General features: G+C 42.0%; 10 protein-coding genes across 25 annotated transcripts; 5 read left to right on the plus strand and 5 right to left on the minus strand.

Annotated features, from left to right (window-relative positions):
* The first annotated feature begins 733 nt into the window (after positions 1-733).
* On the plus strand, positions 734-3,279 carry npm3 (nucleophosmin/nucleoplasmin, 3). Its single transcript, XM_040138626.1, has 5 exons — positions 734-934; positions 1,141-1,226; positions 1,444-1,563; positions 1,666-1,759; positions 2,590-3,279. Exons 1-5 carry the CDS (start codon positions 862-864, stop codon positions 2,700-2,702), a joined length of 486 nt encoding a protein of 161 aa, XP_039994560.1. The 5' UTR covers positions 734-861; the 3' UTR covers positions 2,703-3,279.
* Positions 3,280-13,687: 10,408 nt separating this feature from the next.
* On the minus strand, positions 13,688-24,003 carry LOC120796906 (E3 ubiquitin-protein ligase TRIM8-like). 2 transcript variants are annotated; one of them, XM_040140082.1, is made up of 7 exons: positions 23,804-24,003; positions 22,671-23,273; positions 17,129-17,224; positions 16,165-16,398; positions 15,794-15,825; positions 15,089-15,204; positions 13,688-14,973 (listed from the first exon to the last, which is right to left on the minus strand). In XM_040140082.1, the coding sequence occupies exons 2-7, from the start codon at positions 23,238-23,240 to the stop codon at positions 14,312-14,314; spliced, it is 1,710 nt and encodes a 569-aa protein (XP_039996016.1). In that variant the 5' UTR covers positions 23,241-23,273; positions 23,804-24,003; the 3' UTR covers positions 13,688-14,311. The 2 variants fall into 2 exon arrangements, with proteins under 2 accessions (XP_039996016.1, XP_039996014.1); XM_040140080.1 differs by having other exon boundaries at positions 23,800-24,003.
* Positions 24,004-24,258: 255 nt separating this feature from the next.
* sufu (suppressor of fused homolog (Drosophila)) lies at positions 24,259-38,803 on the minus strand. Of its 7 annotated transcripts, none has more exons than XR_005708367.1 (13): positions 34,379-38,472; positions 33,864-33,998; positions 33,373-33,509; positions 31,735-31,877; positions 30,903-30,988; positions 30,193-30,265; positions 29,765-29,921; positions 29,517-29,619; positions 28,942-29,076; positions 27,278-27,416; positions 27,115-27,183; positions 25,584-27,007; positions 24,259-24,383 (listed from the first exon to the last, which is right to left on the minus strand). XR_005708367.1 is itself a non-coding variant. In XM_040139065.1 (13 exons), exons 2-13 carry the CDS (start codon positions 34,525-34,527, stop codon positions 26,918-26,920), a joined length of 1,416 nt encoding a protein of 471 aa, XP_039994999.1. In that variant the 5' UTR covers positions 34,528-34,546; positions 38,481-38,803; the 3' UTR covers positions 25,458-26,917. The 7 variants fall into 7 exon arrangements, 6 of the variants coding, with proteins under 6 accessions (XP_039994999.1, XP_039994998.1, XP_039994997.1 ...); XM_040139065.1 differs by lacking the exon at positions 24,259-24,383 and adding an exon at positions 38,481-38,803 and having other exon boundaries at positions 25,458-27,007; positions 34,379-34,546; XM_040139064.1 differs by lacking the exon at positions 24,259-24,383 and adding an exon at positions 38,680-38,802 and having other exon boundaries at positions 25,458-27,007; positions 34,379-36,303.
* A 1,440-nt stretch (positions 38,804-40,243) lies between these two features.
* mettl18 (methyltransferase like 18) lies at positions 40,244-44,252 on the minus strand. Its single transcript, XM_040139498.1, has 2 exons — positions 44,006-44,252; positions 40,244-41,331 (listed from the first exon to the last, which is right to left on the minus strand). Exons 1-2 carry the CDS (start codon positions 44,108-44,110, stop codon positions 40,405-40,407), a joined length of 1,032 nt encoding a protein of 343 aa, XP_039995432.1. The 5' UTR covers positions 44,111-44,252; the 3' UTR covers positions 40,244-40,404.
* Positions 44,253-44,490: 238 nt separating this feature from the next.
* zdhhc16a (zinc finger DHHC-type palmitoyltransferase 16a) lies at positions 44,491-49,150 on the plus strand. 4 transcript variants are annotated; one of them, XM_040139495.1, is made up of 12 exons: positions 44,491-44,664; positions 44,963-45,019; positions 45,505-45,762; positions 45,877-46,071; positions 46,180-46,268; positions 46,750-46,778; positions 46,872-47,005; positions 47,216-47,299; positions 47,399-47,484; positions 47,986-48,109; positions 48,274-48,344; positions 48,460-49,150. In XM_040139495.1, the coding sequence occupies exons 3-12, from the start codon at positions 45,529-45,531 to the stop codon at positions 48,560-48,562; spliced, it is 1,149 nt and encodes a 382-aa protein (XP_039995429.1). In that variant the 5' UTR covers positions 44,491-44,664; positions 44,963-45,019; positions 45,505-45,528; the 3' UTR covers positions 48,563-49,150. The 4 variants fall into 4 exon arrangements, with proteins under 4 accessions (XP_039995429.1, XP_039995430.1, XP_039995428.1 ...); XM_040139496.1 differs by lacking the exon at positions 44,963-45,019 and having other exon boundaries at positions 47,225-47,299; XM_040139494.1 differs by lacking the exon at positions 44,963-45,019 and having other exon boundaries at positions 44,492-44,664.
* A 1,681-nt stretch (positions 49,151-50,831) lies between these two features.
* Positions 50,832-57,733, plus strand: ubtd1a (ubiquitin domain containing 1a). 3 transcript variants are annotated; one of them, XM_040138572.1, is made up of 6 exons: positions 50,833-50,947; positions 51,033-51,251; positions 51,732-51,818; positions 56,031-56,258; positions 56,753-56,938; positions 57,142-57,733. In XM_040138572.1, the coding sequence occupies exons 2-6, from the start codon at positions 51,200-51,202 to the stop codon at positions 57,354-57,356; spliced, it is 768 nt and encodes a 255-aa protein (XP_039994506.1). In that variant the 5' UTR covers positions 50,833-50,947; positions 51,033-51,199; the 3' UTR covers positions 57,357-57,733. The 3 variants fall into 3 exon arrangements, with proteins under 3 accessions (XP_039994505.1, XP_039994506.1, XP_039994507.1); XM_040138571.1 differs by having other exon boundaries at positions 50,832-51,251; XM_040138573.1 differs by lacking the exons at positions 50,833-50,947; positions 51,033-51,251 and adding an exon at positions 51,503-51,592.
* A 1,284-nt stretch (positions 57,734-59,017) lies between these two features.
* On the plus strand, positions 59,018-69,571 carry rrp12 (ribosomal RNA processing 12 homolog). Its single transcript, XM_040138813.1, has 34 exons — positions 59,018-59,274; positions 60,315-60,544; positions 60,804-60,887; positions 61,016-61,092; positions 61,203-61,308; positions 61,411-61,527; positions 61,638-61,776; positions 61,904-62,031; positions 62,122-62,220; positions 62,305-62,396; positions 62,510-62,621; positions 62,804-62,904; positions 63,007-63,121; positions 63,206-63,348; positions 63,450-63,571; positions 63,661-63,725; positions 63,842-64,004; positions 64,115-64,269; positions 64,469-64,536; positions 64,683-64,776; positions 64,868-65,026; positions 65,140-65,220; positions 65,307-65,412; positions 65,526-65,633; positions 65,725-65,882; positions 65,968-66,059; positions 67,055-67,210; positions 67,300-67,463; positions 67,601-67,711; positions 67,790-67,836; positions 67,965-68,043; positions 68,217-68,284; positions 68,379-68,461; positions 68,569-69,571. Exons 1-34 carry the CDS (start codon positions 59,136-59,138, stop codon positions 68,669-68,671), a joined length of 3,864 nt encoding a protein of 1,287 aa, XP_039994747.1. The 5' UTR covers positions 59,018-59,135; the 3' UTR covers positions 68,672-69,571.
* Positions 69,572-70,241: 670 nt separating this feature from the next.
* Positions 70,242-97,393, minus strand: antxr1d (ANTXR cell adhesion molecule 1d). 2 transcript variants are annotated; one of them, XM_040138814.1, is made up of 19 exons: positions 97,299-97,393; positions 92,467-92,822; positions 87,693-87,764; positions 87,534-87,605; positions 87,103-87,184; positions 86,411-86,441; positions 86,254-86,327; positions 85,570-85,638; positions 85,396-85,476; positions 85,212-85,272; positions 81,032-81,130; positions 80,566-80,635; positions 77,195-77,273; positions 76,827-76,922; positions 76,598-76,636; positions 76,286-76,384; positions 76,033-76,197; positions 75,844-75,924; positions 70,242-71,475 (listed from the first exon to the last, which is right to left on the minus strand). In XM_040138814.1, the coding sequence occupies exons 2-19, from the start codon at positions 92,619-92,621 to the stop codon at positions 71,182-71,184; spliced, it is 1,719 nt and encodes a 572-aa protein (XP_039994748.1). In that variant the 5' UTR covers positions 92,622-92,822; positions 97,299-97,393; the 3' UTR covers positions 70,242-71,181. The 2 variants fall into 2 exon arrangements, with proteins under 2 accessions (XP_039994748.1, XP_039994749.1); XM_040138815.1 differs by having other exon boundaries at positions 97,251-97,357.
* On the plus strand, positions 94,418-99,021 carry prdm8 (PR domain containing 8). Of its 3 annotated transcripts, none has more exons than XR_005708352.1 (5): positions 94,418-94,529; positions 95,332-95,551; positions 95,961-96,189; positions 96,501-98,393; positions 98,485-99,021. XR_005708352.1 is itself a non-coding variant. In XM_040138816.1 (4 exons), exons 1-4 carry the CDS (start codon positions 94,519-94,521, stop codon positions 97,592-97,594), a joined length of 1,554 nt encoding a protein of 517 aa, XP_039994750.1. In that variant the 5' UTR covers positions 94,418-94,518; the 3' UTR covers positions 97,595-99,021. The 3 variants fall into 3 exon arrangements, 1 of the variants encoding a protein (XP_039994750.1); XR_005708353.1 differs by having other exon boundaries at positions 96,501-97,760; positions 98,135-99,021; XM_040138816.1 differs by having other exon boundaries at positions 96,501-99,021.
* Positions 99,022-101,340: 2,319 nt separating this feature from the next.
* gdf10a (growth differentiation factor 10a) lies at positions 101,341-105,782 on the minus strand. The gene is made up of 3 exons (XM_040139487.1): positions 105,294-105,782; positions 102,528-103,684; positions 101,341-102,374 (listed from the first exon to the last, which is right to left on the minus strand). The coding sequence occupies exons 1-3, from the start codon at positions 105,553-105,555 to the stop codon at positions 102,183-102,185; spliced, it is 1,611 nt and encodes a 536-aa protein (XP_039995421.1). The 5' UTR covers positions 105,556-105,782; the 3' UTR covers positions 101,341-102,182.
* Positions 105,783-135,559: the final 29,777 nt, after the last annotated feature.

The following is a 135,559-nucleotide window of genomic DNA, read 5'->3' on the forward strand; positions in this document are numbered from 1 at the left end:
GTGATTGAGAGAGAGGGCTGCAATTGTACATCTTCATTATTTTTATTTTATTTTATTTTTTTGGGGGGGGGTTATAAAAGTGTCAGTTTACCATTGGAAAATTTGTATGTAAGATACTTAAGATTAAAAACTAATAAACCATAATAAGTTATGTTGTTGCTCTGTGTCTTTTGTGTCCTTTTACAGGTTGTTTTTAATCTTTCTGCTTGTCAGTTTCTGTTTGGACAAAGAAAAGGAAGGTTATTCCTACACATAGAAATATTAAACTGTCTCCTGCACTAAATACACTGGTCTAGGCCCTGCTAGCAAAAATAAAAGTGATTCTTGGTTTCATATCCCGGTCAGGGTTTTATACACACATTATTATTCCTAAAACAAGCCCTTGACTGATGGATTTATCATTCATGAATGGTGTGGAATAATCTATGTACACCTGCTTCTTGGAGAGAGCTTGTTTTTCTTGAATGAAAGCTTCTTGGGCAAAATTATAAATGCCGAGACGCGGTTGTTGAATTGAAACTCAATTTCAAACTTTTTTTGTGTGAAAATACGATACATTTTTTTTTGGTTCCCTTGGCAGCCACACATCATTAGAAAAACTGTTTAATATTTGTATCTTTAAGCAGATTGTTATAATCCTTGAGTACCATGTTTGTTTGTTTTTTAGTTTACTAATCAATGCATTAGTTCCTGTGTTTCAAAAAAAAAAAAAAAAAAAAACAGGACGGAGCCACAGGCGCACAGTGATGACGAGACAACATGCTCATACTTTGCGACGCGCTTGTTATTTTTCGTGGGGGAGATCATTTAGCTGCAACGTGTTAACAGCAAATCCAAAAACTTATTCCGCGCTTCGACGAAATGTCTTTCCACGACGACGAATCCGCGGATCTCGGGGTAGCTGGTCAATCAAAGTTGGAGAGCTTCCTGTTCAGTAAGAACAATTTCAGTCCGGTTTATCAGTGCGGCTCTGTCGGCGCACACGTGGGTTTCCTCTGTGAATCTGCCTCGATATTCCTTCAAAAACAAAACAAAACAAAAAAAAAAGAAAATCACCTCACCTTTTCTCAGCTATTAGTCAGTGCGTTAACGTACCTGAATGAAAATAATATTTAAACCTAGTTTTGGTGTTTCTTCCAGGCTGCGAGCTGTCCTCCAAAGTCCCTTTCTACACTTTCCAAGGAGATGAAGAGGAGGACCTGGAGCACTTTCTTGAACTCAGAACAGTATGTACAGCTGCAACGGTGATATGGTGTCATCACATTACCTGGGGTGCAAAAGTCTTTACTCCACCAGTTCAATGTGGCGTTCACAGTCCTGAAGTCTATATGTGTTATTAACTATCCACAAACTGCAGTTTGGTGTCCGTATCTGTGACGTGGCCGCAACGTAAACCCTCCGGTCAAACCGGCAGTCTGAGTGAATGTTGTCTGATTCCTGCAGGTTTGCCTGGGAGAAGGCGCCAAGGAGGAGAGCAACGTGGTGGAGGTAACAGCCATGAACCACCAAGGAAAGACTGTTTCAGTGCCCATCGCCAACCTTCACATCAGCTGTCTGCCCATGGTACCGTGCACTGTTGCGAATAAACTCTACAGATGGGCTGCTGTACCACACAGCAGGAGGCTGGAGTTTGATGTCTCTTTACTTTGACTCTTTTCTCCTCAGGTGAGTCTGGGAGAGTTTGAGCTGAAAGCCCCAGTGACCATCCGGCTCAAGGCGGGGTCGGGCCCAGTTACTGTCAGCGGACTACACCTTATTGGTAACACAAGCCTTTTTCTAATCCTCCCATTACTTTGGTAAACAGCTACTGGACTACTGAACTCACGTCATTCCTAAAAATGGAACAGTAATGTGGGTTCCCTGCTTTGGAGCTGAGCCACAGAAAAATTCATCAGCACCAATTTGAATAATTAATCATTTCAGTCATTCTTGAGCAAAAATACAGTTTCTCAAATGTAAAGATTTATTGGTTTACTTTGATTAGATGAATGCCTTAGTCAGCTTGGGCTTTGGGAATTTGTGAGGCGCATTATTCACATTTTTCTGACATTTTATAGACCAGTCAATCAATCGAGAAGATTGGCAGATTAATCGATGCCTTGCATGTGGAAAAATGAATGCAATTTATAAGCTGCTAATGTGATGTGTTTCTTGGATTCTAGAGGTTCTGAAATACTTTGTTCTCTTTATTCAGTTTCTCTTGAATTTGACCTGACAACATGAAAAGTTAAATGTGCCTTTGGGCAATGAAATGTCAAATTTCTCTCAAAATGAAATCCAAGACCTTTGACATGTTTGATATGTATGTCAATTCCAAGTTTTCAAAAGTAGACTGTAACTTACTTTCAAAACGCCGCGAAATATACATTTATCAGCACTGCAGGGAAAAGCTCCATGATCAGGATTAGCCCTCTTCTTTTGCCCTTACCGCTGCTTGTAATGAGTGAGTGCAGCCGCATTTTACTAGCTGTTCATGAGGTCGGTTGAGAGGGCAGATAAAATAGGGAACCTGTCTGGCCTCAAAATTACGTAGAATACCAGGATTCAAATTGAGAGAGCGATTTAACATTGTCTTCTGTTCTTGTGCAGCCTCACAGGTTGAAGACTCCGATCTGTCTGATGAGGATGACGAAGATGATGATGAGGAGGAGGAGGAAGAGATCACCCCCATTAAACCAGCAAAGAAGAAGCAGAAGCAGTAGGCGGAGAGGTCGCTGATGCTTCCTTTTGAATGGCCTCCCTTGCTCGCCGATACGTTTTGAGAAATGCAGCAGATTTTTGTACCAGACGGACACATTTTATAGAGTTACTACTTCTTCCACACAGCCACGTGAATGCTTAGTGTGGTGGCAGCTAAACATGCTGTGAGAGGAGGGAACATCGCGAGGGGTTCTAATGTTCTTGCCTCTCCTCTCGGTCTGAGCAGTGTATGTAACTGCGTTTAAGACATTCATTTAATAGAACTGTTTTTGCTATTAAATGCTACCCAGTGTTTTATACTGTATATGATACAGTCACCACTGCTGACATGGATTTATTGCACCAGTGGTGGAAAATTTGTCTTTTACCACCGTCGGATTCTGGTATTGTTTGAAGAGACTGTTCTTGTAAAAGTAAAAAATGTGTGTGTGTGTGTGTGTGTGTGTGTGTGTGTGTGTGTGTGTGTGTGTGTGTTTCAGACAGTAAAGAACGGTTTCCAGATCAATTGTGATTCCAGCTGAATGGTGCAGACGATTTACATACATACAGATTATTAAATGTTTAACAAGAGTATCTCCATTTCCAGTTGTTTGTACTTCCAAAATATTCTTTTTCTATGTGATGTCAGTCATAAATGTGAAGATTTTGTATTCGTAGTGAATGCATCAGTTTGTTTTCATTTTATCTCCCTTTTAAATTCCTATAATCAAAACTAATTTTACAGATACAATTTATGTATCTAAATGGTCACTTATGATAAGTGCCTTCTTTGGAACGCACAGAACCACACAAGGGGGTTGTAACTTAAACACTTGTAGCAGGAAGCCAGCATTGTGCTGAGGTCAATTTATTTAATCAATTTATGACCACGGCAGCGTCCTTAAAGCCCAAATTCAATTTTCAATTCCAAAGTGTTTCACTTCAACACGATTTAATAACCAAGATAACATTTCAGAAAACACATTTAGTTCAACATACACAGAAATCTGTAAAGTGAAATAACCAAAGCTGTTCTAAAAGGCAGGAAATGTGTTCTTGTAGAGCCCTGTCGCTCACAGTAAGCAGCTCATCGAAAAAGTAGGTTTTCGGGGCCTTTAAGGTTGTAATTGTGAATTCAGTGGGATGGGTCAACAGGGCTGGAAAAAAAGGAGCAAATGAGAATAATAAGCAATCGAAAAACATACAGATGCAGATATTTCCAGGCAAAGCACCAGTGCCTAACGTGAACAGTTGCCGTGTAAAGTTATTGAGCAAGCTGACAGTAAACCGCTGGAGTGGCTGAGGGGTGCCAGTAAACGTGATGTCAGTTCAGGCTTCGTGAGGCAGATGTGGTCGTATCGGGTGACACCTCGCATCATCTACGTACACATTACAGTCCCATCTGCACTGTACAAACATCAGCTGATCTTTTGCGAGGCAGCTGTGAAACAGCAGGTCACCGAAGTGGACCGTGTCACCGGTGTCTTCTGCAGGTCGTCAGAGCTCTGCCAGTCCGTCTCATTAGAGCCCCTGGAATAAATAAACCCCCCTCGATAACCTACTGAGGAAAAAACACATTATAATTCTCGCAGCCCTAATTCGTCGGCACGGCTGTGGCTCAGTGGGACGGAGCAAGGAGACGTCGAGAGGAGGGAGAATGCTAAACAAGCAGCGTCGCCGGGCACCACGTGGCCCCTAACCCCTCACCCCGACGCAACTTTTGCCCGAGCAACTTCGCCGTGCCCGACGCTGCCATGGCAACATGAGAAACGACCACCCGTGGGGTCGCCTTGATGGCAGCGCCCTGCTCACAAGGAGACGAGGAGGGCAGGGAGGCTTTCATCAGAGGAGGCTTAAATAAATCCTATTGCATTATCAGGGTGTTGTGCTCTCACCGGCGGGTTGCTGTTATTGTGCCAGCGGCGCTATCTCTCCCTCGCCCTCGGCGGGTGACGAGCAGGAGCTAGGGACCAGCAGGAGGCCACAGCCCGAGACGACATCGCAGTACCTGGACCCAGATTTTGACGGTGCTTTCGCGCATCGGGAGAGTACCTCGGCTCTTTTCGGGGCAGTGGGACAAAGAGCGATTGGGCTGCACGCCACCGGAGTCAGAAGACCCTCAAAGGGTCATGTGACAGGCAGCCAACGATCCCACAACTAGTTACTGTCACTGGGAGCAGGTGCTGTTGCTTCTTATTTTCTGACTCATAAAGTATATCCGACTGGTGTGTGCTGAGTGGGAGTCTGTGAACCTTTACACCAATTTTATTGGGTATAAGGGTTTTATGGTGCAACTGTGCGTGGCTCATTAAGTCCTCGCCTTCGTCGAGAGGTTACAGCTGTGTCCAAAGCAATGCCTGTGTCTTTAGCATGGGCAACAACACAGGGAAGCCTTTTAAAAGACATGCTACTGAAAACGAGGCATTGATCATTGCCAAATAAAATATTGTCATATAGGAAGAGTCCACACTACATTTAGATTTCTCTCTTCTGTGCCTTCATGTCAGACTCCACTGACATTTTGTGGGACAGTGGTAGCTTTCTTGTGGCTTTGCACATAGTTTTGAATCCTTTTCTGTATGTATGCACTTCAAAGAAATCAGCATTTTTAGGGTTATATAAATATAGAATTTCATTCTACAGTTAAACTCTGTCCATAAGACAGCCAGGGACGTGGCTGTCATATGGACAGCTCTCCATCAACACGACATTCTCAAAACAGCTTCTGAAGCATAATTCAAGTCTGCCTATCCACTACGTGATATGATTTTTACCTCATCATTTGTATATTTTCCTCACTGACAACACTCTGATTGTTTTTAATTTTTTTTGTCATGGCAGTTTTGGGTGCAGACGAATCTCAATTTCCTTTTTTAACCTGGAAAAAAGATGGACTCATTAATTTCAGTACATTACGAGAGGGTTTAGAACTGCTGATCTGTTGGAGCATTCAAGATGAGCAGGCAGTACATGGATGACTGATTTTTCATCATGGGCAGTTCTTCAATACCATTGACTGATTATTGGAAAGTACCACGCAGTACAGTGAGCATAATCAAGTAACTACAAAAAAAATCCAACTTCACCTTTGCCAGAATTTGGCTCCTCAATAAATACAGAAGATGCTGAGTCACTCATTTTTCCCTCATTAAATAACAGAAAAGCTGGTCTGTGACCTGGTCCTGGGTGGTATTACGCATTGTTTCAGTCAGCTTGTAAATGTACTCTGATCCCATCGGGGAGTGTCAGTGTCAAAGCAGCTTAGGTTCATTGTTAAGCCCACTGTAGGGAGTAGTAGTTAAAATAAAAATGGACAGATTTATGGCCTATCTCTAACTAATGTAGCATACTGTGGGCTTTCCTAGGAAAAACAATCAGCAGGAAAACATCGAAACTGTTCATGGTCTCACCACCATAACACATAAAATGCACGGGGTGAAGGCAACTTTTAAGATACCCTTTTAAAGCAATTACACAATAATGAGTATACTTATGTATATTGGGAAATATAAACTATATACCTCAAACATAGCACAAAAGTACAAAATGGGGTCAACAATCCAGTACTTTTAGTAACTACATTCTTGGCTGTCGAACCAAAACTAAATTTAAATAAAAATATCTATTTACCAACACATGCAACACGGCTATAAGAGAAGTAGTCTACATTTGACTACATTGACATTTGATACTTTTGGCATTTAGCATTTTTAACATACCTGCTGTCTATTTATCCACTTCATTTACAAGTGTTGGAATCTCTCCAGTCTGTACAAGTTGTCCCTTTAAGGAGGACGATTTTGGAAAGTACAGTTGTTTCGAACAGAAAGAGAAATATTATGTCACTGTATTGAACGCGAGAGAGGCAAAGCTGGGAATTTTCTGGTGCCTGGGCAATAACTGTAGAGAGACAGTTGACTGGAGATTTTTACTGCGTTTGTCTGTCTTTACTGCTCCCTCTGAGCACATTCAGACCGAGTGTTCAGTGTCTGTCAGTTTTATCTGCAAAAGCTGGTCAACAGAAGCAGAAGTAGCATAGCTAATCGTCACGCAGACATACATATGTATCTGCTCTACTTTTTAAAAGTTCCACTTTCTGCTAAAGCCTTCAGAGAAAGCCAGTGGAGTAAAAAGTAAATATTTTTCCCCTAAAACTTTGTGGCATGAAAGTATAAACCTGCAACTACATAAATAAATAAGAGAGAAGAAAATGGAAACAATAAAGGGAACAAACAAAAAACTCCAAACTATAGTTATAAGTAACTACAAATAACTTGAGTAAAGATACTTTATTAGTTTCCACTTCTGACACTGGCATGTGTTGCTCCAGTGTAGCCCAGAGTTACTATGGCAACAGCCACTTTGCGTTCTCACTCAAGAACTGATACAGCTGTTCTCCAGAGAGGACTCTGAAGTGCCCTTTAATTTTGATCTGAAACGCCTGCCGTGCTCCCATATAAAAGCACATTTCCACGGGGTGCAGCTCACCTGCACACACCCTTCCTGTCTTCTGCTAATTTCGGTTGCGTACAGTGTTTTAATGTTGCCCGTTTCCCTTCAGCTGAAACTCGACAGAGGACTGGTTAATGTTACAATGATTTCCACCAGCAAAAGTAGACGTGGAGATCAATAAACATTGGCCGTGGATCTTTGTCTTTGATGTTTGTGCACTTGTGTGTGTGTATGTGTTTTGTGTGTGCACACTGTTATCCTGGATTGGAGTTTTGGCACAGATTTCAAAGGCCTTATCAGATGAAGGTTAGCATTCTGCATGGTTGATGAATAGCCGCTCTGTATGCATTATGCTGCATATGTCCATGCTCCTGTCAGTGTTACTGGGGGGACTGTGTGTCTAGTGTGTGTGTGTGTGTGTGTGTGTGTGTGTGTGTGTGTGTGTGTGTGTGTGTATTCAGACAAATAACACTAATATCCACTCATTTACAGCACATACTATAACACTTGAGTGCTGCCATGTCGGCCACCTCTCACATGCACCACGAACTGATGGGACAGTTACACAAGCTGCAAGCTTTGTAAATGTACTCTGATCCCATCGGGGAGTGTCAGTGTCAAAGCAGCTTAGGTTCATTGTTAAGCCCACTGTAGGGAGTAGTAGTTAAAATAAAAATGGACAGATTTATGGCCTATCTCTAACTAATGTAGCATACTGTGGGCTTTCCTAGGAAAAACAATCAGCAGGAAAACATCTAAACTGTTCATGGTCTCACCACCATAACACATAAAATGCACGGGGTGAAGGCAACTTTTAAGATACCCTTTTAAAGCAATTACACAATAATGAGTATACTTATGTATATTGGGAAATATAAACTATATACCTCAAACATAGCACAAAAGTACAAAATGGGGTCAACAATCCAGTACTTTTAGTAACTACATTCTTGGCTGTCGAACCAAAACTAAATTTAAATAAAAATATCTATTTACCAACACATGCAACACGGCTATAAGAGAAGTAGTCTACATTTGACTACATTGACATTTGATACTTTTGGCATTTAGCATTTTTAACATACCTGCTGTCTATTTATCCACTTCATTTACAAGTGTTGGAATCTCTCCAGTCTGTACAAGTTGTCCCTTTAAGGAGGACTATTTTGGAAAGTACAGTTGTTTCGAACAGAAGAAATATTATGTCACTGTATTGAACGCGAGAGAGGCAAAGCTGGGAATTTTCTGGTGCCTGGGCAATAACTGTAGAGAGACAGTTGACTGGAGATTTTTACTGCGTTTGTCTGTCTTTACTGCTCCCTCTGAGCACATTCAGACCGAGTGTTCAGTGTCTGTCAGTTTTATCTGCAAAAGCTGGTCAACAGAAGCAGAAGTAGCATAGCTAATCGTCACGCAGACATACATATGTATCTGCTCTACTTTTTAAAAGTTCCACTTTCTGCTAAAGCCTTCAGAGAAAGCCAGTGGAGTAAAAAGTAAATATTTTTCCCCTAAAACTTTGTGGCATGAAAGTATAAACCTGCAACTACATAAATAAATAAGAGAGAAGAAAATGGAAACAATAAAGGGAACAAACAAAAAACTCCAAACTATAGTTATAAGTAACTACAAATAACTTGAGTAAAGATACTTTATTAGTTTCCACTTCTGACACTGGCATGTGTTGCTCCAGTGTAGCCCAGAGTTACTATGGCAACAGCCACTTTGCGTTCTCACTCAAGAACTGATACAGCTGTTCTCCAGAGAGGGACTCTGAAGTGCCCTTTAATTTTGATCTGAAACGCCTGCCGTGCTCCCATATAAAAGCACATTTCCACGGGGTGCAGCTCACCTGCACACACCCTTCCTGTCTTCTGCTAATTTCGGTTGCGTACAGTGTTTTAATGTTGCCCGTTTCCCTTCAGCTGAAACTCGACAGAGGACTGGTTAATGTTACAATGATTTCCACCAGCAAAAGTAGACGTGGAGATCAATAAACATTGGCCGTGGATCTTTGTCTTTGATGTTTGTGCACTTGTGTGTGTGTATGTGTTTTGTGTGTGCACACTGTTATCCTGGATTGGAGTTTTGGCACAGATTTCAAAGGCCTTATCAGATGAAGGTTAGCATTCTGCATGGTTGATGAATAGCCGCTCTGTATGCATTATGCTGCATATGTCCATGCTCCTGTCAGTGTTACTGGGGGGACTGTGTGTCTAGTGTGTGTGTGTGTGTGTGTGTGTGTGTGTGTGTGTGTGTGTGTATTCAGACAAATAACACTAATATCCACTCATTTACAGCACATACTATAACACTTGAGTGCTGCCATGTCGGCCACCTCTCACATGCACCATGAACTGATGGGACAGTTACACAAGCTGCAAGCTTTGTAAATGTACTCTGATCCCATCGGGGAGTGTCAGTGTCAAAGCAGCTTAGGTTCATTGTTAAGCCCACTGTAGGGAGTAGTAGTTAAAATAAAAATGGACAGATTTATGGCCTATCTCTAACTAATGTAGCATACTGTGGGCTTTCCTAGGAAAAACAATCAGCAGGAAAACATCGAAACTGTTCATGGTCTCACCACCATAACACATAAAATGCACGGGGTGAAGGCAACTTTTAAGATACCCTTTTAAAGCAATTACACAATAATGAGTATACTTATGTATATTGGGAAATATAAACTATATACCTCAAACATAGCACAAAAGTACAAAATGGGGTCAACAATCCAGTACTTTTAGTAACTACATTCTTGGCTGTCGAACCAAAACTAAATTTAAATAAAAATATCTATTTACCAACACATGCAACACGGCTATAAGAAAAGTAGTCTACATTTGACTACATTGACATTTGATACTTTTGGCATTTAGCATTTTTAACATACCTGCTGTCTATTTATCCACTTCATTTACAAGTGTTGGAATCTCTCCAGTCTGTACAAGTTGTCCCTTTAAGGAGGACTATTTTGGAAAGTACAGTTGTTTCGAACAGAAAGAGAAATATTATGTCACTGTATTGAACGCGAGAGAGGCAAAGCTGGGAATTTTCTGGTGCCTGGGCAATAACTGTAGAGAGACAGTTGACTGGAGATTTTTACTGCGTTTGTCTGTCTTTACTGCTCCCTCTGAGCACATTCAGACCGAGTGTTCAGTGTCTGTCAGTTTTATCTGCAAAAGCTGGTCAACAGAAGCAGAAGTAGCATAGCTAATCGTCACGCAGACATACATATGTATCTGCTCTACTTTTTAAAAGTTCCACTTTCTGCTAAAGCCTTCAGAGAAAGCCAGTGGAGTAAAAAGTAAATATTTTTCCCCTAAAACTTTGTGGCATGAAAGTATAAACCTGCAACTACATAAATAAATAAGAGAAGAAAATGGAAACAATAAAGGGAACAAACAAAAACTCCAAACTATAGTTATAAGTAACTACAAATAACTTGAGTAAAGATACTTTATTAGTTTCCACTTCTGACACTGGCATGTGTTGCTCCAGTGTAGCCCAGAGTTACTATGGCAACAGCCACTTTGCGTTCTCACTCAAGAACTGATACAGCTGTTCTCCAGAGAGGACTCTGAAGTGCCCTTTAATTTTGATCTGAAACGCCTGCCGTGCTCCCATATAAAAGCACATTTCCACGGGGTGCAGCTCACCTGCACACACCCTTCCTGTCTTCTGCTAATTTCGGTTGCGTACAGTGTTTTAATGTTGCCCGTTTCCCTTCAGCTGAAACTCGACAGAGGACTGGTTAATGTTACAATGATTTCCACCAGCAAAAGTAGACGTGGAGATCAATAAACATTGGCCGTGGATCTTTGTCTTTGATGTTTGTGCACTTGTGTGTGTGTATGTGTTTTGTGTGTGCACACTGTTATCCTGGATTGGAGTTTTGGCACAGATTTCAAAGGCCTTATCAGATGAAGGTTAGCATTCTGCATGGTTGATGAATAGCCGCTCTGTATGCATTATGCTGCATATGTCCATGCTCCTGTCAGTGTTACTGGGGGGACTGTGTGTCTAGTGTGTGTGTGTGTGTGTGTGTGTGTGTGTGTGTGTGTGTGTGTGTGTGTGTGTGTGTGTGTGTGTGTGTGTGTGTGTATTCAGACAAATAACACTAATATCCACTCATTTACAGCACATACTATAACACTTGAGTGCTGCCATGTCGGCCACCTCTCACATGCACCCGCCGAACTGATGGGACAGTTACACAAGCTGCAAGCTTTGTAAATGTACTGGGACTATCTCAATAATATTCATCAAAGGCCTGAGCTATAGAAGAAAACTCCACCCTCAAATACTCTTCAGCTGCTGTATATTACCAGTGTGGGTTGGAGACTATCTTTATTTCTAATTATTACTTTCGACCCCTAGTGTGGTTGTATTGACCCTGTTTGATTATTTAATCTCGGTGTACAATGGTAAATCTGCAAAGCCCCTTTCTTTAATTCAAAGGGACTGACAATAAAATCTGAGGTGTTTAAGGTGGACTTCTCCTTTGAGACAATATCATTTCCTGCAAAACTTCCTCTTTTCCATAAAACATCCTCTTTTGCCCCTTCATCTCAGGATGCGAGCATCTGTTACAGTATCATCGAATGTAAATATGCTCTCAGGAATATAATACAATAAATGCTGGGCATGAAACTGTGTGTGAAAGAAACAGAGAGAGACAGTGCCCACTGTAACTCCAATAGTACCTCTGGCCACTGGGTAAAGCACACAAACAACAGCTGCATAACAGCTGACAGTTCCCCATGCATTGAACACACACTCACACTCACATGAAAAAGGCTCACAATTTGCTGCAGGCAGGGGTGGGTTGTATTCATATATATATATACAGCTCCAACACACCTGCCACAACAGAGCACAGCTGTCAAGTGCATAACCCTTCACCCTATACGTAACCTCCATGAGCACACAGACACACACACACAAACACACACTGAGCCTCCTTCTGCACATATGAGGAAACACACACTAAATGGCTGACTGTGCGCAGACACCTGAGCACACATTCAGTTGCACAACAGGATTTGACCTCATCCAAGCCTGCACATGAGGCAGCACAAACCAAACACACAAAAAGCTACACACCCTTTGTCAAGCTTGGTATTTGTGCTAATGCTAAGTCTGTTAAATGACAATGCTAGACTTCGTAATGATCCACAGTGGGCATTCAAAATATTGCTTAAGAAGTCTTGGAGAAAGTACTGACTCCAAATACTTGTAATATTTTCAAAATAAAATACTGTAAGACACAATTCAGTCCTCTTTACCATTTACATGCATAATTTTTTACAGTTAAAATGGGAAAGCTGATATAAATATGCAGCTATAAATGAAATTATTTATATGGATTAAATTAATAGTATGGCCTCCTTCTGAATATCTGCTGTATGTTTTATTAATAACACACACACAGAAGGAACAGTGCACAAGGGGAATGCTAATAGGCTTACACACACACGCACACACACAATAAATGTCAAATTGATGCAACACTGTAACTAAACCTCAGCTCCCTCTACTCCTCTGCCTCATGTATTTGCTGCTAAAGGGTGCAGAGTTTCTTTGGAGAGGATATCAGAAATTTTAGTATTCAGACAAAAGAAAAACCAAACTGGACTAGAGAAGAGACAGAACGAAGCAGGAGGGCATAACGTTTTAGAACCCATAAATAAGTGATGTGCCTCACTTGCTCTGTACCCCCCCCCCCTAAACATTCTTCCTCCCTCTCAGCCCTCCACTCCGCCCCTCAGCTCGCTTCCTCTATCTCAGCGTCTCGCTGGGGGGGAGGGGAACGATGAAAGGCGTATGAGTGACAGATAAGTAGATGACTATACTGTCCCAGCCCTCATTAAAACTCTGCGCTTATATCATCCGCCGCTCTGACCCTCCTCCTCCTTCTCCTCTGCATCGAGCCCTGGCAAATGATACCCCGGGAGAGGAAGAGAGAGAGAGAGAGAGAGAGGAGAGAGGGGAGGGAGGTGCTGCTCATCAGTTATTCCCGCTCTCTGACCTAACTTGACAACAAGCTCCAATAATGAGACAAAGAGGGATGAGACAGGGACTTTGCCAGAGACCAGGATGTTGACAAGGAAGTGAACTGTCCTAAATTGGCAGATAATGGGCCTGCTGTTGCCCGGTCTTTAACAAATCATTGTCCAAACCTCTTCAACCATGTTCTGAGATTTCTCGGAATACAGTAGATCTCATCCAGTGTCTTTCTTTTCCACCTAAGAGTCTTGACCTATTTAATAGATTGTGGGTGAGTTGCAGGGTGGGATTTAAGGTCATGGCTTTTCTTCTCATTTTTTTTTTCTTTTTTCTTTTTTTTTAGCAGGAAGCTCTGATATTTCTACTGTAACCCAGTGATTCAAACTGTAAAACCTCTTAACCCCAAACAAATGACACAATGTGCTTCTCAGTACAAACAAACCTGAAACTATAATAAAAACATGTTTAAAATAATAAATGTGTCACCTGGTTTAAAGTATGGTTTAAAGCCCACAAGATTACATCAGAAATCTGTAAACCATTGCTTAAAATACAACACAATGTAATTTAATATGCTTGTTTATTCAATATTTTCCACTGGTTTTGGTTTATTCATAATCTTATATAAAAATTCATGAAAAACCTGACAAGCAGTTGTAGTCCAGTGTGTTTTTAAAGCCACGTGGACTTTGGAGTGCATGGAGAGGCTCCCTGCATGCTTTCAGCCACAAACAGGAAATAATCAAGAGCTAAGAACTTGGAAGTACATTAAGAGCGTGTTAACAGTCTTTTTAGGCACTGAAGTCTCTGGAATCCCACATCAGGACTTGTAATGAAGGATATGTCGTTTTTTAGTTCGCTGCTTGAATGGATTTAAGACTACATTAATCACATTAGCACTTCCAGTAGAATTAAAACAGAAAATAAATAAAAATACAAAATGTTTTCAGATTAGAGCATTACTGCTGCCACTGTGATTCAGAAAGTAAACAGGGCTACCAAAGTTAACAGGCCATGGTTTCCCAAAGGGTCAAGTAAATGTCAAAACAACATTATCATGAACACATGTTGGAGACACAAAGCTGACAACATATCGCTGAACCAAAATGGAAATTAACAGAGAGCGGAAAAGGAAATTCTGAATAAAAAGGAACAAACAGATTCTGGTTTATTACTTGGTCCCATAATGCTTGGTTGAAGACTGGCCATACAGCCCGTAGAAGTCAGGGTGCCTGGCTGTTTGTGAGGCTTCCATCAGTCCCCTGATGGGAAAATGCTGCAGCGGCTGGCTTGCAGGTAGCGGGGCATGTGGGGGAAACTCCTGAGAGGTCATGGAGGCGAAGGAGTCCGACGCTGGATACGGAGGCCGGGCACGAGCAGCGGGGGCCCGGGAGCAGCAGCAGTTATTCAGAGTGCACATCAGTACTTTCCTCCCTTCGTACATGGCTTGTTGCGAGGCACCTCCACTGGGGAAGTGGGAGGGGGGGAATATGGTCCTTGAGTGGTGGCTAGAGCTGGACCCTAGACCCACAATGTGGTGGGCTGAAGTGTCAAGGAGCCGACTGTGGCCGGGGCCAGCATGAGGATTCTGGGAGAGGCCTTCAGAGGAGTACATGGATGAAGCACGATGGCTCTGGTCAGGCAGGAAGGGTTTCTTGCTGCTGTAAAGCAATGGTGGAGGATCCTGGGAGGTGGAGGAGTTTTCTGTGTTACTGCCCAGGAAGGCCATGCTGTATTTCCTCTTCTGTAGACCTGAACTAGTCCCCATTTGGGAGCCAGCAGAGCTGCTGTGAGACTGAACAATCTCGAGAATGGGCGCCTCATTGAATGGTTCTGAGAATGGAAAGTAGTTGTAGGGCAGAAAGAGACATTAGTTAATCCTGACCACATCATATCTTACAATCCACATTCCCCTCATCTTTAGATACTCATCACATTTCTTTCTTACCTTCCAGCATTTTCCGCAGGTTCTTCTCTCTCGTTGAGAGCTCAGGAAGCAAATGATGAGAGTTGAGCTGGCCCACTCTGAGTGGAGGGATGGCACTGCTCAGGTGTGAGTTTGACCTGAAAAAAGACACACACATGTAACACCATGAAGACCAGATTCAGTGAGACATTTGCACCCGAGACGCATACTGCACCTTGAGACCTGGGTTTATTTTTCAAAGACTCGTCAACTGACGAGCGTACAACAGTGAAGTATACACGTCTCTATACATCTCCTTCATGCATATACACTGGTGAAGAATTGAATTGGTATGTGAAAAATACATTGTGGTTGGGAATAGAATATTTGATTAACTAATAAAATTTTAATCCCAGTGACAACAGAGTAAGGGTTAGTGCACCAAAAAGTGTGCATGAAAGCATCACTGATATACTTCAAAGAAATTAACAACCACTTAGAATGAAAAGAGCACAGGAATATTAAATGAACACAGTATCTAACTAATCAATAATACCAAGAAAACGCATTGCCAGTTACTGTTTTGTTGCTTTTGAGAATGAGTTGCCAATTATGCAGAGACTGCAGGCACGTGCAAGTTGTCCTGCATTTTCGGGGACCTTCTCACCCTGACTGTATAACATATGATAAATACTAAGTACAATCGTGTACTGTAAAGTGAAATAGAACAGAAATAGCAACGCTTACCTGTCTATTAGCAGCTGGTACGGTTTTGTATTCTGAAAAAGACAAGAAGACACAAAAGTCATTCAGACCCACCATCTGCCTTTTAACATGTCGCTAACAGGTACCATGAGGAGAACAGAAGAATACACAGACAATGGGTCTGCTGTTGTCTGTTCGCCTGTGCAGATTGTGGACATGCATCAGTGTTTGTTGCACATGACGTTTGTGTGTGACAATGCTTTTTGTGTTCTTCATAATGCAACATTTGATTCGGCGGATGCAAATGCTGTAAAACAATTTCTGTCGACATGTGTATTGCATGTGTTTGTGTGGCTTTGAAGGCACAAATGCACGTGGGGGAAATGGAAAGAGAAGTGCAGATTTTTTTTTACCTTCATGAAGTTAATGCTGTCTGCTCTTTGGAAGAATGTTTGTACCGAGCTCAGCAGTTTTTCCGCTTCCTGGCGCCTCTCGTTGAGCTGCAGAACCTGCTGGGAGTTTTTCCTCACATACATGGTGCAAGTGCTCTCCAGCATCTGCATGGTTTCAGCCTGGTTCGCCTCTAGCAGCGTATGCATCCTCTGATACTGGGCTCTCACACGCTCCTTCAGTTCAGACACTGCATCCTGTGGAGAGAGAACAGGTTGGAGACAATTTGATTTACAAGCACATGAGCACACACATTTACAGTTATAAAATGCATTCAAACACAAATTATACAGCAACACCTCTTTTACATGTCAAGATGGAATGTACTACTCAAGCTATGAAAGTAAATGTGTAATATCTCTGGTGGCTGAGAAATATTCCTCCAGGGTCATGACTTTTTTTTATTTCATCAAGTTTGACCATTCTTTCCTTACTCAGTCTCTTGTGAGTCCCCCGAAAGTGCAATATTAAAAACTTAACAATTTTTTTTGCAATTTCCTAGCATAAGCATCTGAACCACATAAATTAAAACACTATTCAACAAAAAAGAAGTAAAAACGTGTGATAAAGAGGGAATGATGCTTAAAAAGGCAGTAGTGGCTTGATTTGATCGGTTACTGTATATTGTATATAGTATATTTCTTTCTTACTTCATTTTTTGGAATCTACTTGTTCAGAACTAAAGTAGGACAGTCATTTGTAAGATGCATTTTCCGCTCTGGTGCACTAGCCGTTCAAAGCTAGAGATAAATTACAGTCTCTCTTCATTTTCCAACATTGAACAAAGGTACAGAGTGGTTTCATTACAGCACAGTGTAGACAAAATTAAAACACAAACTACAGGATGACAAAGAACCAAGGGGACTAGTACTGACAACATTCGGAACTGTGTCTCTGTAAGTATACACAATGCGTGTCGTGCTGTACCTTCATCAGTGTCTTGTCTGACTCCAGCTTGGTGAGCTGCTCATCGATGTTCTGAACACGACCCTCCAGTCTGTCTTGCTGCCTCATTAGCATGGCCTGTGGGGAGATAACATGCACGAGATGGATAAGACAGATGAACCCCGACAGGACACACTGAAAACAGAGAAACATATTTTCACACACTCAAAGTTTCTCAAAAACTCCGGCCTCTGCTGGGACCTCAGCAAACCGGGCAGCTATTCATGAGTCACCAAGACAACCTCCTCCACAATACTGATTAGACAGAGGAAACAACAGCTGCCAGCAACAACCACATGCATTTATCCATTAGGAGAGCACCAGCAAAGGCAAACACAGTTGGACAAATCCATCTGTGACTGCTTCTAAGTTTATCAGGGACCCTGCTACATCAATTTAAATCCATTGTTGGGACCAGCCGGCTTCCTCTGTGGGCTGGATCAGAGTGCAAAGAGAGCCAAAGGCCACTAAAAGAGCCGGTAAACATAATCCTTCTCCATTTACAGCCGGAGATGCAAATCAATCTACAGTCACAGGCTGACAGCAAACTAGGAGCAGGGGAGGGCAGGTACGTTTTTAATGAAGTGTTTCTGAATGGGAAAGGCGCCCTGCTGAAATAAGAGAAAACCTGCTGTCATGGCAACAAAGCCTTGTGTATGTATTCATATGTGAAAGCTAATGTGTATGCGAGGGACCAAAAAACAGGGGTAGTTTCACTACCCTGCTCTGACTTCTCTTTTTGCCACATGCAATGCCCCCATTGTTTGCGTTGGCCTCTCTGTCAGTGACAGATTGTCATGTCTGTGTGCACAGCGCCGGGGTCTGCTCTCTCCCTCCACATGAGCATGCATGGGAGAAAGGGAACGGGAGGAAAGGAAAAGTGCTTTGGGGCTCTGCTTGCACATGCCAAGACCGGACAGAAAGAGGGCGAGAAAGACATACAAAAAAAAAGAGTGAAACCCAAAGAGAGAAAGTTTGAAGCACGGAAGAGAGAGATGGGGAGAATGAGGACATTCCTGCGGTCTCTAGTGAGCGAGTTTCGAGGTATCTACATTGTGGTATCACGGCAACAGGCCTTCAGCTGCTTACAACACTCACAGAGTTTTGTGTACAACAACTGGCTGGCCACTGTGCTATACCACAGAGAGCACTTCCAACAGTCCATCTAGTTTCTAAAACAAAACAATAAAAAAAAAATACTCTAAATACTATACTAATATACAATACTACACAATTTTGCTTGTTTGCATATTCTTTAAAACTGTCCGTTTTAGTGAGGAAGACTGATGACAATTTTGTCACCTGGAAAACAACAGAAAAATTTCTGTTTCCTCCACTTCACCTGTTTCACAATTGAAGATCACTTGGATTATGACATGGACTTTGGACTTTGACATTAGATGAACTTAAAAGGGAAACAGCGCATAGTAAACAAAAGTAGTAGTAGCATGGAGCCACTTTAGGACAGCGGGAGAACCTTAAATCCCAACATAACCTTTTATCTCCAACCTTAAAACCCAACATTAACCTTTTATCTCCATATACGGTTGTTAATTAATGTGTTAGCAATAATTAGCCTAATTACACCGACCAACATTAGCATTTATTCGGAGTCCTGTTTCTGGCCATCTAACAAATCTAAGTCCAATATTCACTCTGCTTTTAGTTCTGTTTAGGTCTTCACCAACTCCTGTTTAGCTTCTTAGCAGCTAAATGCTACTCAGAGTTAGCTAGTCTCCAACTTTGTTCGTTAGCTAACTTTAATGTAAGGTAGTCGCTATCTTTGCCAGTCTACTATTTGGTGCTGGGCAGATAGCGTACGGTCGGTTTATCAATGCTTTTTGTCTGATACCAGCTGGCTGCTGCGGCTGGACATGTCACTGACGAGAGTGAGCCAAGTCAGTGAAGTCACTGTAAGGCCGTAAAACAAAAAACAATTAACTGAAAGATGCTGAAAAGCTCTATAGAACTGAGGGGAACTGCAGAGTAGGCTGATATTTCTCTTTGGGTTTCTTTCTACGAGCGACCCCTCTCGCATTAAACATAATCAAATGATCCATTGTTACTATAAAAATATTGATCAGTGCAGCTTAAGTGCTTAGAAGAAAACATCTCATTTCCATTAATTTAATTATGCCTTAATTGCTGCGTTGCCGTTGCAGTGTTGACTGTCATTGTTAAAAGGGATCCCACTAGAGAGATCAGAATGTATTCTTGCTTTATGGCTTGTGATAATAGGGTCTATACAGCGTGAGCACAAGAGATGGGGACTAACCTGAGCTGGTGAAGCAGGCCAAACATCATAAAATGATCAACAGGTACTGGTGTATAAACCTGCCTTTCGCTACCCTTAAGGTAACTGTACGCTGTCATCGTTTTACTTTGGAGACACGTAAGTGACAGATACACTTGCACGGCATTTGTTGTTATTTGAGGTCAGAAAACGAACTAAGAAAGTGCTGAGATACTTTCCCTGGAGCCTCAACAAGTCCAGCCCCACACACCTTGCAAACTATTCTCCCCAATTATTCATCTTTTTGGAGATTACAAGCTTGAGCTAAATTCATATACACAACTTCACAGTATATGTGAAAAAAAAAAAATCAGCATTTGTGTGTTGGTTGAAGACTCATCATAATTGTATAATCATTAAATTCCTTGTGCTGGTTTGTGTATTAAATGACCCTTCAGTCGTATTGGGGGATTCGAACATGTTGATGTTTCAACCTTTAAAAAGTGCGTAACGCTTGTGATTACATTTGGATAACTAGATCACTTTGACTTCAAAGGTACCCTGTGGCGTTTCTGACAACCGATGGCACTCTAAAGCCACGTCATAATGTGCGGTCCCTTGTTTTGTTTGTATCACATGTACTACCACCATGCACATGATGATTATGGATGTACCAATGACAGAGAAGGAGAACAAGACTGCAAATATATGTATGTAAATAACTTGGGCCATAATTTGTGTACACAAGGAGGTGGTGCCCCGTTCTGGAGACATGCACATGATGGAAATTTGTCACATTTTCACATCTTCTCAGACTAGCAGCACTCTTGTTGAAAATCAGCAGTGGGCCTTAATCTTGTGTCATGTCCAAAACCTGTGCTACATCTCCACACAACACATTGCTTATACAAGAGGCACTTTCAGCTTAACAATCCTCCTCAAACAATCTGATAATATGCATAGCAACTAACTCTGCCCTGCAAACTCACGTGGCACCTAGTTCATTGACTGGGTTTCTTGTTTCATCCAGTTTTTCTTGTACTGTGTGCACAATGCTTTAAAACCTTTCAGACAGTACAATTACATTAATAATCACTGTCTTAACACAGAGCATAAAAGTTCAGTGGTACTTATACCTACTCTGTGACTGTTGAATTGACAAAAACAGGAAAGACCGCTTTCTGGGTTATTGCTATCCTAAATGTTGCATTATGGGAGTTCTCTTCACATAATGGCAGCAGTTTTTCTCTGCCTAGATGTTTCTGCTCAACAACCTTGTCTTCCTCATTTTGCCATGTTTCCTCCAAGTCCCTTTACATCTTGTTGTGTGCTTGAAATAGCATAAGGGGGCAGGAAGTAACTGTCTGGTTGCTGAGCTCTCTGTAGCCATGTGAAAGCCTACCTTTATCAAGATTAAACCCATCAATGATCACTTTCCCTAATGTCCTATTTAAGCATCCAGACACCCTTGGGTTGCCAGGAAGCTCATGTTTAAATTAGGAGCCTCAGGCTCAATGAACAGAGAGCCTCTTTCACAATCAACTGACAACTATTCCCCACGTCTGATGTCAATGGACTGCCCTCAGCATTCTGGAGAACTGACTCACTCCAGCTCAGATACAAGAAACTGCGAATGGCAGAGCTTCCATGAGCGATGGTTTCCTGCTAAGATGCCTGAGAACCCCAAGGTGAGGTTGTGTGGGAGGGCTCCTCCTCCGCCTATCCCAGGGATGAGAGTACTATTATATTACTCTTCCTTTCTCGTCCCAAAATTACAAGCACAACTGCAGAGAGTTACTGTAAAAGTCTCCTTTGGGAGCCAAAATAACCAAAGATATGAACATAGCTACAATGGTTTTTCCCTCTTTGTTTATCCAAAAAGCAACAAGAGTGCTGCCAGGGGAATTTGAAATCCTTTCACCAAAATAGACCACAGCCCTGTCAAGGACAACAAACTCTCAGTAAGTAATAGTGAGAAGCCACTCGGGCCTCAAATTACTTTAACAAATGACCCAGCATCCAAGAAAAAGTGCACTCTGTTTAAAGGCCCAAGCATGGAGAGTGTTAATCTGAGAAGAGCCAGGAACTCTGACTCCTGGATAACTCCATTTACCCTGCAAACATACAGTTGTGAAAGAACAGAAAAATGGGTGGGTGTGTGCATGTGTGTGTGAAGAGAGCAGCTGTGGAAAGGGCTGAACAGACATCTTTTGTCCCAATAATAGCCCTGAACCAGAGCAACAGTTTGAACCGAAGACTTCTACCAATTTAGAACTTTGTGATCTACACACTGGAAAGAAAGGAGTCTGTAAGTTTCCCAACTGGAATAACGCGATCACCAAATGTATCAACACGAGCGCAACACGGCAGATGCTGAAACTAATCTGACTCTCAATCTTCACAGATAGAAATGTGTATAACGAAATGTGGGTGGTTGTTTTTTACACCTTGCCACAGAGTGAATTGAATCAAAGTAGAGAACTGAGGAAAGCACAAAGGTGGACACAGCCATGAAGCGCTGGCCTTAAGCGAGACGCATTCCTCCATACATCCTGAGGTCAAACCTGCCAAGGCAGATCATTATTCACTTCTTGTTAGTCAGGTTAACACAAGTAGAATCTATGTTCCTTTTTTCTCCCTGGAAATTTCACTATCATCACTTTCCAACTCCTGGGAATGCTTGAACTGCAAAGTTATAAGCTTGCTGGCTTGTGAAGATTTTCACAGATCAGCTCATTTCCTTCTCAAAAACAGTGCGCCACTTCATCTATCAGCCTCCCAAAGCCTTGCCAGCGTGCATTTCCTCATGAACAAATGCTGAAACTGAGCCGGGTAGTTAACCAACTGGCTAAACATACTACATGTGGATCCACCCCCACTGCACAGGGGTTATCCTTTCCGGTTGATGCAGATTGCATCACAGCACTTACCCGAGGGCACAGGGCGGCTAATGCGAAGGCGTGGCGGTGTGGAGACGGTGCTATGATCAAGGTTAAAAGCCGCGTGTGACGTATGCCTGCATGTGTGTGCATGTGTGCGTACGTGCTATCATCTTCCTTGAGGGGTGGCTTTCACCTGTCCAGTCCTTTCACGTCACATAAGATTAAAGAAACAGGCAAAGGAAGGAAGCATTTATAGACTAGTGAACTGAGAGAAATATTTTTTTTCCCTTGAGATTCATAGAAAAACCCATGGACAAAACTGCATCTATCACATTTTTAGACTGTCACCTGCGTTTCAGTTGAAGTGAACTGGTGAGTTGGACAGTATGCGTGGGTGTGATTTATCTACCTGCATTTGTATGCGTTGTGTGTCCACATCGCAGACTGTATGTCTTTGGTTAGTGCAGTGAGAGATGCAGCAGAACGGACACAGAGCCACCTGCTCGTCCTCACAGTGGAGTAGCCTGTATTCCTCGTGACTGGGACAGGTCCAAGCGCTCAGCTCCTCAGCATCGACTAACAGGTGCCCCGGGGCTGCACACGGCTGCTGTAGGTGCGTCTGGATGTGAGTTTGGCAGCAGGGCTCCTTACAGCGCAGACAGACCTTCCGCACCGGCAGCGGGGGGCCTCGTCTGCAGAGGACACACTGCAGCACGGCAGGGACTTTCTCAGTGTTCAATGCGTTGAACCGCTTGACAATGTTGGCCAGCTTAAAGTTCTTCTCCAGTGTGGGTTTCTGATTGTAGTCATGGTTGCACTCGGGACAGCGGACCGCAGCGCTGTCTTTGGCCCAGGCCTCCGAGATGCAACCCTTGCAGAAGTTGTGCTTGCATGGCAGCTGGATGGGCTCATCAAAGACATTCAGGCATATGGGACAGAGAAGCTCCTCTTCCAAGCAGTTTTTCCAACTCGCATCCATGACTTCAGCTGGATCCAAACTGATGCTGTGCGACTAAAAGGATCAAAACTGAGAATTATTTTTCCAAATGTGGATTTTAGCTTTCTGCAGTGAGCTCATTTTGAAATGCCTAAAGAAATACCCTTAGGGAAAATGAAGCCTACCAAAGTCTTCTTGCTACTTTTCTTACATCCTGTCCAAAATGGCACAGAAAGATGTGGGCAAAGAAAATTAACTCTTCCCGTAACCCGAGCGGCGACGAAGTGTCAAACAAAGTGCAGCCACAGTGAAACTTCGACAACACACTGACAAAATTAAACATTTCATACTGCGTACAATGACAACGTAATATCTGGCTTGTACATTTTCGTTTCGTTATTTCGGGAAATCAGAACAGGACGACGCGAGCTGCGGCGACAACTTGCTTCAAAATAACACTGGAAACGGGACTCTGACTAATAAAATGTCGCACTGACATTTTATTCTTAGGCGAGGACGCTCTTGCCTGCTGTCAAAACGGCATTATAGCAGTCTACTGAAACACATCAGAGGCATTCTTATGGAAGAAAAGCAACGTTACCAACTATTTATTTTCCATGTCGTCGCCGGACTCCGGTGCACCTATTATGCCCTCAGAGCTTTTCGCGTCCAGCCCGCGATGAGACCCGGCTCCTGCGCTTAGATCACAGCGTGTCGGACGCACGGCAGAGCGCCGGGGCTTTTATACGATCCGCGGCTGTTACGCGGCTGGTTTCGCTTTCCCGTCAACTCTGTGACTGATATTTATTCGTAAGCGCAGGCAGCTTGTGACTCGTCGGGAGGGGAGCTCAGTGCTTTCACACCGACTGCACCCCCCTCCCCTCCCTCCGCCGCCGCCGCCGCCGCCTCCGCCTCCGATAACGTGACCCGTCACAGAGTCGATACATAGACGGGGAGGAGCCCGGAGGAAGAAGGCAAGCGAAGGGCCACAGCAAACTCTACCGGACAGACTGTACATGACCGGGAGACATTTGCATGACCTGTATAAGTTCCCTTGTAATTCTGCATTAGTGTTCCAGCTTTATTTGTGTAAATATCTACACTCTTTAATGCACTTGGGATTACAATCAGCCAGTTCAGTCAATAGGATAGTAATTAAAAAATATCATATTGACGATGTCTAACCTTTACATTTGTCATGATCCGTTGCGCCAGCGATTCCTAAAGTGGAGCCCTGGCTTCCTGGGACAGGGGCCCCCAGGGGGCCCATGAGAGGGAGGAGAAACACTGAATCACACACGGCAGAAGGTTGAAACATTGTGAATGTCTTCCTTTTGTGCAGACAAAGCATAATTGGTACCACTTTCTCAAAAGACACCATTTATAGCGGGTTTATAAACTGTAACTAATGGCTTTATCTATGATTAATACAGTTTTGTCAGTGGTTAAATAATTAAATTCAATCAGATCCAGTGCGAACAGTGCTCCTATGCTACAAGAATACCTCATCTGTGTAGGTTTATGGTCATTTGAATTAAGCAACTTTATTTAGGAATATGCACCAGGTGAGCACAGAATGAAATATTTATAACAAGAACATAGAGCCCCTCTAAAAGAGATGGCAATAACGACATTAGTTAATGAGGCCTTAGTTGATATAGAGCTTGAGTGGCGCAAATCCCTCTTTTCAGCAATCGACTTGCCAAAACCGAATAACACGCAGTGAACATGGGATCCCCGGGGCACATGCCCTCTTTGCCCGGTTGGTAATTCAGCCTTAGGAAGACCACTCCAATGGACTGTTAGACCACTCATCCTCCAGGAAAGGTTTGCAGAGCATCTGGACCACAATCCGTTGATCAACTGAATAACATTTACAACAATTGATGATCAACATTTATAACTTATTTACCTACAGAGAATGAGTCAACCCCAGTCCAGGGGATTTTTAGCCATAAAAATAAAAGCAACTAAAACTTGCTCTAATTAATGGCTTCTAATAGTTCTATTAAAAATTAGCATATGATTTATTTACCATTATTATGTCATTAGTTAATACTTATGAACCCAATATAAATGGTGCCTCATTATTCCCATATATTTTATAGGAAATCATATATATACACTACATACATATATATTTTATAGGAAATCATATATATACACTACATACATATATATATATATATACTACATACATATATATATATATATATACTGTACTCACAAAAAAAAACCTTAAAAATAAGTTCCCTTGTAATTCTGCATTAGTGTTCCAGCTTTATTTGTGTAAATATCTACACTCTTTAATGCACTTGGGATTACAATCAGCCAGTTCAGTCAATAGGATAGTAATTAAAAAATATCATATTGACGATGTCTAACCTTTACATTTGTCACTGTGAATAAAAAACAAACAAAAATAAGATTGTATGAGAGTACATTTTTGTAAGAAGACATTGTAGTAAAAGTAGTCTTTTCTTTGTTTTGGTGTTAACATGGAATGCAATGACAGTATAGGAAAAAGCCATTGAATGCAGCAGCCTTGAATCAAAGTGATGTTTCTTAATAATCCAGGAGCTAAAGGCAAGAGCCGAAGAGAATGTGTGGTCCTTTCCAATATAAGGCACTGAGGAATTTTACTCCATCTCGTTTTCAAGCAGGTCCTAGTGAAAAAGCACATTATATTTCTATGGCCACTGGAGACAACACTTGAGAGAGGACACTGAAGACAGATTCCTAGTATTTGAACATTTACAATGGACCTGATGGATTTCATTTCATAACTCTGCAACATGCATCATCAAACATGAGAATACTGAAAGAAGACACATTAAAAAAAAAAAAAAAAAAAAAAGTCAATACAGGAGTCATATTCTTGGCAGAAGGGATAGTGGTGGTTATACCTGCAGCATTTGCCAAAGATCTAACTAAAAACAGTTCAGGTGCTTGTTTGGTTATCCCAGACAAACAGGCAGTGAATAGTAGTTAATAATAGTTCAGCCTGTCATGTCATTATTACAGAATCATGACACATTTTAGACACAGACAGTACTGGCAGCGCACTGCCAACAGTTATAACTTTGGTAGGACCACAAACATATAAGAGAAAAATGTCCAGCATTTGTAAATACTATACACATTAGTTCAGTTGAAAACAATACTGATAAAATGGTTCAATGTGAGACTTTTCTGCCCTTTCTAAGGCCACTGGAATAAATACAGCTAGTTTTTGAGAACTGCAACCCTGTTATTGCTTGGGACATCATGTCATGTGATCACAGGATGCATGCTCAACTGCACTGGTGATGAATATGTCGGACCTGGCTGGCCTTACTGGAAGAATGACAACATCCTGTTTTACCCTACAGCTAGTGTGTCACCTATAATGATTGTTCTAACAGGTCAACCATCTGGACAGGCTGGCTTGAGGCTGATTTGACATTTTCAAAAGCATTCAAGCGCAGAAAGGATGTTGTGAACAGTGGGGCTTGTCTGAGAATGCAGTAACAGTCAAATGTCTACAGATCATCCCTCAGATCATCTTCAGGGATGAAAGAGTCACTGGCAGTCCACTGTTGGAACAACATATCTGTGCGCCCTGACAGCTCAGGGTCGCTGCATGTTCTGGGAGGCCGCCGGTTCATGATGGTCCACTCTGGATGTGTGTGTCTGCAGGTATTTTTGTTGGTATTTTCTCTTGATTAAGTGTCTCTGTCTCATTGCAGTGGATTATCAAACACAGAGTCTGGTAGGACAGAGATCTTCAGCTTCTTTTCTGGCCAACTGTACTCCTTTGGTAACTTTGTCTATACAAAGAGAAAGAATATGCTAGGTTAAACAGGCTGGCAGTTGAACAAAACCAAACTGAAAATAAAAGTTAAAATATGGGGTTTTTTCTTTTTTAAAAACTTACCTCCTCTCGAGTGTTAAGTTCCTGTAAATCCCCAAGCATCTGCTCCACAAACTCTTCAGTCAACAATATCTACACAGGGAGAGCAGAAAGTCCAATACATGCATAAAATATGAAAGCACCAGGCGGAAACTGTGAGTTTATGTGTGAGTCTGTGTGCGTCTACCTGAAGCCAGGGGCCGTGGGCTGCATATGGATGCTCTTCAGTAGCAAAAGCTCCTTCAACTCCTGTAGACACAAATGTAATGGCTGTGTCTCCATTGATACTTTTGTAAGTGAAATGTCTCCCATGAAGCAACCGGCCCCTGTAAAAGATTATATTAATAATATTATATATTATACAGTACAGTATGAACTACAATGGTAATTACAAGTGCATAACAGTGTGTTTTCATTTGTTTTAGTCATAGCGGAATATTTCTCTATCCATGTGACAGTTACTAGCAATGTTTTTCAAAGCATTTTCTGTGATTTTGTGAAGTTTTAAACAATTTCCTGTTGAAGGACGACAATTTAAGAACAAAAATGTTGGCAAAATATTATAAATCGGAATTAAACTTAATGTTGTATGTTTCTTCATTTGACTTTATAGAAGTGTGCTAATTTCCCTGGGTAGTTGCAGACATAGTTTGCAGGCATTATTTGACATAGTCAAGCTCCATGCCAATATCACATAATCGGCCCTTTAAACCGTGTTCTCTCTCTTAACTCCCCACACATCCCTCTCTCTCTCTCACACACACAAAGGTCCTTCTGTAAACTAACTCTGGTCTTGTTCTTTCCTCAGAAAGAGATTTACATAAAGTGGGTTCATCCTTGTCTCCTAAATGTGTAGAGGAGCATTTATAAAAAAAACCTACAATTCCTATTGGACAGTAGTTGCTTAGATGGTATTTTGTCTGTGAAAACACATTCCAAAAAATGCCAAAATAATGTTTCAAATAAAAGGTGAAAACCAAGCCCAGGTAGTTTTCAGCAAAAGGTGTGTGAATTGCACAAGACACAGGGCATGTCAGAAGAAGCCAAAACACAACTTTTAACATCCTGCCAACTGTTGTTTTGTCACCATAGCCTGTCATGTAATAACTTGTTCTTTTTGTTTTTATACCACACATATTTTTAGTCTTTTTTAAGATTTTCCTTGTCCATTAAACTTAAACCAAGTTTAAAATCCCAGATTTAACTCAGCAAACCATGACCTTTGTCCTTCTAAAGCTTCTCCCTGCCATATGAAACAGTTCTCATTGGGTAACGAGTGCTAGTCATTGTGCATGAGCTGCAGCTTGTTGCCTGCAGCTCTTCATTGAAACGCTCACTGTTGCTGTTCCTGACTGTTCTGTTACTCCCTGCAATATTTCTAACTGATCCGCTGTCCAAACACGCCGAGAATGACCATTTATCTTGTTTTGTAGATGCATTTTTTATGAACGAGAGCAGTAAGTGCTAAGCCCACTGATAAACACATTGAGTTTCCTGACTATTTCATAAGAAAAGTCAACTTGTGGTTTGCCAGTTACATGCTTTTAATGCTAAGCTGCAGCAGTAGGAAATGTTCTTTTTGCATTAGCAGGAGCTTAATACGGCATTTTTTCCGGGAACGTCGATACAGACAACCAGTTCATAATACTTCAAATATGTAAATATTGCTATATGTTCTTCAGTGGCCAATGGGCTCAATCACCATTGTGTTACTTCATTTGGCGACCGATAGTGACTTGACAGACATTTATCTAAATGATCTATTAGACATTATCTATCTGTCTGTATGTTGCAGTCATTTCAAAGGGGTAAATATTGTGTGTGGGTTTAGGAAAGAGAATAGTGCCGTACCGCAGGCAGAGGGGCAGCAGCGTGCCTGACTCCTGGTTGAATTTCAGATGGACACTCTCCAACTGACGGGTTCGGACCAACTCATGTGGAACAATGGCTGCTGAGCTCTCACTCTCCAAACTGTCCTTCCGACTCCTGAGAAACAGACAAAAAAAGGGGTGGAAAGAAAAAGTAAGTGGGAAATGGTACAATCAGCATTGAGAGGATGGCTCTGAAAAAAAGCTACTGTGAAGGGAAGGGCAGCTCCTTGGCCTATGTCTGTATATGGGAGTGTACAGACACAGATTTCACAACTCCTCTAATAGAACTGTTACCTGACTCTGCAGAGGCTGCAACAACTTCCAGAGAAAAATAGCAGCAATGACAAACCACCATATTATGCTGGTAGCTAAGAAACCATGTTGATAACAGTTCAGATGTCAAATGCACTGGGAGTTACTGTAGACGGTGGAGGACGCTAACCTGGTGCAACCCTTGCGCAGGGCTGAACCCATGTTAATGTGTGTGTGTGTGTGTGTGTGTGTGTGTGTGTGTGTGTGTGTGTGTGTGTGTTGGTGTGTGGGTGGAACACTCACTGAGGTCTCTCAAGGCTTTGTCTCTGGCTGTTGATGGGTGGTAGTGCTGCTTTGCTGTTAAACTCCAGTCCTTTTCTCAGGGTCTCCCTGATCTGCTCTGTGTCTGTCAACACACAGACAAAGATCAGCATGGAATTATCCCACCATGCACTGCTGACAGAATGTGTACAGATTGGTTAAGCATTCTTGGATCTGCTCAGTCTTAATTAGAGGATCTAGTCTTCTTGTTCCTTTGGAACTTGGCATACCTTTGTCTGAAAGCCTGCGTGGCTGTGATCCTATGCAGATGGATCGGCTGTCCTCCTCATCCTCTGGCGGTCGACTCAGATCGTCCCACACACATTTGGCGCTGACCCCACTCAGGTTAGAGCCCTCTGTCTCGATACCTTGGTCTACTCTCTCCTGCTTAGATGAGCAAAAAACATACGCAATCATTAACACTAGCTCACATAAAACTCACATAAGGTTAACATTTTTTCAACATAATTTCTATATAATACATCTGGAGCGGCATTAATGCTCCCGAAAACAGAACACAAAAGAATGATTTGCTTAATTAAAATACTAGCAGCTTGTGTATTATACAATGTATGGTCTATTATACATGTATTATCTCACACTGTACAAAGACAATATAGTGCACTAAGCTGAGTGTGAGAACTTAATAAAGCCTTACTTGTAGGTGTGGATCGATGTCAAAAATGGTCTCCCCTCTTCTCATGTCTGTGATTAACCAGGGGCCACCAGCTCTATACACAGGATAATCATCAACGTTAATCCAGGTCAGCATTAACCTCAAGTTAAGCACACAAAGTTAATAAATGAACAAGTGACTACACTCTTCATTCTGCCGCTCAGAATGTGTATGTCGACTGAACTCCATGCATTTTACAGTGCAGTGGCATTGATGTGAAAATCTTTTCTGTTTTTACTGCAGTTTAAAGACTGACCATTTGGATGTAAATGTAAATATTCTATTACAATAGATAAGGCAGTCATCTATTTGATCTGCTAATACCATACAAAAAAAGCAGATCTGGTCTGCAATATGTCAAAAAGGCTATGGCGAAAAATCATCAGCAAAGTTACAATTTTCAAACAAAAAAATGCACTTATAAAAGACAGATAATGAGAGTTTCTCAACCTACAGTAGAACTGCTTACACTGACATTTGACACAGTGATCCTAAGCTATGCAACAGAGAACTAAACTAGCTGACTAATCAACAATCACTTATGAAACAAAGTTTAGCAAAAACAAACAAATAAATATATAAATAATACTTATGGGAAATAGCATTGCCCAATATGTTAAGAATAATTTTAAAACCTAAAACATGGCTCTGTAATCATTCTGAATCATGTGCCAACACACTGGTCTACTCACACTCTGACTCCGCGCATCAGCTCCAGGATGCCTTGGCCGTTCCACTGCTGGGCTGCCTGTAGCTCCTCTGTACATACACCCACAATCTATAGGAGACAGAGTCCTTCTTAGTACTTTTGTTGCCCTTATTTTGATTAGTTACAACCAAAACTAAATCTCCAAATTGTACAAATTTTATTGACAAGTCAACCGTTTCTCATTATGTCTGTGGAAGACACATTGTCACATGTTAGTATACTGTGGCTGCTCCAGCATTTCTAATAATGTTTGGTACAGTTATGTAATATTCACTAAATGTCACAATGGGTTTAGTCAGCTATATAAAAATGTATTCATTTAACAATTCAGCTGATGTGACTTGATGTAAAGAGAACAAATACAATACAACATGTTGAAGACTGTTGATCTGCCAGCCTCCTGTTGCCACAGGATTGATAAAACATATACATTGAATTAAATTACTTTTCTTACACTTAAAAGGATGGGTGAGTCTACGGACATTGATGGACTCCAAAGATCTACTATCTTAGTGGACAATAAAACTGTACTTTTACTTAGAATAGGCAGAGGTTTTTTCTTTCATGTGTTAATTTTTTATTATTTTAGTTTGGAATTTTGGCTAAAATGCAATAAATTTTACAATAAGAAAATTTGTCCTGCATTATCATTTCTAATTTTAAACTGCAGGGCTACTATTATCCTCATCTCTGAACCTCAATCCAAGTCCATTACAGTTGCCTGTTGTTGGCTTTAATTTAGTAGGCAAAAATATCCCAAAAGAGCATGACCCGAAGCTATTTACACTGTTAGAATATCACATACTTGAACTCACCTGGAGAAAGCTCACTGAGCCAAACGGCGTTTGGATTGGTTGCATCTGTGGGTCCTCTGTGAGCAACATATGCTGGATACGAGATTCACTGTTGTCTAACGGATTGTGCCACGATACATGGTCGCCACTACAAAATGTGTTTTCTGTAGAAGAGAGAACAAAAGGAGACATTAATGTTAGAAAATGAAAAATATACTGTTTTAAGTTGTCTAGAATATACAAAAAAAAAATACACACTCTCAGAGTTCATTTGGGCCTGTGCCTACAACCAGCTGTGATAAGCACTTACTTTCCTACTTTTCATTATTTGACAGCACAGAACAGGTGAGGGAAAGCTACAGTAACAGAAAAACAGGGGACACAGATCAGCAAGAGAATGAGAGTGAGATTTAAAGAGGGTGATATCAAAACTCAAATGTGGCAAGAAAAACATAAAAACTACATTTCCATATGAGGAATCTGTCTGCTTGGGAGGTAACATCCACCTAGTCCAGATTTACTGCAGGAGAAAAATGAGGGGGAAGATGGCCAGGAATCAGCATTCATTTAGCTTGGGGGCCCAGCCCACCCACGCGCAAATTGACCCCAGCTGGAGAGTAAAGAAGCGTTGGGTGGTGAGGAGAGGGGAGCCTGGAGAGACTAGCCTGCTTCTCTTTCTGCATGACTTTTAAAGGGCCCCCTCCCCTCTCAACCACACTTTGTTGTGTACATTATTTACATAACTGAAGGACTTAAAGAATTTAGCAGAACAGTATATACCCATTTCTCTTACACACTGTATACATTCACACAGTACAGCAACGGTTTTGTTTGCAATCCATATCAAAAACAATCCTATTAAAATGGTGAAGGGAAAGAAAGGGGAAAATAGACTTACTGTCAATACCCAGAGCTCCAACAACCACAAATGATGTATATGAAATTTAAGACCGCTTCTGACAGCAGACTCCTCTATTCATGGCTGTTTACATGTGTCAGTGGAATTACAAGTTACCTTTACAAAGGACACATTTTTCACATTCACAAAGATGTGAAAAGGTGGCATGGCAGCTGCACCAAAAAGGGAGTTGTTCTATCTAAACCAGTACAGATAAATCATTTACTAGTCTATTACCAAGTGGTGACTAAATGAAAAACACAAATCATTACTCTGTGAAGGATGAAGAATGCAGAGCTGCAACAATGTTTTTAACACCTCTTTATCTGTCAGTTATTTTACTAATAAATACATTTATGACATTTCCAGATCCCAAATTCATGTCTCAAAACTGCTTGTTCAGTCTGACTATTAACTAGAAATTGAATTAAACCAAACTAAACTAAGAAAAACATGAACCCTTTACATTTTTATACCAAAGGTTTGGTGTTTTTAATGTGATAAACTGAAATAAGTAGCTCCCTTATCACTTGAACACTTGTTCGGTATGAATTCTCCTATTTTTTCATCATTATTTCTTCAAAACTGGCCACAATCAAATTGTTCAAACTATTTTTTTGTTTCTAACAATGTAGTGTGAGATTAAATGACTTGCCATGACCTTGAAGTGTTTTAATGTGTTGCTTGCGCCATGCAAAGATGCAAAACACAAGTACCACTTTGTTTAGTGTTTTCCACCCTTAAAAACGCTGTGCTCTTACCTGACTGGAACACATAGCGAGCCAAACCTTGCATGAGTTCAGCTGGCCAAGTTGGTGGTGCCGTCTCTCCCACCTCTCTTTTGAGTCTAAAGGTGAGCTCAAAGCCAAACCCGCTGGGTCCATCTGCCCCTGTGAATCTGACACACACACACAAACACAAACACAAACACACACACAAGCAACAGTACGTTTATTCTCTCTTATAAACACGAGGGTTGTGAGAATCCCAATGCTTGTCAAGATCAACACCACACTGTACAATAATAACAATAATAGAGGGTCATTGGGTGCAGTGTTAGTTAATTGGTGGTCTACTGTTAAAGGGCTCCTGACATAAGCAATGAGATGTACCAATTCCCACAGTTTTTCTCGATGTAAAATTAATTCAGTAAAAAAGAAAGACATCAAGGAAGCTCTTCATCTATCCCACGAAACGTGTATTGAACTCCCCTGAGCAACTGAGAGTCAAGTTGTTACATTAGTGTACTTACTCATGAACCCTATTATCCCCATACAGGTCACTCAGTCCAAAGCTGACATAATGCCAATGCTCCTGGATATCCTGAGCTGGACAGCCCATATTCCTATACATACTGATGTAGTCTAACGGGTCTGGTCCCCCTAACCTGTGAGAAGCATAAAATGAAAACCATCAGCCATGTCAAAATGTGCTTTTTAGGTCAATGGACTGCATTTACTCTTCAGTACACCTATGTACAGACCATTGGCTTACCTGGGTGGCAATAACTTGTATAAGTAGTAGTGAGATACTTTCAAATAAAGGGGTTTTAATTAAGCTAGTATACTCTGGTACCGAATCCTCAAATTCAACAAAACATAGCAGCAGTTACCTGAAATGTGGCTCCTGGATTTAGTTGTCTCAAACGTTAGCTTGGAAGCTAAGCTAACTGTTGGCTAAAAATCTAACCATCACCACATAAACTTGTTCCACAAATTCAGTACCTACAGATGTGTCAGACCAGCGACAACAGAACAGGGTGCCTACCAGTATTTTACAATAGCCGTTACTTGAAGCGGGTTGGCTTGTTCGGGGTAAAGTCGCCGACATTCCCCGTAGATAGCTTGCAGTCCGGGAGGAAACAGCGGCACCAGCCCGTGGGCTTGAGCACCACTGGTAGGCCGTACCTCGTCCATGCCACGGCCTCGAACAAATCTGGTTATTGTATTTAAAAAAAACAACGTGAATACAGTTATCTTCAGCTACCTACCCCCAGTTCAACAAACAAGGGACAAAACTAAACTATAAAAGCTTCACACTGGCAATGCTGTCTAACTGTAAACAGGGTTAACTCCGCTCGTTGTGCTACGGTCAGCAGGGGCTCGGCCTGTTGCTCATCCTCTACGAAAAACTACCTAACCATTGGTTGGATGAAGGTCCTAACGTCGCTGACCGACGGCCACTAACAGCCAATGAGAAAGGAGATTTGGGTTTGTGTGGATTTGTATATGACTCTGATTGGCTGATACACTGTCAATCAAAAATTAGGAAGAAGCGATTTCAGGGTCGAGACTTGAAAGTTTTTCAGGGGCCAAATGATCGATGCAAAGGCCAAATGGATCTTCTTAGAAAAGCTAAAATAACCAGTGGTTGAAGAAGTATTCAGATTCTTTAATTAAGTATAGTGGCAATACGAAAATGTAAAAATACTCCACTTAAGTCCTGTATTTAAAATTTAACTTCAGTAACATACATACATACACCAGTAACATTCAATAAACATAAAAATGGCCCTGTTAGAGTATGCTATTATATTTATACTATTGGGTTGTAAGTACTGCTGTATTAATGTGTAGGCGTAATTTTAATGTTTGAGGTGATTGAAGTGGAGCTAATTTTAACTACCTTGTTGGGTTGTTTAATCTGTAAACATGGGTCATATTTTATAATCTGATCCAATAAACATCACAATTAGCAGAGAAAAAGTCAAGTAAAGCACAAGCACCTCAAAAATGTACTTAAGTAAAGTACTTGAATAAATCAATATCAATAATATTATATCAGTTAACATAGAACTAGAAATTAGAATATCTGGAATATTGGCGGGGGAGTGCTTATCTACAGGGGGCATTCATAAAACATTATCAGGATTTAGATTTATCCTACTTGTTTTTCCTGCTGCCTGAATACTGTAATCGTTGGGCCACATGGCAGATACCTTATTGTATCCCACATCTATCACACATGTGATAACAAGGAATGAATACTAATTTGTTCAATTATTATTATTTCAGAAACAGAAATATGCATCAGCAGATACCTATCATGAGAAAAAAATAGTGTGCTGAGGTGCGGAATTTGTGGGTGTTTTTTTTATCATTGCTTCCCTGATAAGAGATAATTATGGTATTGCCATCTCTTTCCTAATACCGAAGGCAAGAATAGAGCAACAACAACGAAGCACAGTTTTGTTTTTTTCTTTTTTTAATCAGCAAACAGGTTTCATACCAGGCAAAGATAATTTGAACCTGCCCGTAAGGCATCAATGTGTCGGCTGATCTTAACTCATTTCCTCTTTATGCCTTCATTTTCTCATACATATTACTTTGTTACATGTTACAACATAGCAATGTTTCCATTATGCAGTGGTACAATACCAGCCGTCTTTAACTGCCTATCAGCACCACATTATATACACCGCCACATCTGGAGGCCAGAAATGTAGGATTTAACCATGATAGTGAAGAACACAAACAATATGGATCTTCTCCTTTGCTGTTGTTCAATCCATGTGGTAGATGTGGGCAAATTCAGCAGCCATGGCATCTTTGGTCCCTGTGGTTTAATTTCCACCCCGACCACTATGGAAGCAGTCCCAGAACGGGGTTTGGACTGAGGGTGAACTTTCCTGGGGGGGATTATAAAGGGTGTACAGTCCTGTCGTGGAGCTAACAGAGGTTGTCAGAAGGGTCCTGTGTACAGTGCACAGCATATCTCAGAAAGACTTTGAGACACTACAGATATCTCAAAAGAACTACTTTAAACCTGCACTGGTCTATTAGAACTATCTATGATTAAGTCTCCTAAAAGTCCATATAACAACATGCTGTTCTATACTTGAATAGATATAGCCGGATATTTTCTTAGATTCCCATACTGTTGTTATTGAAAAGGATGTTGGCTGTTGTATCTGATCAATATTTTTTGTAGATAATCTAACTTGCTGCCATGACCATGGCTGCAAATTTTATGGAACTAGATGAGAGCTGAAAACAGGTCAACACGAGTGGGTTAAATATGTAGCATGGCAGCCCTTGTACTTCTTTTGTTGTGAACTCTATAACTTAAAAGTCATACAAAATATTAAGAGAGTTAATAAATTACAGAGGAAAATAATTAACTGTGATTCCCTTTATTAACAACATATAATATGCTTATCATTAACTTTTATAAACTAAAAAATTAAAAAATGTGTGTATTTTACTAAAGGTCATATTATATGCAATTTCAAATTAACTCCTTATGCATCCTTTGAAGAAAGGTAACAATATACTCAAACACAAAAACAAAAGCAATGAGTTGTAAACGAACGCTTTTTCGTGGTCATGATTTCTATTCTTTAGTGCTGTGCAGTAATGCTGAAAAACCAGTACCATGCCAAAAGAACTGAGCCCATAGATGACACCTGGAGATGCCACCATCTATGGAATTCAGTTCTCATAGTAGAGCACTTATCAAAATTTGGTCCTCAGAAGCCTCTTCATCCTTTAATGACTTAATCCTTTGACACAACTCATGCTTCATTATGAATACTCTTTTCAACTCAGTTTATTGCCTATGTATTAATGAAACAAGGCAAGCTATAACCAAGAAAGCAACATAAAAATGATGGAAATTAAAAACGGAAGTGGGTGTTAGATATATGATGTATAAGATGTAGAGCAGCACACTGAGGTTAAGTCACCCATGGTACATCCCTGTTTCTCAAGAAAAGCAGGGTGATGATGAGATGATATTGTCAGCCCTACTTGTTTCTTTGGAAGATTGAGCAAGAGACCATTACAGGGGAAACTAAACTGATCTTAAACGGTTATCAATAATAGCTTGCTTTTGCATTACACAATGGTGTAATATATAATTTAAAACATCGACTTTTTCATAAATTGGCAACAGATTGAGAGGCATTTTATTGTGAGAAAAAAAACAATGTGGAAAAACAAACCTCCAAAATGCAGTTGTGATTGAATGGATCAATTTCTACGGCTAGACAGAGCCTATGGAGAGTTTCGGGCTCATCTGAGGAATCCAACCACCTTCTCAACCTAAGTATTCCTGGAAATGCTTCACAACCACTGAAATGAAAGTCTGTCCACTGGGCTGATGCAAGCACTGAATCAGATCATGGTGATAGTGCTCTGGTCAAAGCATGAAATGACTCATCAGTTATAGCAGTACACTCCCAGGAAAAGAACTTTGGTACAGTGCGATTACTGACATACAGTTGGTTGATGTATCTTTGAACCCTTCAAAGTAAGTTTGATATTAACTGAAATCCGCTAAATTACAGGATCTCTTCAGTCATCTATAAAAACTCCCCATTCAAGGCCTGGAGTTAATATTGGCAGTGACAGCACAGTGAGATAATGCCTCAGGGTTATCTCAGACACTGCCGTTTATTCAGTTTGACTGTAAATTCTTTTAGGATACATGTAATACAGTACAATGAACTTTCTGAGGAAGGCCACACCTGAGCACAATCAGGAAACTCCTAGCTTTTCTGGCAGCTGGACTGCGAAACAACCACTTCTACAGCCTGTTACTTGACAAGAAATCCCTCATGAGGACATCAACTCAGTCTGCACTAAATGAAACGGCTGTTACTCAAACACCAGACTGGCTAACAAAGTATGACAGCATTAACTCGCTTAATCTGCTGGTGCTCAGAAAATGTGGAAGTTAGAAATTCTTTGTAAAAACTCCATTCTAACTCTTTCAAAAATTTCACAACCTAAAACATGTTGAAAGTTTGTAGCTTGTACTTTTGTATAGGCATATCTGACAGTTTTAGATGAAATGTGTCAGGTTTTTTTTTTTTATGAACTGACTATGATTTGACCAGTTTCAGATAGTTTTCGACCAATATACCTACCCCAGTCATTCACTGAAGATTTTCTTTCCAGATCTTGGATATATCGGAAATACAACTCCTCATAAAGGCCTCCCAGGGCCGTGCGCTTTAAACTCACTTCAGCAGTCCCGTCTCAACAAAAAGATGTTTTAGCGTTGAACCAGCAATAAGTCTTTCCAAGCTGAATGAACATACAGTAAGCCATCCCTCCCCAGTTCACCTGCATATTCTGCTCCTTCTCCCATGTTCTCCAAGTCCCAAGATAGGATACAGCGTACTGTCTGACATTCAGAGCAAAGAACCTTAAATACCACCACCTTTCACATCACCCATCAGCCTCCCTCCCTCCTCGCTATCTGTTTTTCATACACTCCCTCTGTACGGTAAGCCTGAGTGTCACTTCCCAGTAAGAAGGAAACAGTGGGAGTGAACAGCACGCCCCCTCACAGTGAATCAACACATAATAGTTTCTGAGGAAAACCATCTGACTGGCCCTGCCCCCTGTTCCCATAAAGTAAGCAGGGGAAAGGCTGTGTCTACTCGAGGAACCAGGAATTCCCCTACAGGCCATGAACAGCTGTCGAGATGAGAGACGATGACGAAGCGGACACACTGGAAGTTTGCTGAACAGGCGTATGCAAACAGAAACTGTTAGGTTTTTTGTATGTACGTAAAATTGAAAGAGCGTTTAACGCTACAGTATATTCACATAATATGTAATTGGAAATTCTGTCCACTAACTGTAGGTGTTGAAATGCACAGTCATGTTTGAGCTGGTGACACTATGTTTCCTAGAGAACAGTTTTATCTTTTGTTAAATATTACTTATCAGTAGTGCACTGTTTATTACCTGCGTCATGGGCATGTTTAGGATGAGATCGGTTCATGTGAGTATTTGTGTAGCTGGAGTCATTTCTAAGGTGAGGTCTGATTGGGGCATTTATCAATAACACAGCCTTCCTAAAATAACATTGTTTGCTCTCTGGTCATAGTCAAACATGACAGGGATGTGATACTGATTGTGTCAGATGGATGTGACAGGACTGGGTCAGCAGGGTAAAACCACTTTTTTTTTTTGTTAAATGAGCCACTAGACAGTAATATTAGTAATAGTAATATTACAGTAATGTAACAGTTTGACTGTTCAGTGAAAAAACGCTCTGATTTCCTCATTCTCTTCACCTAGTCACCTCAAATACGCAAACTTGCCTGGACTTGAAGCATACTTCCTCATAAAAAACCCCCCCGTCAGACTAATTCAATGGATTTCCTTGATTTGGATGAAAAGCATTGTTCCCCTCTTGTATTTGGATGCATATTTGCACATGATTCCAGGATGCATATGATGATGTGTCATGACTTTTTGTTATGCAACACTTGGATTACGTACTGAATTTAACTGAAGGTAAAAATTGAAATGATCGAGAGGAACCGTCACTAGAATAAGAGGTACAGAGACCCCATAGAGTCCCACCACTGATGTGCAGTGACTCTAGAGTCCACTTTCAAACTATATCCTTGGGCTGGTGGGATAAGTTGCAATTGACATTTTGCGCCAGACTTCAGAAACAAGCCTGGCTTTCATGCTGCTGTTTGAATACTAGGGAAACCACTCACAAAGGTCACTGAGCCCATTTCCTTTCTTTCCTTCTCATGCATCTAAAGACCTGTAACAGCCCCTTTCAACTGGACCTCAGTTACTGGCAGACATATTTAAATGTCTATATAGGAAGTGAAGGAAAGTATAGGTAACCAAAGACCAAACAGGAGATGAGAGAGCATTTTTTATTACAGCTATTCCATGTTTTGCCACTCTTGCTGTAACATACAATATATAAGCTTCATACAGAAGACTAAAGAACAATTCTGATCATTTTTATTTTCATGAAACTGTGTAGCAAACAATACATTTCAACAGAGCACAAGAGTCTCTGACAGACATTATTCAAGTGTTCTTTGGCCTTTTAAAACGTAGAACTACTACATGTCTCTGAAGTCCTTCATCCCCATCCCACAGGTGATCCACAGAGAAAATACCCTTCTCCTCAACAAAAGTCTCGAACAGGTGCAGTCCACCGCCTACACCAAAGTAGTGGGATTTGGTGGCAAGGTAGACCAGTCCATCTGGGGCCAGAAGTTTGTGGAGGGTATCATGGAGGGCAGGATAGTAACCCGTGTAGTAGATAGTCTCTGAGGTTAATATGATATCATATTTGGGTTGTGGGCCCGTCTTTAGAACCAAAGCAAGAAATGTGCTCCAGTCACCAGAGAAAAAACGACACTTAGCTAGTAATGGGAGCTGGGATAGGTCTGCAGCTCTTTTCTTTGGAGGTGGGCTGCTGTCTTTTAGCTCTTGTTTCTCTTTGTCCCTCCCTTCTTTGTCATCCTCACTCTCTATGTCATCATCCTCTTGGCAGTTTAGTATTACATTTGGCACTGTGAGCTGTTCAATAACTGTACTGTTATAATCTTGGAAGTGGACGTGCCTGGCTCCGCTCCTCAGAGCCAATATCCCCAACAGCCCTGCACCACAGCCCAAATCTAAAACTGCCTTCCCCCCAAAGGTCTCTCCGTCTTTCTCAATGAGTTCCAGAAGGTCGTAAGTGCACTCCCACACCTTCAGCCCTCCCTCGTACATGCCAGGGATGAGATCAGACCTTTTCTCCACAGTGCGAGAGAGAATTTTCTCACTGTCCTCTCTTTCGGAGGCTGTCTTCTCAAAAACAGTTTCATTGAGGAAGTGGAGCGGAGGAAGATTTCCAATGGTTACCGTTTCAGAGACAGCATCCATAAGGAGGAACTGTGAGTCAGTTGGTGGAAGGTGCTCTTTGGCCTCCTTTACTGGCTGTGCTGGTTTGGTATTGTCCTGCGTCTGAAAAATAAAAAGCACTATGCGTGGTTAGGGGACAAATGGTTTCCATCAGCTACGTACGTGTCTGATGGCTCTGTTTGACTGTATGACTGTGCAACAAGAGAGCTACATAGAGAACACGTGTTTCAAGCTGATGGTATCATGGCTTGAGGCACATTTCACAATACAGATATCAATCAGCAATTCACTTTGTCTGTGTATAGGAAACCACTCTTCTTAAAGCTGTCATTTAACATAAAACTTCTCTTTCTAATTCCTTTCTTACTTCCTTAGCTTACTTTTAGCTCTTAGTAACCAATAACCAACTCATTAATAATAATGAGTGGTTGACTAGCTGATTAACTTAGACATTAGGCTGTTACACATGAGCCATGTTATTCACTGCGTGACTGAAACACTGCAAATATCACGCTTGGATTGGTTGGTCAAACTGTTCATGTAGGGGTAAATCTATGTCAAATTAACAGATTTTAGAAAATTTTCCCGACTGACCATCTAGGATTTGTTTCGTACTTTATGTAAATAGTGCCACTGTACCCAACAACTTGGGACCCACTCATTTGTTCCAGTCATTCCAAAATGTGCAGGTCGGCGGGGTGTCAGGTGGCCCTACTGTCATTGTGGATTTGAGTGCTGTGACATCAAGAGTCTGTCTTGCAGATACATTTCCTGGGAAATATTCTTCATGCGTGCATGACAACAAGTGATGGATAGGCAGCCTACGTGCAACATCGTAGGAGGAACAAGATGTAAAAGTAACATTAATGCATCATCATGGTCCCTCTAAGACTTACAGTTGGCCCGGGAGAGATCTGTTGGGTCTCTCTTGTGCATATCCTGAACATCACTGAGGCCATCTGGCAGGCAGTATACACTTCCACCGGATTTGGAAAAGGACATCACTGCATTGTTCAAACTTTAAAAGTAGACACTATTTCTTCAAAACTTTAATTTCATGCCATTGCCTTTGATAAATTGTAGAACTGTTTTTTGCAGAATGTCCTTTTGTAGTAAAAAATGCTGTTTGATAACTTAAAATATTAAATATAGTTTGGTTCATGGAACCAACTTCAAATTTTGTGGATTTACTAATTAAAACATGCTCTTTACAGTGGTATGATTGGTTTTTACAGTATACTTTGTCATACATGGCAATATACACTTGAAATATAGGTGTGAAATCATTTTTTAAATTTTTAATGTCTCATAAATCAGAAATTTGGATTTCTGTCAGAAATGCACCTAGTTGCTAAGAAAGTATTATGACATGAGTATTATATAGATATAAAATTTAAAAGATCTGATGTGGTTCAGTGTGAAGATACAGTGGGCTCCAAAGCAGGAAAGAACATTTTTAATGTAATTTCGAGCAAGCCATAACTTGGCAAATATGTATCTGTGGGCCAACCATTTTAGAAGTTAAACACATTTAATAGTGTAGACTCCATGAAAATTTCAAGCACGTAGCATGAATAGTTTAAAACTAATGACTTATGGAACTCTGCAGTTTTTTAGCAGCACACGTTTATTAGGGTCATTACCCCTTTTTTAAAGCCTCCATATCGCAGAGACTAAAGAAGATACAATCCGAAAATTTTGCACACTTTTTGTTGGGTACAATAACATTATTAACATGAAGTTTGAAGCGAATCCAAGATAGTCAGTTAGGAGGCCTCTGTTGATTTGGCATGGAATGATTTGGGGCCCAAATGTTTGACAAGTTCGTCGCATGCCTCTGAACTATGAGGTCAGACATAACAATAACAACTCATACAGCCTACTATCAGTATGGACCTGTGTGATTAACTGTGATGGAATCACTTATGCAGTGGAAATTACTCAATTAAATTATCTGTATATATGAGTAGAGTGAGAGTGTGTGTGTGTGTGTGTGTGTGTTTGAGGGGTTTTGCCACTGCGGTTTTCCTCCGTGCTCCATTTAAAAGGCAACCCAAAACTCAAAAGGTTTTGACTTTTCCTGTAATGAAACAGCAGACAGGTTTACCTTTATAGCTGGATAAATCACTTATTATTCTGCGCTTTGATTATTTCTAAACTCTAGTCTGGAAAATGAAAATGAAAATGAATCAAGCCAGGTATCAGTTGACCAGACTGTTGTTTTTTTTTTGTCATCTCTGTTCTTTTTTTTTTGTATAAAAATTCTACTTTTTTTTTTTTTTTTACATAATCTAGTTAATGAACTGGGTTAAAAACCACTTGAATTGAAGCTTATTTGTGTGTAAATAAATAAAACCGTGAAGCTTTGAGTAAAGATTTTTTTTGTCTACTTCCAAGGTCAAGAACTTTCATGTACAATTATTTATGTATAATTTTACCATTTTGCTCTGTTTGTTTTGATGCGGTCCTAAGCTTAATTGTTGTCCTTGGATCTTTTGCATTGTAATAGATAGGAATGTAATGTTTTTCTTCCTACAGTAATAAAGCTGTTATTAAAATAAAAAGGCGGGTTTAAGCCTTTAAAGTATACCAAGGGTCCTGTTCTTCCCCTCACAGTCCCCGGTCCTCGCATATTCTCTCTTTTAATAATACAGACATAAGTTAGCAGAAGTCCAAAGTCTGAGAAAACTGCAATCTGACATCATTTCCCGGACAGCTTTGAGAATTCTGCGTCACTTAAACTGAAATACGTTATTAGTGAACTAACATTACTCACAGTTGTAGCAGCACTGTCTTTCTTTCCGTTTTGCAGTCCATTTCCATCCACGTCGTCCGGGTTTATTGTTTGTGCTGGGACGTCGAAGTTAAAACAAAATGACATGGCGACTAACAACACCGCACACAGCTAGCTTGAGATTTTAAAGGAGGTATTCCCGTTTTACTTCAGGTTCCACATGGCAAGCGAACGGGCGTGCAAGTGTAGCTTAGCAGAGCCGCTGTGTGTGTGTGTGTGTGTGTGTGTGTGTGTGTGTGTGAGAACTGCAAATCCCACAATCCCGAGAACCATATTCACCGACCTACAGGTTGTTAAATTTTCTCTTAATGAATTAGAGTAACCGGTACAGATCTGTCTAAGTGAGATTCATTTTAGAGATTTCTATAACAAAGGAAATTTAGGAAAATATTGGTACATTTCTTGAGAAACCACCTATGGGTGAAATGTTGTAATTCATTCCTGACTCAGAGTACCATGATGCCTTTCGCCGCTCATCTGGCGCATGCGGGCTAACTCCGGATCAGGATTCAGATCAGTTAACTGTCACAGAAGATCCCAGGTCCTGCCGTTCTTCGCCAAAAATAATCCCGCATTTGCCTTCCTTTTGAAAATGTCGACGGGAGTGCTGGTTTCAGCAGCTTTCTTGCCTTCATAGAACAGTGAGTATTCCCTAAAATAAATCTGAAATGTCATCGAATATCAGAACATGAGTCGCAGCACACAGCGTCGGATATTTGAGTAGGAAAACACTGTATGACATGCACACAAAAGGGATCTGGGAGCGTCGGGAGACTATTCACAGCGTTGTTTGTTATGGACACATAACAGGGCTTTCATGAGGCGACAGCTATGGCTAACTGTCATATACTGGGCTTTGAATAATCAATCCGGTGAAGTGAAAATGAATGCTGCTTCTCATAAAGTCAACTCCACTGACCACTGTCCCTCTAATCTCAGGTAGCTGCTAACTGTTAAACCTCCACCGAGACTCCACCCTGTCTGGAATGCAGCAAGGCAAGATTGTTGTGTCTTTCTAGACCTTTGGCATATGTCATAAACCTATGCGCCAGCTCCGTTTTCCACGATTTATTTTAATTTTACTAACCAGCGAATGCTCTGGCTTCTTCATCTTTGCCTTTAAAGTGTGGACGTACCTGATGAAGTTTATGTGTCAGATGGCACAGATTGATATGGGGAGTTACATAAACAACCTAACTGACAAAAAAACAAGGTTGACTGGCTCTCAAATATAGCATATGGTAAGTTTAATATAATTCACTGCATTCCAGCTGAAAGGATTACTCAATTGACAGTCCTTTTTCAAGCTAAAATGCCTGGTCTGCATGGTCTGTTTACGGCTATCCGTTTGCATGCAATTAGTTTTACAGTTTATAAAAACAGTTTATCAGGGGGCTACATTTTTGTAAGACACGTGTCTGTGTCAACTTAACAAAAGGCTATGAGAGTCTACTGTTTATTGTTTCTTTACTTCCCTGTAGGTGCGTGCACATTACAGATGCAGGATGCGGTGTTGTCCCGGCTCTGTGCTCCACCTGCTGTGCTGTGTGCGGTCACGGTCATGTACCAGGAGAGGAAGGAACAGGCTGCCTCTGTGGATTAGGGAAATATGGGCTTACATGAGGCTGCTGGGGCAGTCACTTTACTTTAACTCCCTCACTGACTCAGATGTGGTTTTCGACTCAGTCTTTGAACCAGTGTTTTTGATTGTGGATTATGTCACCCGCTGGTTTGGCATGGTGAGTGTGTATTTGTTGGTGTGATCATTTAATTAGTTACAGGAAGTTTTTATGTTTTGTTTTTTTTTCCCTGAAGAAAGCTCTCTCTGGGTATCCACTGTCTTTGTCTGGAAGGTGTTTGTTTGTCTGGTGGTGATACTGACCAGTTCCATTGTGGTGATCGCCTATGTGGTCCTACTGCCTCTGGTCCTCAACACGTACTCACCCGCATGGATTGCTTGGCACGTTTGTTATGGACATTGGAACCTCATCATGATTGCTTTCCATTACTACAAAGCCGCCAAGACCTCCCCCGGGTGTCCCCCAACAGTAAGACATCGACTCCACTTTTCTGCAGGGGCAAAAATAACTCAACTAATCTTTGCTTGAATTAAACTTACATGTAGTTATGCAACAAAAATGTCTTCTTTCAATCAGGAAAAAAATGACACTCCATTTGTATCAGTGTGCAAAAAATGCATCATGCCTAAACCAGCAAGGACACACCACTGTGGTATCTGTAACGGGTGAGTCAATGTCATTTTTCTTCTGTTCTGTTATTTCTGTAATTGATGAGTGGTTTGTTGATTTAATTAATTAACTAGTTGATTTCATTGAAAAAATCTGTAAAATTGTTTTTCCGGTATTGGCACCACTATGCAGTTGAAGGCAGGAAATCAGGGTTCTGTTAAAGATGGCACCATCTTTGGGAAAATAACGCTTGTGATGTAACTATCATTTTATGCTAATATCTAATAGCTCAATATCCATAAAAGCTGATTAAAAAATTTAAAAAAACCTAACGGACCAAAAATGTCTTGGTTGGCCAAGATCCTGTCATGCTTAGTGGAATTATGGACTTACTGGAACCTGGCATGGTTACCAAGAACCTTCTGGTTGCAGAGTCAAAGTGCATTTAGGGTGAAATAGCCTCATGTTAAGCAAGGAAAAACCTTGCAGAAGTGTCTATACAGGTATCGGGCTAAATATTCTCTTTTTCCTTTGCAGGTGCATTCTGAAAATGGACCATCATTGTCGTATCCTTTGTGTTAACATTATTTTTTTAGTATCAGAAATCATATGTTGTTACCATGAAGAGATGGTGGTTTACCTTAATGTTATCATCTCAGCATGGTTGAATAACTGCGTGGGTCATTTTAACCATCGTTACTTCTTCTCCTTCTGTCTCTTCATGACCTTGGGTTGTGTCTACTGTAGCATCAGTGGCAGAAACCTGTTCCTAGATGCATACAATGCTCTTGAGGTGAGATGCTCAGACTCACACCACACTGCTGGACTGCAGTTGCCTACGGGCCTGCTTGACGTTTTGTCCTTTGTAAGGCTTGTTAGGCTTTGTCTGTCACTTTTCCTCCATGTCTGGTGGCTTTCTCTGTGGGGCTTAACTGTTACTTACTGACACTGGCTTGTTTCTGTCTTTAACACTCGGGTTTGTGTGTGCGGGCTGTTCCATTAGCGCTTTAAGCATTTGGATATGGAAAAGCCAGGGGTACCAGTAACAGGGATGGGACTTCTTATAGGACTTCTTCCCCCTGGCCAGGTACAGTCTCAAAATACTGACACAAGAGCATCATCAATCTTATCTTTTTGTTTATTGCCTGTTAGTTTTGTAATATTTTCTCTTTTTATTTTTGTCAAGACCAACTATCAGACACCTGCACCACCGTACACCTTTAAAGATAAGATGATTCATAAGAGCATCATCTACATGTGGGTGCTTACCAGGTAAAATATGCATTTCATGTTGCCACTTGCCATACATAGGACCATGCCACCTAATATAACCCAATCGATACAGCAAATTAATTTGCAAAGCAGCAACTAACAAAGCAGGCTATGTGTATATAATGTGGTAACACTGGATAAGTGACAGAATTAGCTACACACAAAGATATCATTAAGCATAATAAATCTGCTTCTTTTATGAGCATGCTGTTAATGGATATTTTTGTGGCAAATGCACAATGGAAATGGAGGAGTTGCTCACAGCTTTATAGTATAAGGGGTGGCAGCATTTCAAGTTTACAAATTGTTGGATTGAGCTTTTATCACTACCTGTTAGTGCAAAACAGTAAAGTACAATGATTTCTTTCATACCAGCTCCAAACACAGTGTCCCTTGAATCACATACTGTTATTTGTCAGTATGTAGTGTAGAACTGGCACATGGTTGCTGTCTATTATCACCTTGGCAGCGGATCAAATGAAGTGTGTTTTGTTCACTCAGCACGGTGGGAGTGGCCCTGGGAGCTCTGACCATTTGGCATGCAGTTCTCATATCCAGAGGAGAGACCAGCATAGAAAGACACATTAACAACAAGGAAACAAAGCGAATGGCAAAATGGGGAAAGGTGCGCGTGTGAGATAATTAAATGTTAAAATAAGTTAAGGGGCATTTCTAATGAAGAGCCACAAACCCTCAATTAAAAGATATTTCGTCATTTTGATTTAAGTGGCAATGACTTATAATGGGGTTTTAATTACTTCTTTTCTTTTTCTTTGCCTGCTCTGCCAGGTATACAGAAACCCTTTCAACTATGGCAGGCTGAATAACTGGAAAATCTTCTTTGGCGTGGAGAAAAGAAGGTGTATTTCTCTGATCTTTGTAGAAATTTTCTGTCAGGGTTGCCATGCATTATCTATGACCAGTATAGCCTTGTACTTCTTGTCACGTCTGTTTTGTTTTATCTTTTGTCTCTAGTCACTGGGTCACACGTGTCCTCCTTCCCTCTGGACACGCCCCACATGGTGATGGGTTGACATGGGACGTCTTACCAGTTAAGAAGGACTTGATACCTGTATGACAGACTCTACATAGGCATACTTGCAGCCTACTTTCGGATGTCTTTTCTGTGTCCAACCCCCTCTGGTCATTTGATGTTGTTGGTTTAAAGGATCCTTTCATGGTGGCTCCCTACAACTGGAGAAATGGGGTCATGTTAACCTCCAATACCTCAGAACCTTGCTGTGGCATTGCTCATGGTTTCACAGCCTACATTCTTCAGCAGTGAAAATGAAATGTGTCATGGATGGGTTGTTTTCAACTGGGTTTTACTCAAAAACTGGTCATACTTGACTATGAGCATTGTGCTAATGATGGGTTTGATATTTTTACAAGCCGCATGTACTGACTCACATATCATTGGACTGAAGTACCTATAAAATAATTTATATATTTTTTTTAAAAACTGTCTGTTTGTTCTGCCCAAACTGATATTTATTACAAAACTAAAACCAACCAAAAAACCCCACAAAGATTTTGGACAAAATGGTTCACTCAGCACCTCCACCTCCCTAGACCATTTGCACACTCCAGTCCAGTATTATCATTTGATTTGAACATTCAAGGAAAGCTGCAGTACCATGATAATGTGTTATTTATCTCTATTTTGTACCTGTTAAGTTAATAAATCTTTATAACTTGCTTTATTTAAATACATTTACACTGCCAGCATTTACTTATTACTAAAGAGGCACATCATTATAACACATACATAGATTTAATTTATTTACAGCAAACTTAAAGGGACACATTTTCTCTCTGGAAATTCTAAGGTAGGCATCTATGCCTACATATCTGCGTGCATTTTTTGCTCCAGGATCACTTTATAATATACTAAGCAGACAAACTCCAGCTCCCGTGTTACGTCACAGTGTTGCTTTCAAAGACGGAATCAGAGACATGCTGCTAGTGGAGGAGGATTCATTGAGATGCAAGCTAGATTTGTTCTGAAGATACATATGAATATATTACAACATAAATAAGCAGACACAGCAGTGGAGCTGCACTAAAATGAAAGTAAAACAAAGATATGGAAGTTTCCCTCTCAATGACATATTCGTTGTTTGAGCAAAATCTTTCCGGCAGGAAACGATGTGTTGGTAGAGGATGATAAGGAATTAAGATTAAGATTAATATTTTTTGATTAATGCATTTGATAAAATGCCAGTGAAAGGGGGGGGGGGGGTGTAAAATAAAGAGGTTGTCAGATAAAGACCGATGAGCTTAAGGGATAACCAATTTCAGCCTGATTCCAACCCTCTTGCCCACGCCACTGCTCATCAAACCCGCCCACTTCGTCCGAGACCGACGACACAGACGCGCCCACCTGTCAGTATGCAGCCCTCCAGCAGATGTCAGTGTTCGACATGTCAAGTTGGGTCAGACACACACTCTTTAACCAGATTCAGTGTTTTCACGAAGGCCAGGATGAAGTGGAGTGGCCTTTCCCTCATTTTATTTCAAGTACATTTTTTTTCCCATATTAACCCACTTCGGTGCCTGGCTTGCCGCGGGAATGACCAAGTTATCCACCTCACACGCACCCTCAGGACCTACAGTATATACGTGACGTCGCTCCTCCGACAGCAAACGTTAACCCTCATCCTTATCAGGCACCTCAGGTCACCTATAGTGCCAGATGTGTCTGCTTCTACCCTTACCTGCATACACTATAGACATATATTGACCCTTCAATAGATAAGCTAAATAACGTTAACTGAATTTTTGTGCCAAGATTAAAATCAGACAGGGCTTGTTCTCAGAAGATAAAACATCACCCAAAATAAGTTTAAACTTGATGGTTAATTTTATTTACATATCCAAAGTAAACTTCTTGAACTGGCGTATTTGTAGTTTGCCGTATATCCGGCTGGTTCCACACAGTTTTATCCCAAATAAGTAATGACATTACGGAAGTCAACACGTGTTCCTCAGAATTTGAATTTTTAGGAAGAAACACCAGCAACAACAGCTGGTTTCTTAATCTTAAAGGTATAAAAATGAAACTCCAGGTGTGTGGGTTTTATTGCACATGCTAGATTTTATGAAAAAAGCTTAAGATGACCATAAATACAACAACAACAACAAAAAGCACGTCCGCACTGCATTTCAGACTAAAATCCTCGTCAAGGCCTACAAACGTAAAGGTTATTGTAACACAACCCCTAACATTAATTCCCCCACGTGTATCGTAATGACTGGCGTTTTTAATATTTTTAAAAATCTGCCCGTTTGCAAACTGAATGGCTAATTAGTTACAATCGGCACTAATATTGTGAAGGAGTCGTTCCCCAGTTTCTGCTCTTATTCTGGGGAGCATGACGAAGAGTAGATGAATGGTCTAAGCTGCGCATGCGTGCAGACTGAGGAGGCTTTAATTCTATCTCAGTGCAAACGGGTTGCGCGGGTGAGCTCCATTCATTGCGATTCAGGGGGAATACGGATATTGATTGCAGTTTTATTTTTATTTTTATTTGTATTTTTTTGAGAAGCTGTTGAGATTTCCCGGGGGCTCTGCAGGGCCAGACCGGTTGCCAGCCCGCAGGTCCTGCACAGACACGCACTGCTCCCAGTTTGTGTCTGCCAATCTGCTGACTCGCATCTTCCGCTGACCATCACGCCAGGATCCTGCGATACCTGCACTCGGAAGCAAGTTCGGATGTGGCAAGCCAACTGCAGGCGGATGCATAATTTGGCGGACTGGATATCCGGTAGGCAAAAACCTTGTTTTTTAAATACTGACATGGCGAAAGGCCTGCGACCGATAGGACTGCCAATCAATCAGATCCCGTCGGAAGTGCATCTTTTCATTTACGCACGACATAAATTGTAATTGTCATAACACGTTTAAAAAAATAAATGTATGCGAAGGGGAAAGTCAGAGCAAGGGTGGCATGAGGTTCAGGCGCGTGTCCCAGTCAGCTGGCGGTACACGTGACATAAACATCGCAGCCTGTCTGACCTCACAGGAACAAGGAGGAGTGCTGAGCTGTCATTTATTCCCTGATGATGCATTTCACATGAGCCTCTCAGTTTGACATCACCATTAACTGTTTGTTCCTCCGACCTGATCACATGTGCATTTTAAAGCATTTTTTTATTCGACTACATGGCAAATATGATGTGGACAGACTGGTGATTTTTTTTTTGTCTTTTTTTTTTTTTTTCTCTCCCCCTGTTGTGGAATGTAGGGGCAGTGATGGGAGGCTGTGTGGGGAGGAGTAGGACGGATGGACAAGGGAGCGCCCGGAGCTCGACGAGGAGCAAAAAACGTGGAGGTGAGGATGTGGGAAGCGCGGGGCTGCGAGCCTCTCAGTTGTTAAAATAACCCGATGATTTAGTGAACGCACAAGAGCTGCTGTAAGCCGAAGAGGTGGTGTCCTTGAATCAGACAGTGGGAATGAGACACTTTTTTATACGTGTAATCCTGCAGAGAGTGCTGTTACAAATCAGATGAAAGGTGGTGACAATATGTGGCCTGACCTTGAGAGAGCCTACAAAATACTCTTGCAGGCCTAACACCGTTACATCCAATAATTGTTTTATTATCGCTAAAGGGGAATTTGCTGCTCTGAGTGTTACACAGCACACATCCTGTGGCACAGCAGACGTGCGATAATTATATCAGGATGCAGCGTCAGAACTAGTGCAGCACAGCAACTTGCACAACATTGCACATTGCACCGCAGAGTGCAAAGGGGATGTAGAGTGATCATAGCACCAGCCAGATGGGATATAAGAAGCCGCCTCAACAATTCGAGCATTTGTGATAAAATACAGGGTGATTCCTAGATACAGCTCTGCTGCATAGACGTCTTTCTCAGTCTGAAACCTCACCGTCTCAGGTGTTAAATGTTTCAGGCGCCGTGGCCTAGTCATGTGTCTAATCTGTGCCGAGGACCTGCGCCGATAAGGACAGTGTTTTATATACACACTGTTCAGTCCATTCCTTGGGAAAGAGCGGCTGTGGGCTCCGCTGGATTGTCGCGCATTTCGTATTGAGCAGCAGCAGCAGGAGCAGTTGGGACCCACACAGAGAGTTGTAATATCAGAGTTTGACCTACTTGGTGGATTATTTACACCTTATGTCGACCTGCTGCAAATATATTTACATGCATAAACAGATACTAAACCTGCAAGACAGACATGACCTCTCAGATCCGTTTTATTTTCCCAGACGTTGTACTTTTGTGAGTTGCAAATTCACAAGATCTCTTGAATGAAGTGCCTAACTTATAGTTGCAGGAATGCAGCGTCTGAAAGACAAATTTGCATGTATTCATATAAATAGCACAGAAGTACACAGAAGTAGCTTCTCCTTCCAACAGACTGTAATAGTCTGACAAGGGCTTATTTTCTGTTAATAGGTTTAGCATGTTGCCTTTGGGTATATCTATCCTGTCTCTAAATAGAGCTGATAGGATTAGGTTTCTTGTGCAAAGAAGCTACCTTCTGGCTAGGACACTCAACTTACACTCCTCGTATATTGCACCTCTTTCCATGAAATGATCCCACGGTATTTTTGGGTTTCGGCGTGTTTGTTATTAGAAGGGATAGCCTGTAAGTGGAGGGTCATTGTGTGGTCATTTTTAAGCAACTGGGGGAGTGTCACGATGGTTAACTGAGCTCTGAATCGGAGGCTGCACATCGTAGGAAACCAGATGAAGTGTTTGTCTCGTCAATTGTGCGGCGTGTCGCAGCAAGCTGGTTGGACATAGCAGGTGCTGTCCTCTTCCTCGGGGTCAGTCTCTGTAGCTCATTATTGCAGACTTTTGATGTACAGTAGTTTGACTCACATCAAACCTCAGAGAAAGAACAGCTATGGGAGTACCAAACTCCAGGGAATACAACTACTATCATGCTCCAAATACACCCTTTAGGATTTTGCTGAAACGTAAGTATTGATTTTTGTCTGGGTTGAAAGAAAAGCTTTCATGTTTCTCTTTTTTTTTTACGTTTGTGCAGCTCACTTTGTTGTGCCACAACTTGTCTTAGAGGGTTTTGTGTGGAGTTCAAGATTGTCTGTGCTGTTGATGTTGTTCTTATTGTACTAAGGTCGATAGTTGTTTTTTTTTTTTTATGGATTTTTGTATCACTGCTTATTAATAATTTGCAGTTAATAGCTGTCTAAAATGTCTAAAAATACAAGAAAACAAACATTATAATTGATCATTTTCACACAGTGCTGCCTCTTACTGAAATGTATGCTTTCACGGAGACTGGAATCACTTTGATGGATTAGGAGTTTATAAGTTTAAAAACATTGTTAGAGTTGCACAGCCAATGTTTAATAGATGAGCTGCTTGCTAGTTTAGATGCTAATATTTCTGAGTTTGTGTATTTTCCAGTTTTATTGGGACAACACAGTGCAGTGCAGAACACAGAAAATGTTCTAGAAACAACTACTAGTAGTATTCACATGACAGGAATCTATTCAATTGCTTTTTCGGGTGCAGGTGTAGTAGTTAGTTTTTCCAACAACAAAGATTGGTTTAAGACTGAAGAAAAAAAAACCTTATCCACTGACTTCATCTGAAATTGCTAAGCCTAGATTCCAGGGATTCAGATTCCAGGGCTTACAGCTGAGGATACACTGTCAAAGTTGATCTCTCTGTCCACTCACACTCCCCTGTAAACAAGCAGTCAGGCCCCCTGACTTACTACAGCAATGAGGTGGATCAAACACTCTTCATATAATGCAGGTTGTCATCACTGATTACACCCGCCCCATTCTAGTAAGCACAAAACCCGACCAAAAAGGGGCCTATATTAGGTTACAGTATGTACAACCAGGAAAAAGCGTGTAATGTTTTGCTGTGGCCTCGGTTCATTCAATCAAACCTGCTTACTTAAAAAAATCCATCGGACCCTCAACGTAACACTTCCATTCCCCTTACCTGAGTCAGATTTGGGATACTCGTAAGGCGTGATCTTTTTTTTTTTTTCTGTTGCTGTTGTGAGCATACTTCTTGAATTATTTGTCATCACAACATATCTGTACAACTTTCAGTTATCTCAGTGTACCTTCTTTTCTCTGCCTGTTGCTTGTTAGGAATCCAGTCGACCATAATATTTGCATTTGTTTGGCTGGCATGCTAATGCACTCCTTTACAACTTTGCAGCTGCATGTTTACAAATACAAAAGTCATTACATGAGCAGATAATGACCCTTGTTTGTGGAAGAGAAATAAAAAAAAAAATAGACGTCCATTAGCATAATAATTAGCAGCTAATGTCTCCAGACTTCTGCTATATTGTAATTATGGCTTTGAAAATGTGAAAAGTTTGATTTGATATTAAAACACAGTCTTTTATTAATAATGGATTACATTTAAATGAGAAAAAGTGTAAATTCTGTACAAAAAAATACATTTTACACTTACACCAAATCCAAACTGGCCATTGCCTCACCTCCAAAGGTCATGTTATATTTGAAATGCATTATGAATCAGGAACATATATACTGGGTTTGACAGTAGCGAGGCCACTGTTTGTAAAAGTTGTAAATGTGACGATGTAATAATTTATGTGTAGTGGATTTGTGTTTGTATTTTTGCGTGCTTCCTGTGGTAGTCTTGTGTGTTTTTGCCGCCTTTCATTGGTCGAAGGGTGCTCATCTCTCCAGCCAGTGCTTTATAGGATAGGGGCAGAAAAAATCCAGTTATGTGGAACCTGATTACCGCCTATAATCCACTGCTGTGTGCTTGTGTTTGTGAGAGCGCATGCCAGTGCACATATGTGTTACTAGCCACGGCAGTAATCCGCGGCACTGTAAATAATCACTTTGACTGTACTCACTTTGTGAATCAAATGGACTTTCTTGGTATGTTGGTACAGTGGCTGTACTGTATATGCCAGCGTGGAAACACCTGCAGTAGGTGTATGAAATTACTTGGTCTATGTGCTGTTGGAGTTGTGACAAAGACCAGTTGAGTGCATAGTAGTAATTGGCTTTGATTAGCCCATGTAGCAAATGAAGAACTGTTGAATATCACAGATGCAAGGGGGTGTACACACTGGTTCCGTTTCAAGGATTATTTTTACCGAAGACTTCAGTATGGAAGTCTTAAAGTGAGGCTTTTTTGTCCTTGTCTGCCTTCACTGGTGTTTACATGACCGAGTGAACATAAAACAATTACATCATGTAGTAAATTTAAAGCATTTAGCTTTTCTCATGTATATTCCATAAATTCTAACTTATATTGTGAAATGTTTGCTCTGCTCATAATGATTTCTTAATTGATGATGCTCTATCACCAGCTTGACACAACTCTGCTCAGGGCAATATATTAGTTAGACATTTCACACAAATATTTCTTGACACTCACTCGTGCCCGAGGTAAGTGCTAAAGTGGTAAAGAGCTCAGCCATTTTTACATTTTTAGCAGTGCATAGTCCTGATTATATTGTCTTACATTCTTTAGATTTGTTTTTAGGTCAGCCTTTAGATCAGATTGAACATTGCCTTCTTTTTTTTTTTTTTTTTCAAGGACGTAATGAACCCCTAAAGAAGGAGCGTCCAAAATGGAAGAGTGAATACCCGATGACGGATGGCCAGCTGAGGAGCAAGAGGGATGAGTTTTGGGATACGGCTCCAGCCTTTGACGGACGGAAAGAGATCTGGGACGCACTCAGAGCAGCAGCCCTGGCTGCGGAGTGCAATGACCTGGAGCTAGCACAGGCTATAGTGGATGGAGCCTGCATTACTCTGCCACATGGTATGAAATCACCGACAGGCACATGAACACACACACACACACGCCCCTCTCGGATATGAAAATGTGCTTCCATCCCGTTATCAATTGTAAGAAAATTTCCTGGAACTTCCAGCACAAATGCGTAACTCACTATAATAATTCTCAAAATGTCAAAGGACAGTTTGCAGAATCCCCTGCCTCAGTTGTTCAGAGATTACTGCTGTAATAGTTACATAATAGTCGCAGTGCTGCGTGACCACTGTGAATGGATTGGTGCACACAAAGCCATGACTGAGTTAGGCACATTTATGTAGTTACACAGAGGAGGACACTGGTGTTGTTGATGTAAATGTGATGCAAGTAAATGGCCTCATACTTCCCCTGGTTTATAGACGATGGTTTGGAGAAGAGAAAGGTTTTTTTTTTTTTTGTACTGGGGTTGAAGTTAGTTGGCGTTACTGATAGAGAGGCTTTTGGAAACTGGGGGCTAATGTAGGTCATTTCTCCCTCTGCAGGCTCTCTGACAGAGAGTTATGATGAACTGGGAAACCGCTACCAGCTTCCAGCGTACACTTTAGCCCCGCCTGTCAACCTCATCTCTGAAACGTCCAGTGAGAGCAAAGTTTCTGAATCCACACTAAAACAAGCTCAAACCCCCCCATGCAGACAAGAGTTCCAGCTGCGGGTGCGATTGTCAACAGGTAAGAAACACCCAGTACGACCTTAAAAGACATTTAAATCTAAAAAAAAATACATGTTATGCAGTTTTCCCCATGCACACGAAATATCATCGTGTCTTGTTTCATCTAGGCTGGAGAGTTATTTATAATTCATAGCTTTTCAGTGCCTCCCAGCTTGTTCAGAAATCTGTGTCAACTCTATTTATGTCTTGTGGTTTTCTTAGGAAAGGATGTGCGTCTGTCAGCCAGCATGGCGGACTCCATCGCTGAGCTAAAGAAACAATTGGAGGAACAGGAAGAAATTGACGTGATTCGCCAGAGGTGGTTCTTTTCTGGGAAGCTCCTGACTGACAAGACTCGTCTGCAAGATACCAAGATCCAGAAGGACTTTGTCATCCAAGTGATTGTCAATGTGAACCCTTCAGTCATAACTAACTGAGGAGGGAGACAGAGGGCTATTAGGTGAAGAAAAGAGAGAGGATGTTCTGGAGAGGGCTGGAGGAATAGGAGTAGGGCTTGAAATCATTTTTCAGTTGGTACTGCAGTGGATTTTTGTGTACATTTTTATATAAGAAATTATTGCTTTTATATTGCTCCTTTTTGTATTTTTCCTTTTTCTGAAAAGCACTGAAACACTTTAGATTAAAATTAGAGTCCTAAGATGCACATCCCAGTGTCCCTTTGTCAACTGAAGCTCTGTTGTTTACATGGGCTCCCCTCCTTGTCATGTGTGTTTGTACTTGTGCTTATTGATAAACTGAATATGGTTCACCTGGGGATCCATATAAGAAAATTCCATTCATTCTTTTTCATTTTTTTTTTAAGAATTCTGTCATGCGATTTGAGAAGTAGGCTAAGGATGGCACAAAACTCCAGAGAAAAAGCAAAATGTAAATATCAGTTTCCATACGTGTTGTTTGGTCATGTAACTATGTGCACACTACATTTTCAATTCACAAATGTTAATTCATAATGAAGAGACAGAATGTAACAAAGGCACCTTTCTAAAAGGTAATAAGAGATGATCAGTTTTGTTTTTTATTTCATCACTCCAAACAAGATACTGTAGTTTTGTGTACAATACGATGCTTCACTGTACTTCAATAACTTATCAATAAATATTATAAAGTTAAGGTCATTGTGTGCTCTCCTGATTCTTAGGCACCACAAGTCTCCACAGAAATGTTTTAAGTTAGAACTTAAACTAAAGCAATGGTTTCTGACAAGGGGGTTGGGGCCCCCGAAGGGGTCACAAGATAAATCTGGGGAATCACAAGATGGTTTAAGGGATAAGAAAGAAAGAGAAAAAAAAAAAAAAAAAAAATTATATATATATAGATATTTCTGTAACTCATATATTTTTTCTGGCTTTTCTTGGGTTCTTTTTTATTTTTTATTTCAAATCTTTCAAATTAAACAGTCTAAGACGGAAAAAGCCTGTAGAACTGCTGACAGCTCATGATCATATTATGGCCATAAATTGTGATGAGGGGTCTCAAGCAGAAACTTACCTTTTTAAGGGGTCAACGTTCTTTTGTCTGAGTATGAATTATGGTGAATAAGCAGGACTGGTTTTAATAGTATTACATTATGCGTCAAATTTATACAGCAGAATGGTGGTAAAAGAGGTGATTGACCCAAATCAAGGTTCACTTATTAGCCTTTTTCTGGAGCTTCCCATTGTATCAGACTCAGTCTTCATCCGTTTATTCAGTTGTCATGGCAAAAGACCTGTTGATATGCAAGCTCAGCAGCTGCAATGACCTCATCCATAGCACACTTACCTTTCTACCCTGGAAACAGCAGTTTTTACAGAGGAGTCCCGGCTCAAAGTCCACAACTGCTTTTCCCCCCGTTGCTTTCAGCGGCATCACACAGTCTTCATCGGCAGATAATGGCTGCACAAGTGTCACGAGGATGGATTTTTTTGAGTTCAGCAGCTGTTGAGTTGTTTTTTGTTTGTTTGTTTCTCTCTCTCTCTCTCTCTCTCTCTCTCTCTCTCTATATATATATATATATATATATATATATATATATATATATATATATATATATATATATGCGTGCTGTGTTGAGCTGTGGACAGCGCCCTCTACCAGCAAAACAACGCCAAGACCAGGCCAGACACGTGAGAACGCCCGTGACGTCACTTGTTCCGCGACAGACCTGCAGCTGCAACCGTAGAGTCCGGGTAACGTGACTGTTTTCAACCCCGAAAATGGTCAAATCGGGGAAACTTCGATCTGGGACAGGGTCGAAACTCAAACGGTGGAAGAAAGGACACAGTAGCGACTCAAACCCGCAGACGAGTCGTTTTCGGGAGGCTGCTAAAAGCCGCTTCTTCAGCCGACCCACCGGTAAGCCTCCCATTATACACGTGGGTCTCTGGCTAGTGGCTAACATTAGCTAAAGCATTAGCCATTTAACTTTTAACAGCCCTGGAAAACATTAATGTTGTGCCTTTAAATGAGTATCAGCAATCCCGGTGACGTGGTCGGCAGAACATGCAACTTTACATCTGTCTGTCTTTTCCCTGTAGTCGACCTTCAGTCAGAAAAGTTTTCGATTTTGAATTATCACTGCTGTGTGTGTGTGTGTGTGTGTGTGTGTGTGTGTGTGTGTGTGTGTGTGTGTGTGTGTGTGTGTGTGAGCGATGAGCCAAAGAGACACCTTATTGGACCCTGTGTTTAAATGATTGCTGATATCCTATAGGCAGCACCCTGATATAGACTGTCTAGACAATTATAGTACACATCTCCTGAGTATCTGGCCGGAGACACACGTTTAGTTCTGTTCAATCTGTACTCCAGCACGTTACGCTGAAGTAATAGTTCAGACTTTCAGCTGCAATTTGAGTGGTTACATCCACACATTGGGTGAACAGTGCAGGAAAATTACAGCTCTATTTTTACATGCGCTGACAGCCCACTCACCACCCCCAGTTGATGAGGACCAAACAAAAATGTCATCATATTGAATATTTGCTTGCAAATCCATTTCAGTCAATGACTGTTGGGAGAATACAATCCCCAGATCTCATCAGATAATTTGTAACCTCTTTGTTGATGCTCTTGTCAGTCCAGTTATTCCCTTTTTCTGGGGCTTATTGCTTTCAATCTGACCCCCAGCCTTAAAGCAACCTTAATACTGCAGGTCCACAAAAAGATTCCAGTCTTAATTTTAAAATCTGATGTGGTGGAGTACAAATCCAAAACCACAAAGAAAGGCTCTCTGTCCAAATATTTACCAGACAGAACTGTTAAATAGGCCAGAATAGACAAAGTTAAAATTATTTAATTTTACCAAACAAAATGGAAAAGGTAATAAAACTTACTTCGCTTTGACCCACAGGGAAGTCAGCTTAATGTAAAGGTGTATTTCTTCTTTTTTTCCACAGGGAAGAGTGATCTAACAGTCGATGCACTAAAGCTACACAATGAGCTGCAGGCAGGTCCGCTGGAGCTCAGTGCAGGCAGCCATAAAGACGCCTTTATGGAAGAGGAGCCAGATGCGGCGTTATCGGAAAGAACTTCAGGCACATTTCTCAGCGGCTTGTCGGACTGCTCCAACCTGACCTTCAGAAAGGTGCAGCGCTTCTGGGAGTCCAATTCAGCAGCTCACAAAGAGGTAGGAATTGCACTGAAGGCAGATCATTAATTCACAGCACCTCATTAATGAATAGTTTAATGGGATATTGTGAGTTGTGGGGTGTGTGAAAATGTCGCCCTTTTACATTAGGAGCAAAATCTAAAAAATTGAGGGTAGTGTTGAAAAGTTGTTTGACATTTCTAGGAGTTAATGCAAAGACATCAACTCTACTTACAAATTTATAAAAGATTTTGAGTGTCCCTGTAGCTGTAACATTGTCACCTGATGTCACTCACAGATCTGTGCAGTATTGGCAGCTGTTACTGAGGTGATCCGTGGTCAAGGAGGGAAAGAGACTGAAACAGAGTACTTTGCGGCTTTGGTAAGTTTAGCCTTTTTTTTTTTTTTAATGCTCACTAAGGCATTACCAAATAACTTGTGGTGTGCTGAAAAGTGATAGTGAACCTAGGTATTGTGTCTGAAAATGAACCATGCCTGTGCTATTCATAGATGACCACCCTGGAGGTTGTGGATTCAGCAGAGTCACAGGCTGCAGTGGCGTACCTCCTCAACCTGGTCATGAAACGGTTGGACTTAAACACCTTCTTCCTCCAAAACAAAAACCCCCATTCATGTCAAAGCTAATTAGATATGATTGGAAATGTTTGTCATCTGATTGGTGTTTTGCGTTCCCTAGGGTTCCTGCTCCGGTGCTCATCTCTAAGTTCTCGGACACCACAAAGGCACTGATGGACGTCATGTCTAAACAGGCCACGTCTGAGACTGCCTCTGCTCTTAGATGGGTCAGTAGATGTGTCTCTGCACCTGATTTTATCTTTATTGTTCCTTGTTGACAACTTCAGCAAAGATTGAGTTTCTCTGTTTTTTCCTTTTTGCAACTATAGATCCTGTCTTGCCTGGCCACTTTGTTGAGGAAGCAGGATGCATCTGTCTGGACTTATCCGTCCACTCTTCAGGCCTACCACGGCCTGCTCAGCTTCACAGTGCATAGCAAGCCTAAGGTTGGTCTCATCCTCCTCAGGAGTAATACATGTTGAATTCAACAATGAATGAGGCCATACAATCGTACAATTTTGTGCCATTTCATTTTGTGTCCACTTTTTCCTCTCAGGTCCGTAAATCGGCACATCAAGGTGTTTGCTCCATTCTCAGAGGTAGCGACTTCCTGTTTACAGATAATGCCCCAGCCCATCACCCTGCTGCAGCGACCACAGCCAAGTTCTGCATCAAAGAAATGGAGCACGCAGGAGGTAAAATACTGTGGTCATCGACATACTTTACTGAGGCATCCGTCCATACAACCCCAGTATTTACTGATTTGTTCTTATTGTAAAAAATACAGTAGCGAGTTGTAGTTTATTTCTTTTTACCCCTCAGGCAGCAAAGAGGACACCACCACGCTTCATGTGCTTGGTCTTCTAAAGGAGTTGATGGGGACGTTTCCTCTGGGAGCTGTCAAATCCTGTTGTGAAACTCTGCTGCGAGTGATGACACTCAGCCATGTGGTGAGAACACAAAAAACACTCATAGGTGCAGCCGGATAACCTTTGTTCATCCGCATCCACATGTAGTTTTTAATTTGTTTCTGGCTGTAGATGGTGACAGCGAGTGCCATGCAGGCCTTCCATAAGCTGTTCAGCGGGAAGCCGAATGCTTCGACCCTCTCACCAGAACTCAACGCACAGATCATCACGGTGAGAGAAAACGCATAAAACCAATGTGCCAAAGTCGTCGTGCAAAGTGTGGTGTGAAAACTCATCCCCATTTCCCATCCCCAGGCTCTGTATGACTACCTGCCCAGTGAGAACGACCTGCAGCCTGTGCTGGCCTGGCTCGCTGTCATGGAGAAAGCACACATTCATTTGGCGAGGTAATGAACTGTGTTTTCCTACAACAGCAAAATTCCTACTTGCATTCATTAGATTTGCGTGTTTTCTAGTCAGATTAGCTGTCAGTATTTTGATCAGCAGTCTCTATGTCCAGCTTGCAGAGTTCTCTGAGTTTGGGTCACCTCCCTCGCCTCTTCTCTGCCGCCATGTCCTGCCTGTTGTCGCCTCATACACAGGTGGTGTCTGCAGCCACCAACACGCTAAAGGTAAAGAAAGAATCCTCAGGACATCCATATTGATTAAGTCAAGTTGATAGAGGTGTTGTGATGTATTAAGGCTTGCTTGGCTCAGGGAATTTCTGGATTGTAATTGAATCTTTAAAGATGCATTCCAGACAGGGAAGTCTATTGATGATTTGTTTTATGTTTTTTTTTTTTTTTTCCCCCAGACTTTGTTGACTGAGTGTGTTGCCCCTTGCTTGGATGAAATGGGCATCATCACTGCCACAGCCTCTGCGGGAAATCCCTCTTACATCTGCAAAATGTTTCGGTAAGTTCCCTGAGCTAGTCTCACTCTTCCACTCTTGTTTGTAGAGGCTACGTGTAAATGCTGATCATGATAATTGTGCCCATGTGTGTGTATGTCTTCCAGTATCATAGAAGAAGGATTGTCTTATCGCTTCCATGCCTCCTGGCCGTTTGTGCTGCAGATCCTGGGCTGCTTCTATCGAGCTGCAGGGAAACAGGCTCACCCCATCATGACCAAGGTATAGTCATAAATCGCTGTCCACTGCTATGTGAGTAAGGAAAGGTAAAGGTTTGCCTGAGTCATTGTGTTGTGTGCTGGACAGTCTCTGCAGTCCCTGGCAGACCTGCGCTCCACTCCTCAGTTCCCCTTCAGTGGAGAGTTGGACCTGGCTATAGGAGGAGCTGTAGAGAGCATGGGGCCTGAAGTTGTGCTTGGTGCTGTGCCTCTCAACATCACTGGCTACAAGTAAGGACATATAAACACACAAACCCTGTGGAGCAGCATTTTTTTCACCATTGTTGTGGTTTAAGTGACTGGGGATTGTATTTTTTTTTCCCCCTCATCAGGGATGACTTGGAGTTCCCACGAAGCTGGCTGGTCCCGGTCATACGGGATCATGTGAAGAACACTCACCTTGGTTTCTTCAATTCTTATTTCCTCCCTCTGGCCTCTACGCTCAAGCAGAGAGGTAAACCAAATATGTGGTGCTCCACTTGACGGTGCGGTAACTGGGAGGGTGGATTTTCTTTCTCTGATGACTCTGTTCTTGTGTTGCAGCTGAAGAACTGGAGCAAGCAGGACAGAAACTGGAGGCTAAAGTCTACCAGACTTTACAGCTTCAGGTAGCTCAACAAGACTTAACTTGATAATTCACAGTATCGTAAGTAGAAAGACCCATCTAATGAGTTATTAAGATGTACGTGTCTGTGCTCTTTTTTTGTTCTTCTTTTTTTTCCAGATTTGGACCATGCTTCCTGGCTTCTGTACATGTCCCGTGGACCTGCTGGCATCCTTCAAAGGCATCGCCCGCACGCTCGGTATGGCTATTAATGAACGGCCAGACCTGAGACTCACAGTGTGCCAAGCTCTGCGCACTATCATCAACAAGAGCTGCTCCACAGGTAGGAGGACACACATGCGTAGCGAGAGAAAGACAACACATAACAAAACCGCTTTAGCTACTTTCTTTTGAATCAAGCCATACAAACACCTGTCTGCTTTATGTCTGCAGAAGAAGAAAAGGCTGAAGTGGGCCGCTTCTCTAAGAACTTCCTGCCCATCCTTTTCAACGTGTACAGCCAGCAGCCTGCGGCTGGAGAGTCCGGCACCTACAGGATGGCTGTGCTGGACACCATCAAACTCTACCTAACTGTCACTGAAACACAGGTCAGTTAAGTTCACCGGCGTTCTGCTGCACATGGGTCTCGTGTGGTTCGGTGATGAAGCCATTACTGTGATTGTGAGCACACAAACCACGCCTGGTCGTGTTTCATGCCGAACTTATCATTTTTGATCGGGCTGTCTGTCCAATCATAGGCCATATTTCTTGTGCTGGTGTATCGCTAATCAAAATGATCATCCTCAGATGATCTGCACTTTCCTGCAAAAAGCCACAGACAAACTGAGCAGCACAGAGACCAATGAGTTCACACGGTAGGACATGAATACAGATTTATTGCTATAGAATTTTGTCTGCCTTATCTGTTACTTATATATTTCAGAACACAAATAAATAAATATCAGTGTACTTACTCCCCTGTCTCTTTGCTTCTCTTTTTCTGGCTTTCTCTACCCCTCAGGCTGTCAATGATGGACCTTGTGGTTGCCATGGCTCCCTTTGTAGATGAGCTCACCATGACTAAAACCTTTGAGCTGATTAGGCCGTATTTGGAGGTAAGGGTGTACATGCTGTGCTGACTTCAAACCTACTGAACGTAAGTATATTTCTTGTTAACTTTGTGTCTGTTGGTAAATCTGTTTTCAGACTAAAGATCCAGGCATGCAGAAGAAGGCATACCGTGTGCTGGAGGAGATGTGCGGAGGAGAGAGAGATGAGTGTAGATCGTTTGTCGTGGCTAATCTGGAAAGACTCAAAGTCGTCCTGCTTGAGACCCTGAAAAATGCCTCTTCACCAGCAAAGAGGGTGAGACCACTGTGTAGAGGGAAATAAAATAAACCAGACATGAGATGGGATTGTATGTCTGGATTTACAGAGCTGTCTGATTGAATCCTCCTATTTGTGTTGCTTCTTCTCAGCCGAGACTCAAGTGTCTGATCCACATCGTGAAAAGGCTCAGCGAAGAACACAAAGACTTTATCACCGCACTGCTGCCGGAGGTACACACGCAAACAAGTGCCGGCAAACGCACAAACAGAGAGAGCACTGATGTGTTTCATTTTCATGATGATGTTCTCTATATCAGGTGATTATATGCACAAAGGAGGTGTCTGTTGGAGCTCGTAAGAACTCCTACAACTTGCTGGTGGAAATAGGAAACGCTTTTATTCGCTTCTGTGGGAACAGAAAAGGTAACACATTTCTCCTCCTCCTCCTATTGTGTGTGTGTGTGTGTGTGTGTGTGTGGACACAAGTGGACTGTGGAAGGTTTAAAATACAAATTGAGTATCTGTCTCTAATTCAGATGCCATGGAGCAGTATTTGGTGTTGGTGTATGCGGGACTCACAGGCTCTGTCACCATGATCACCTGTACAGTGTTGGCGCTAACTCGAATAGTGTTTGAGTATAAAGGTAGGCCTGCTGACTTTCAGCTATTTCCCATTGCTCTTTTAAATGCTTATATTTGTGGACTGGATTCAGTCTGGCGCCTTTTCTTTCCTAGACTCTATAGAGGTGACCACCATGGAGCAGCTGCTGCACAATGTTTGTCTGCTGCTGTCGTCTCGTACGAGAGAGATAGTCAAAGCAGCCCTAGGCTTCATGAAGGTCATCCTCTTCATCATGGACCCCAAGTCGCTGGCTTCACATGTCACTGTCATGGTACGCATCACACATTCTGGATACTGGGAGTCCAGTATTAAAGATATCCGTGCTCCCATTTAACAGAGTTCACTCTTGTGTTCAGATGGAGGGAATCGGGAACATCAACGATGATGTGAGGAGGCACTTCAGAACAAAACTGAAGAACATCTTCACTAAGTTCATCAGGAAGTTTGGGTAAGTTTTAGATTTACTTTATATTACTATAAATATCAACAGGACACCGTTCAGCTAGCTTGTGGCTCTGAGGGAGACAAGGCGGTATGTAATAACGCACTTACCCAGGTGTCGAACCCTGTTTTTTCTCAGAACAAGTGAAGAATTATTTAAAATGGGTAATCCCTTCTGTTTTTTTTTTTTTTTTTTGACACATCCACAGTGTCGGTAAATCACTTTTACTTCAACAAATAACAAGCAAAATTACTACATATCGACATTCTTAATTAAAATGGAATTTGTGCGAAAACATGTTTCGTAATTGCTTGCGTTCTTGGATGTGGATAGGCAATACGCAGTCTGAATAACAGCTGGCTTTCAGGTGATGCGCTGTATTCTCAAAAGAACCAACAGTTGAGTAATTTCTCTGCTGCTTTTGGATCTAGTATTTCATCATAATGCGTGCAGCTGGTTGTCTTTTTGGTTTGAATAATGTTAGTTTCTTTGCTACCAGTTAACCAGAACAGTATTGTTGTAAACACAGCTGATGAAAACACATTGTGGTACATTTACTAGAAGGAGATGTTAGCAGTAATAATGTCAGCATAGTAAATATATTCTAACATTGACAGAGGGGTTCTTTGATCAATAATGACACCAGCTGTTTGTCGAGATAAACTCAGCTGACTCCTCTTAAACTGTTTGGGCTGAAGATGAGATAGTTCTACATGTCCAAATTATTGTGTCATTCTTTTGTATCTCTACCATCTGTGATTTGAGCTGCATTCACCAAACTTTGATCAAGGTTTTTTTTTTGTTTTTGTTTTTTTTTTCTCCCTCCCTACCTCTATGGTCATATATTCAGACACTACTTGCATGCAGCCAGCTCCACACTGGATGTTTCAATGGTACCAGATATCTCCTCTGGGAAATTTTATATCACAGTTGCATTACTTCTGTATGTTACAGTGTCGTGAATTTTTGTGTATGTGTCTGATTTTCCACTGTGTTTCCAGTTTTGAGCTGGTGAAGAGCATGCTGCCTGCGGAACACCACAAAGTGCTCACAAACATCCGCAAGGCTGAAGCTCGCACAAAGAGACGGAAACAGGCCGCCCAGCAGCAGGACAACTCTGAGAGTGAAGAGGAGGCGCCTAAGACAAAGAGTGAAAGGTTAGACTGCTGCTCCCCACACATAAAGCTCTATCTTTCATACATTTACCCATCTCCTCGCTTATAACCTTTTGTCCTGTCCTTTCAAGCATTGAGGACATCCTTGCAGAGTCAGACAGTGATTTGTCAGAGGATGAAGGAAAGGTTCAGAAGAAAGCGGGCAAACAGCAGAAAGGACGGGCCTGGCTTAAAGAAGGAGAGGAAGATGACCCACTCAACTTCCTGGATCCCAAAGTTTCCCAGAGAGTTCTAGGTAACAGAGCATCCTTACTTTTTTCTTTTTTTTTTTTTTTTTTTTTTTGATAGTTGCTGCCAGCTTGAATGTTGACTTGCCAAGAAAAGAGCATGGTACATTCTGTGGCGTTAACACGAGTTTTTACTGTTTCTCAGCCACCAACCCAGAGCTGAAAAAGAGCACTAAGTTTGAGCATGGCTTTAAAGTGACCTCAGACGGACGGCTGATTATTAGAGAAGATGAAGAGGAAGACGTAAAAGACAAAGGTAAGAGGAATCCACTACTATCCTGTCCATTGCTTTGTCCGAACAGGCTGTGACAATAACCTCTTGCTATTCCCACAGATGAGGGAGAGATGAAAGATATTCTAGAGGAGGCTGGAGTCAAGAGTGTGAGTACTTACACACAGTATGTGACACAGGAATTATGTGGGGGGTTTTTTTGTTTCGTTTTTTGTTGTTGTTGTAGAGACATTTTATTTCTGTTCATTTATCATCTATGTTTTTTAATCACCCTCAGAAAAAGTTGCAGAAAAGGAAGTTCAAAGATGACAACATTGATGAGGATATGGACATTGAACCCCAGTTAAAATATAAAGGTATGATTAGTACCAAACATCCTGCTTAAAAGTACATGGTCAAAAAGGGATTATAGGTAAGGATTTGGCTTTAGGTTAACATCTTCAGGAGTTCTACCTGAGAGCAAAGCATCATGCTGATGACATGTTGGTCCATGAGGAATTCTGATTGTTTTGTTTTTTCCCTCACTCAGCCGGAGGCTCAGGAATCCACAGACCCCTTGGAGGCAGCCAAGAAGTCGGAGCTGATTACAAGTCAAAGGTGAGTCTGGCATCGTGCAGAAACGTACACTGCAGGAGTTGCTGGTTAGAAACTCTAATTCTGAGTGTCTGTTCTTTCATCCTACGTCTCCCAGAAAGGAAAAGGAGATGTGAAGAAAAAAGGAAAGCTTGATCCTTACGCTTACATCCCTCTGAAGAAGGCCCAACTCAATCGAAGGTATGAGCAACAAGTCACTGTAGAATTCTGTAAACGTCTCTGACAAGGAATTGATTTATTTAAAAGTGTCAGCCGCTAACGCGTTTTTATTCTTTGTGTGTTCACAGGAAGCGTGCCAAACTACAGGGCCAGTTCAAGGGCATGGTGAGAGGAGCCCAGAAGGGGGCGCTGTCGGGAAAGAGAATGCAGAAGAAAAAGAGGAAAGCCTGAAGAGCATACCTTATATAACTGAATGGACTTTAATAGCGGTGTGTGTGATGGCATGTTCATAAACACTTACTAAAATGTGGACACACACTTTGGATGTGTGTGTGTGGCTGTGTGTGTTTCTCACAGACTGTCATTGAAGTTGAAACCAGTTTGTTTTTAAACTGTTATCATCTTCCAAAGCTTTAGAAATGCTGCGGTTTGACATCATACAGCTTTCACCACAGTCAGTACTGAGTGACTGTGTGTGTATGTGTGTGAGTGTTCTGACATAAACATGTTGAATGTGCTCTCCCTGCCTTGATGGATTTTGACTGACCAAATGGAAAATCAGTTGGCTTTAGTCAAATAAACCACAGGACGCAAGTGTAATCCTTTGTGTATGCATCAGATAAAACTTTCCCTTTTTATAACATAAAGAATATAATTATGTGTTGGAATATGTAGACAGACATTAAGACTGTTATGAATACTCATTACTCATTAAGAGTAATGTGTGCCTTTGTTGTTGTGGTATCTGGTCTCTTGGGGGCACTGTAGACTTTGTAATTATTAACAGTGACTAAGGGGCATTCATGAATTCTTTTAAGTTGATTTAAATCATTAAAGCTGGTTTTATACTAAAAAGTGGAAAAAAAAAAAAAAAAACCCCATAATTTTCCATATCAGCAAACCACAGTTATCTCCAGCTGCAGTGAGAGATTTTCATGAGACTGTGCCTTGGACGCAGCTCCTTCCAGACACTGAGCAAGAAGCTGTAGGTTGTGGTGGTGGAGACTGACTTAACATACCATTAGCCTGGTGTGATTCATTTCCCCAGATGGACTGCAGCAAAATGAGTCATGAAGTGACAGACTGACCTCCTAATCGCACTCCTTTGTGTCTGAGCTCAGTGTTTCTGTGGGTTTGTTGGGGGGGGGGGGTTCAGGACATTCTCAGAACAGACATCATCGGCATTGCGGTTATCTTGTATGTGTATATACAGTCACTTCAAAAGGTACTCAGACCCATTCACTTTTTGCACACTCAGCTGCACTATAGATTTTATTTGAAATGGATCAAATTTACTTTTGTTTACTACACAAAACCCATGATGACAAAGTGAAAACATGTTTTTAGAAATTTGGCTTGAATAAGTTCCAAAGCCGCTGTTAGTGCACTGCGGGAAAACTGCAGTGGTTGTTTAAATGGGAAACAAGTGACAACAACGTTTATATCAGAGCAGTAATGTTTCCCAGAAATATGACTTTGAATAGACCTAAAAGCAATTGAAAATCTTAGAATTTAGTATCGATGCCGGCTTTCTATATAAATGTCATGGATAGATCATTAGACTGCATCAGAATTGTAATTAGTTTAATTAAATAACATTTCCTTAAAGAGGAACACAAAATGTTGCATCCTGCATTATGTCCAATTAACTAATAAATATGCCATTAGGTCTCTGCTGCAGTGTGCCCAATGTGTTTATCAACTGATTCATAATATGACTGTGCAAAAAAAAAAAGGTCCTCCTGAAATACTGAAATATATTTTTAGTAAGTATGAAAGAAATCACTGCCAGGTATCCCGTAAAAAACAGTTTGTTTATTGAAGGCGGTCACAAAAAGTTGTTAATAAAGAAATAATGCAAATGATCATTTCAGTCAGTAAATGCAGAATACAGGAGAACCCTGAAGAGAGTAACACAAGGCCACAAATACATCAGATGCTATGCCAGAATGCTTCCTTATATCCACCTAGATATTTCCCTTCCTCAAAGACTTGAAAACCTAGAGATCCACCTGATACTAAATAGAAAACAAATGCAGACAGGGCCTGTATTAAAATAAATAAAATATGGAGAAACTGCCCTGCAGTTGCAATAAGATCACTGAACTTTTACACTACATTTTAACTAGGATGTAGAAAAACTTTTTCTTTGGTTGAAAAGGTAAAATGATGCATCAGTGTGATTTGTAGCAACCTAAGATAGTGTACATTTAAGAACTAAAGCCGACGTCACCGACATTGCTATCATCTTTCACTACATGCTGTATTTATCGCCACATCCTCGCTCAACTTTATTATTCTCTGCAAAACCAAAGTAAACAGGTGTATTTATCATCACAATTCACACAAACTGTCACAAGCTAACTTTCAACAACACATAAATCCTTTCTGCTGAATTTCCATAAAGGACTTCACTTACTCTTACCACGTAAGTCAACATGACCTCTAATACTGTACATACAGGCTTAATCAAGTAACTACATGCTTGTTTTTTCTATAATGTTTGTGTTTTTTTTTAATAAAAATGTTATCTTGATGAAACTCAGTAGCTGATTTTGATATCAGATAAATATTTTTTGCTGTCCAGCAACAAAGCACAGAGCCTGGAGTAAGAGCTCCTTGCTTATAAGATTTTATGCCTCTCTGCCGTCTCTGAGTCTTTGGGGTGAAGGGAGAATATGTTCTCGTTTTATGGAATGAGTTGATGTATCAGTTGTTTATTGGAGGCCCACTCTTCCTCATCAGAGCCTGGGTGGGGGTCGAGATGGCGGGGGTCCTGGAGGCCCCGGGGGTGCACGAGTTGGGGGTGGACCCGGAGGGGGTTGGACCATGGAAGGGGGTGCGCGGGAGGGTGGCGTTGTGCGGGGCCCTCTCGACGGAGGCTTTGTACGGGGGACAGAATTAGTGACCAGAGGTCGCTGCTCTGTGGGCGAAGGAGGAGGAGGAGGCGAGGGAGAGTGATGTGTGCGAGGAGGAGCCTGGTTGTTTGGGGTGGACTCCTCATCTTTGACACGTTGGAAACTAATACAGCGACCCTGTAAGACACACAAGGTTAAACCACACATCATCAGTGCATCAATTTCAATGCAGAATACAGATTAAAATGCAGTGCATCTTTGTGCAAAATAAAAGAGCTTTTAAGATCCACCAGCCAAAGTGGTTTGTGTGAGATTTTTGCCTAGCTCTGCTGAAAGGCATGTGTGTTTGAGGCCCTGGATGGCACACAGAGCTGCCTCTGTCCACACCTGCACTACAATAGCTGTGAAGCTAGCAAAGACAGGCACGCACACACACACAAACACTTTTGCAGTCTAAAGCTTTCCCAGTTTCCCCTCCTCTTCTCTAGGAGCCTCGGCTGTGACTCGGCCTCTCTTGATGCAGAACAGAAAATGGTTTATGTCTCTTATGTGCTTGACTTGTTGGAATGTAAATGGGTGATTTCAATATCTCCACAATAGTTAACAGAGGCCCCTTAGCATTTGACATAATTTACACGACGGACAGAATGGAACGCTTCTCTTATTGTTCTCATTGATGGTTTTCCTCTCTACACCCTCTGTGTCCCCTTCATAGCATCCTTCTGCAGACACACACACACACACACACACACACACACACACACACACAAACTCTTGTCTTGCTCAGTCAGTGTTTGAAGGATGGAGAGTAGGTCTCTGTGTCAAAGTCCCTTGGTGGTCTGATTATAACACCTTATTAAGCAGAGAGGCCCTAAAGTCACACAGGGGCCATTAAGAGGACCCCAGCAGCAGTAGCTTTGTGACTTACAGGGCCATTGTGTGGTTGTATATGAGGGGTGCGTAATTGATTGGGGGAGGCCTGGTTGGATGGGGTGGGGTTCGGTCTCGTCGCCTGGTTGTGGTGAAAAGGCCAGTTTGTGAGCAGCAGAGCAGCAGCGTAACACCAGAGAGAGCATATGGACACAATGAGAACACAAGCTCATGAATATGAGTGTGTGTTTGTGTGTGTGTGTGTGTGTGACTGTAAGCATGCCTCCATCAGAACATATGGCCTGAATGAAACCTCAGCCTCATGAATAACAGAAACAGAGGCAGAGAGAGGTTGGGGGGCTGGTTCCAAGACAGCACCAAAAACATAAGCTTGGTGTTGAAAAGAGCAGCAGAAAAGTGGTGAAAACAGGAGATCTCTCCACTTTTAAGTAGGCGAAATGTACATAGATGAATTGTGTGAGAGGTCAGCAGTGTGTCAATCGTGATGGCCAGTCTCCCTTGTGTTCCCCTTGGGCTATAATGTCTGCCACTGTTTTATCTCCCCTCTGGGCAGTTGTTTACGTCAAACCCTCAACTTCTTTTTAGGAGAAAAACAAAACCCTACAAAACCTCCAGCATCCCTCTTCACACCACTCCTCTGTCTAGCCTCTGTGTCTCCATCTGAGCCCCAAGACTTTGCCCTTCCCTCACAATCACACACAGAAAGCAGGCGGTTTGTGGCCGTTTACAGGGAACTGATGCGCGTACACATTTGTCACCATTTATAGTAAAGAAAATGGGAGAAAGACGAGAGTGTAGACACACATTTGACCTGACAGCTCTGCTTGTCACCTCTCATGACATTACACTCACATAGGGGAAAATGCTCCATGTGTACTTGTGAGAGTTAACACAGCTTCTAGATTACATATGCTGATGCACGGGATAAGATAACATCAGGATAACAGATCTGAAATGGAGAGACTGAGTATTAAGGGTTGGTTTACCGAAACTACCAAAAAAAAAAAAAAAATTATCACGGAGAGAGGCGGTATCCAGCCATGTAGATCCTTTAGGCTTTATCTACTGAAGTTTTGAGATACCGGTTTCTGAGATTTCTTCCTTTTATCAATACAACAGAAGTAAACCCAGTTCTGTTTGCGGTGCTCGATGCATTTAAAATTTGACAAAATTCAACAATAACGTTTTCCCTGAATCAGTGGCTCTATTGTTCCGGATCATGATGTTCCAAATGTGTTTTTTTGATAATGTTAATTAATGGAAATTGTTATCTGATTTTTTTTTGTCTAAAAATATCTACCGCTAGGAGTGGCAGAAGCTGGATGTTTGAACCAGACAGTAATCATTTTTGGCCATCTATTTCAACCTCTTTCAACTTCAGCCTGTGGTGGTTATTGTGACACAATATTTTTCAATTTAGTTTAGCTACTCCACAATCCTTGACCGCAGACTTTGCCGCTAACAGTTCAGTTTCAGTTACAATCTAAAGTCCATAGCAACTTAACAAAGTTAGTATGCTGATGAGGACTGTACGATATGGTCAAAAGCACCAGACAAGTGAGTAAATCGACACTGAGTTGAGATTGTTTGTCAACTAAACTGTCAATACATTGAGCACCACAAACAAAAATCTTTTCACCTCCATCATATTGTGGTTGCGGAAGAATTTTGAGAGAAATTTCTCACAACCTTAGTGAAACTAAAACTATCTGCATGGCTACATACTACTAGACGCAATTCAGAAAATATGTTTTTTTTGTAATTTGGGTGAACTGATCCTTTAAGTGAACTGATTGGGGTTAGAGATAGAAGAGGGTGAAGAAGGGGAGGTGCTGCTGTGCTCATTTGTGCCGCCTGTGTGTGAGGACAGAGGGATGGTGGCCGCCCTCTGGTCTGGTCGGCACTGTGTGACGGGGCCATCAGTTCCATCAGCTCTGGGGACAGAAGAAGGGAATCTCTTCTGTCACAATATGGCTCGTGGCCTTTCAACTCCCCATCTGTTTGTGTGACGCTCACTCGGGAGCGCTGACACACACGTTACAGTGACACACACGGGCACGCACACACACGCACAGTAGAGACAGATGAAATGCATGCGGGGAGTGTGGCAGAAACTGGCAGCCCGCTGATGACCGTTTGCAGAGGCAGTGAAGTGGGAGTAATGTGGGGAGAAAGCAGGGCGAGCTCTTCCTGAGCTGCTGGTTAGCAATCTGCATTGAGAAGTCTGATCCATGCCAGATATCACTGTGCTTTTTGCCACCTTGTTGGGCTTTTTGTAATCCAGCTGTGCCGTTTGTCATCCAGCGGCAGATACTTGCTTTGGAGAATCTAGATCTGCGGCCGGCTTATGTTAACGATGAGAAATCATTGTCAACAACTATCTCCCTTGCAACAAAAGTGGATTTTTTTTTCCTCTCATTTCTTTCCAATGCGAGAAGCAGCGGCTCATTTTCCTCAGTTAATGGCGCGTAAAGAGGGTTGTGGGGGTCATTGTTGAGCAGCTCTGTGAACCACATCCCCACAGAAAGTGTCTGACAAAGACTCCACAAACTTCTGTTCTGACAGACATGAATGGTTCTGCTGAGAAAAAAAAGTCCAAGATGGAAAGAAGGGATAAAAGCACTGATGATGACCACTTTTATAGACTCCGGATACAGTAGACACATACCGATGATGAATCATGCCATTCAAAGAACAAATCAATACATTTTAAAGCAATATGGCCTCAGTTATTAAAAACGACAATGAAACCATTTACAACGGACCAGATGTTTCACCATGACAACCCGTATGATGATGCAAACATTCCTGTGGGGTTATGGGATGCCATACACAGGGTCAAGGTTAGATAACAGGGGCCGCTCCGCTCTGTCTCTTTCTGTCACACACACTTGGAGGGCACACAATGATGTCATGATTTAGGACTTTTCAGAAGCAGCAGTGGTGGCCAGTAATGTAACACAAACATTAAACATTTTCAGCAGAATTTTACGGGAAATCTTGCACCTAAAACTCTTTCTGACACAGTAGCAGTTTTCTCTTCCTTTTTCTTTTTTTGTTTTACTATAATCATCACTTGAATGTAGAGAGAGAATGTGTAACATGCTATTTGGAAACTAGATAGAAACCCAGTTTTTTTTCTATGAGTCACAGGAAGGAGTACAGAAGATACAGTACTCCCTGTGTGTGGACAATAGCAGCTTTGACAAAGAGAGTGATATCAGTAGCTCATTGACTCACTCTGTGTGCGTGTGTGTGTGTGTGTGTGTGTGTGTGTGTGTGTGTGTGTGTGTGTGTGTGTGTTTGTGTATGCAAATCGAAAATCAGTACCGAGCTGCTGTGTGGAAGACTGTGCTGTACATGTTGCTCACTAACACGTGATGTCTTTATGCAGTGTGACAGACAGAAAGAAAGATGCAGATGCTCAATTGTTCACAACGGAGACAAAAAACACTTTCTGGAACCTTCTGTACCATGCAACTCACTATTAAAAAGCTTTTAAGTGGTTGTTACCCATGAAGCTATCCCCCAAATTACACAAAATCATCAAATTATTATTTTCTAACATTCATTATGCCTGTTTCTGATACTTCGGATTTTATAGTAATGGTTTAGGTCAAGATAACTATGAAACGCGACTGCAGGCAGGCTCACCTGGTCTCCAGGCTGTGGTCTCATCAGAGATACCTGGTCATAACCTCTCCTGAACAGAGCCCACAGAGCATCTAGCTTCCCCTGAAGGACCGAGAAAGAAACAATGAAAGCAAAAAAAGATTTTCAAATTAGAATAAAAACCTTAAATATGCATTTAACCTCTAAAGGCGAGTGACATAAAAGACTAACCTTAATGGGCGTGTACCACCTCCTCTGCTGTGGGGCGCGGCGGGGTGGCTTTCGAGGTTTGGGCTCATAAGGTTCAAATTCCTGCTCTGGCATCTTTACAACTGCATTTTTAGGTTTGTCCAGCTTAGCACCTTCCTCAGTGGACCCCTTCTCCCCCCATCGCACCTAGCAAAGATAAAGTAAGAAAACATGATTAAAACATTCATTCTTTCAATTGTTGCACATGCTGAAAGTCGAATGTGTGTGTGGGTACCTCCATGCGTTTGATGCCACCCACTCCTCTTCCTCCATAGTAAGATGCATCCACTGTGGGCCACCTCTTTTTTGGCATCCCATCCTCATCATCCGAGTCCTGTAAGTGAGACTTCAGTTATGATACAGGTCCTATTCTTCCAAACATACTACCATTAATACTAATACTACTATATTAACAGTAAAGAATAAGTAATACTGCCTTAATCCTTTTATTTTTGTAAGGATTTCTGATTAAAATGAATAGTAATAGTAATGGATAGTAAAAAAAAAAAAAAAAAATCCAGTCACGTTCATGTAGCTGGTGACTTACTGGCTCTGGAGGTGGAGGTGGTGGAGGTTCTTTGATTACCTGAAGATTGAAAAAAAAAAAAATCAACAAAAATGGAATCATTTACAAATGTTGCTAAACTGAAATTCTCCAGTGAGGCCTGCTTCCAGACCTCTGAATCATCGCCCTCATCTCAAATTTGTTAAGCAGTGAAATGGCAAACCAGTCTGATTATCAGGCTGAGACATCAATATCGGAAGTGCAAACTTACCACAGTGCAGCAGAGAGGCCAGAACCACCACAATAGCAGCAGAGCCAACAGCAGGAACACCACCAGCAACGATATTAGCACGATGGTACCGTCAAACTACACAGAAACACAGAATGACGGGATTAAGACTAAACTGAACTGAAAGACAACAGACGAGAAAAAGGTGAAAATGAAAGGCAAAAGTACTCACAGCCTCCTCTGATGACAGATACAACAGAGGAGACCTCAGAGAAGAAGAAGAGAAGAAGAAGACTAGAGAACCAAGAGAAAAAACGAAGGTTGAAAGAAAGTTTATTCAAATAAGACAGCATGCCAAGAGTCTAATATCATCGTGTTGTTGTGACTATATACGCACAGGCTGTACTCACACATTCAGTGGTAGTGATGTGAACAGAGCTGGTGATGTAGGAGAGGCCCTTGTTCATGCTCACCTGCAAGTAGATCACCCTGCGAAACAAAAAACTCATGACTGATCTGATCCTCTGACACAGAAATGCTCACACACATATGCCACACACTTCAGCGCACACCTGCTTGTGTGCCCACATTCATGGTCTTGTTTCGGCTACCATAGAAGCTCGCCCGAGGTTTTCGAAAACATTCCTCCATCTATTCTGTCCATACTTGCTGCCTTATAAGCACACAAACATGCTGACTCAGACACAAAGCCAAAGTCTTTACACGGGTCAGGGAGTTCTCCACCCACAGAAAGAATCTCTTCTGTTTGGATCAGACCCAGACCTCTAATGTGGAAACCACAGACAGCTAAATGACTTCTTCTTCTCCAGTATTCGGTGGTGATATCTGCAGGATGGGCGTGGGCAGAAGATGAGGGGAAACTCTTATTTTTTTGGTTGTGAAGATGACAGGATAACGCTACAAGCAATAAACACTCGCATACCCCTGGATGGAGAGGTAGTTAAAAGGATAGCGGAATATTTACTTGACAGGTTCACAAAGCTCTTAAGAAATATGAACAAAAACAAGACATGCCAGTCACACAGGCGGACGAGGGTAGAATCAGCAGACAGCTGGATTATAGTTATAGGTTTTGGAAAAGAATGGAGAAAGGCTTCTTGTGCTGTTCCTATGGTTGGGGTGGGGGGCAGAGACAAGGGGGCCATTGAGCTCTGGGTTTAGATTTGAGGAGGCGGGCGACAAAGGGGAGGTCACTGCAGGGTGGGGGGGGGGCAGAGGAGAGGAAACAGAGAGTGGGGGATGGTAGAAGGAGGGCCTTTCCTGTTCTACATCCCCTCAGCACTGTCCCTTCCTTCTGAAACCTCCCTTCTGACTCTGGTTTTCGCCTCCTCACCCTCTCCTGTAACCTCTTTGTACCACTGTAAGTCGTCTCATAACGTATGCTGACACTGACTTCAGAGCAGGAAACTGGCAGTGCAGGTGCCAGTCATCTTTTCTACTACTCCCCCCCCCCCTCCCTTTTCTGCCCCCCCTCATGGTCAGCCTTCCTTTCAGGCAGGCAGGGGACACAGTTCTATCAGCTCCTCACTGACAGAGAGATCTCAGCCCCTATCAATCATCAATCTAACCCACTATATATGTCTTTGCCCCGTTTGTGTGTGTGTGTGTGTGTGTGTGTGTGTGTGTGTGTGTGTGTGTGTGTGTGTGTGTGTGTGCGCGTGTGCGTGTGTGTGCGCAGGAGGGGAGAGCTGCATCCGGAAGGTTCCCAGTCAACATAGATTTGTGTGACGGCAGCGTCAATGACTTCATTATATGCGACAAGGCTTGGGTGGAACAGGAGGTGATTGAGGGTTTTTGGGGTTTGGGTGAAGAGGTGATGCTGGAAGCTGGAGTCCCTAAGACCTCCTGTATAGACTTTACAACCCCAAAAGAGGAAGCATTTCACCTATAATGTGATCTGACATATAAGGGTGATTTTTAGGGCTGCAGCTAATGATTATTCTCATTAATGATTAAGTTTGGTCTATAAAATGGCAGAAAATTTGTGAAGAATCTGCTCTCTAATCTGTATTAGGAGGCAAGGTTTATACTCTTGTTATAATCTGTCTACCTCAGGGTTCAGGTTTCTTTCTCACTACATGGTTTATTTTAAGTCTGTGATTAAAAAATGAATATCTTATAATTTATTTTATCACTGATCTTTTTTTCTTTCAATATTATTTCAAATGCAAGTATCGTGACTATTTTTGGTTGCTTTGTTTCCCCACTCAGTGATTCTGCCTCGCACTGATGCTGGATAGACTTCAACAGCTGAGCTTCAAGCTTCATTCTTGACCTTGAAAACAGCAGCTTGACAAAAAAATTCTCAACACAAGGCCATGAGATGGGTTTGAACGCTTCCGCGAAAAATAAGTGTGTGAACCTTGTGCTGAGAATTTCTTTTTGTCAAGGTGCCGTTATCTTGGACAGTCTGGGGATGTTGGGTGATGAGAAGGAGGATTTTGCTGGGAGGACTAAAAATAGCACTATTTTGGGACACAACAGTACATGAGGAATTATTTTGAACCACAAACACACGTCCAGCCTGCACAGTGGCACTCTTGCTTCACTACATATTTCCTCTTCTATTGCTCCACAGCCCAGGACTCATCAGCCAGCTGTTGGCCTCCTCTCTGGGCCCTTCAGCCACTCACAGCTGACTTCCTCTTTAGTAGCACTCAGGGTGTTGAGGTAGTGCTGACTCTGCTCTAATGGGCTTCTCTTACATGGAAAGATGTCTCCTTCAGGCACCAATGCAGTGTGTAATAATGCTCCCTGTTCTGCTCTGCTCTCGGGGGGAGCAGCCCAACCTGCCACAAAGCCACGCTGGCAACAACTATCAGACACAAAGGTGTCTTGATGGACTGTGTCTTTTGCAAATGTACTGATTTGGCTGTAATAAATTTTATGTTCTTTCATTATGTCAAACCCTAATCAATTATCTATCAATTATGTGCTACTGTTGTCATAAGGTGTGAGTAAAATATATTGTAGTGCAACAGACTTAAATCTATTTGTACCCACGGTATAAAACAAAATTCCTTTTTCCCATCTCTGAGCAGTACTTCCCCACCAAAGCAGTACTTTTCCCTGGCTGACAAGACAAGCTCAAATCACACTAGAAATCTGAGTGACGGCAACAAGACAGATGATGACTGGGAGGTGTCTGAGGCCACAGGCTGGAGTGTATAATTATGCACAGGACTGCAGGCGGAGGGGACGGGAAGGCTGCTGGGCCTCGGTCCTCTCCGAGCTCAGCCCACAGCACCGATCTGTCTGCCCCGCAAGAAACTTCTGCTCGGAATCTCCAGGAGCAAAGCTGGAAGCCCTCAGAGGAAACTTTACACTGCCCGGCCGACTCCACTCACACTTTCTCTCTCCCAAAGTGTCAGACTGAGATTGGGATACATCATACACACGCAAATACACAAACACAAACACATACACACACATACAAGGTTGCGAAGGTCCCCTCCACCAGGCTCTCATTAAGTTGTGTTCCTGGGCTCTGCTCCTGTTATCCCCTTGTGATTGGTGTCTGGCTTCGTTAGCTGTGACAAACGCTGATTGATCACAGACACTCAATGACTTTGGCCCTAATTTGTCCAAGGACAGCGGTCTTCTGTGTTCACACCGAACTTGCGTACAACTGGCGAGTATTTAGTGTATCTTGCTCAGAGTGTTACAGCTGTATATGGAGAGTTTGACACCTGGAGTAATAGCTAGGACGTGGTGTAGAAGTGAAAAAGGTGGTGTGAGTCAAAAGACATGTAAAGCCTACCTCCCAACCTCCTCTACAACAGGAGCAGGACAGAGCAGGAAGGTATCCTCTATTCCGGCTGGTCTCTCATCTGCACGGGGAAAAACAAAATCACACTTTATGACGTAGAAATTTAAACATCTGCAGCGTGGACGCAGTTCCCACATTCTTCTTAAATGCATGAGCCAAACCAGACGTATACGCATTAATGTAGGACAGCAAATTTGCTGAGAGGCAAAAGACATTAATCCATCAGAATTCAGTGCTCTCTTTTGATCATTTTTAGTTTAGATGTATTTTCCAGAGAAATATATTCTCAGGAGAGAGCAGAGTCTTATGTAAAAGTCTCAAACTTATTAATCAATGGCAGTCACAACACTGTTGCTTCTCACATTTACTTTAACATCAATTATTCTTTTTTTATCCTGACAACCTGTGCAAAATGTGTCCTGATCCTTTGAGCACTTTGCACATTTTCAGAACTTACCCACAGAGTGTGTATCATTCAGTTTGAAGCTGCAGAGGACCTGATCAATGTTTCGGGCATGGAGAAAACCATTGCCTCTCACCACCACCTGGAAACTCTCTAAGACAAAAGCAAAAAGGGTAAAGGCAGCATCAGCAATGATGAGCAATGCGCACACTCATGCACAACAATGGTAAGACAGATATTTTCAGCCATGTGTGAGAGGTGTAAAAGCTAAAAATTGGTCTCCAATTTTGGTTTGAACTAGACAAACATTTCTCGTGTACCATTATTGTGAGCACTGACAACCATTCCCTTTCTCTAATGGGCTCAACTTAAGCAGTGGAAACTTGTTCATGCTTCATTGCTGCTTGTTTATATCTGTGTGCTTGTGCATGTATGTGTGGAAAGGCCATAATATGCTCCAGTGGTGCTAATGCTTAAAGTGCTGCTATTCACAAATATCTCTGAGCTGTAGGCAGAAGGTGTGTGTGTGTGTATGTGAGTGTGTGTCTTTGACCTTTAGTTTCCCCCAGGCACTGTTAAAGCGCACTGACAGAAGCTTGCCAGCATATGCTGGACTGTCTATGTGGCTGCTACCCAGCATATGTTAGAGAGTGGGAAAAAACACTTGCTTAAAAACATGCCTGTAGGGCTGACAACAGCATAGCGCTGTCAAAGTAGGTCTGACCTTACCTATCACACCTTGGCATGAGCACACGCGTGTGTCTTTATGCAGAAGTGTAGGTGTGGATACATATGCAACTTGTGGGCTACATACTGTATGTGTGCACTGCCTCTGTGTTGTTCTGAGGAACGTGTAAGTGTCTGCATGTCTTCGGTATGTGCTTGCATGAAGGTTTGTAGGCATGTGTTTGAACATGTGTGTCTGCATGTGTGTGTGTGTGTGTGTTATTGTGGTCTCTGGCTTTGCACTCAGGTTTCCTCTAGCATTATCCTGGCTAATAGAAGTGAACATTTGCCACACCTTTAACATTTAAGGCTCCAGCGTGAAGATCACTGGATAAAAACATCACAGGCTGTGAGTGTATATGTGACTATTTCCTTAAAGGTCAGACAAGCTTCTATGAAAAGCCATAAATACAGATACACAAACAGAGACAGAGCTGAGAGGAGAAAACGAATATCACTTTACTCATGTCTGCACATCTCTACATATTTACAGATGCTGCAAAAATGCTGAAGAGTCCAGATTTGCATTTGGAGAGTATCCAAGATGAAAACTGGGGATGTAGAAGACAGATGGAAATTGAATTTGAGCTATCATAAAAAAGGGATAGGTTGTATATTTGATATATTGTATGATGCAGATATTAGATAATGCATATTACTAAACACACTGCACCTTAGTTTGTATAAATAGTGCAGTCATCCAGCCTCAGCAGAATAAAACCCTCTCTGTCAGATTTTTAATATCCTACATCAGTACACAGCTGACCTCATGCAACTCTGTCTTTCTGCATGTGTGTGTTTATGCTTATTTACAGATGTTCGGTGACTTGCAACTTGTGAGTACTGCTCATGTCATTTTGTCGGCAAGACTCAGATTCTACGTGACACCCACACATCTCCTCACAGACAGCCTTTTCATTGACTGTGCACCATGCCCAATGTCTTCTCCTTCCCCCTGCCCTAATTTTACTGTAAAACACAACCACCACAATCAAAGCCATAAACTACAACTATATGATACAGTATCAAATAAATTGGGCTGTATTCATTTCCACATAAACTGATGGCTTATGTGGTTTACAGGCACAACAACATGCAACTTAATGAGAGGATTTAACACTAATTATTCCTAATGCTCAATGCCTTGGCTGCTTTAGCAGTCATCCCCCTTTCACACAATGTTAGCATCAAACAGCATGAGCTGCACTCTGACAGGACGCATGCGCACACACAAAAACAGACAACTCTGAGTGCTGAACATGGCACATATTAATCTAATTATGAGAGTTGTTAGTGTCAAATTCTTGTAAAAGTGAAAAAATAAAAGACTGGTTACTGGCTTTGCCCTGCTATCAGTTAATTAGTTAGTGTATCGCATTGCATATTACTTACTTTTACAAAAAAGATGTAAAAGTTTAACATTTATCAGAACAGGATCTTAGTCATTAAAAAATAAATATTATGGTCAGTTCATTTCCACAGATCTTTGAATCTTATCAGTGACGGCTTTTAGCTAAAAGACTCAATCTGAGCATCTTCTACACACATCCCGACACACTATACACACTGAGGCTCGATGGGCTAAAAGGTCAGTGCTGTCAGACACATGGTGGGCTGGGACTGGTGGTGCCCTGCTGACATGTATAGCACATATGCTGCTGCCCTCTCCTCTCCGCTTTCTGCCTGCCTCTGTGGCCAGATGTCCATCTACATCTACACCTGAACATTTGACAAGGATTACATTAGTATGAATGTCTGTCTGTGTGTGACGATACACATGTACACGCATGTGAATGTGTGTCTTGTGGGTGTGGGAGAAAATGGGGTATGGCTTGTCCGAACGCTGGCTCTTCAATCACGTTAGTGCAACGGGACAGTGAAGGGCAGGGAGGGGCAAAGTAGGAAGGGACAACGGGGAGGAAGGGGTCAGACGTTAATGAAAGCAGCAATCTCTGCTGTCATGTTAGATCTAAGGCCCAACTCTCACTGTCCTCTCAGCGTATGTATGTGTGTGTGTGTGTGTGTGTATGAGGGAAATCAGTGCTGTCATGTCCGATAGTGCGGTCCAACGTTCACTGTCCAGTCTGATGGCCTGTTTGCAGGCAGCTAGGTCTGGTCACTTCACATCAGTGTGAGGGACGTGTGTGTGTGTGTGTGTGTGTGTGTGTGTGTGTGTGTGTGTGTACTGTATATGTGCGTGCACTGACTAAAGAACATCTAAATGTGTGTGTTGCTGTATAGCATGTATGGTATTTGACTACATGCAGGCAGAGAGGAAGACAGAGAGAGAGACTGTCACAATACCTATGCAATATGTCAGGATGTATGTATGTATATGTAAATGCCTCAGGATGGATGGATGTGGGAAGGTGGTTATATTCAAACCTCTGAGGAATCTTGTCCACAGTCTTGCCTTTCAAAATGAAAGCCAACTCTTGCTAAATGTGCATGGCTGAGCTCGACATTCACATTATTTTACATTATACTACAAGAATAAGCTTTATATAAGGGACAGAAGTGCCGGTTATTTCTCCACATTACAAATTAAAGCAATTCATAAGCATAAGATGTAAGCATTGGATGTCTAAGATAAGAGCTGTATATTATTCATACACATCAAGACCCAACAAAAGCAAACAAAGCACTATAAGCATGTGTTCAGCACATTAGAATTATTGCCCTTCATTAATTAGGCCAGAATCAGGCATTGGTTAAAGTGGGTCCTTGGTTTCTTAGTTCACTGACCATTAGGCTGCTCATCAATCGAATAATAAATGAGGCTGGAGGATATTTATCCACATGTCGAGTGACGTACATTCAGGCTCTGGCAAGAGCCCAGAGACTGTAATTATCACAAGGGTACAACTGTGATACTTTATTGTTCTTTCCTCATTTTTGTCCTTTTAAGGCAACACTGCTGCTCCTCTCCTCATATCCTTTCCTGTCCTTCATATCCCATAATGGATGTTAATCAATGTGAGTTGTCCCAGTAGCACGGCTCCAAATGCACTCTCTTAAGTGAGTACTAATAAGGTCATGTCAAAGCTCATCCATCCTGCAGGCTACACATAAAGGCTCTCTCTCACCGTCCTTCTTAGCTGTTATTCTGCCTCCTATTTCCTCAAGCTGCTGTACAGAGGCAGGAGAGCGGGACGTGGAGAGAGGAGGTGAGGTAGAAGACAGAGTTGAAACAGTCCGAATGACTATTATGTGGCTAACTAGGCCAGAGAAGCAGCCATGCTTAAAGATTCACGGCTATTTCCTCTGACCCCCCCAGTGCCACCCCAACCCGCACACACGCTGTGCTGAAGCGGCTATGCTAATTTTCCCCCGGCCGTGAATGACAATACGCTCTCTGTCACTCTGCGGTCATAAGCGTCCGTGCGATTACTCAACCTCATGTTCCACTCCAGAGGCTTTAGATGACTGTCATCTGACACAATCGCACAGCGAAAATGCCTGGTGTCTCAACAAGGAAGGGGAAACCCTTGCTCCTCACACCTCTTACCTCCTGCACACACACTGGACGGCTCTGCTGCTAGAATCTCAATACAGGACTTCTTGATGATCTGAGAGATCAGAGAAAAGAAAGAAAAAACAAAGTCGATAGTTCAATGACATAATATGATTCTGTTTGTCACTGTGTGTGTGAGTGTTTTTGTAACTATATATGTGGTGTGCACGTGTCATACCGAGTCAATGATTCCCCTGAGGGCTTGGAAGCCTCCCCATACAGGAAACACATGTTCCAGAGTGTCTGCAATAGTTGCGAGCTAGAAAAACATAGACACAGAAAGAAAAAACAAAAAATACATTTGCTTTCTTAAGTATGCGCAACATCTTCAATATCCCTCTGTAGATCGTACCTGGGTCTGGTTGAATTCTTTGACCCCTACACAGTAAACAATGGCTCCCATAGACCTAGCCCTCTGCGCCTGCAAGAACAGAACAAATACACCGAAATGCAGTGAGCTTAAAGACTCTGGTAAGCTTATGAAGCCAAATACACCTCCCAAAGAACACATCAGGTTTTCTCAGTCCACATAGTAGAAATTTTAGACAGGAGATAGACGACAAGATATACATTAGCATAATTAAAACACCACCACAAATGTGGGTCATATTTGTTAAATATCAGTTCAAAAGGAATTAGTCAGCTTTTACCACTTGTATTCATTGTGGTTATGTGATATCCTGAGCTCCCCAAAGCAAATTCTTGGTAATAAAGTACTGAATCTTGAGTCTTTAAATAGGAAACAGTCAATGTAGCACTAAAAAAGCCAAGTTAGTTGTGTCCAATGTGCATGTGCATTAATCAAAAAACTGTGAAATTATTTAAGATGTCAAGAGGAACAGTCTAAAAAATAAGGAAATCACAATGAGCATCATTAAAACAGAACAGTAATATCAACTTGAACGTAACAAACAGGAATAGAGTAACAAAACGTGGCCGTGTTTGCCAGTGACTTCAATCCAAAATCGTTTTTCATTAAGTGTTCACAAGATTTTGTCCACCGCCCCAAACCCCTCTACTTGCTAACACATCCTACCTCTCGCTGAGCCGTGTCAAACTGCCTCTCATTCAGTTCTCCATCAGTCAGAGCGATGATAACACTGGCTGTCCCTGAAGAACACACAACTTTCATATTCTCTGAGACAATGTACAAAATGTGGGGTAATGTAATAAGAATATTAAACGGAGCTTACCATGCTTCTCTCGATATATCTGTGCATTAGCCTGCAATTGCAAAGAGGGTGTTAGTCAAGGTGCTGAACCAGTGAAGTTAACTGAAAAGAAAACCAGTTTGGCTTTAGATAATACAAGGACCAGAACTGGGAATCATGGATTAAAATATGTTGATAGTTTTTCAAAGCCAGCCCACAAATCTTACTTTGCTCAGTGTGATTTGGTGAGGTTCAGTACACATTAGCTTAGAACAAGTGTTATTTCAAGGACACTCTATGACTGAAGATTGCTAAATGCTCTTTTAGGGCGTCATCATGAACCCTTCCTACACACGCCTGGATGAATATACCACTTGCTAGCACGTCACTGGTCTTTGGACCAGTCATCTGGAAATGTTGCTAAATCTTCAACCACCAAAACATGCTCTTGATGGAATTAAAAATGAGAAACCAGGCCACGTAGTTGTGTGGAATCATGCTTAATTTTACAATGCCTCACTTTAATACTTGTCCAGAAAGCTCAGCAGTTTAAGGCAGCAGCTCATTCATGATCTGAGCCACTCCTCATATTTTCTAATTCATTCTGGTTCCAACTGCAAAGCTCAAATAATCCCCAGTGGATATTTTCCCGAATGAAATCTTATAGTAAAGACTAAGCTAGTGTGATCTGGGCTGGTTTTGTCAATGTGTTGGGTCATTAAACCCTGCCTTACCATCTCCAGGCCTAAGTTCATGAATGTGTCTCCTCCAGGGATAACCCTTCTCAAAGCCATTAAGCCTCCAGTAATGGCCTCCCTGCAGGGTAAACAAACAGCCAGATAAAATACACTAGCAGAAAACTTTTCTCAGGAAATGAGATTGAGAAATATTCCCAATACAGTAGATACAAAGAGGGATATAGAGAGTGGATTGAGTTGGCAAATAATTTTTTGGCTCAAGTAGAATCCAAGTGTTAGTCCCCAGCCAAAGTTGTCCCCAGAAGACTCAAAACACAGGTTTGTATTAGTACACTGCCTAAAGCTGGATGAAATTTGTAAGAAATTAAATTTTGAGTCACAAAAAAACCATCCAGGTTTCCAAAGATTTAGAGATCCAGACAGAAGATACAGTGACAGATCAGGTGTCGATGAGGTGTGGCTGTTACCTGTTCTCAGTCAGTTTCATGATGATGTTTCCTCGTGTGGAGAAGACTATGAATGACATTCTCAGCATGGGGCTGCAAACACACAGTTGTTTCTCATTAACATTGACAAGAGCAGAAAAAAAAAAATACAAAAACATGATTGGCTACTCCTGCTTGTACCTGATAAACTTCTCTGCCAACTGTTCCACAAAAGAGTAAATCTCTATCCAGTGATTCTTCACACTTCCAGATCTGAAAAACAACAAAAACACAACCTTTTAAAGGAAAAAATGCAATGCTATCACATATGTCTAAGTATCATCAGACAAAGCCAAATATGATTTCATTGAATCAAATGCAGCGTTACTAGGAAACATCGCCAGATCCCACAGGAAGTTTGGGCTTTTTCATTCAAAAATGAAAATGTTTTTTGTTTGATAAGAGAAAAACAAAACTCTGTGTGAAACTATGGCAGTCTGTGTTCATGTTAGTTGCTCTGGGGATGGCAGTGCTGGTCTGTCAGTCGGTCGGTCCACCACTTTGGTCCAGACTAGAATATCTCAATAACAATTGGATGGATTCTTGTGAAAGTTTGTACAGACACTCATAGTCCCCAGAGGATGAAGCCAACTGACTTTGGAGTACCCTGACTTTTCGTCCATCGCCACCATGTAGTTGATATTGTGGTTTTGAGTAAAATGTCTCCACAACTATTGATGGCTCGATGGCCATGGAATCTGGTTCAGATATCCATGTTCCCCACAGAATTATCTGTAATAACTTTGATGATCCCTAAACTTTTATGACCAAATATCTCCACAGCAAAAGAAGTTCCCATCAGCTTCAAGTGTACTTTCTGTTTAGCGCTAATCAGCTAGCGTTAGCATGCTAACGCGCTAAGATTGTGGACATGGCAAACATAATACCATGCTATACTTCAGCATATTAGCAATATTACTGTGGGTATGTTAGCATGCTGATGTTAACATTTAGCTGGACTTAAAGCACTGCAGTGTGTAAGTAACCTCAAAACTGTTAGCATGGCTGTAGACCTGTATGCTAACGTAAATAACCGTATCTATACCTTAATAAAAATTTTAAATCCAATCATAACTTCAGAAAATTAAGGCAAAAAATTGGTAACGACTGCAATTTCACTACCATTTCATCAAAATACAAGTCCATATCTGCGTAACAGGGCCATCGCTTTTGGTAGGACGTGATTTTGTACGATACATATGCTTTTCTACAAACTGGATGGAGATGTGTTTCTGGAACAACAGCAAGAGTTTATCTACTTCACATCTGAGGACATTCCTCTGGCCGCTCAGTCCCATTCCATTACTTTGGACTGTAACCTGTCAGCGGTGAGAGCTGCTGGTTAGCCTGCTACATGCTGCTGTGGACATGACAGTCTCCTTAATGAAGCCCAGTCCCAGGGGGCTGCTAATGGGGGCTAATTGCTGCTGGGCCAGGGGGCTGAGGTTAGACAGGGACAGATGTAGCAGTCTGCCTCTAGCAGGGACCATGTAGCAGGCAGCTGGCCTGTGTGTCCATGTCAATGTGTACGGAATCTGTTTTTATATGAGCGTGCATGTGTGTGTGTTTGTGTGTGTGTGTGTGTGTGTGTGTGTGTGTGTGTGTGTGTGTGTGAGACTGTGAAGGGGAACAGATGGTCCCAGTGAGCACAGCCAGTCAAACAACAGGTTGGGGGTCCACAAAGCGAAAAGGCTGTGACATGAACAACAGAAGGATGCAGGAGTAACACTCAGCAGGGGGTAAATTTGAGTGTGAGAGCGTGTGTCGATTGAAGGGTGAACCATCAAACAGCTTAAACACCATACTCAGGGTTAGGGCTGTGTGTGTGTGTTTGTGTGTGTCTGTGTGCAAGAGAGTCATAAAAAGAGTAAAAGTGTGAGCTGTTTAGATTCATGATCGCTCTTATAACCAGTCACATCTTGCTCCACTTTCCCTTTTTTTTTATTATTATAAAATAATGAGTAATTATTATTATTATTATTATTATTCATTTAATAGCCTCTCTCAACATAACAGGAGTGAATTTATTTGCTTTTAAATACTGCATGCATTATGAAATCTCTCTTTCTCAGCAAATGTACTAATAAATTCAAATTCAGTTTATGTAATTTAAATACACAGTATCCTTACTTCTGTCATTAGAAGTCTACAGACGTAAATCACTGCCATCATCCAACAAATTCAGCAATTACGCTTGACTCATCTACCTGCATTCCTAAGTTTGTATAATATGAGGGCAGAATCTCTTTCCGCTGGCAATATCTGCCCTCCAAAGTACTTAGATCAGTGAAAACAAATCTCCCTCTTCCAAACCCAACCATAAAACACAACACCTATTATTCTATTTGTGGGCAACCAGATAGAGAGGAAAAATTCAGCCTGGTATTTGGTGTGGGTCAGACGTGGAGTGTAGGAATGTGGGGATATGATGGTAGTTTAGTTTTTCTAATGTTCGTTCCGTGTCTGCTGAGATGCTTCCAGTGGAGCGCACACACATTCTCTACTCAGCATGCCTTATAACCTTCTCAACATCAGGGCACGGACAAACATGTGAGTCAAATAGTGAAGCTGTGAGGACCACTGTAGAAATTTAAAAAACATCCCTAATGTATGATTTTGCTCTCTTCTCTAACACTGAAACACTAGATTAGGTCACTGTGTGGCATTTAAGATCTGCACAACAGCCAACAAGTCGGTGCCATCACAGGAGAAAGATCAGCAGCTTCCTGAAGGCCTGCTAAAGCATGCAGGTCCAGACCGTCAAACAAACAGAGGCGTACCAGAGGCTTGGCCATGCGTGACGCGCCACGCTCCCCAGGCTCTTCCTAAACTTTTTGAAGCAAAGGGTAAAGACTGAAGAGCGGCTGACAGATGTTGCCGTGGACATCTGAAAGATCATCAAATGTGTCGAAACCAGAGCGAAATGTCACTCAACGTGTCCACCTCACAGCTCGTAGGTAGTGAGCCTGGGGCAGCCGAGGACACACAGCAAGCTTTTTTTTTTAAACCATTACCTCACCGTGTTCCCAAATGTTATACACAGATACCACAGTGTTTAACTGTGTCACCACAAAATCACTGCACTCAGTCGTTCGAAAACATAATCTATTCTTTTGACATTACAACCGGTTATTCTTCTACACAAATCGGGCAACAAATTCAACCATACTTTCTGTTTTTTTTGGGTGCTATTCCCTCTCTCTCTCTCTCTCTGTCTCTCTCTCTGTCTCGCTCTCTTGCTCTGCTCACTAAGCATGTTTCGACGTGTTTGGCTGTTCTGTGTCCATGTACATAATGTCACTTTGCAGCTCGAACCAAGATAGAACAAAATTGTCAATTATAATGTCTGAGCAGCCATAAACAGTTGCACAATCTGAGACTGCAGAGAGATTGCACGTGGACAGTTACTGGTACAATCACGCTTACACAGCCCAGAGAGGAGGCAAAAACCTCCTCGAAGCCTGAAAAATCTTACTATTATGAGATTTAATAAGTCATGTATGTTTGTCGGGGCTGTGAGGCGGCTATCGAGTTCCAGGTGATAAAAAGGGTTGAAAATGGCATAATGATATTCAAAGACTGATCTGGTTCTAGTCTGAGAGTTGGTATTAGTGTTAGAAATAGGGTCATGGGCTTCTTGCTGACTTAGACCTAAAGGTTTAAGTCTCTGATATAAATCAGGCTCGGGACCTTTGTTTGTCATTCTTCCTCTCTCAAATCTCATTTCCAGTCAACCCTCTACGGACTCTAATCAAATAAAGATAGATGCTCAAAAAGGAAATAGGGTCATTTTAGGATCAGCTGAAGATCAGGGTTAGGCGTCTATATCTTTAACGATATAGTAATATCACTTGTATATACAGCAAAGTTTATAAGGCGTACTTTAAAAAGGGCCGTAAACTGCGATTGTAAGATAAATAAATTTTAGTTGAGATATTCTGTTGCCTGTCTCTGGAAGGTAAATGGGTGAATTACCTGTTGCCAGCGTCATTCTGTTGAAATGAAGAGCTAGTTAAAAGGCACAGCAAGTTATGCTGCAGGAACATACACACTATCCAAATGGCTTTTTCAGAACTTGGCAACCCCAATGTTGTTGCTTATTACTGATCTATAAAGCATTTATACATATCTTGTTAACCAGTAGTAGCGTTATAACTTATAAACCGCTTATAAAACATCTCTTAGAAAGTGATAGGCTGCCAATATGCATGTCTTTTCTTTTTCTTTCTTTTTTTTTTGCTGTTTTTGTTCCATAAAAAACGTCAACCTACTGAGATTCAGTATTGAGAAATCTAAAACAATAAAGAATGGACCCTGCCTCTAGTCACTACATGTCCGGCCCTGGACATAATCGGCTCACAGTGGATGGAGAGAAGAATAGTTGGAAAGATCACCGGGCCACATAGCACCACTGTGGGGCAGCTGCTGCAGCTGTGTCCACAGGCGTCGTCAGCCTGAAACTCTATCCATCCCGCTCGCCCTGCCCACATCCCGTGAGTAAAGCCTCTGCCTCGCCACTGTGAACCGGACGAAAAGAAAAAGCATGCCCTAATGTCCGAAATATTCTTCCTACTTCAAATACAACGCTGTATACCGTCGCTCAAAAGCACTCAAAGATAAACAACGAGGGTTAAATGGTTTGGGGCTCGCAGTCATGCCATTAAACAAGAAAAGGCTATCTCATTTAGACTGATTTGGTGATTTAAAAAAAAACAAATAACATTTGATTAAGACTGTGCTTCAGATTTTACCAGTAAAAGCTTGTAGGTTTCTTTGCTTTCGTACCGTTACAACAACAGAGACGTGGGGACTGAATCCGACCGATGCGCTCCGCGTTTCCAAACAACTGGGCGGTTGCATGGCGATGCGCAGCGACGAGAAACTAACCAAGCCATAAATAATATCGGACACTCACTTGTCCAGGACAAAATAGAGGTCGAAGGCGCCCTGACAGGACCTCTCCTCCTCCTCCTGTTGCTCTCCCCGCAGCTCTCCTTTCACCGAGGCATCGAGAAAGAAAAGTCCCAGCAAAGCCAAGGCGAGGAGCATGCGAGCCTGTGTCCTCGCCATCTTTCCCGGTTACTGTTTACTGCTCCAACACTGCTGACAACTAAAGATCTTCACATTTTCTCTCTGCCACCTGTTTTCCGAATCGACCGTGTGTGTGTTATCGCCTCGTTTCTCGGTGTTCCGTCGTCTTAGGTTGAGCGCATTCAGCCCACAGGAGTCTTGTTCGGCTTAAGCCGGGCTCTCCAAGTCTTTCTCTTTCAGCTGAGAGGGAAAAAAAAAAAAAAAAAAATGCACTGAAGCAGGGCAGTATGGAGGAGAGGAGCGACACCCGAGGAGAGATACAAAACTCCACTTTTTCCACAGGAAAAAAAAAAAGAAAAAAAATCATGAAAAGTGTTGAGCAGATATCTACTGTACAGATACAGAGCGTTTAAGGATGGGGGGGGGGGGTCTAGTGTCTTTGAAATGGCTTAGTCGGGTTTTTTCACACGATTAGATACATTTCAATTCAATACGTCTGATGCAAAGTTTCTCCTCAATGTTTTTGCCTTATAGTTCTTGGGATTATTCAGAATTCAAATCAAACGAGCAGGCCGGTTTCCCGTAGTCGAGGATTTGAAGTTAACACACCCATCGTTGTGTTCCTTGTTTTGAATAGGCCCGGTCAATTTGTAGGCTCTTTTCGCAAAAAAAAGTGAGGCCTACGCAGCCTCAGGAGTTTCGCCTCCACGTGAAAAACGGAGGAAGAGCAAATTGACCCATTGGAGGGATGCGATGCCGAAAGGTTTTCAAAGCGCGACTGCGACTGTCATCAAGATCCGAGGAAATGTTATCTCACATAAAAGCCCATTTTTTCAGCCTATAGTGTCACTGTGCCGGAACCAGACAGTTGAGAGTGCGATAAGAGGGACTCCCCGTCAAAAGGCTTTCATGTGTTCCCGCTTTCTCATTGTAGAAAGTTGGCTCGATAACCACCAGGCCATTTACCCAAACCAAAGCTCTGATGCAGAATAATCCATTAAAAGCTCATTAGACAGAAACATTTAGTTTATGAATAATGCATCTGCCCGGTGGCGAACCCAGACCACCCGGCATCGTGTCGTGTAATTTAGCCAGGACAATTTCCGACACTCGTGCGGGCTAACTCTGCTGTAGCTGGACTCATTGTTTCCAGAAGCGTGACCAAAGACGGTCCCGTCTTTCGCGTAAAGAGTGCACGCGCTGAAATACAGTCTGGATATCTGTTGCGCGAGGTGCAATCAAATGAGTGACTTTCCTTTAACACCACGGATGATCCGATGCCAGGTTAGCTCCAGGGACACATAATAATGACTTTTTTTTTTTTTTTTTAATCTGACTAAATGCAGGCTGGTAAAGGCCTGTGTGAGGTCTACTGCCCCCAGGTTGTGTTCCTCTAAGTTTCTGGTTTCGGGAAGTTTGGGAGCACTATCTCAAACTGCACAATTACGCAGGAGAAACTTGGCACATTATGTGTAAAGCCTGAAAATATTACTCTTGTCCGTATGTGGTGCACAGTATGTCTACGCCAACCAGCTGCGTGCGGGCTGTGTTGTATTAATAATCACGCTGTTAACACCCTAACATGTTCATCACTGGCCAAATTATCACTGCTCTCTCCAAACCAACGCCCATTTCTCTCTCCTTCGTGGAAAGGGCTGTAGAGATCAGGGAGAAGGGAGAATGTGCCATCGGACTACATTCAAGGCGTGTGTGCGCGCGTCTGGCTGCGTGGCCGCGCACGTGTTTATATCAATGCGCAACGCTTCAGTGCGCTCACTGAAGGGGGATAAGTGGGAGTGGGAGAGGAGAGGGACGACAGTACGGGGGAAGATTCAGCCGGATAAGACACTCGTCACCGAGAAGCGAGAGGGCATCGTTACCGAGGTCCGCCGCACCAGCCGCAACTTGCTGCCGCACGGCGCAAACATCCCCCTCCATGTCCAGCGGGTGAGTCCACATGCAACAGTACTAACGCACTTCTGCTCCGCTTTCTGACCAGGGATGCGCGGTTTTTTTTATCTCGAATGTCATTACCTCAAAGTGGAAAAACTGGAGGTTTCAGATTGGCACCGGATCAATCTGCCGCGGTCAGCTGTCAACATTTTTAAAAATAAAACCCTGAAAGATGCGATGCTTTTTTTTTTTTTTATTGACCAGAGAGAGTCAAAATCAATAGTCACGTTATCATCGTACGTTAATATTGTTTATAAATTAGGAAAAAACGCATTGAACTTAATCCTGCGCGCAAAAGGAGGCAGTTGGGCTCCACGTCAGATGGGGAGACAAAAGGAGAAACCGACTGAAAAACTGAGACAAAGGACGTTAGAAATCATTTTGCCTCCACACCGGCTGCGCCTTCTCCACAGTTGGGACGCTTAATTTTTTAGCAGAAAAACATAACAGAGGCTGCTGCGGCTGCACTAATGATTTTTTTTCAAGATTGCATGCGAGACAATTCAGCGTGGGTTTAGAGCATCTGAATTCAAATTGGCTGACTGCACGTCAGACACTAAAACCCGTGTTTTACTTCACATGGCCCTATTGCTCCCTCTACATTTTGTTTGGCTAAAACAAATCATTACAAACGTGTATTAGTTGTTACAATTCTCGCGATTTAATTCATATTCTGTTAAAAAATCAAGTTAGGCCTCGTGATTGTAATCTTGAAATCATAATAATTCTAAACTATTCTAAACCTGCATTGTTGACCTTTTCTTGAACTAATAACACGCCTTGCATTTGATTGCAGTTTGACGATGGATCACACTTTCCTGCCTCGGTCCATCTGGACCGGTGACAGTAAATTCCTCCAGCATCCAGCGGACCTCTACAGCAGTGTGGTAGTTACGCGCAGCATCCCCGCGGGCACGTGCTTTGGCCCATGCGTGCTCCAAAACACTTTCTACGACACCATCGCCTTCATAGCGCAGAAATCCTGCGACAGGAGAGCGAAGTCCTACGTGTTCAGGGTGAGTCGTACAATCTTACCGGCATCTCTCAACAGCTTTGCTTTGGTTGCTTATTCTATAATTGAACGTGGGCCAGAAGCCCCGTGAATTCATGGCCATTGTATTTTGAACACGAGATTTGTTTGTCCATTTTAATTTTGTCTGAATTTACACATTTATTTACCTTGTTTATTTTATGTGACTATATTTTTTATGTTGTTCGTGAAGCTGCTTGCTTGGGATTTATCACAAAGGGACCAACACGTAAATTAAATTAAACAATTAAAAGTGCCACGTGGTGACAAAATTCTGACAGATTGACATTTTAAATTTTGATTATTTTTAGGAATTCCAAGATGGCTTGAAAGACAGAAATTAGAATGGGATAACTTGGGAGCTGGGGTAAAATGTCAATGACTCCTGTCAACAGGTGGACCCTGAAGCCATGCGTAATTCCGCGCTGGTGCTGTCCTGGCTGCGGCTCGTGCAGGCTGCGCGCAATGCAGAGGAGCAGAACACAGAGGCCTTTCTGAAAGCGGGTCAGCTGTACGTGCGGACAACCCGGGACATCCGGCAGGAGGAAGAGCTGCTGGTGTGGTACGACCAGGAGCTGTCTCACCTACTGGGCTTCACAGACATGACCAGGGGATCAAGTGAAGGTGAGACGCGGCTCTGTAGTGCGAGTGCAAGGTCAGGACACCGGTCCTCTGTGCCTCGCTAAAAGGACACTAAAACGTGAGCTTTAATTATAGAGCCCATCTACAGCATCATGAGCGTCTTCCGATTTAAAAAAAAAAAAAAAAAAAGGATCGGTCTGAGTATTTTACTGCAGAATATGCCATTATGTTTGGACTTCTGTGAGGATGTAAATTTAAATTTAAATTGCATTTCGCTCCAAAATACACGATGATATGTCATGTCTGGATTTATCTGTGCATAGTCACATGATGCGATTTCTTGTCTCTTGTAGAATACAAATGTGGCAAATGTGACCAGGCCTTCAAGAACGAGTATCCTTTCTTGGCCCACTGCCGATTCTTGTGTACTCAGGTGAAGAGTGACTCCTGGAGCCGCGAGATTTACGGGCACAAGCATGTGGAAATCAAGAGGCAACGCCGAGTGACGGATTTCCACAACATCGCCAGAGATTTGGAACAGAAAAAATCTAACAGCAACGAGGACGCGGAGATTTCCCCCAAGAGAAGGAAATACGAGGAAACCCTTTATCCCAAATGGCGGAAAACAGTTCTGTTAGAAAAAACGAATATTTCGAATGATGATAATATTACACAGCTGATAAAGGGCTGCGACCAGGCAGCTGGGGATGCATCCTCCTCTGCGGGGAAACTGAAAGCCGATAAGATCAAACCGGGTCATTTGGGATGTAAGAGTGACGCTTTTGCTGAAGTGGGGGAAGCCAAAGAGACTTTTACGCACGGCAGAGAGATGGAGCCACGATCGGCAACGGGGGAGAGCTCTGGTGTGCACTCAGGTAGCAGCAGCGCGTTTTCGCTGGTCCTGTCCAACAGCCAGGGCGAGCAGAAAAGCGCTTTCTGTAAACCGAGCAAAAGGACTTCTCCCATTGACCCCCAGGCGCACCTCAGTAGCGCTGCAACAGCCCCCTCTAGCCGCCTAGAGGAGATGACTGATGCGTTTACCTCAAGGACAGTTACGGGATACAACAATCTGATGGCTTCCAACATCCTGAGCGGTGACTTACAAGCTGTCCCCTCCCCGGTGGCAGTAAACAACGCTTTCCATTACGCACCGGAGCAATGGTCCAGGAACGTCGGCGCTCAGCTGCAGTCCACCGCCTCCCTCACGATCCTTCCGCCGACGTTCACCTCGTTCGGCGTGTCGGTGCAGAACTGGTGCGCCAAATGCAACCTGTCCTTCCGCATGACCTCCGACCTGGTCTTCCACATGCGCTCTCATCACAAGAAGGAGTTCGCGGCGGAGTCCCAGGTGAGGAGGAGGAGGGAGGAGAAACTCACCTGCCCGATCTGCCACGAATACTTCCGAGAGCGGCACCACCTGTCCAGACACATGACTTCTCATAACTGAAACAAGAAGGGACAAAAAAAACTCTATTTATTTCCTAAATGATGCTCGTATTTAACGCGTTTATACTCCAGATTAGGTGTATAACAGTGAATGTAGGTAATTGTAAAGAAAATAGCAAGACGGACACACATGGCCACCACAGCCTGTCCACTAGATGACGATATAGGTACGTGTAAGCTGATCTCACTGCAGTTTGTTGTCTGGCCTGTAGCCCTGTAATGTTAGGTTGATGATTATTTTGTGCCTTATGGAGCTCGGAAGGGAAGGAAGACAGAGAGATCTCGAGGACAGCCCAAGATTGTCATAAATGTCTCGACGCAATTCTCTTTATCCGCTTTTCTTTGCTCTGACTTGTACAGAACATATGGATTTGGTGTGTTTGCACATTCCTTTTGAAATCTAAAATTATGAAAATCAAACAGGCGTGTCGAGTATTTTATTCCACCCTCACGTTTGTTCAAATCAGAAAGGGTGTCAGTTTTTGTCTGTTCCAATAGGCGGCGACTGAGACCAAGTTCTCTCTTTTTTTAGCCTCTATAGCCTAATGTCAATCAGACATGTTTGCTTTGTGGTTGGAGTGTCCTGAATGATGCCAGGAATTAGCAATTTGTAGGAAGAAAGAATAGAGCTGTGAGAGATCTTTTTGTTCTCGCTCAGCTCTCAGGCACGACTTCACAATATGAGACAAAAATGTGTTGCTTAAAAGATGCTTCAACACCATATCAGCATTTTGTTTGGGTTGTTTCACCGACACATTTTATCGTGCGATTTGAAAAGAAGAAAAGAAAAGCTGAAAGAGGTAAACAATCAGAGGTTGATTTCCCTTCCACCACTCTAAAATGAAATCAAGATGTAGTTTAAAAAGTTTCATGGTTGTCATTCATCACCAGACCTGGATGGAGTCCACATCAGCCCGCTGCCTTGAATTTGTGATTACACGTGTATCCACCAGCAGTGAGCAGCTTACATCCCATGTAAGCTGTCAGGCTCCGTCTCTGTTTCGGGTAAATGAGGTGGGAAGACGGCATGGAGTTCATGGGAAAGTCAAGCCTCGACCCTGCCCAGTCACTCTTAAACGTAAGCGGGGATGTAAACCCACCCACGCCACTGTCATCTACTTTTGTTTGATTAAAAGAGTTTATCCTCCCAGTATCTGCATACCAAAACCTGATTAGACTATCAATAGTTGCCTTCGAGGAGTTTTAAGAAAAATATAACAGGTTTCTTTCATGGGTGGACAAGAACTGCACAAAAACACCCTGCAAAAATGTGGGTACACGAGCAAATGCACTGCAACATGTTCATAATCTTTCAATGAGTTTCAGAACCTCATTTATTTTCAGGTATCCAGAATAATATTTGTTTCAAGACTAATATGAACTTATTGGCTGAATAAAAGTTCTAAAAGTTATTAGGAAACTGGTAAAAGTAGATTTTGTTTTCACTCTCTAAAGGAAAAATAAGATTTTTAAACAAAATATCCAGTGGCCCACGTGATTAAATGAATGATTAAGAGGCATGGTGTCGCTTTATTAAAACCATGTTCTGATGAAGAGAGCCATTAGCTCTCTGAGCTCAGTAACCAAGTGTGGAAGGAGCCAATTCAGCCCAGGCACAGAAAATCCTCTGTTGTCTAATAATGGCTGTATTGCTCTCCGTTAATTGAACAGTCATCATGTGGAAAAACAAATATTGTTCTTGGTTCCCCACTTGCCTCGTTTCTTTTAGACATATTAGGCTCTGTACACGAGCCTAGACTACTGTGGTTTTCTCGGCTGGAGCTGACCATTGTAAGTACTCTCCTGTGACTGTGATTGCGGTTGACATTGGGTTCACTTTGTAATAGCAGACTGTGGGTACGGACTGTAAAAGGAATCGGTCAGGAAATGAGGAAAAAAATGAACCTGGATGTGTACATTACAATTGGGCCAGCCTACTTTGAAGCTTAAACATCTATTAATGCAAACATGATTTATAATAACCCTTATTAAAGTCATCATCATAATTTCATTGGAGGTTAAAGGGTTGATTTGTTGAAAAAAAAAAAGGTTTCTAGCTGCAGAACATTTCCACTTGTTCAAAATGGAAAAAGCAGAATCATGCATTTGGTATTTCAGACATCTCTCTCTCTCCCCTCATCTGTCTCTCTCTGTAATCCTCAAATATGGATTAAAGATAATCTTTTTAGGATTGTAATACTGCTTATCATAACAAAGCAGCACGCTTTGCCAGTGAAAACTCAGCTGCAGGCCACACTGTCTCTTATACTCCTCCTTTTGCAAAACACCCATTTAATTCAACTATTGTAATAAAAGGCTATAAGCATGTTCATCACAGTTTTTATTGCCAAGCTAAAATGATAGGATTTCATTTTTTATATTATACTGACTGGTTTAATAAACAAAACACCCACCCACCCCAGCCTGGAGAGTTTTCATGTTTTATTCTCTTACAACACTGAATCAAAGGGGATTTAATGTCTTTGAAAGCATTCAGCCCCTCTAATAAATGGCATCTAAATCATCACTGTCTGGTGCAGGAAGTTGGTTTTAGAAGTCGCATACTTAGTGAAATGGAGATCACCAGTGTGTAGTGTGTAACTGACTGCAGTATAACATACCTGTATTGTGAAGGTCCAAATTTTGGTGAGTCGATATCATATTCATATTAGAGATACGTTTTCCTTTTGACATTAATGGATCTTCTTTTGCTGATCTGTGTCAAAAGCAGAATTAAATCCCTTTGGATTCATTACTGAAAATAAAACATGAACATTTGAAATACTTTATGTAGTCTCCGTATATCTAATGGACAAAGCAATGCAGACAGCAGGGTTGGCACGATTTGGTTTTAGAGATGACAACAGCTGAATGACTGTTCCTTTTTTTAGCTCTCCACGCACAATTGCATGTACGCATGCCGGAGGACTTACGGCATCATTCTCAACTGCAATAAACAGTATAAGGGCTCAATCTTTTGTTCCTTTCCCCCAAGTGATTACTCCCCCTGTGTTTGAGACGAAATTACTGTCCAGTCTTGGCAAACATCAAAGCATTCTGTTGTTTCAAACAGATGTATTACTCTGTGCCAACTTTTTCAGACTCAAAGCTAAACAACCACAGAATAATGAGATAATAATCAAAAGGTTCCCTCTGTCATTTCACTGTCAGTTTGACACACTGTTTAGGCACCACATGGGTCAACTTCTACCCCCTGAGAATTAAAGTGACAAGCATTTGAGTTAAAGTGGTTGAGATCATCTATCTGTAACCATCTGTTTTTTTCTTTTTTTAAGGCCATGGAAGAGAACATCCTGCACTTGGAAATGGTGGGGGGGCAGATGGGTAGAAAAGGGGAAGTGCACCATGTTTTGAAGTTCAAGTGGCTGATGTCCTAATAGGTGCGTGCCTGCTTCCTCCATCAAGCATAAATGCACGGCAGCCGCATCAGTCACATTATTTGCTGGACAACAGACGTCTGAGCCTTTGGTGTGGGGTAATAATGGGTTCAAGGAGCTGTAGGGGAATGTAGGCTATCTTGAGTGGAACCTTCCTGCTTTTGTACTAAGTTATTTTGGAACAGTGGTGCCCTTTTAGGTTTGTTTTAACAAAAAAACAATAAAAGTTCCCCCCAAGAATCAAACACCGGTTGACTTACACCAACTGTATGAAAGAATAATATTCCAGCACGAGCATTGGATTAAATTACTTTTTATTCTAACTTACAGAAGGCTACCTTTTCATAATTTAAACAATACACATGTACAAAATACCATCTCATCTAAAATATAGTAATACATAACCTAGTTACCAAGACAAATTATTTTTAACCAAGTTTCACATTCAAAATAGAAAAATATTTCTGGTTTCATTATAACATTTTTGATGGGGTGGTCGGTGTAAATGAATTCCAGATGCTCTCTACAATTCATTTGATACTTTCTTTTTAAGATATACAGAGCAAGAATGTACAATAACCTTCCTGTCTTGCACACAAATTAACGTTTCATGTATGTACACTGTGGCGTATGATTACCTTCAAAGTAAGAACAGCTGGACACAGTATGTACAAATGTAGAACTATGTTTCATAATCTCTCATCTGTATGTTGCTGTGTAAGCTGCCCGATGACACATTGATAAAGTCTTATATTCATAGCCTCTGTGTCCAAAGAAAACACGAACACAAACTCACTGTGAGCTTTTTGTAAAACCAGTATATATTCTGAGATAAAAGGAAAACATCTCTTAAATGCTCATGTCCATGAAATCCTCCATATTATCTCAAACACAGAATCAAAACAACTGGGCTTCTTATAAAATGTGGAGCCCTGACTTTACATGTGTGACTCTGTTCCTCTTGCTAAGGCAGACGCCAGACAATGAGTCTCTTCAAGTCTGCTGCCGCAGGACAAAAGAGATGGAAGTGATTTCTCTACAGCCTATGTTCCTCAAGGGATAACGACGGCCAAAGTGACTTTGTTTCTCAGTGTCAAGAAACCACTCAACAAACAGAGGTATGGTTCTGTACCCATTAATCCTGTTTTCTGTTTCTCTCCACATCCACCTTACTTTGTCCTCCTCCCCTTCCTATCTGCAGGAGCAGGACTGGATGGACATATTGGGATAAACCTTGAGCACTGGATTCCTGGATTCATCCTTGTAGAGCACGGCCAGAGGACTCATCTTTTCTGGGACACAGCAGGGCTCAGGAACCCCAGGGATGATCCCAACGGCTCGGACTATGCTCTGGATTGTGGCGTGGTTAGATGGCCTCGCCACCTGGGAGAGTTTAAGTGGAGGAGAGGCATTCAAAGGACAAAATTAATAAAAGGGAGAAGGACAACACATTATAGTTATTCAATAAAACCCATCAGTGCTATTTTGGAACCAAATGATATGAAGGTACAGTGACTTAGGTGTTTGTGCTCCTACCTTGGGCACGGGAAATCCACATGTACCGGCGCAGTAGTAGGCCTCAAAGGCCTTGGGTGCTATGACCCAATCACTCCAGCCAATATCTGCAAAATCCACCCTGAGGTTCCTCCTGGAGCAGCCTCTGTGGTGGGTGTTGCCCCATTGCCTCCTCCTGGCACTACGCATTGTTTGTTCATCAAAACTCAGGACAGGCGACTGAGTCTTAGAGCTCCCCTTGTGCTTTTTTCCATCCTTTCCCGCATTTCTCCGCTCATGTTTTTGTCCGTCACCAACCGTCAGCGTGCGACTGTCTTTGAATTTTTTCACAGGTGCGTCCTCAGGTTTGAGCCCATGTGATGTTCCCTCTTCTTCTTTGAGCATCTGAGGTTCTTCTCTATCATGCGCTCCTCTACTTTCCTCCACTCCTTTTTCCTCCTGACTCTTTCTCTTCTTCTCCTTCCTCCCTGATTTAGGCTTGGGTTTGAGGTACCAAGTGCTCTCCCAGAGGTTGTCTTTCCTGTATCCATTAGGCCTGTAGTCAACCTCGGGCAGCTCATTGCTCTGGATGGGGTCAGAGGGCAGAGTTGCTTCCCTCCTCACACGTCCCTTCGACTCTGGAGAGGAGTTAGGTCTGTGTAGCAGCCGAGAGGAATGTGAGGGTTCTCCTCCCTCACTGAAAGGGTCATATCTCTGAAGGCTTGCAGCCACGCTGTTGGGCTCTGCCAAGGCTTGGTCATTAGCATACATTAACAGGTAGGGCAGGTTGCCAGCCGACAGCTCCTCCTCTGGTTTCCTCTGGTACTGCTGTCCTAAGTCAAACTCCACTGACACCAGGAGATGACCCTTGTCCCGTGCCTCCTTTATGACCTGGGTCACATCTTTCATCTGCCACACCCCTCTCCTGTGGGGGTGGAAGGTCACATTGCCTAGAAATGACCCCATTGACCCAGATCTCACCTCTGACCCAGAGGAAACAGAGCGAAGGAGCAGGCTGATGGACGGAGAAGGGTGGATGGCTGAGGAATGACAGGATGGGCTCTTGAAGCGTTTACAGAACCAGGGTTTTTGATGTGGGCGCCGATCGAGCAGGAAGTGGAATGTGGCAGAGAGGATGACCTCTGATTCCTGGAGCGTTGTAAAGTTTAGTCGATACACCATCCTGTGGTCAGAAGAGTCTGCAGAGACAATCAATCAGTCAATCAGTGTCAGTCAGTCAGGTGGACAACACTACAATGAAACATGTTTTTCATCAATAAAATGATCTTTTCAAAACCAAAACTTCTGAAGCATTTGCCACAGCTCCTTTACATAAAAGATGAATACACACAGAAACAATCGAACAGTTTTGCACCTCAGAAGTGCTTGTATGTTATAGCTAAAATCTGTTTTATATGTTCTACTTTTCTTTGGTTGTTCTTGGACAGGTACATATACTGAGAGGCTAAAATATTTTCTGTGATTAGATGATGGAAGCATTTGCCAATGTAGGCACATGTAGGCACTAGTAAGAAGCAACTGAGCCTTATCTCAACGCACATCTTTGAGCTTCTGCATATTATTTGTCAGTGAATTTGTATTGTATGTTTTTACTAGAAAGGAATGTCTGAAAAAGAAGAAAAACATTTGATAATAAAGTCCTAAATAAATAGGAAAAATAATAAGGTAAAAAAATTGCACCAAACACACTCCTGCTGCTAAACTTTGAAAAATTGGGAATATTAAAAACTATTCCTTGTTCTATGTTACATGACGGAGCTGTGTGGCTGGTATCGGGCTGCATGTCTTGGAAGGATTTCAGAAGGTGCCCTTAAGGGGAACCAGACTCTTGGGATCTGGCCGGCAGGGGTGCAGGGGGGTGAGCAGGGAGCTACATATTCATGATGAACATTAACTTCAACAGCAGAGTTATTGTTCATTGTATAAAAGTTCAGCGGAAGTATGGACTGACTCAAGAGATATACATTACCTCGGATTCAGCCTGCATATGGAAATGCTTACCTCAGTTTCTCTTAAAGCTTCCCCTTAAGCCTAATACAGCCAGCACTGTCTGCCCAGACACCAAGACATAATCAACTGTTTTAACAGATCTTACATTGTTGTGAAAACTCTCTTACATCTCTCCTTGGATTACACTCAGCCTCTGCAGTAAAAATACGCATGTGTTATGATATGCCATCTGAGAACTATGTGGGATATAAATGTCTGAGTTGTGTTTATAAAAACAGCATCAGACAGAGAGGGACGACTGTGCTTTAAGCCCCTTGACTCCAGGACGTGGAGTCACACATGTCCTGTAGCCATAACAGGAACACAGAAGCCGCGACAGCGACCCTTTGCAGCGCGTAGCTGCCGCTGAGGGTTTACTGTATCGAAGCTGGGCATTGCTCGCAGGGAATCGGATGCATTCTTGCGCACGGTGCGCGTCTGTCTCCGGTAATTGGTCAGACTCCGCGCACAGGGAGCACAGCTGGTGCCACAAACACGGTGTGTCCACAGCGTCCCGAAATCATTTAAACTCATTCTCAGACTGTCCCTAAACAATCCTACATATTAAGAGCGTCTGACCGAGCCACGCAGCCCCACTGAGCGCTCGCACTGTTAACAACCATCATCCATGGATGGGGGATCGGGCAGATTTCTGGATGCTCCTGACATTTATGTTTTGCTTTTTGCGTCGGTTTACTGCTGCACTAAGGGCACACGAGACTAGATTTTTTCCCCCGTTTTGGTTCCAAAATGAAGCCTGCATACATTTGAACACTCTTGATCAGTGTGGTCACACACCTTGGCTGGCTCTGAAACTCCTGACAGTGTTTCCCTCTCTGAGGTGGTTTTCCCTGTTGTATCTCTCGTACAGTTTGGACATGTGCTGGGAGACCATGTCCTGATCCAGGTCATCTGAGAACGGGTCCGACGAGGACTGGAGAAAGCTACTGTCCTGTGCGCTCCAAGAGCCCCGTTTCATGACCCTGACCGATGCAGCACCCAGGTAACAGTTTAACATCATCAGGAACAGGTGCGAGGACATCACAGTCAGAGCTGCCATTTAAGTGCTGAAATTAATACAAAATCCAAGAGTGCAGAGAAATGTGGCCCAAAACTATCCAAGGTGGACTTTAAAAACGCGCCAAAACAATCCAAACTAAAAAGGCTCTGCGTAAATGTTCCACCTCTCCTCTCACTCTGCGCTTCGTGCTCGTTGAGCCGTCTCACTCCTCTGTGTCAGACCGTGTGGGACGTGGATGCAGAGCGGGTGAGTCCGGGCAAGAGTTGGAGCTGCTACTTTTACACTTGCGTCTGTGCGACCGCCAGAGGCTTGAAGGGGGTTATACTGGAGCGGTGAGAGGTGCTGACGTATACTCCTGTCAGCCAACGAGGTCTCTGCAGAGCACACAGCCAGAAGTGGAGGTCATGATGCCTACCCCCCCGCCCCCCGCCCTCTCTCTCTCTGATGATGATGATGATGCTGCTGCTGCTGCTGATGTCTTCTTTATCTAATTTTGCATAGGCAGAGTGACAACATTGATCCAGTGGCTTTGGCAAAGTGTTTCATAACAGAACTTATAGTCATCTGTTTATCACTGGTCAGACAAGCCACTGTTGAAACTCAATAAACTGCGCTTTATTCTTTGCAGGCAATGTAATTCCACCTCAAATTTTCCAGCTCACCACATTATTTCCAGTAACTGCTTTTGACATGCTCTCAGTCACACATAATTAGCATAGAAACACCTACAATAATAGTCTGACCAACCACCCAAGGGCTATTGTTAGCAACAGTGATCCACATTTTGTACAGCAGTGCTGTGTGTGTGTGTGTGTGTGTGTGTGTGCGTGCGTGTGTGTGTGTGTGTGTGTGTGTGTGTGTGTGTGTGTGTGTGTGTGTGTGTGAGAGAGAGAGTTTTGTGGTGAAAGGCTGTGGTGTAGCTGTGAGATGAGACTTTTGAAGAACATTCTGTGATTTTATTCATGGCAAACAGAATATGACCTCTGTTGGGATTGCCGGGTTCAAACTCGGCACAGTATTGTCTCTGGTGTGTATGTATTTTTGTCCGTGTGTGTGCATTCGAGTTGTTTCCAGTGTGTGTCTCTGATGTCTGGAGCTCTGTACCAACAATGCTTGTTTTGTGGAAGTGGTGGTCTCCAGCAGAGAGGCTATAACTAGCTGGGCCTCTCGGGTCACACTCTGCCACAGCACATGAACACACACACACACACACGCTCACATGCACACATGCATGCACGAGCACACATACAGAGCTACTTAGTACATTTCTGGCCCCCAAGGGCCCCACAGGATACTCCCTTTCACTATGTTCCACACCAGCGAAAGGTCTTAAATCTGCACTACTCTGGAGATGTGTTTGAAAGTGTGTGTGTGTGTGTGTGTGTGTGTGTGTGTGTGTGTGTGTGTGTGTGTGTGTGTGTGTGTGTGTGTGTGTGTAGGAACATTGTGAAGGAGTTGGCTGAAGTGGTATCCTCTATGGTTTTGTCATAGAACACAAACACATAAATGCTTTCCCATACCATGCTGAGTAATACTCTGTTGAAAAACAAAATATGATTAATTGTCGTGGGTTTTTTTTTGAATCCATACTATAATACTGTCTTCTGTTTGATTAAGTGTCATCTTTGAAAAACCCTGTGAGAAATCCAGTGAGAAGTTAGAGTGGCATTTGAGAATGACCACTCATGAATAAATATTGAAAGATTTGCGGTTGTTTCTTTTGGAGAAATAAAAATTGAAAACCAAACAATACTTGCCCAACAGTGAGCTGTCATTCTCTGTAATTAACAGGCCATTAAAAACCCCTTCTCATAATGCCTGCATGGGAGTATCTTGTTGTTGTTCTTTGAAGCGGCACATGGAAATGAACAAGGAGACCACTGCATTTTACACAGACCGAGTAGCTTAAATCATTATCTGTTCAACAAAACGCCGGAGTCTACGCTGGAATACCTCTAAACGTTCGAGCAGACCCAACATATGCGTGAGCAGGTAGAGAGGGAGGGAGATTTGAGTGATATCTGAAACCCGGGCATTAGGGTCATAATAAATAGTACTGCAAAGGAGACAGCCCCATCCAAGTTCAAGTGTAAGGACGACAACATGAAACGGCTTTGACCTCCAACCCTGAATATGTAGGGCAGTGTGAGATTAATGTTGGGCATTATCTACAATAATGCTCGTCTCTCCGTCATGACTGTGAGAGCAGCCGCATCACTGAGAGAAGATCTAATAAGATGAAGAACAGCAGGACAGGGAAAACCACCGGTAAATGTTTCTCAAGAGGTCTAAATAGGCGCATAGTCTAAGGCTGTGGTTACACTTGTCATTTCAGTATGACTTTAATGTTTCTGCATGAAGCACGGATGTATTAAGTGACAGGTCAAAGGCACAAATATTTCATTTTTCTTATGTTGCTATTGGATCTTCAGAGCCGCATGTGGAAGTAGTCATGCTCACAGTGAGATCAGAATCTGACACATTTGGATTTTAATAAATACAGCCACATCAGAGGCATAACAGACACTTTCAGGCCAAGTGTGGACATGCAGCAATGCAATCACTGGGATCAGAAATCCTGTTTAAAGGACAACTGAAACTGCAGCCACCACGATGCACAGCATGCATCAGTGTACCGCAGCGCTGACAGAGACACAAAACAGAATTTGCCAGATGGATGCAATGTGGATTGTTGCATCTGATATATTAGTTTGTGAAGTGACTCACAGCTTGTAGGATAGAATATGATAGTATTGTCATTGCCGGGTTTGAATGATCGTTTTATAATCCAGGACTTCTGATATGTGAGTTATACTGCCCATTGATCGCCGCAGCAGCACTGAACCGGGAAACTTGTTGTATCTGACCACTCGGGCTGTGTTACAGGGCCGCGGTGTGTAATAGTTTGTTCAACATGGAGGTCCCCTCGTAGGGCCATCCAAACCAAACAGGAGTTGTGTTCTGCTCTCTGTGGGGGTATGGAGGAGCGCGAGGAATTAACATGCCTGCAAGTGTGTGTCTGTGTGTGGTGCAAAGAGTGATGGTTGGTTCTGGAAATGCTCCTAGTTTAACACCTTTGCATGGTATTGGGTAAGACTTTCTGGTTTCAGAGCTTCGCAGTGGGGGTCAGGGGATTTGGTATGGATCAACTACTGGCCAGTCATCCTCTAGTGACTGATGTTGTCATGGTTTGTCCAAAAAGAACAGTTCTGTGCACGTATGGGGGGACGGACTAACTGGCAATGTCTTGTGCTCATAAAAAATAAAAATGGGGAAGTTTGAGCCAAATGTTTACAGCTGCTTTAAGTGAATTCCCTGTGTACCTCAGGAATATTTTATGGGTGGGCAAAACAACAGATCACACTCTAACGCACAAGAGGTCCCTCAGGATTGCTGGAACTTAGGCGAAAAGCGCCAATGTCAGTTTAAAGGCTGTTTTAAGACTTTTAGGATGCTGTTAAACGGACAAAAACATCCAGGCGAAAATGTTGCTGCTACCACGTCTAAATAACAACATTGTTTAAGGAGTTTTCTGCTGCGTTGTCCTTTTGGGTTGCATGTCATTACAGGCTCGGGTCACACAAATTATGGAAAAAAAACATTACAGGAAATATTCTGTTCACTTTCTTGAGAGTTTGATGAGAGGATCAATACTTCTCTCATATTTGTATGCTAAATATAAATCTAAAGAAAGCATGGCCATTAGCTTAGCTTAGCATAGAGACTCGAAGCAGGAGGAACAGCTAGCGTGGAACTGTTCAAACTGAAGACAATCTGCCAACAGCATTTCTAAATTTGACTAATTTACACAAATTTTTTAATCCTTAAAAAAACCAAGCTTTTACACTTTATATTAAGCCAAGCTAACCTCCTGCTGGGTCTTGCTTCATATTTTCTTCATATGCTTAATATTTTGCGTACACACATGACAATGGTGTTGATCCTCTTATCTAAATTTTGGACAGAAAGCAAACCAGCATATTTTCACAAATTGTCGAACAGTTTTTTCAATTCTTGTGGTATCAAGACATGGAAGTGGTTTTGGTTTTATTTTTCCAAGTTTTGAGGCCCGGAAATCTCCGAATCTCACAAACGTGAGACTTCTTCTTCCTACTTGATAAAACTAAGGGGGCCGGGTTTTTGTTTTTGGTGCTCCCAGCATTGGAAAGACATAAAAAATTCAGCAGCAACATCTATTCACAGCAACAGTGTCCTCATCTCTGGATAATCTACACGACATGACGTCAACAGAATAAAGGTTACAAGTGTCCAGTAAAACACAGACTGCCTCCAAGTGAGGATTCATGTTTTTTGGCCAGATTCAGACAGCCTGACCTACACGGAGACACAGGTTGGAGGGTAATGAAAGACCAGGAATCCCACCATGTGAATGTGTTCCACTTCGCCTGGTAGGTAGGTTTGTGAGTGCGAGAAAGAGTAGGAGCGTGTTTTTGTGTGTGTGACTATGAAGACTATAGTTATGCTAGGGGGTGTAACTCTGTGACCCATTCACATGGTTAATAAAACATTCATAGAAGCAGAGGAATGTTATAGTTTTTGTGTGCGTGTGCATGCATGTGCAGGCATATGTGTGCGTGTGTGCGTGTGCGTGTGCATGCTTGTGTGTGAGAGAGGGAGAATGTGTGTGTGTGTGTGTGTGTGTGTGTGTGTCCTTGCGTCTGTGATGTTGGGCCTCCTGTAGTGACCCCACGGAGTGCACCATTCTGTCCGCAAACAAAGGGCCGGCTGTTCCCCCCCACTTCAACCGTGGACTGCTCCAACACTGCCGACCGTTCGCCGCCGAGCTAACCAAATATTTCCCTTCCTGCTCTGAATTTGTCTCAATAAATAGTTTTGTGTTTTGGGGTTTTCTTTTTCCTCTGGCTCTTTGCTTTTGATAGAGGACTCCCGAACGCACAGGTGGTCATACAATCTCAGTCCTCAGAAGGCAGAACTGGGCATCTTGTTTTGCCAGAGATTGAAAACTGGAGGACAGAACCTGACATCTCACTGTTTCACCTCAAGTGACATCTTGACTTTTGTATGGAAAAACCATCCCACAGTACAACGGGCCTCTGTGGGGGTATTATTTCATTTTTAACTGACATCTGACTGATTCAGATTCATTTTGTTCACTTCTCTCTTCACAGCCCGTGGCGAAGGTATAGAGAGATGCATTGTGCTTAAGATCTCAATGACTGACAGAGTATTTTTTCTGAGCACGGCTCAAACCACTTGACAGGAGGGCTGATCGGTGATTAAAGAAAATAAATGGAAAATGTGTGCGTGTGTGTGTATGTCCGTACGTGTCTCAAACACTTGCAGGATTGATGTCCTTTCCTAGGTCTGACATACAGCCTTTGTTCTGTGTCTCTCCATCTCTCAGTGGCCATGTTATTCACTGACAGGAATATCAAGGTTGTACTATGTACCTTGAGTAGCTTATTATTTTTTGTGGTTCACATTTATGTTGTTAGCGTATCTTTCTGTGCAGACACCAATTAACATGCCAACTATAATTGCGTCCATGAAAGCCTTTTTCTCATACCATAAAAATGTTGTTTGTCAGTTATTGCTTATCCATTCATACAATACAGTCTCCAGTGAGGCTTATTTTACAGACAGTTCTAAGTGAGCAACTCTGTGCTCAGACACTGAAGTAACTGAGTGTGGAGTGTTAGCTGGGAATGCAGAATATTCTTGAGAGAGTGGGATTTGAGCTGTGACTGGTGGTGTTGTGTTTACTCTGACACCCATGATATTCATTACAGGCTGCGCTGTGTGCTGCTACTTCCTGAACACGTCCCATTGGCCCGTGAACTTCACCTCCACAGGCTTCCCTTAAACCCCATTGGGCTGGAGCCAGGATGGAGGAAATTGCTCTGGGAAATTGATTGGCTAAATCCTTTAATTATTTGGATTTCACAAAGTCTGAGCGACTTTGCCTATGGTAGTTGACTGTGTCAAACAAAGATGGGAATGTTCGTCCTTCTCGACAGACCAAACTTTAAAAAAAAAGAAAAATTCTAAAATTCAAGTTAAATTTGAGGTTTTATTTGAGATCTGTTAATTGCAGCAGGTTTCATAATATTGACAGAAAACAGAGACGAAACACTTGGGAATGAGCTTGAGTATTTTAACTGTAAAGAAATCAAAGGGCACTTATTTGTCACTTCCTCCTCGCTTCACAGTTCTGGTATTTTCTTAAACTTGACTTCTGAGATGGGAAGAATGACAGAAGTGTATTTCTTCAGTGGGATGTGATGATTTTGTGCGTGCACGCATGGGTGTTTTACCAGAATGTGATATGCCCACACACATTCAGTACAATATCCTGCTGAGATTTACATGGGGTTTGTTTCTGTTGGGCTGAGTTTTACCCAACCGCCTCAAGGCTCCATTAAAAAAAAAAAAAGCCTGTTTTCCCAGAGCTCCGGCTCTCTAAAGAAAGCAGATATGTAATTCATGTTGGGAATATGATGGCAGGGCCTTTTCATAGCTTGATGGATCTGTCAGACTGACCCTTGCTCTAATTTGCTTCTGTCTCCATCATTTAGCGAGGCGTCGTGTGATATTTCCCAATAAATTTACCCTCCTAACAGAGTAATAACTTTGATATCTATTTCCCATTAGTGGGGGTTCAGAACTCCTGTCGCTCTCTGGCCTCTAATTGGACCTGACCGTTGCTTCGGTGATGTCATGTTAGCGGTTTTCAGGAAGTGAAAAAGCCCAATAGTAGTTAAGTAGCTGTTTACTGAGAGTCAGGAAAGAAACATGATTGAAAGAAACATGATGTTATATTTCCAAGTCATGTTGAATCAGTTCGATATTTCATGATTCTGGCAATCGTTGACAAGAAGGACAAACATCTCATCCACTGGGGTCTGTTGTCTCTGTTAATGTTACAGGCAGGTCAGCCTACAGAATAAATAAATACATGATAGGGTGAGACACATGTACATTGTCAGCTCTAGAAAGCCTGCTGTAAGGTCAAGGCCAGAGCAGCGGTAGCTAATCTCACAGGAACGCAGATTCAATTAAAATCAGCCAAGGCCCTTTGTTGATAACTTCCTGGTTTTAAACAAAGTGAACCTCCAGCTTTCTCTGCATTACTGATTTCATTCTGGCATCAGACAAGAAGACAAGGGGAAACATTTCTTTTTTTTTTTTAAATGAACACAGGGAACCAGCACCACAACATATGAGGGAGAACACCAAGATGTTTTAGATAAAGAGTTCACAGGGAGAGTTGCTGTGTCGCAGTGTTGCTGTTGAATAAACCCACATTATGAAAAATATAAATATTGCACAATGTATATGGGACTTTGACGAAAGAAGATGTGTGAATTCTTTACTGTCAGTTTGATCAGGAAGTTAATTAAATCAGACTGGTCAAACCAAAAGTAATATCCACCCTGTATGTTTTATCCTTCCTTACTTTGCTTGTCAGCTTTTTCTCTTTCTTTCTTTTTCTCTCAATCCCTCTTTATTTGTCTTTCTCTGGCTCATATCCACCTTTTCATCTCTTTGCAGCTGACTATGTTTTACTTTTTTTTTTCAAAACTGCAATCCTACAGCTTCCCCCCAATTCTGACTTAGTGTGTGTGTGTGTGTCTATGTGTGTCCATACAAAAGCACAAATCTCAGTGACAGATTGCCCCTGGATAATGCTCAAGATTTGTTTTTGTGAACAGGAAATACTTAAAGGGTTGTGATAGCTGATGTGTCTGCTACTGAGTAGTAGAAAGCCATAAAACGGATTACAGCAGATTATACAAAATAAGACATTGGCTGCTAAAGTTTCAGATGTTTGACAACTGTGAGGTTAAAATGAACAAATGTCAAATTTCATGTTACCTCACTTTTATGTTTCAGTGCAGTCTACAGCACTTCATGATCGATGGTCCCAGTCCACCTTATCATACCCTTTGCATATGAAATATAAATATTATTCATGAATGGTTTTGGATGTGGCCGACACAAGCTGTTAACGTTCAGTCTCCATGTAAACCGAAACCTCAGTCCTGGTTCAGTGTCTTTCTGATTCACAAGGCATTTTTCTGAAATGAATGGACTTCCCCTCCTGACACAGTGGGAGCAGCAGGGAAGCGGTGTCATATGTTAGAGCGCATGTGTGTACACGGAGTGTGCGCGAGTGCGCATGTGTCTGTTGTGTCTGTTGTGTGCTTGTACTGCAGCCATGACTGCTTCCAAGGCCATGGCCATGGACCATGAGGTCTTCACATTAAGTCTGCTGTTTAACCTCTCATACCATCACAGACGGACTCCACAATCCTCCCATTCATCTTAAAAGCATCCAAGCTATGGGAGTCAAAGAAAAAAGCTCCTATCAGTCTGAGTCAAATGCACACTCCTCCTGCTGTACTCCCTTCTACGTCCTGTACCTCAGACATGAGGTAGGGACGGATGATAGATTTAAATCGGAGACGTCTGATGTCATGCTTGGCAGCTGAATAAGCCAGGAGTAAGAAAAATATTCTGTCTAACAAGTCATTAGTACGGTGATTCTAGTGGAATAGGAAATAAGCTAATTTGTTGGAAGTGAAACACTGAATGTGTATCTTCTACCTTCTGGATGCAATGAGTATAACTCAATGCGCTCACAATTTTTAAGGCGTTTTTCCTTGGAAAAATCATTAAATATCAATTAAATCATAGTTAAATGAGTATGTGTATGTGTCAGCAGTAGCTATGATCTCACCAATACATCCTTTTTAATAGAGCTGCGGGGCCATATTGAGGAGATAAAGCTGTAATGGGAGTGCAGATTGGGTCATGACAGTGTCAGGGGTGAGACATGTGGCACACACCAGAGTATGTCTGCTAACACCCAGACGTCTGCTGTACCACACAGAGCTGATTGTTCCACGGCCATGGGCCCTTCCATTCAGGATCCAGCCTTTTGCCGGTCCATCCCCGGCCCAGAGAGGACTCCCCTCTCCTGGGGTGACTAATGCTGAATGACAGGCAGACACTGATCAAAGCTGCTCCTGGAAGCCCTCCCGTCACAGTTCGGAGGGGGCAGAGAGGAGACGATAAGTGGAGAGACAGGAGCAGTATGCCCACTCTGGACCTAGGCCAAGGATCAAGGATCAGACAGCATGGCTGGACTTTATTAGCTTCATCACAGACAATACACTCTCCACAGTGGACCTCCACCATGGCCAGATTATCTCATCTCTCTTCATAGCCGAGTGGCCCAGAGCCATGCCACACTGGAGTTCTGGAGCAGGAAGAGATGCCTGGATATTAGATGCTGAGTCTGACTTTTACACTTTTGTTTGATATCATCGCCTTACTTTATGCAAATATAGAAAAAGACCCATGCCTCTCCAGAGTATTTTTCATAGTGGTCATGCCAAGAAAGTCACATCCAACCCAAGATTTCTGTTTTATGCTTTTTAAAATATCCATTTTATAGAACCCAAAATCAGAGATTCAACTTGAAATGCAGTTCTCAGATTCCCATGAAGGTGGTTGTGTTAGATTGATGTGCCTTGAAGGCAGACAAAAAATTATTTGAGTGAAGATCTTCGGCAGTTGGAGGAAAAATGTGTTTGTGTGTGTACTTTTGCTTGAAGTAAACTCTGTCTCCAGTTTGATTTTGTTTTTAAAACATGTTTATATTTGTGATATAAAGTTAAGCACAACATGTCGTGTATATCCCGGGAGCATATTTTTCTCCCATGTTACCCATTCTGACTGGGGCCAAAGAAAACCCTTTGCTTGACCTGGACTGCTACGCTGAGCTACGCTCTACATTTCCCTATCCAAACACATGATGAAAAGTATGACTTTACAGCAAGAAAAACGTGTAAAGTCTTCCTTTCCAGACAGGGAACATAAAGCCAGCCTTTCGTTGATCTGTTGGTCAAATACCTTTGTAAGCCTGTCTGTTTAAAAAGACAAAGTGGGATTTGCCATTATTCAGGGAAATCTTTGGCTGAACTATTCCTCAACCGCTGCTGAGGACACGAGAAATTTCTCAGCTGTATGAAGGAAACCAAGGCTTTTGTGCAACCAGTGGATGAATGGGACACACTATGAGGAAAGGATCCCTCCTGGGGGGTATATTAACGTAATAAGCAAATTTATATTGCTTTGAGACTGCTTTGATGCCTGTCTGTTGTTTCCACTACAAGAGTGAGGTTGAGGTATAGGAAGCGCTTTGTGACCTCTATGGACTGCGCCTCAAGGCAGCCTTTACACTGGAGCTCAGTGGCATCAATTGCTCGTAGGAGCTCTGCGTTCAGAAAGCCCTTGATGTGATGGATGAATGAATGGCACAGAGCAGCACTCTGGGCCTGATTGTGTTTCTCTTCAGTTGCCACATTGCCAATACAAACCTGGACAGGCAAAGACAAACAGGAGGAAGGCCAATAAGTCACTCTCCCTCTCAAAAGAACGGACTGTGGTCACCAGCAGTTACATATAGCTTGTTAGGCTGTGGGGGGACATGCTGCATTAAACAAACTAATAAATATGTTTTTCTTGTTGGCCAAACACATCAATATCGTTAATGTACTACCCAGTGACTAACACCATTAGTAACTGTCAGTGGCAATCATAAATATGGCTGTTTTCCAAACAATCACATTTGCAGCAGTTGTGTTCATGGCCAAAGTGGATCCATTTAGTGTATAAACAGGAAATTAAACCATCCCTCATGTACTTGCTTGTGGCTGAAAATGCCCTTCACCTTCTGGCCCTCCTCCTCTTTTGCTTCATGCACCAAAGGTAAAAACAATCCGATATTCTGCTCTGCATCTCTCATCATTTCTCAATATATAATTAAAATTGTTTATGTTTATGTAATTATTTCCTTTTTTATGAAGAACAGTTCAATGTTTTAATATTGCATTTGATCTGGAGATCTTCAAACGTGTTCCCATAAATCCTGAAATGCAAATCATAGACCCGGAGGATCACTGTGGTGCCTTGAGGTCTGAGTGCAGTTTTGATGGGGTGACATTCAAAGGAATAATCATGGTTTTGGGGAATGAAAACTGAAACCGTAGCCAAGCAGGATCCTCTCTGAAGTGCTTCCGTATGCCTCCTAAGTCAGAGGGCCTATGGTTTCATTGTTCAGCCAGTACAGTATGTGTTCTGAATTCATATCGTTCCTATTATTATCCATCCATAGCCACCTCATTAAGTCAGCCTCTCCTTGTTGTACTGAAATTGTTTAAGTGAAGCTCAAAAGTGGTTTGTTTAATTTCAAGCGTAATCCACAACAATAAAACACTTTCAGGCCTGCTCCTGAAATAGCGCTCTACGTGTCTGCTTTAAGAGCAGAGATCTGTGTGAGTGTCTTTGAAAATAGCTCTAGTCTGTTGCTCTGCAGTTTGGCCGACCACAACAACTAGCTGAAACAGAATGTGGGTTCTGATCCATATGGAACCTAAATGTGGTCAAGACATTTCTGCTGCTTGCCTCCAAATGTCTTGTGATATACAATATATTTGCAAAGATGAGAAATACGGCAGACCTGACGAAATGTGGAACATATGGCTCATTTCCTTGATAGAAAAAATGTTTAATGTGATAAAACTGGACTGCCCATTTGAGATCAAATTCAAAAGATTTTGAGAATTTGTTCCCCCAGAATACAAAAAGAAACAAGCATGTATACTTATGTAATCTTATTGATATCTATAGCCATGTTTTGATAGTTTTGATTTTGTTTGCCCAGGTTTTGAGGTATCCATGAATGCAAGAATTAAAACTACCCAAATACAATAGAAGTTAATCAAAATTTGTTTGTAGTGCTCATAGCATTGAAAGATTACATTTAAAAATTCAAGCGCAATGTATTTTTCCAGAAACACTGTCCCGATTCCTCTGGATAGTCCACAGACTTTGCTTTTTACAGTTTTCACTGGAACTGCTTCCTACTCAGGAAATAATAAAGACCAGTGATGGCATGTTCTTCGGATTTTACATAGTAATTGGGCATACATGTTGCCACTGATTTTTTTTTTTTTTTAATTTATTGCAAATGAACTAAATTCATCACAAATTAAATCCCTTCCCTCATACTGTTGTGGAGGCAAATATCTCATGGATATTTCAAAGCCAAAGCAAATGAACCCCAAACTATCTGTTTTCTAGATACCACCAAGAATTATGGAGGAAATAAGTTTTTTGTTTTTGTAATTTGGGCAAACCATGATTTATAACAGCCGCAATATCCAGGCTGTGGAGAGAATTCTGTTGCAAAAATATAGTTACATTCTTCATCACTTCTAACAACTAAATATTAAATGCAGATTCTCATCTACACAACTGCTGGAGACTGTGTGGAGAGAAGAATACGGAAAACTGGGTATAGGTAGTTTTGAAAGTTATGATAGTTTATCAAATACCCAAGTATGGATATGCACCCAAAATATGCAAATGTATGAAAATATGGAACATGTCGACCGAAATCTTGCGACCAAGAAGACAATCACAAAGACATGGTCTAGAGTGGACCCTCTTGAACATTGTCAAAGAGATACAGTGAACGATATGGAAAGGCTCACACATGTCTGAGAAATCAACAATCAGTGTGTACTGAAGCAAAGACAAAGTCTAAAAGAAACAAAACAAATTATTTAGAGAAGATGAGTTAGTTATGAATGTGTACAAATACAACAGTAAAACATGGAGGGGAAGAAACCAACAGAAGAGGGTAAAACTGTGTCACAGCAGATTTTGGTGAAGGGGCAGAGGACAGAAAAAACTGGGATTCACTCCCTCTTGTGTCCTTTATAAACCCACATGGCACATGACCAGCTGTTTTGACAGCCCTGAAAGAAGTCGTCGGATTGTTTGTGGACACTGTAGCATCAGAAAATGTGTCTCTTGCTGTCAGTCTGGCCACAGTCACATCTCAAACAGCTCTCGGTCTCTGCAGCATTCCAGTACTATTGTGAATAATCATAGGGGTGTGTGTGATGAGCACCAGAATGTCTTTCTTCTGAAACCTGACTGCTGCACGACGCCTGGGAGGAAGGAAGTGGACTCTTTTTTTTTTTTTTTGACTGAGAGACTTTAAGGAAGATGACAGCTGACAGATGCATCACTCTTGGTGGCCACTGGTGCTGTTTGAGGACTTAGATTGGATCGGAGGTGATGCTCATCAACCACTTGTCACTGTCTCCTTCACAGAATACAGCTGTGCCAGGTCTGGAGGGTGTGCAGCATTTCATTTGGCCTCCCGAAAATGAGAAACCGTGCCCTTCATTTTCACACTCCCACATCTTTTATCTTACGCCTGCTCTTCTGCTTGAGAACTTGGGTCTCTCTGTAAAGGCTTTCATGGTGGGCGGGTCATCGGGACCTTGTGAGTTCCCATGGGAATGGCTGATCTGCCCACTGCTCCAGAAAGGTGATGTAGTTCAGCCGTTTCGTTTTCTTGCTTGCTTGCTTTACTGCAACAAGGCTCTCACATGACATGACCCACAGTTAATTTGGATTCCTGAAACACCAAAGCCAGCACTTTATTCTTTCTTTGTGTTTTATGTGCTTTCTTCTTCTTCTGGGAAGCTGCTACTGAGTGGAGGAGCTTTATCAACCCTGTTTGCCTGCTGGGGAGATAAAGAACCTGCAGTGCTGGGTCTAATGAGTCCAGCTTGTTGATTTATTCCACCTCAAGATCCAAGTCCTGCATGTCTCTCTCCAAGTCTGTTCTGCTCATTCTCTTCCTCATTGGTTAGGTCTGGGCGCAGGGAGGAGTAGATAAAGTGACTGTGTTTTTTTTATTTTTTTTATTATTTTTTTAGCACAGACTTTTTCTGTTTCTCTCAAACACACATGCACACTTACACTGGCCACTCTCACCAGCTGGCAGCCTCGAACTGTGAAAGAAGAAGGCTTTGTGATTGAGGGCGGCCTGCTGAGCATGCTCTAAACACACCCACAGTGCTTCAGGGGAGGGGAGCTGGGAAAGGAGAGGCCTGAGAGAACACAGAGGCCTCAAAACAGCAGCCAGTGACCCAGCCCGTTGCTAACACTTTACATTATCGCCTGGACACCATTACAATACACAAGGAAAGGAAAGATCCAACTCACAAGCTTGGACACTTCTGAGTAGCACTTACTGTAAGAAATAAGTGTTACGAATGCTAAAGGAGGGGGGACTTGGCTGTTGCAGAAATGGGGCCTGCCGTACAAAGTCAACCAAAGAAAGTTATTTAAATTGCGTGTGTCAGTATTGAACAGGAAGGCAGGAAAAGAAAAAACGCTGGGGTTTGAGGTTTGACAGGCTTTTCTAATGTGTGGGGCACCTCGACATCTAAAAGCAAAGCCAAATAAACTGAGCACTGGTGCCAAATGTGCAACTGGATTTCAAAAAGGCTTCATGCATTATTCACAGATAAAGGGGCACATAACATGTCAGAGGAGAAAGAATTATAAACTCCCTGCAGGAGGAGGCCTGAGCGCAGCAGAGAAAGGCCTGTCATTTGCCTTCAGTGTGTGTGTGTGTGTTTGTTCAAAGACCGTAGAAGATTGATGATGCTGTCATCTTTGGTGGTATCCTGGTATCATGGTAACAGTGTAATAGTGTAATGGAATGGAGATTTGAACTGGTGGGTAATGGCTGTCAGATGTGGATGTGGCAACATCCAACAGGTGTCCCTGGCCTATCACCACGTATTCTTTCTTCTCAAAGTCAATAGTGCTAAGTAAAGACCTATTGTATATAACACCACGTCCCCCAACCTAAACGACCATATAGGTAAGTCCCATGTTTTGTCTACCCATCCACCCACTCCAGTCTCCTTCTAATGTGGACCTTGTAGTTCATTATAATACGTCACCTAACAATAAAACAAATCTATGGGTTGTAATAAGCTACTTGCACAGACAACCTATGGACTCATTTTTCAACGGACAGTCTTGTATAAAAGCAGCCAATATATCAGTTTTAATAAAAATTGGACATTGAGAAATTGATTTTACTGAACAGCTTCATGGAAGTCACAGTATGTGAAACTACAACAATAAGTACACACAATACTGACATGTGAGGCTTTAAGTTTCAGTTAAAGCTCAGCTTTGTTATAAGGAGGCTGCAACTCGTTAAAAAGATCACAATTTTTTGGGGGGGGTTGTGTTTCAAGGTTTAAATGTTGTTGCAGTGGCTTTTTCAAAATACCAAAAAAGAAATTCTGAGGAAAAGAACCCTTGTAATTTGGTGAAATTGTGGGTATAAAAATCTTATTGTCAGAATCAGTCCAAATGTGCCAGTTAAATCCTTCTGAGGGCTGTAATCATCCAATTCTAGTTAATGAGACAGAGCCTTTTTCTTACATGCATCCAAATCACAGGTGAGAAAAATATTTCTTTTGTGTAGTTACCCATGACATCAACTGCCAAATGAATCATGATATTCCATGACACAGTTCATTCTGCCAGTTGAGATCAGCCAGTGAGCTTTCTGGCTGCGTGACACTGTGGAAACTATTAGTACTGAGATGCTACACTTCACCTTCAACACATTTCAGTCCAGAAATTGTCCGTTATGACCAGTGGATGCCAGTCTTTCTGTTTATCTAAAATCCCATGTCCGGAATGGAAATCACCAAGATGCTCAACTCTTCGATGTCTCCTACCCTGCAAGGTCTGAAGCACTTGTGTTCCAATACCTCTGGTGGTTTCTACACACTCTTTAAGGCCAACTTTTTTTTCTTCCCATGATGTGAAATCAAATTGCAAAGGCTTTTTTCCCCTCTCCCATTAAACAGGCTCCTGACCCACATCAAGTTTCCAGCCTGTTTTCTCTCTGGGGTCTTTACCTGGTAAACAGCAGAAACATCTAAATCAGTGGAAAATGTGCCTCATGGTGTTTGACCAGTGTTTCTGCAAAGGCATTAAACATTACAACTACATCAGCCGGAGGCCCTAGAAAGAGCAATAAAAATGAAATGGGGAATAAATATGGATCTAATGAGAGGGAAGGTCAACTGATTAAGAGAAGAGAGGGAGCTTAAAATGCAGACACAGTTTTTGGGAAAGTAGGATCTGACAGAATCAGCTTCAGGTGTCTGTTGTAACTTTCATTCGGGGTCCTCAGAAGGTGAAGAATGAAGCAGAGCCAGAGCAGCTTGGTGCAGCCGTATTCCTATGCTCCAGCTATTTGATGTCTTAATAACACGGATGAATCCAAACAACCTGCAGACTTCCTGCACGGTTTTATCTTTGTCCAAGAGAAGCAGAAATTAGCATGTCTCACTCTCTCTGCATGGATGCATGTCACTGTCTATTAGCACGTACGAGCGTTGGTGCCTGGGCGGGTGGAGGAAAAGGATGTCGAGGAAAGCCCTGGTGAGGTGTTTTCTGATGGAATCCCCCTTCTAGCTTGTTAGAGTTTCCAGCGTCTTAAGAGAAACACTGTTATTTTAATACACACACGCACACATTCCTGCTCAGTCACATAACAGCCTACATGAATACAAATGCGCCAAACCATACACAACCTTTTTTTTTTTTTTTTTTTTGATGAAAACAAGGTATAAATGTTCTCCATTTTTTCTTGGCTTGTAATCGGATTCTGGCTCAACATAGACCAGAAGAGTGTCTACATTGACTGCAATGTTAAATTGTTAGCTCTCCAAAGTAAAGCAGTGTGATAGGAGAATACTGCTAAACTAAAAAAAAAAAAAAAAGAGTAACAGCCTCCTTATGTGTTTTACAGCCCCTGTTATAAGGTCACTGTGACAGAGTGGTCACAGCTCGGTTATAGTTGCATGGCTAAGGTTGATTACAAGGGTCTGATTGATGCTCTCCAATAATGATCTCCATGTTCCATGCTGTGAGGTTCACTAATTGTTAAATTGACTGAAATATGGGTTTGTACTTTAGCAGTGGCATGACAGGCTTTTGACCCGGGACCATCTGTTAGTTTCAGCAAAAATGTAAGACTTGCCTGAGACATTTGGCATCACAGGATTTGTTAAATTTGTATATCTGTCTTTGCAAATATCACCGAAGCTCTTGCACATACACGAATGTGCAAAAATGTGATGTCTAATTAAAACTTTCCTATATCTTTTCCAGGGGCCCCTCCTACTTCTTTAACAACCAGAAAGCTGTGCGTTGACTGGCTATAAAGGAAATTTGATTGATCGTGTACGTGGGTGGAAAGAAGAAAATGATGAATTTATCAGAGTGTTTTCAGCTGTCAGCTTGCAGCTTCCTTGACGTGTGTGGGAAAATGTCAGGAAGTTAGGGTGAGGTCAGATACACGCACCCACCCAAACACACACAAACACACACACACACACACACACACACACACACGTGAAAAAAGCATAAAAATACAGTTTTGTACATAAGAGTTTTACTCAATGCCCAATGATTAATGGCCATTAATACAGTCTTTATATAACTCTGATAAATGATGCTTTAAATAGGAATTAATGATCTCCTCTGTTCTTGCATACATGCACCTAAATGGCAATTTGCATCCGTAATGCCTCATGAAAGAATGAAGATATAGCTGTCAACAAACCCCTGGGTACTGTGGAAGCTTTTGTCTTCCCCTGCTTGCGGGCTCGCTTCACAACATCAGAAATAACAAGAAAAATGCCACTCTCCGGCACTGATTTGCATGCAAACACAGCTTCAAAGTAAACATGTTTTCTAATTCTATGCTACATCCAAACCTGTCAGCACTGCTCTATTCACACATCCCACTAGACATTTACTCAACATAACGGCTTGCATGCACACTCAGTCATGATACAAACTCATGAAAAACACACACACACACACACACACACACACACACACACACACACACATTACAAGGGCAACCTGTGCTTCAAGATATAAACATCTCTATCTTCACCAGTCTCTGGCACGGTCCTGCTGCCCTCTCTTTGTGCTCTAAACAACATCTTCCCGTCTTTAAAGAATGCCATGACGGGCCTCTTTGACATGCATTGTTTGTGCAAGAGAATTTAGACCCTCAGCCCCTGGCCTTGGCCCTCATCTGCAATCCAACCATAGGCAGGGCTGCCACTGTGACTAATGTCTTGTAGACCTGCCTCTCTGAATGTGTGTGTGTTTGTGTGTGTGTGTGTGTGTGTGTGTGTGTGTGTGTGTGTGTGTGTGTGTGTGTGTGTGTGTGTGTGTGTGGATGCGTGTGTGTGAGTGTGTATGTGTTGGAGAAAGAGAGAAAGTGTGACTAATGCCTAGAGAATGGTATTTATACATTAGGGGGCCATTAGTAGTTTAGGATCCTAGGTGGAACAGCGGGGAAGGAGACAGGCATTGTCGTGGCCCCTGTCGCCCCCATCACCAGCGCCGTTCCTGCAGCACACACTGGCATTTTTAGGATGTAGGAGAAACAAAGCTGCTTGTGCACTGGAAAATGCTAAATGAACATGCTACATGGCATCCACATCAGTGGCCGGAGGTTGTTTGATGTCGTCTGATTTTAGGTCCGGTTGTTTGATTGCACAAACTGCCAGGAAGACCACTGTGGCAGCATCATCCAAAAAAAGTATTATAATTGCTATAGTTTGAAACAGCAATCCACACAGGTACATTTTTTTTGTGTGTTTTATCATTTGTCAATCGTCCACCTCATGGAACAGATACGTTTCCATTTTATCAAGTGTTAACAGTCCACGCAGACTCTCAGTGATGTGCGTGTGAAATCACCACACAGTGCCCCCAGGTTTTTTATTTATGCTCATTTTTTTTCTCTGCTGCTCAAATCACAGAGATCTCCTGTTGTCCTGTTGTTGCGAAGATGTTTCCCTATACGCGCTCTGGTTTGACTCTGGGCCTAAAGAGCAGTGGGGGGAATGAAATATATGAGCCAGTTTACTCCCTGTGTACTCTGTATGCATCCTTTAGCAACTATGCTCCTCAAGTAAATTTCTGTTGTTCCTCAGCCTTGTAAAGACAGTTTGTCTCCTAGCTTTCCTCTCTGTTGCTGACAGGACAGCTGCTTCTGAGGACAGAGACGCTGCAACAGAGGTTTTAATCACCGTGGATTAAACGTAAGGACACTTTTGCTTAAACGCCACTGACATATTTCTTCTGGTGTGGATGTGAGCGTTTTTCTGCCCCTATAGTAGTTTAAAGTAAAGCCATATTTCTATTACCTGTTGCTCATGTCTGTTCTTTCTGTCTCCAGAGTCCTGGTCTTACACCTGAAGCGCTTCAGGTTTACTCCATATTTCCATCTGGAAAAGGTCCATGAGCCCGACACTTTGTTCAGAGAGCTGGTGGTGTCCTCAGAACAGGTAAGGAAAAATGAAAAGACCTGATAGCAAACAAAATCATCAGACTGATATAAGTAAATGTTTGCACCGTGTGTGGACTCACTCTGATCAACTGTGTTCCTTCTCAAGGTGGTGACTGCTACAGTTTGGTTAGCGCCATCAGCCACATCGGCACCACAGCAAGAAGCGGTGAGATAATCTATTATTTTCCTTAAACTCACAGTGAATCTAAGCAACAGCGATATATACCAAATCACTAACACCTGGTATCAGTTAAAGTAAGTTAACCTACATAACATCATGTGAGTCTTAAGACAGCCCACTAACAATGCATCTTCTCCTGCTAGGACACTACATCTGTGACGGGGTGGATCCAGATGTGGGTCAGGAGGAAAACACTGACCGCTGGTTCACCTATGATGATGCAATGGTCACTGAAAGAAGTGGTGCCTTTGTGTGTGACCAGACGCAAAGAACCTCCTACAACCTATTTTACAAAAGACAGATAAGAGGTCAACAATGTCTCATGTGCATTTAAGTCATACACATGATGGAAATGATGAGGCGGAGAGAGAGACACAACACAAACACTAGTCTTAGTCAAATTTAAGACACAGTTGAAAGGATGGATTTATAAATACACCTGTATTCATCAAGTAGGTTTCTATTCAAAGGGCTAGATGGTGGGACGCTCCTCAAGAACTGTGGATGAACAGACTTGAACTCATGAAATGATGCGCCAGGCTCCATTAAATGTGCCCAGAAGACCAACCGCAGGACGAGCCGTGAAGAAGTAAGAATCCTCTCCCTCTGTGCAGTCTCACTGCAAAGTGACGGTGAACATGGAGGTTTGAGATGCAGAGATCTCACGAGCACATCCAGAGGACGATGAAAGAAGACGATGGCCAAGGGCGGATGGATAATGAGCACGTCCCATGGCCAGGAGCAGCATAAGGTCCCCCAGCCCTATGGAGGACGGGGCCCCCCCAGAGAGCCGGGTTCTTCCCAAGGTTTCTTCCTCTCAGAGGGAGTTTTGCCTTGCCACAGTCGTCAAAATTCAAAAATCACAGCTCTCGTGAGCAGTGACAGGACAATCAAAATTCTAGCTGGATCTCAGTTCCAGGTAGACGGCTTGCTCTCTGGGGAAGATGGTAAACTGAAACTAAATAGATACTTTTCTCTTAGTTTACTATATGTATTTAAAGCAACAATTTCTGGAAATCCAGCTAGCGCTAGCGTGAGACTCAAGCACAAACCACTTTGCTCCCCCTACCCCTCCCTTTTCTGGCTGCGATACGCACTGCGCAGCCCTTCGCCTACATCCTCGTCGTCTTCGCTGTCTCAGGTAATGCAGGAATTGGGTACTTTCTAGACTGTATGGCTGTGAGTTAACTTAAAGCTTCGGTGCGAGATGAGTAGCAGACCAGAAACGCGTTCATGTATTGATCGACAACCTTGACCTCCCACCCCTGACTCTGGGCTTCTCTGATTGGTTAGAAGGAGACTTGCTCCCTCTGGCTGTTCAAGGAATCATGATTACAGAGGCCTTTGACAACATCCCTCCACATCAAGATTTGTTTTGGAGCAGGTTTCAACTAAAAAGTATTAGAGAAAAGTTACATACTAAAGCTTTAATAAAAAGTAAATTAATATTTTACTTTTACTGTTTCTACTTAAGAAACTGTAAATACTGTATTTTGTACCCCACTATAAATAATGTCCAATTCTATTTTTCTATATACATTATATAATATATATTAAAAATAAAATCAATAAAATTTAAAAGTGCAACAAAACCAAATTCTTGTTTTTTTTCTTATTATTTTTAACATTACCAGTATTATAGCAAACAGTCTGTATCCCATCTGTCTACAATAATTTTTTTTTTACATTGTTGTAACTGTGTTCGTGTTTGTTTAATTTCAACTGTGAGCTATTAAATATTTATTCAGTGTAGTTAAAACTACTCTGGATGTTGACTGAACTAATGTTTTAAAATCTCCATCACAACTAGAGTTACTTCTTTTAATGTCAGCCAACACACCGACTGTGATTTGAACTGTTTGAATTTAGGTGTTTACAATTAAGCAAAGCATTTTAAGCAGAAAATTAATATTTTTACTTTGGAGATAAACTATGAAGCATATTAGGTATATTTCCATTTAAAATGTCCAAACTAACTCGACAAGAGGGGAGTAAATTAGCTCCCTTTTTTCAGTGGTGCAGTCCCACACTGACCTAATATCTCTACAGTGGGCATCCTGATCAAGTTCACGTGTTTTCCACACATCGAGCTGAAGAATGAGAAGACATAACAGAAGGAAAAAGGTGGCACTTAGAAGAAAAATAAAAACACCGGAACAAGTATTCAGATGCTCTAAAAAATGTAATAAGGTTCAGTGAAATCCAATTCAATGTCATCAGCAGCATAACATAAATACTGTGCAAACAGTCTTGTTGTTTATATAAAGTACAATTGGGTGTTAGAGAGTTACAAAGGTCCTTTTGCAACTTTGTGTTAGTACTGACTCCACGTAGATGAGTAATTCTTTTGTAGTGATCATTTTTGAAGTTCGATTTGTACCAGGTCGGCACTGGTGCATACTGCCTCCAGGATTTAGCCAGAGGTTTGTGCTGTAAAATTCGACACTGACAAAAGCTCCTGCCCTCTCCCGCCCATTTGGTTCATATGTTACCAAAAGAACTGCCAGTCCTATCAATGGAAGTATATACATCCTTGACTAATGTTGTACAGCATTTCTAAATCACCTGCCTGTTTTCAGCAGCATTTTGGTGACAGAAATGTTTCAGCATGTCATATTCCAGGTATTCCTCAAAAATGTTGTTTTTGATTACATTACAGCAGCTTGCAGGCTAATTTGTTGATCAATTGTTACCGTAGCTAAATAGCTTAGTAGCTAAGTAGCATGACGTAGAAAGATAGCCTCTAATATTATAAGTTTGATTTGAGTATTTTGAGCAAAAAGATAGCATCTACTTATAAAAATTATTTAAAAAAACCCCACATATCTAATCGGTCGTTTTTGCCCCTCTTAAGGAAAAGTGTAGGCTCCAGCGACCTATTCATCTAATTGCAATAACACACAAACTGAAGCAGAATATCAGCTTTTCTCAGCTAACATTGAAAAAAGCTTATTATTAAGAAGTAACACTGATTCCTACTGCACTTTTTGATGAATCTTGCAGGAAGTCAGCTATTGATAACCTTCATATGTATTGCTCAAAGGTAGAAAATTATATTAAAAAAATAGGTATTTTTATTCTTACACGATCACCATGATTCGGTTCTGGCAGGTATTTGGAGTTATAGTCTTTTTCCATAATGTTTTCCAAGTGGACTAGACCAGACGAGGAAAACACCACCTAACAGTCAAGGAAAGGTCATCTATTCACAAAATATACCCTCCCTTTGAGCAGTGCACCCAGATAAGGTGTTTGTATAACACTGAGGCAGTCACTAATGGTACAAGCAGAGAAAAGCTGTACAGACAAAGATAACGGCTGAGAAACACAAAAATGTCAAGCGACAGGAACATTAACCTCAAATGGAAAAAGATCTAAAAACACGTGAATTCATAATGATATGAATACAAACATTCAAATAAAGAGACTCATAAGGCCTGCCCTTATGGACACTGGCTCTAATTTTGACATTTGTTCAAACTTTGCAAAGCCATTAACGGATGTCTCAGAGCATAAATGTTGAAGTTTTTCGGTATTTTTCTGTTATGCATGGTGAGGTAGCACACCATGGTCAAGGTTTGCCCTTCATTTGGTGGGCGGTGTTGGAAGACTCAATGTATGCGTATGTGAGAGACGCAGTAATGAAATGTGTAAAAATACCATACCGCTCCAAGATAAACCGTGTCTCCCACGGTCTGACATTTACAGAGGCCTGGAGCGTGGGAGTATAAGAGGGGGTTGCCCTGCATGGTGCATGCTGTGTGTGTGTGTGTGTGTGTGTGTGTGTGTGTGTGTGTGTGTGTGTGTGTGTGTGTGTGTGTGTGTGTGTGTGTGTGTGTGAGGTTTCCCCTTAACCTAAGAGAAAAGCTCCATTGACGTAAGATGGTTCTCCTGTCCCTGTGTCAAGTGCTGATCAGGGTCAGAGGGAAACTCTGGGATTTTCCACAGGTATACAGTTGTATATGTGTGTTTGCATGTTTCCCATGTTTGAACGGTATGACATTTTAAAGTGTGTGATTCATGCGTAATTGAGTGGGGAAATCTGTTTTCGTGCAGCAGGGCTTCAGGAAGGGGACAGCCCCTCTGCTATGGAGGCCCAGGGTTGGAGAAGGAGAGCTCAGAGTAACAATGGCTCATAGTGAGTTGTTGTATACTTAACACACAGCTTTTTAAGGATTTATTGAAAAACATACATTATTGCAGCTGAAATCTCGACCAAACCAGTGTAAAAAATCTGATTGGATAATACTGAAGATGCTAATAGCTTATGAATTTTGATTTTTCTTTTTCTGCTGTTGGTCTCTCTCCTACGGCTTGTATGCGAGGGTAGGGACAAGCGACCTATATCCTCGACAAAAGTCCCCTGGGAGTAAGAATAAAATGTATTGTAATGTAATGACCTCTTAGCTCTATCTGTTGGTATCCCCACCAAATGTTAAAAAAAAAAAAAAAAGAAATCATATATGATGAATGCAGAGTAGCACTGTTAATGTTATAAAAAATACAGAAATATGAAATATGGGCTTTGTCCAAACTCGCTCCCTCATTCGCTCATTCACTTCTCCCTGTATGATACGCACTCTATAGTGAACAATAAGTTGGGAGTATGGACACTTACAGATCATCATCCTCAGTGACAGGTGTGGCACGACTGTAATTTTAAGATCTACAAAATCTTGTGTATTTTGGGATTTTTAGGGGAAAGTACTTCACATATCATGGACTTTTGCATCCAGTTGCTTGAGATTTTTTAAGGCACTATTCAGTGCATAAACCAATTTTCGCACTAAGGATTTGTATACTAATTACAACGGTGGGCACTATAGTGCATTGTATAGTAAACAGCAAGTCACTTTCAACACAGTCATGTGAAAAGCAAAGTTTCATTTCCTTGTTTAAATATCTGCACCATAACTTCTGCACATGGGGACTAAACCTTTACTAACAAAGGAAATTTGCATGTGACTTGAGTTCATAAAAACAAGAGAAAAAAGCTTTGAAAAATCTGAGCTGTTCTTTTGTCCAAGATGCCATGTTTGACATTTTCATGTCCAACACAAACAGCCTTAAACCATCAGCCTTTGCTCCAGCCTTGTCAGCCATTCCAGCAGGCCCCCGCCAGAGACCTGTCAGGTCAATAAAATATGACCTTTGGCGGTGTACATCTGATAAAGTTCCTCACTTTACGTGGTGACAGCCCATACTGGAGTAATTTACCGGGCTTCAATAAAGGAGCACTCAGCTACTTTGCATCCTCTGGCTCAGTGGTTTGTGACAGGCGGACAAGTGGAGGAGCAGCCCAGTCAGTGACCCGCCATGGTTGATGTTCATCACAATGACACTGACCTACTTAACTGCCATCTCCTCTTGGATGTCAAAGAAATCACTGCCTGACATTTGGAGAAAAGCTTGGTCAATATTAGTCAGGCATGACAAATAATAACCTGCACTCTGCCTGATAACAGCCACCACTGGCTAAATAAAAGAGAAAAGAGAAGAATGACTCTGGTGGGTAGCACCCATTCCTTATCCCACATCTCATTGGTGTTGTCTTTCAGAAGGTAGGTTAATTTGCTTACTAAATGTGCTCAGAGCATACACGCGTACGTGGAGGCCATCAAAGCTAATGTCTCAACTTGAATTAGACACAGATTGATGGTGGTGAGGCAAAGAAGGCTCCTTCGCCACGTACTTAGTAAAAGGCAAATGTGGGAGGCAATGACCCGGAGCAAAGGTCTCATCAGTGCCTGTCCCCATCTGAGGCCCCTCTGCCTGTCAAAGTCACATTTTAATCGCAAACATAATTTGAATTTACACTAATGAATACAAATGACTCCCAGGACTCCACAAGCTGAGAGTAATAAATTATTATCGCTGCTAACAATCGCATTTCTGAAGCCCTTTTTCAATTAGCTGCCCCTGTGGAGATGATCATGGAGGGCCCGCTCAAATGAAGATAAACGACACCCCTTGCCACGCTGTGCGTCTGCTCCTCTGATTTAATAGCTTTCTAATTCAGGAACATCTTCGACGTGACGAGGTGTGATCCTCTTTTTTCAATCACCAAGCAGAGCTTGATGAGAAAGTCACCTAATTGAAAGCAGGTGTTAATCAACCTTGCTCCAATGTGGCACGTGATTTAGGAGGGAGTTTGACAAAGAGAAGATCGTCCTTGCCACTCAGTGACACAGACCATTCGGTTCACAAAGAGGCCCTTTTGCTGCACTTAGCAGTTTTTGTAGTATTGTCCATTCTGCACCATTTAATCAAATATATCATCATCTATGACGCATCCTTAAATTCAACAAATCGAACTTCTTTTAGAGAAGAAGGATTCGAATGGAAATATATTTCCATCATGTATCTTTATTTAGCAGATTTTGAATGTATTTATTTATTTTTGATTGCCTCTAAAATAACAGTAAATTGTAACTGAGTCTTAATTTCTAATTATGGTACATATGTACTATTGTCTGCTCCTGTAAAGAGCATCAGCAAAATCAAAGTTTATACCCACTTTTTGCTTGAATACTCTGGCTGCTTAGAGAGATCACATGATAATAACAGGGAATTATGGTTGTGGAAAAAGGCCTTTCCTGAGTTCTGCTGATGGACTTGGTACTTTCTGATCCAGAGCACACAAACCAAACACCTTAAATACAATATTGTTCAACTTCTCTGGCCTATGAGATTGATAAATAAATAACTCAGTTAATATTTGCTTCTGATGTAGCTGTGTCAATAACATAAATCAGTGGCAGGCTGACATGTCTTAATGCTCCACAATGCCCTGCATCCATTCCCTACATCCTTGAATTATCGGCACCTGGAATTTACACTGCAGTCAGCTGGCACTTTTACATGCAGATAATTGCTATGCAGCATGTAGGGGACCATCTTTCCATCACCGGTTAAGGACTTTACTTCTTTGGGGATTGAAAGCAAAACAATAATTCATCTTGCAGCGAGGCCTTATTTTGTGTATTATGTTGCAACCACTGCAAACTAAATCCTATCTAACTGTAATATTTTGGGTATACATCTTAACATGGTATCTTCATGCTCTTTTGTGTGGTGTGTGAGAGGGGTGGGCAAGATACCTTAAGTAGCAGTACCAACAAAACTACTAACAACTACTACTACTACTAACAGTAAATAATATCAATGCCAAAAAGAATCCATCTCATGATAGACCACGTTTCTGAGCACATGAACATTCTTGTTAGTGCACGGCTGCAGTAATAACCTTGTTACGACGACTAATTCCCACAATAAATCCTTTTTGTTATTTTTTTCAAGAAGTTGTTTTGTGTTTTAACATTCATTGGATTGAACAATTCAGCAGAGAGTATTAGAAAGAGATGCTTAATTTTTGGTAAATCATTTGGTGGTAATGCAAAATGTATTCAAAAGTAACCTATTAATGATGCATTCGCCTCATAAATGGTGACACATGGATCTCTCCAACATGATTTTTAATTAGCTGCTCTTAAAACTACTCCGTCGGATTTACTTACTGGACAGGTGATGGACATGTATATTTCTAAAGCATAACAATTACAGAGCAAACTCGAATGTGTAGTAATCTGGTGTGTCGTTTGTCTTGTGTTGTACGTTTTATAGGTGTCAGATTTAGCCAAACACAATAGAATAGATCAGGAAATGGCACAAATTCACTGGATAACTAAAAGTCTGAGAAAACTAAATCCTTTTCACAAAGCACCGCTGGATGTAATTCCAGACCCTGCTCGCAGTTCACCACAGAAATCCAAGCTCACCCTTTACATAACCAACTTAAGATAATCACAAGCGAAGATACAAGAGGAGACCATAACCATAATCGGCTGCCCTTGACAAGTCTGAGGTTTTAGAAAGTCTGGAAAGCCACAGAAGTGACATCCTGCTCAGAGGGCGGATGAATGGCTCTCTGTGTCTATGAGGCCCGAGCCTATGAGGTTGACTTACAAAGGGCACGATCAACAAACAACTCAGAAAAACACAGAAATGCTCATTTATCTTGTTGTCTGGAACTCAATCAAATACCACATTTTGCAACACAGAGACACCTCAGTTCAGTTCCTAGAAGACAAGTGTCCATAGTGTAATAGAATTGGTATCTGTAGCATAGCGAGACTTTAAGAGGTGTTTTAGGTTTTTCACTGTGTTGATGATATTGTGGTATTTGCCGACTACCACTCTATGTAGTACACATGCGGATCAATATCACTTTTTCCGCAATCATTCTCACCGCTCTAGTAGCATAATTTTTGGCTGCAGCAAGCAGCTGTTTTGAGCAAAAAAAGCTCTAAAAACCAAGAGTACACTTCGTGCCCAGCACCAGAACAGCAGGCAGACAAGGCTAGCGACTATAGCTGGTAAATGGTGTAGAGCATTAAGCATCTTAAGAGCCGAATTCTTTCCCAGTGAGTTAGAAAAGCCCAAAAACAGAGTTAGAATGAAAGTTAGACTTTCATTCTTCAGGTTGCCAGACACATAACTCCAGATGAATGATGATATTGCTCCATGTCTGCAGGATGTGTAAATAAGCAATTGCTAAAATGTATTTTTAAGTTGATAATATCTCAGTGCCTCCAAGTTGCCAAAAAAAAAAAAAAAAAAAAAGTAAGTTTAAAGCCCCACTTTGCTGCATTCCTTTATTCTAAAATTACGGTGAGTCTGTAAACCTACCCTTACAAAAGACCAGATATAAAAATTCCATTGTGTTGTATCTTCATGTGAAATGAATGTCCCTTACCAAAAACTAAAATAAATGATTCACACACGATGCTTAAGTTTTCATATGAGTATAATCTAAAAAAAAAACCAACACTTTGCTTTTATGTATTTCACATTTCTTTTTTGTTAGGGCATGTTGATTTTTTTGTTTTTTGTTTGTTTGTTTGTTTTTTTTTTAACCCTGAGGCCTTTGCTGTACCAGCCCCTACTTTGGCCCACTTTATCTTCCAGCTTTCATGAATGCTCCCTGGTCTCTGATCGTTCTCCTTTATCAGCTCAAGTTAAATCTTGCTGCTTGATCAGCAAACACGAGCTGGAAGAATTCATCCCTGTGTTTTTCTGAGAATACAAATGGTCTATAACGGGGCCTATTTTGCAAGCATCCTGCAGGGTAATAATTCTCAGGCCTCTTGAGCATAACTGCAGTGGTAGGGTCATACTTAACCTCTTCAACCCTAAAAGAACCATTCAGGGGAATCATTACGACAAATGCACGGTGTGCACCCAAACCTTATCTTAACCCACAGAACTTTAGACTTAAATTCTGGTCAACTTCCAAAATCTCTATAATGCCAGGCTGCATTGCAGGAAAAAGGGCATTAAGTGATGCATAAAACCATCCAGAATTTTCCATTTAATCTCATGTTTCAGCCATAAAATGTTTGGATTTTAATATTGCATTCTGTTTAAGTTACGTGAGGCATTGCAACAAGCAGATGAATATATTCTGTATGTACATGTATATGTCCAAGTGTTGTACTGTGTGAAAAAAAAAACAATTTCATGTAACTTTCAATCTATTCAAGGTGGAAATTAAACAAAACAATGAGGTTCAAGAGGTTACGTGGATGGAGCTGCATGAGTCACTGAAGAAATACAGAAATTCTACAAAACTTGCAGTTAGTTTCCTTTTACAGACTCAAGGTGAAATCTGACGTGAAGGGGACAGGGAAGCAGTGGAAGAGGATGGGACCAACACTGGGAGGGGGTGGTGGTGGGTAGGTGTGTGTGGGAGGAGTTTGTGGCAGCACATAATTTTTGTGCTATTTTTAATCAGTACACAGAAAAAAAGAAAACAGGCCTGTGTCTGTGTTACACTGTGAGCCCAGCAGAAAGCAAGACGATTTACTGAGAGCACATGAGCTCATTTCTACACGTTCCTGTGGCCTTTAAATCACACTCTCTGACTGAACAGCCTTCTGTTAATGACTTTACCACCAACTTTATTCCCAGCTCTCTCCATCTTCCTGGTTGCTGTACTGTCAGACTCTGGATACATGCTGTACAGAAGATATTCCACCCTGATCCTTGCTCACATTCCTCCAATGCAGTCGGTATCAGCTTACTTTTGGGCCCAACAGATTTTCAGTAATCACCTTCCCTACTTTTCAATATCACCTTTGAGTCAGTGAGCCGGTCAGTAATTCTTCCCTTGTCTTGTGGTCTGAAATTGAAAGGACAACTGTTTTAATAAAATGATACAGCCGCAAATGGGAACGGGCCTTGAATCACCAAGTTGCTGGCGTTCCTGCCATAACTTACAGCAATAACAAGGTCTGAGCTGCAGAGCAAGGGGAAAGAGGAGGGAGGAGGGTGGGTGTTTGTGTATGTGTGTGTGTGTGTGTGTGTGTGATTGGGTCTGTTACAGAGATAGTGCACAAGGGCAGTGGGAGTAGACAGAGAAAGAGAGAGAGAGAGAGAGAGAGAGTAGAGAGAAAGTGAGGGAGTAAATCTGCTCCATGGCTTCCCCCGGCATCAGGTTTATATGTGTGGAACGTGTAGTGTGTTTCCAGGGGTTTCCATGCTGTCACAAAGACCCCTGTGAGACCAGCTTATTTACCCTGCAGTAAAACCCGAGA

Source organism: Xiphias gladius, chromosome 11 (genome assembly GCF_016859285.1).
Source record: "Xiphias gladius isolate SHS-SW01 ecotype Sanya breed wild chromosome 11, ASM1685928v1, whole genome shotgun sequence".
Taxonomy (NCBI): domain Eukaryota; kingdom Metazoa; phylum Chordata; class Actinopteri; order Istiophoriformes; family Xiphiidae; genus Xiphias; species Xiphias gladius.

Bases quoted from the DNA above. Each gene is read 5' to 3' on its own strand.
- npm3 (XM_040138626.1), top strand. From the start codon at position 862: ATGTCTTTCCACGACGACGAATCCGCGGATCTCGGGGTAGCTGGTCAA. The intron at 1,564-1,665 runs GTACCGTGCACT...TTTTCTCCTCAG, and splicing joins ACATCAGCTGTCTGCCCATG to GTGAGTCTGGGAGAGTTTGA. The intron at 1,760-2,589 runs GTAACACAAGCC...GTTCTTGTGCAG, and splicing joins CAGCGGACTACACCTTATTG to CCTCACAGGTTGAAGACTCC.
- LOC120796906 (XM_040140082.1), bottom strand. From the start codon at position 23,240: ATGGATGCGAGTTGGAAAAACTGCTTGGAAGAGGAGCTTCTCTGTCCC. The intron at 15,826-16,164 runs GTAAAAAAAAAT...TGTCTTTTTCAG, and splicing joins ACAGCATTAACTTCATGAAG to AATACAAAACCGTACCAGCT. The intron at 15,205-15,793 runs GTAAGCGTTGCT...GTCTTTTTTCAG, and splicing joins TACCAGCTGCTAATAGACAG to GTCAAACTCACACCTGAGCA.
- sufu (XM_040139065.1), bottom strand. From the start codon at position 34,527: ATGGACGAGGTACGGCCTACCAGTGGTGCTCAAGCCCACGGGCTGGTG. The intron at 30,989-31,734 runs GTGAGTTCAAGT...TGTCTCCTATAG, and splicing joins GCTCAGTGAGCTTTCTCCAG to ATTGTGGGTGTATGTACAGA. The intron at 27,417-28,941 runs GTACGGCACTAT...AATCTTTTACAG, and splicing joins CTGCTGCCCCTCTGCCTGCG to GGGCCGGTTGCTTCATGGGA.
- mettl18 (XM_040139498.1), bottom strand. From the start codon at position 44,110: ATGTCATTTTGTTTTAACTTCGACGTCCCAGCACAAACAATAAACCCG. The intron at 41,332-44,005 runs GTGAGTAATGTT...TTTATTTTTCAG, and splicing joins AAGACAGTGCTGCTACAACT to ACGCAGGACAATACCAAACC.
- zdhhc16a (XM_040139495.1), top strand. From the start codon at position 45,529: ATGCGGTGTTGTCCCGGCTCTGTGCTCCACCTGCTGTGCTGTGTGCGG. The intron at 46,072-46,179 runs GTAAGACATCGA...TCTTTCAATCAG, and splicing joins CCCCCGGGTGTCCCCCAACA to GAAAAAAATGACACTCCATT. The intron at 47,485-47,985 runs GTAAAATATGCA...TTGTTCACTCAG, and splicing joins TACATGTGGGTGCTTACCAG to CACGGTGGGAGTGGCCCTGG.
- ubtd1a (XM_040138571.1), top strand. From the start codon at position 51,200: ATGTGGCAAGCCAACTGCAGGCGGATGCATAATTTGGCGGACTGGATA. The intron at 51,252-51,731 runs GTAGGCAAAAAC...TGTGGAATGTAG, and splicing joins TTTGGCGGACTGGATATCCG to GGGCAGTGATGGGAGGCTGT. The intron at 51,819-56,030 runs GTGAGGATGTGG...TTTTTTTTCAAG, and splicing joins GAGGAGCAAAAAACGTGGAG to GACGTAATGAACCCCTAAAG.
- rrp12 (XM_040138813.1), top strand. From the start codon at position 59,136: ATGGTCAAATCGGGGAAACTTCGATCTGGGACAGGGTCGAAACTCAAA. The intron at 61,777-61,903 runs GTAAAATACTGT...TTTACCCCTCAG, and splicing joins AGAAATGGAGCACGCAGGAG to GCAGCAAAGAGGACACCACC. The intron at 63,726-63,841 runs GTAGCTCAACAA...TTTTTTTTCCAG, and splicing joins ACCAGACTTTACAGCTTCAG to ATTTGGACCATGCTTCCTGG.
- antxr1d (XM_040138814.1), bottom strand. From the start codon at position 92,621: ATGGCGAGGACACAGGCTCGCATGCTCCTCGCCTTGGCTTTGCTGGGA. The intron at 85,273-85,395 runs GTATGACACGTG...CTGATCTCTCAG, and splicing joins TCAGGGGAATCATTGACTCG to ATCATCAAGAAGTCCTGTAT. The intron at 76,637-76,826 runs GTAAGTTTGCAC...TTCAATCTTCAG, and splicing joins GGCCTCTCTGCTGCACTGTG to GTAATCAAAGAACCTCCACC.
- prdm8 (XM_040138816.1), top strand. The intron at 95,552-95,960 runs GTGAGTCGTACA...TCCTGTCAACAG, and splicing joins CGAAGTCCTACGTGTTCAGG to GTGGACCCTGAAGCCATGCG. The intron at 96,190-96,500 runs GTGAGACGCGGC...TGTCTCTTGTAG, and splicing joins GACCAGGGGATCAAGTGAAG to AATACAAATGTGGCAAATGT.
- gdf10a (XM_040139487.1), bottom strand. From the start codon at position 105,555: ATGGCAGCTCTGACTGTGATGTCCTCGCACCTGTTCCTGATGATGTTA. The intron at 103,685-105,293 runs GTGTGTGACCAC...TTGTCTCTGCAG, and splicing joins GAGTTTCAGAGCCAGCCAAG to ACTCTTCTGACCACAGGATG. The intron at 102,375-102,527 runs GTAGGAGCACAA...AAACTCTCCCAG, and splicing joins GTGGATTTCCCGTGCCCAAG to GTGGCGAGGCCATCTAACCA.